Raw genomic sequence first — 117,625 nt, forward strand, 5'->3', positions numbered from 1 at the left:
CGTGCATTTTGTAGGCAAGAACGGCTCTTTCGCGACTTTTTCTTTTTTTTTAACCAAATGTTCATGTAATATCTTACAAATGCTCGTTATACTATTGCCATGAGATGCCTCTATCTTGCGATATATACTATAACCATCTTGCATTATGAGCTCGTTCACAGCATCTATATTTTGTGGGATAACAGCCGATTTTGAACGTTTTTTTTTTATTCGTCCTACCGTAAATACCGTAATGTACTACGACCACAATTTATTCACTAAAACATTGACCTTCGATGGAACTTACTCCCCAAAAGTCGAAAAAAGTAGATACATGCACTATTTTTGAGTTTATCTACTCCGAACATCGTAAAAAAAACATCTGCACGAAAATTTTCACAAGTAAATCCGTGCGAAGGTGCAACAAAGAATTTTTTTTAATAATGCTACAATGTAAAACCAATTGATAGACATGTGAAACAAACTATATTTTGCTTCCAAAGAGTTCCATTTTTATATGTTATATATATATTTTTAATATAGTCCCAGTAAGTTGCCCATTCCGGATACATAAGTAGCAGCCCTTGTACTGTACGTTACGTAGGAATTTACAAGTGCAACACGGCGAACGTGGTTCGGGGTAAGATGGTGAGAAATAGTTACGTACTACGGTGGAGCACAAAAAGCGTAGACTTCCGGCGATACATGCTTTAACGTATTCGCTGCTAGCGCAAGTAGAGCGCTACGTTCGTAGGTCGTAGCCGATTACACGCATTTCCCACATTCCCACTTAGCAACGAAAAGCGACTATGAACAGAAAATTCGCTCAGTGGGTCGACGGCAGTAAATGTGTAGGTGCAATAAAAATGTTGACGATCGCTTTAGCTCTTCAATCTTACCAAATTATATAAAAATCTAAAGAAAGAAACGACAACAATATAAAAATCGGCCCTAACTCCGGGTTATTATCGCAGAATCAGAAATTTTACCGAACTCAACATTTTTGAAATTTGCCGCTTTTTTCTACTGACGGGAATGGCTTAACAAACTGTATTATAGTATGTTCGCCGTGTGGGACACCCTTAACAAACCATAAAGCTTTGAGGCAATCGGCAAAATTCCCTAGAATCCACTTTTCAAATCGACCATAGAGTAAATAAAAGAAAAAGTTTGACATCTAAATTGACAAGTAAACGAAAACATCTGTACAATAAATTCAGCGATTTACTCCTATTAACATATAAATATTCACTCCCATAACTACACCATCGATGAGAAAACTCCGGTTAAAGTTTAGGGGTTGTACTTTGTTACATTATTTACTTTTTGTTAAGTTAGGTTATGTTTTGTTATAAGTCAATATAGCTCCGAGATGATATGAGTTTTCGAGTTAGTGCCTTGAAAAAGTTGCCCTTATTTGGGAGTTACTATATCGCAGTTTCCTTAAGTTTTCCGTGATGAGTGAACGCGAGGGTTCAAGTAGTTCAGGGTCCGAGGAATCCAAGAAAGATGAATCGAAAAGTTCATCTCAGGCTGTGCCTACTGGACCAAGGTACGAAAATTGCATCATTTACCTTTGTTATTGGTGTTATATGATCCTTTGTTATATAATTTCTACTTTTTCTGACCTAATAAAGTTACTTCAACCCGCCTTTGTGTTTCTCAAACAAGTAGCTTATAATGGAGAATATTTATTGTGTTCTGTCTTATATGAAATGTACCAATACGGTTTTATCTCAAGTCCTTGTTTTAATACATTGAGTTAATACTCATATAATTATAATTAATACCAATACAGGTTTTTAAATTTTTATTAGGAAAAAAAAGGACTGACTTGCAGTGATGATGTCACTACTGATGAGATCATACACTGTTATTAATAATACTTATTCTATTATTATGAGTACTACCTAAATTATTTTTATATACCTATAGTTTGCACATGCACATCATCCTGGAATCAGATAGTGGCAATGCTATTAATATGTTTTAGTACTCTTCATAATAAAAATTAAAAAAAATTAAGTTGGGGATCGGTGACGAAGCTTACGGTATTTTAGAATTTATATTTTTGACTTTAAACTATTCACATTGCTCTATTTACTGTGAACTCAATGGACATCTATTTGGTAAAATTAATATTTTAAAATTTTACTTGGGCGAGGTTGGGCACCAAGTTTCAAATTAGAGTTACGGCAGATAGTTTTAGAAATACTTATTTCCAATGATATGCGACATTGATAACAGGGTTTTTATACAATAAATATGCTGTCCGAAAATAGACTCTTGAGTGGTTTTTTCATTAATTTAATATCAGAAATCATTACAACATTCCAGCGCCCACAGCTACTATGCCAACGAGCCCATTCAGTTCCGCGTGCGAGGGTCCACCATCACCGGAGCGTCTCCGCCAAGCTTTGTTACACTAGATGACATTATGAAGGCCGCACACGGCATGCAGAATATGGCACTGGCCCATGAGATCGCTGTTGATAATGACTTTAAGCTGGAGCCTTTTGAACCACCAGATAATAGGTAAGATTTCTTGAGATTTGTTCTTATAAGATTAAATGGACTAGAGTTAGGCCAAGAAAACGATGCAGAGGTTTTGACAGCACACACAGTGCAAGTGTTATTCTTATACATCATAATTTCATAGAAGTTTGACATTTAAAATATCAGTAACCTATAACTGTGTGCTTTTATTATACCTAGTATTCATAATTTGATTACAGCTATCAAAAACTGGTGAAGGAGACAATGCACAGAGCATACTTCGACATACTGAAAGAACAGCTTAACTCTGACCCTCCTTGCTACAAGCAGGCTCTAGTGCTACTTGAAGATGTCAAACAGGTAAGATATAATAATAATAATTCAGCCCATATATACGTGCCACTGCTGGGCACAGGCCTCCTCTCACGCGTGAGAGGGCTTGGCCTATAGTCCCAACACTAGCCCAATGCGGATTAATTAGTTTTCCATTTTCCACAGGGCCTATTCTCCATTCTGCTTCCGCGGCACACTCGCATCCGCGAAATGATCGAAGAGGTCATAGACTCAGACTTCATCAAACAACAAGTAGAGAACAACAGCTTAGACTTCGACAAGTACGCCAAGTTCGTCATAGATCTCATGGCCAAGCTAGCCGCCCCGGCCAGAGATGAGATGATACAGAACATCACCACGCTTACTGACACCGTAAGAGATCTTTATTCTTATTCATACAGTTAATATCCCAGATGGGAATTTTATAAAGCAGTATGCAGAGAATATCAGGTTAGACTTCGATAAGTACGCCAAGTTCGTCATAGATCTCATGGCCAAGTTAGCCGCCCCGGCCAGGGATGAGATGATACAGAACATCACCACGCTCACTGACACTTGTGTTATTCATACATTTAATATCCTAAACTGAAACATCAGAAAGTAACAAGTAGGGAACAACAGCTTAGACTTCGACAAGTACGCCAAGTTCGTCATAGATCTCATGGCCAAGTTAGCCGCCGGCCAAGGATGATATGATACAGAATAGAACAACTGACACTGTAATTTATTTTTAACCTTTTTGCTCGTGTCGCCACCGACAGTAATTGTACCACACAGAGTAAGGTTGGCATAGTTACGGGAGTTATAAATGTGCTGTAAAAACCAAATCAGATCTTTGTCTTATTTATCAGACTGTGGCGAAATGAGCTGGATATGTAATGTCTTATATATCAGACTCTGGCGGTTAAAGGGTTAATACTCGTACAGTTATAAATCAACGATGATCAACTCTGGTTAACCTGGGACTCGAACCCACATCTTTGAATTGCCGGTCCAACGCGTTACCAATTCAGCTAGCTGAAAAAAAAACAGTGACAAAGTAAAAGTGCCCTGTGGCCTATTAGCTGAATAAATGTTGAAGTTTGAACAAAAGTGAACCATCCACAGGTGGAGATATTCAGAGCGATCCTGGAGACCTTAGAAGTTCTGAAACTGGACTTAGCCAACACATTGATCGCCATGATACGACCGCACGTGCAGAAGGAGAGCGTGCTTTATGAGAAACTCAAGTTTGAAGAGATGCTTAAGGTCACTGAAGGTAATAAAAATCTGACAAGTGCGAGTCGGACTCGCCCACCGAGGCTTCCGTACTTTTTAGTGGGTGTTGTTATAGCGGCTACAGAAATACATCTGTGAAAATTTCAATTGTGATAGCTAGTCACGGTTCATGAGAGACAGCCTGGCGACAGACACACACTAATAGTTTTGTTTCTGCCGGTTTTTTTTTGAAGTTCCAGTAGAAATGAACCTATATAAATATATTCTGTTACATAAATATTTTTTATGAGAAAGCGAATTGCCTTGCCCACCGCAAGGGCGGTATTCTACCTATCCAATTTCTTTGTCCAATATATGTGTATTAAGTCTCACATTTTGCTTTAATGAGAGAGTGAGACGCACTGACATTGGACAGGTGGAATAACACCCTTGGCTATGTTCGATAGAAATCTATCCAGCAGTATAAAGAGTATCAGCTCCATTCCGAAATAATGTATGGCATTTATGGCATAATATGAATATTTTTGGGTTATATGTAGAGTAGGGGGTTATTTAAATTATACTGTAATATAATTTGCCGTAACGCGTTTCAACGTAAAAGATCCTCAATGGCCTATATACTAAAGTTCACAATTAATAATTCCCTTTCAGACGGTCTTCAGCACACTCGGGCATGGCTAATACGTCACATAGACAAGACCGACCTAAGCTTGCCTGTCACGGACGCTAACATTATTAGGAATGTGACGGCCCAAACTTTGGCTAAGGCGTATCTAGAGCTGTTAGAGTGGGACAAGGGCTCTGACACATATCCAGAGGTGAGTGAAAGTACATAAGTACATCACAGACACCGCGTCTGTCTGAATGTATGTTCGTAATAAATTCAAAAACTACTACCGACCTAGCTAGCCAAGGTGATGATCACTTGGGCTTCGCCATCGAATCGCTTTGTCTCTCTATCACTTCCATATTATTGTGACAGTGACAGTTGCGTTTCGTTCGCTACGTAGCGTTACCGATTGGCATGTTTTCTATGGGGCCTGAACGGATTTTCATGTCGTTTTCTAGTGATTCTTGAGGAAGGTTTAGGTCAGCGGTCGGCAACCATTTAGCAGCCAAGGGCCACATAGTAGTTAACGGAGGTGACGCGGGCAGTTCTTTGTTAATATTTATGACTTTATGAGACATTGTCATTTGTCACTATTACATACAAAATAGCCAAGGCGGCTCTCGGGCCGCAAGTGACAGGTTCACGAGCCGCATGCGGGCCGCAGGTTGCCGACCGCTGGTTTAGGTGTATAATTTGTTAAAGTTTTGTGTAACCCACGCGAAGCCGTGGCGGCTCGCTAGTTGTAAATAAATTAAAACGGGTCACTCACGATATTTTTAAATCATGATTGTTCTATATATCTCATGACATGTGTGTTGGATGCGCATGCTAGCCAACGCGCGCTCCTGTCGTCGCTACTCGTTATGGAGCGACGTTAGTGACCCGCCCCGGCTTCGCACGGGTTAACAAATTATACACTAACCCTTCCTTGTGAATTATTCTATTGATAGGTAACAGTGGCGGCGCGTCAAACATATCCATAGGCAAGCCGGGGCTAATTTGGCTTACATAATTTCCTTTACAATTCTACTCAAACGACCAAAAACAGGCAAGTTGGTGGGAATCAGCTTTTATGGACGCGCCGCCACTGATAGGTAAAAACCGCATTAAAATCTGTTCAGTTTAAGTTTATACAGGGTGTCCCAGAAATCGACGTCAAGCCGTAAACGGATGATAGACCAAGTCATAACAGTTATCATAAAAATACAAAAAAAAAATCCAACTCATGTTTTTTAAAAATTATGGTCACTTTAAACATTCACTAAAATATCCACACCGTGTAATGGTTCTTTAACTCTTGTTACTACAAATTCCATAATTTATTCAAATTTTTTTATTATTGTGTAATCTTGAATAATTACAGGCTGTGGATTTTTTAGTGAATTTTTAAAGTGACCATAATTTTTAAAGAACATGAGTTGGTTTTTTTTTTGTATTTTTATGATAACTGTTATGACTTGGTCTATCATCCGTTTACGGCTTGACGTCGAATTCTGGGACACCCTGTATACAAACACACAAACAGACAGAGGCGGCGGGGGACTTTGTTTTATAAGGTGTAGTGATGAGTGACCCATTTAATCTAATACCTTTTAAACGAGCAATTCTTGTTTATATATACATATATTTCGGGGATCTCGGAAACGGCTCTATTTCGATGAAATTTGCTATATAGGGGTTTAAAATCGATCTAGCTAGGTCTTATATATTATATTATATGTAAATGCACAGGCAGCTTAAAGCTGATACGTGCACATCAATGTCCACTTGTGTTTTGTAGTCTACGAAAACTTGTGAAAACTTGTGTTGAACTTGTGTTTTGTTATCTCTGGGAAAACGCGCAATTTTTGAGTTTTTATATGTTTGGCGAGCTCGAATTCAAATTGAATATTTGGTGTAATATGTCTGTCTCGCAGAAGTTTTTGTTATTAAAATTCTTGCATTATATTTCAGACGGTAACCCTAGACGCTCCCCGGTTCGCAGAGCTCGGTACACAAGTGTACAGATTAATTTGCGTGGCGTCGCTCATACTGTCCAGCCCTACGTGTGGAGATGCGAGCGCAGCTGCGCGGCACAAGCTGAACCTTAAGGAGAAGATCGTGATTATCTTAGGAGATACTGCGACTGATACGTAAGTAACAATTTGATATGAAAAAAACCTCAATAAATATTCTCCAACAAATCGTTTTGTCATTCTAGTACTTAAGTTGTCTGTCTTGATTTACTTCAAAATTGGGCATAAGGTGTTAAGGTGTACGAATCTGTTTTCAGGGTTCCATACCTAAAGGGTTAAAAGCGGGACCCTATTACTAAGACTCCACTGTCCGTCAGGCTGTCTATCACCAGGCTTTATCTCATGAACCGCGATAACTAGACAGTTGTAATTTTCACAGATGATGTATTTCTGTTACCGCTATAACAACTAATACTAAAAACTACGGAACCCTCGGTGGGCGAGTCCGACCCGCTCTTGTCCATTTTTTTTATTGTTGTTCTTGTTACTGAAACTGAAATTGCCTTCATTGCACTCTAGACCCTTGCCCCTAAACAATGTATCTAAATGTTTTTTTTTCGCTTTGTGTGAATGATATTTTTTCACAGTTCTGTTTCTTTTCGACCTTATTGGGCTCATTACATCAAACAGTGTGTTCCACAAATTTTATTTTAACAGCTTTATTATGTATATGTACCATGGTTCGCAATAATTGATTCTTTTCTATTCATTCAGTATGAGATGTTATTAATTGTACTCTTATTTTTTTAGGCAACTGAAAGCAGTGCTGCCATCTATAGCCGAAGAAGTGATAGTAGTCACCGATCAACTGCTAGACTCCCTTGACCAGCAACCTCTGACAGCAGACACTAAGGAACTTATCCGGACCCAGATAATCTCCCTGAGGGACCCCGAGCATAGAGTCAGGCAGATTGTTCGTGAGTACTCAATTTATTATATTTTAGGTTATACATAGGCAGTGTTGCCACAGTCTATAAAACAGTACAGTCAACGAAGCCGCCATCGCAGGGCAATCGTGCGGGGTGCGAGGGGCGAGGGGTGGGTCTCGCGCACCCGAGCTGTAAACATCGCCATTGTCCCGTGTCGCCGTGTCCTATTTGAAATGTTCGTAATTTTTGGGCAGTTGTGTGAAATAGGGTATTTGACAGTATTTAAAATAAATTATTTTACACCGTGCACAAAATAAAGCACCAAAAGATTAATAGAGAAACGTAGACAGCAGTTAGTTTTAGACCCAATTTCTATTTTAAAACCCGTATAAAACTATAAAGAGTAGGTAAATTGATTGTGACGTCACATGCTAGTGTTTCATATAAATTCCATAGTAGCAAAATCGTTTTGACAGTTCGAAAAAAGAAACTGAAGGCCTACCGCGAACCACGTTCGACGTGCTACCTCCCCGTTACACTTACGTGCGAATTTACAAGTGCGACTGAGATGCAACACGTCGAACGTGGTTCGCGGTAGGCCTTCTGATTTGACTAGTAGTCAAATACACTATTTTGTGACAATCCTACTGTGTTCTTGTGCGGTGTTTACGCAAACATCAAAGGTGTCGGTTCACTGTTACTTTTTACACTGTGGTGTTGCCATCTATAAATGAATGAAGCAGTGAATGTCTTAATGTGTTACTTAGTTATTTTCTCTATTTTCAGGTCAAAGGGTCCTAGAATTCCTGAAAATGATCCTGGTCTGCGCGGGAGGCTCTCGCCAGATCCCCGTCGGTCTGTCCGCTCTAGCTCCCGAACTCACCAACGTTTCGGGCACTCTCCTACGCTACGTGATGCACAATAAGGCTGTATTCACTAGTTACTATATCGACATTGTTACTGAAGAGCTCAGTAAGGGATAGATTGGAGAAATCTACTACTGTTAGACTAATTATAACACACACTGACATCAAAACGGTATTATAGTCTGTCAAGCAAAATATGTCAGTAGCAATGTACAGCAAAGTAAAGTAGGGCAACACTCAAAGAGCGGTATTTCGCTAAGAAAAGCAGCAATGTACATCGAAACAAAACATGTAATTATCATAACCTCCATTTTACAAATATTTACGATCAACGAGCATGACTGTACATTGACTTTGCTTAAGTTCATGCACAAACTTATTTAATATATTGGTATTTAATGGTGACAGCAGAAATTTCTCTTGAAATAACAATGATTCAGAATGTAAACAAACAAAGATGGCTGTCATTCACGAATTTCACGATCCACATTCCACAGATAAAACACAGATGACGCGCGCTTTTGGAATTATTCGAAAACAGTGTTGCTACCCGCAATTTTTCAAATTTGCCGATTTGCTTGAACAAGTATAGAATGATATTGGAATCATATTAGTTAGCTGTCATTCACGCATCAACAAAAAAAAGGTTACTTTTGACACAGACAAATCGATATCGTACCTACCGATGTGACTTCTTAAAAGCATTGTCCGAATCGGTACGAAATACTTGTGCGGACAAGTCTGAGCCAAATGAACGCGCGAATGTCATCTAGCTGAATATGAATCCAATATCATTCTGATATCGGTTTGATTCGAATTAACATATGTGTTGCGTTAAATCTGCTTTATATCATGGATTCAACGTAACGTTATAATTATATTCCACCCTTTTTATGTCGACGTTATGGAGGAGTAAAAGAGACGACACTGAATCACAGATAGAGACGACACTGAAGTACAGTCGCCATCAGATATATCGGACCGGCCAAGGTGTTCACAATATCTGAACACGCACTCTAATGCCCTGACAATAGAGGCGTGTTCAGATATTTGTGAACACCTTGGCTGCTCCAATGTATCTGATGGCGACTGTACAGATTAAGATGAAAGTGGACGTCACGTGACCCCTTCTTCATACAAACGTACTCGTCAGAAAATATTTTACACAATTTGATATAATAATATATTAATCATAGATATCCCCTCGTTTAATTTTTTTATTATTTTAAGCGTTAGAAATAATATAAATAGTTTAAATAATCAAAAGATCGAATAGTCAAACGTGGGATAGCTATGGTTAATATGCGATAAACTGTGTAAAAAAAATATAATTTTTTATAATGGCAATATCCAGGGAGGAAATTTGGAACTACGTTTGTATGTAGAAGCGGTCGTCGTCTCTTAAGTACTAGGAACGTACAAGGATGGCTGGAGGCTACTCTCTATAAAGCCTAATTTTAAGGCTTTTAAAGCCTAATTCCTACACGCTTTTTGTGGTAGTTATAAACCCTTTCCATGAAGGGTCGTAGTACGTGGTATACAATTTCCAACTTTACAATTTTCTTCTAACAAACTGTGCTACTATTAATTATAATAAGTACTTTAGAAGTTATGAGGGAACAGATGAACATACATACATACATACCGGTCAAAATCATAACCCTCCTTCTGCGTTCCCGTAGTCGGGTAAAAAATAGTTGATCCACCCTCGGAATAGCCACTGTCTAACAAAACCGATTATTGACAGCGAAAGGTCACGAATTATGTTGTTCCTTTCTTACGCAGAGCGCGTTCTCTTTCTCTCTACACTGTGCCTCAGTTACTGCTGTAAAAGCACATTGTGGAACGACGCCATACTTTGACGTGAGAATTTCCTATTTTTCGATGATGACTTTTTATGGTGTTGACAAAAAAAGTTAAAAATTAATTTCTCATGTCCATCCAAAAGTATGACGCTGTTGGACAGTGCAGCACCCTGCTTATGGCGTGAAATGACAAAATCGTTTTAGTTTCCGATTTAGGTCACGAGGTGGCAGACCTAACGCTGTATGTATAACGTTCTTATGACCTCCTATTTTTAGCATGCATTATACCGACATTCCTCTGTGATATAGGTTGATTCGAGAAAGCTGGCGCGGATTTTACGAATAAATGAGAATTTTGACAGTTCATGTACAAATTTTGCGCCAGCTGTTATGAATTGATCTATACGTTTTTCATGGATTATGTATTAATCGATTGAATATTGATGACACGACAAAATATGAATGAAATGAAATAATATATATGAACTTTGTGTTTTTTACCGCTAATATAAGATAATGTTTTTTTTACTTAACTCATAGGTTGCTTTTTGATTTCACTAAACAAACATTGTATTATTGCAATATTGTATAATTACGCGAGTCATACAGTAATTATATCAATTGTTTTTATTTACAACCACTGCTTTGTCATGTATTTTTTTTTACTTTAAAATGGTGCTTTATAATTTAACTTTGTACTTTAAACCTTAAAGTTACCTTTTAACAAAAAAATCTTATGTTGTTTAAGAAATGTATGCTTACACTAAAAAAACCAGACTCAAAATGTTTACTCTTTAATTTATTTAAGAGTGAAAATGTAGTCATTTATTTGTGTAAAAGTTACAAAATATTAGCTACGCTCTAAAACTTTTATGTAACATGAAAGTGGCTGTGCCCTAGTTACTTATAAAAATGTCAAACATAGGTACCTACTCTACTCTCTTAAAAAATGAAATAATCTAAATATCCTATGGGTACTTAGTACTTTTTTTAAGTAATATTATATTATTATAATCACAATGTTATAGAATAACTAAAATACGTTTTTAAAGTGAAACACCTATAATACATATTAATTACTACTAAAAATAAATCAACATAATTTGTATAACAATTATTACTGAGATATTCTCCCAGACATCATTATTTTTTTGGAGTCAACACAATTTTATAAATTAGTTGTATGATCAAAGAAAACATTTCGTTGTCAACGTATATGTATTATAACATCGTCGGGCGACAAGCAAAAGTCACTATGTACTATCAAAAAATTAAAGTAACAATGCACTTTATTACACCTGTAACACGGTTTATTGTCCAATGATTTCAATGGTGTTAGTTAGTGACTTTTGCTTGTCACCCGACGATATACGTATTTAGCAATCCTGTAAAATCAATATTACGTTTTTTACGTCACAAAATATGGGAACAATTTTTCACGTTTATCAAAATCTGATGTTTTTTTTATTCTTATGAAATCAAGTGAATTAGCCTCTAATAAAGTATCGCTTTTGATCTATACTACTGTTTTTTTACAAGAACCTACTAAACTGCAAAACGTAATTCAAGACCAAAAAAGTAAGACAATGTTGCCACTGTCAGGCGTGTCTCACTCCGCGATTTCGTCGCTTTGCTACAGGTAGCTAAAAGTGCATCCGTTCGGCCCCAATTTTGGGGTTTGCCATAAGCCGCGCGTGGCGGTGTCGCCACCTAGCGGCCATATCTGTGCTGATCGTAACAGACGCGTTTTGTTAGAGAGTGAGTCTTCTGTACTTACGAGTAGTACTATTATTTATTCTGTGCCACTGCAATAATTTGTTTATAAAATAGTAAATTCCTTTTGATAAATAATCACGCTAAGATAAGTTATTTATTAGTAATTTTACTCCTACGATTTAAAAAAAGTACTTTTATTTACTTATTTTTACATAAATGCAAGACGCGCTAGTAAAGTGGCAACATTGTCTTACTTTTTTGGTCTTGAATTACGTTTTTGCAGTTTAGTACATCTGTACTACCTGCTATCTAGCAGCTGTGGCGTATTCTTATTCTACGTATGAACGTTTGACGGTTGCTTTGAATATCTCACCTGGGGCAGGGGTGCGAAACTCCAGACTTCGGCCAAACCCGGCTCCGCTCGGCTCAGCATTGCTCCGAGCAATTTTTAGGGTTGGCACCTCTTGACTTCCTTTTGCGTGCACGACCACAGATAAGATAATCACTTGAATTTTGACAACCCTAAATAGCCGAAAGGGATAGTGCTATATGTTAGAAAGGGATAGCATGATTCGACCCTGAACCGCTGTCAAACTTCGGTTTTGTAGGAAGTTTCCTTTCTGTACGGTAGTACTATTATTTATTCTGTGCCGCACAACTATTCGACTGGCCTGTCGCATACAGTCAGCAGCAGAAGTTGCTAACCGACCGAAGTCTTCAAAATTACTTTCATACAATCTTATTCTCTTAACAATAAAGTGGCGTCAAGATCAATTTGAACACCTGGCCCCTATTTCACCAACGTGACAAGTGCGACAATTCGACAAGTCTCATTGTTGCTGACGTCACAGGCATCCATGGACTACGGTTATCGCTTACTATCGGGCGGGCCGTATTCTTGTTTGTCACCATCATTGTATTATTTAAAAAAAAACTTTATTATATCGGCAAAAAACAGGTATTTCTCTTGCGATGTTTGTGATGATAATGATGACAATTGTCACAAGATTTCAAAGAACTTTCGGTAATTCTTGACAGCAAATGTCGAGTTAAGTTCTGTCGGAATTTCGTGACAATTGTCGTATTTCTTGTGACAATTGTCATTAGCTTCGCAAAATAAGTACTTATTAACTGGCGATATAGTGGAGTTTTTTTTAATTAACATGTCGGTGGCAAACAAACAGACCGCCCGACTGATGGTAAGCGGTTACCGTAGCCTATGGAGGCCTGTGACGTCAGTGACAGTGATGTCGTCAATTGTCGGACCTGTCACGTTGGTGAAATAGGGGCCTGGCCCGCTTAGCAACTTCTGCTGCTGATTGTACGGTGCGTCATCCTGAACCTTGTCGCAATGCACGAAGGTTGATATTGGGCTGTCGCTGCGCACGTCAGTTGACGACGTTGACGTGCATTCCAAGTTCCGACAAGGTTCACGATGACGCGCCGCACTTGATAGGCATGGCGTTCAAAGGGTTAAAGAAAAACAAAGCTAATCAATCAGTCAATGACTTTAATTCGAACAGATATCTTATAAATTACAACACACATAAGTCTAAATTCACTAGTCGGAGCCGCTATGTTTAGATGAGGCGCTAGATGCTGATCCACTTCGAGAGCCCTGCAACAAACATTTAATAAATATTAATATAATTTATATAAGTATGCATTATCCGTTCCTAATTTAGCTTATTATGTTAATCCTTTGACCGTTAAAGACCCTTTGCCTTGAGCCTTTGGAAGGAGCTCTCGAGCCTTTAGACGAGGCTCTTGAGCCTTTAGAAGAGACCCGTGAGTATAAATACGCTACTGGTGCGAGGAAAAGCCTTCGGGAGAGGCTTCTGTACCTTAAGATGACAAATTAATCGACCGAATAACACGTGAATAACTTACCCGTCTCGACCCGCTACCAGAGCGGCTACGACTCCTTTCAGATCCACTCCCAGAGCCCGACTTCCTCGAGCTCGCTTTTGAGCCTTTGGAAGAGGCTCTCGAGCCTTTCGAAGAGGCCCTTGAGCCTTTAGAAGAGGCGCGTGAAGCCCGAGAAGACGCGCGGCTGGAGCGCTTGCTGGCGCGGGACGATGCGCGGGAACTCGCTTTGGAACTGGCTTTGGAGCCCTGAAAGTAAAACATAGTATAGATAACGAATTTAATATTTACTTTTTCCCTCTATTATTGGCCTCGTGGCCTAGTCTGTAAAATGACCTTGCCTAAGTATATACAGTCAGCAGCAGATATACCTGAGCGGGCAAGGTGTCCAAGAAAACATATACACTTCAATCGTCACAAAAATAAGGACATCTAAGTTGTCATTTTAGCGTAGGCTTTCAGTTCGTCACATATATCTTAACTTCTGAGTTTTTCTTTAACACATACACCCTTATTTAATCACAATGACAATAACGGTTAAAAAGTCAGTGGTATCTAAGCACTCAAATTCAAGCTGCTGTCATTAATACCTACACGCACTGCCAATCACGTACGTCAGCAGCCAGGGTGCCACCAGTTGCTAAGCAGTTGTTATTTCAATGGTAACTAAGCATCAACGTTTTATCAGTTTAAGTTTAAAAAAAATACTGTAGCAGCTACGAATTGACACCTCCTTTCTTAAAGAAGTATTTTATCATCAAGTGTCAAACTTAGACAATAGATAAGTAGGTTCTGAGTATTATATTCTTTGGTAGGTTCTACGAGAATGATCGGTTTTTTTATTTTAACTGTCATAGGCGGCCGTTCTTCCAAACCGTAGAGCATATTATATGTTAATATATTTATTTAGCCCGCTTATTGTACTAAAATATACTATATAGTACTAAAATACGATGCTCCGAATCGATCAAAGAACGAAGGAGAAAACAATAGAATTGAAACGTAACACGTTCACTGTCCCAATCTGACATGTAAACCTTATGGCTTTGTAATAGAGGCTAGCCGTGACCCCACGTGAGAAGCACGCGGGCAGTAAAGGTGTTAAGCATATCCAACTATGACTCCTCTCTTTATTTTGTTGGAGGAATGACGAATTTTGTTTTTACAACTTAGCAGAGAGGATAGAGTATACGGAGTTATATACAGTATGTATCAGAACGAAAGGCCAAGAAAGAGACCCATTCATGTTTAGGTCATACTGAGCAACTTTTACTATGGGACCAATCCCGAAACCCCGGAAAAAAATTTACTCTCCCATAGAAAATTTCAACATCAGACCAGCAAAATGTATAAAACTTCCAATTATTTTTCCGCTTTATCGGGGTTGGTCCCATAGTAAAAGTTGTCCAGTATGATCTAAACATTAATGGGTCTCTTTCTTGGCCTTTCGTCCTGATACATACTGCATATCTTTGAACTTATTGTTAGTATAACCTAGCAGTAAACATAAAATGGCATTCGGCACAGGAGTAATCTAAGGAACGCCCACTGCGGGTTCAAACCTACAACGTCCTGTTAGAAAGTCGTACATACGCTACATGTGACATAATATCTTCAAAAAACATATAAACTTATGCGAAATTAATATAAAACCACAAATTAATAATAGAAATGAAACCCAAAAAAAAAAGCTGTAACTTCTAGGTGCGTCCGACTGAGATTTGAACCTGCGGTCTCTGCTTTGAAAAGCAAACGCCTTAGTAACAAGACCACAACGTGCCTTGACAATTGGCTCTAAATTCGGCTTCAGTTAGCTTTCGCTATGTGTCACTCATTCGTTTTGATGATTCTATTCAATAAAAGAAATAGTTTGCAGTAAGTTGACTGACAGACCACTGTCAATGGTTGAAGGGCAAAACGTGAGATAGATGTATGTGATGACAAGACTGTACTGCTTTCGATGATTGTCAAAACGCTTTACCTGAAATTAGCATAGCTATTATTCATTCAATATACGACTATACATGTATGCTTTAAACGTCTATTTTTCCATATTGTTCAGATATATTTGACACGTTGACTGCTTAGATACCAGTGGTTTTTTGACAGCTAAGGTATCAAAGATTTGTTGTAAGTGTAGAAATTAATGAATAGCGACTGTTAAGATATTTGTGACATGTTGAGCGCTCACAAGTAAATGCTACCATGACAGTCAACAACTTTTAGACAGGTTAAACGTTTACCTCTCTTTGAGCACCTGGAGTGTATAGCGACTTCTGCTGCTGACTGTACATCGAATATAGTTTCTGGTTGATGATCAAGAGTTTGTGTGTATTTAAGATTTTTTTTAACCACTAAGTACTATTTCGTTCCTTTCCGGCCGCTACTTCGTCCGCGTAGAAGTCGTTAAAAAGTTACAATCAAATTTTAACCATCTTGAATACATCAATGGCATCTTAGAGGATATAACCAAACGCAGCTGCCATGCCTGTAATTTTTGGTACAGTCAGCCAAGAAAGTCGTCTACCACTTTTCGACTCTATCTTCTGATTGATAGAGTCGAAAAGTGATAGACCACTTTCTTGGCTGACCGTACAAAAATGTCTGCCGATTTTTGCGGGGGAGAGGCACGTCATCACGTCAAATGTATACGTAACGTAAAAATAGCCAAGTCAGATAAACTTCAGTTCATACAATGTGTATGACCATTGGCCGCCTACCTGTCAATGGCTAATACTCCGTTTGGTTATATCCTCTAAGAATGGCATACACGTCCGTATACAATATTCTATGGCCTCACCTTCCCACTGCCTTTGGAGCTGGCCCGCGACCCCCTCGAGCTGGCGCGAGACGAGGCCCGCGATCCTGAGCGGGATCGGGAACGCCCAGACCCGGACCTGGAACCAAACAATACACATTATCTATACCAAAACTTATTTAGAGCAGAAGAGGCACAAAATATAAAAAAAAAATCTTGCCTCAAAATGGACAACTGAAGTAGATCTTCATATTCTTAACCTTTTGGACGCCAATAACAGATACATCCGCACCGCAGGTCCAACGCCAAGACGGATTAATCGGTCACAGACCACAGAGCAACATAGACCTACGTGCATATGCATAAAGTTCAATTTCAGTTAAACACTGCGGTGACGTGGCGTCCAAGCGACAGCTTTTGAGTTTGACATGGCGTCGAAAAGGTTAATGTGCGGTCTAGTACACACTTTATGCGGTAGTTCATTGGACAATTCAGTTACCACACAAAATATGGCGCCGTATAGCGCCATCTAGCTCGGCTTCTGCCCACGACTTCGTCTGTTTAGAACGGTGATTTTTGTCCGAATAATACTAGCCGGGGAATGACATATCATTCGCCGGGTTTCCAGGGAGTCAAAATATTTCCATACAAATTTAATATAAATCTGTTTTGCTTTTTTTTTCTCTTATATAATATCTGCAATCAGTCGCAAGACTATAATCAAATTGGATCAGGGAAATATAATATATGACGTTTCCAGAATGATAGAGCCATTGCCCTACCCTCCATTAAATAAATATCCAGCACATCAGCTCTTTTAAGTCGTCTGACATAGTCCGGTTTAAGTAATGGGATGGTCTGTGGATTTGGATGCATGATCAGGCGATCCTTGTAGATATCATTATAGCGTTTTGCCTCTTCAAGGACAGTCGGCATTTCTAGGTATTCGTGGATTTCACTGTTACGAGTGAACCAAGGTGCAGCGCACAAAACCCTTAAAATATTATTTTGGGCTCTTTGAAATTTAACTATAAAAAAGTAACAGACAGATACTTTCGTATTTATAATACTAATAACGATTCTACCTCGCTGAGCCAGACCGCGCAGAGCCCGACCTCGATCTCGACTTCGACTTCCGCGACGCCGCCGAGCCCGAGCGTGACCTTGACCGCGACTTGGATCTCGACTTGGACCTGGACTTGGACCTGGACTTGGATCGCGACTTGGACCTGGACTTGGATCGCGATTTGGAGCGAGATTTGGATCGCGAGCCGGAGCGGGACCGCTCTGAGCCCGCTGGGGATTTTGACCCTGATTTGGAGCGGGAACGAGATCTGGAAATAAATTAAATTCATAAGAAAACTAGACAATTTGAATAACTCAAAAACAAGTTAGATCCGTCTGGAATAAGCTAAACACACAATATGCGACAAAAAGGCGAAAAATTCAAATTTTCTAAAGAAGAGACTGGGAAGACAACCCTTTACGCCTGCATTTTTTAAATTTGCCGCCCTTTTTTACTGACGGTAATGGCTTGCCAAACGTCTATCATTGCCTAAGGGTGGAATTCCACCTGTCCAAATTCTTTGTCCAACATCAGTGCGTCTCACTCTCTCATTAAAGCAAAATGTGAGACGCAATACACATTGGACAAAGAAATTGGACAGGTGGAATACTACCCTAACTTACAACACAAGTCGTACTGAACTGACAGTGGGCTTAGTCAATATGGTAAGAATCCCGTATTTTTTTTTATGTAATAGCAAACGAGCAGACGAGCCGCCTGATGGGAAGCGGTCATCATCGCCCATGGACATAAGCAACATCACAGGAGCCACTTAAGCGTTGCCGCCCCTTGAGAACCCTAAATACCCGCTTCTTGAAGAATCCCATGTCGTAGCGCAAAGGAAATACCCCGTATTATTTAATTTGAATGTGTGTATTCTACCTCTCTTTTTCTCCGTTCTGTTCTTGTTTTTCCTCTTCCTCCTCGTCCTCTTCCTCTTCTTCTTCGTCATCCTCTTCCTGTTTGAAACATAACATTTATTACATTGTAGTTTAGGGTGATATTCCATCTGTCCAATATCTTGGTCCAATGTCATTGCGTCTCACTCTCTCATAAAGCAAAATGTGAAACAAAATACACATTGAACAAAATAATTGGACAGATGAAATATCACCCTTAGCTCCACTTGCACCATTCCACTGACCCGGGGTTAACCGGTTAAACCTGGAGCTACCATGGCTACCAGTACAATTTGACACTTGGTTAACGGTTTAACCGCTTAACCACGGGTAGGTGCAATGGTGCAAGTGGCCCTTAGCATGATAAGTTAATTTTTAATTTTCAACCCTTTTAACGCTAAGAACACCCAAAGGCGTCGTAACTAGTGCCCTCGGCGCCATGAACACAAATAGGTGTTATGGCCTACGCCAGCGGTCGGCAACCTGAGGCCCGCGGGCCGCATGCGGCTCGTGAACCAGTCACTTGCGGCCCGAGTGCCGCCTTGGCTATTTTGTATGTAATAATGACAAACGACAATGTCTCATAAAGTCATAAATATTAACCAAGTAAGGCCCGCGTCACCTCCGTTAACTACTATGTGGCCCTTGGCTGCTAAAAGGTTGCCGACCGCTGGCCTACGCTGTCAAAGTAACCTTCGCACTTTTACACAAGTAAGGTTTACATTAGCTGTCATGCGCCCGTGATTTTGGCGTGTGAGTAACGTTTTTGTTTATGATGTAAAGATTGTAAAGCGTTCAAAGGCTAGGGTTCAGAAGAAATAATTAGAACTCATTCTATATCACGCACGTTCTACGATAAAACAAGCGGGATAGCCGCTCGTTTTATTCTAGAACGTTTTGATTCGTATACCAAGATCTCTTCCTGAACTGGATTTTACAGCCCAAGTGTCTTGGCCGTAGCTGTAAATATATTTATTTATTTCTCTCTTCTTAGTCGTGCACTCTTGACAGAGTGGTCGTGGTCATGTCACGGTCGATTTCTGCGCCACCGCAGCTCTTGCGATCCGTCGCCATGTCGCTCTGTTTTTAGTGGAGTGGGAGCAATCGTTGACTGAATTCCCTGTGATGGACTTAATGAGGTCTGTCCATCGTGTTGGGGAGCGGCCACGAGATCTTTTGCCTTCGACTCTCCCTTGCACCACCAAGCGTTCCATGGAGTCCTCGTTACGAGTGATGTGTCCAAAAAATTTGAGGATTCGCAATTGCACAGTCGACGACAATCTCTCTTTGATATTAAGCTCTTTCAGAATCCCATAATTTATTTATTTATTTAAACTTTATTGCACAAAAGAAAACTTATCGTACAAAAGGCGGACTTAATGCCAAAAGCATTCTCTACCAGTCAACCTTAAGGCAAAGCAGAGAGATTTATACTTTGTGTTTGCCTGAAAAAATAATAAAGTGGGCGGTGTTGGCCGGTGCGTTACTATGAGCCTGGCGAGTGCTCGCGCGAGTTCAAGAACTATGCTTATAAAAGTATAACCCGCTTATCTTCCTCTGTTTTACATATAGAAACCTAGACACTAACAGAGCGATTGTGATTTCCATACCTGAACAGGTTCCAATTGTTTTTCTCTGAGCCTCAATATACGGTGTTCGTTGGCGCTGAGCGGCCGGTGCGTCACCACGAGTCTGGTCAGCGCTTGCGCGGCCGCTCCGGCGCGGGCGCGGCGCTTGGAGAGGCGCACACGGGTTTCTAGTTCGTTGTAGTACACTGCGTGATTTCTCACAACCTGGAGGAGAAATAGAATACATCACTAAAGTACCTATACTAAAGTCCTTAATTTTATTAATTAACATATTTATTGCCACCCAGCCACACAAGACATCCGCGCCAGGCCACAAAAATTTAATCATATACTTATAGCTGTAGTACCACGATCCCGACCACGAGTATCGAATCGTCCGGCCTGAGAACGAAATCATAAAATACCCGATAGTCGGGTTTTCGGTACTGAATGTGTTAATAGCTGTTTTGTACGTGGAAATCTATGTAAGTTTTCCCTGCCAACACCACTGGGCGTAGCCTAAATAAATTTGCCTATGGAGAATCCAGGGCTAACGCTTACTATCAATTAAAATTGGGTTCAGTAGGTAATTTGACTATGAAAAGGTAACGAGCAGATAAGAAAGCAAAAATTTCAAGTACAAATTGATAGATATTAAATTACCATTTTTACCTAACTTTCATGTGTATCATTTCATTTTATGGCTATAATTCGTACTAATAAAAATTATTTAACTTATAACTTGTAAAACAAAGTATGCAATGTAAATATATACTGCAATCAGATAAGCATTGGTAGCAACGATGTAAGAGAAGTGAGCTAGGCAAGGATCACAAGATTGAATCTCGCCAAAGACAGTGAATTATTCAAAAATTGCCTTAATACATTCACTTGCAAGAATATGCTAGTATGTCCATTTTTTATTCGAAATGGGGCGCTTGGTGAAAGTGTTAAAAGACTTACCAAGAAATAATTCTCCTCGTAACCCTTAGAAGCCTTGCTTTTAACATTCCAGTTGTATTCCCGAGCCATCTTGTACTCATAAGTATCACCGTCCAGGTACGGAACGCCTTCGGTGATGTCTCTGCGGCGCTTCATGATCGTGTCTTCGGTGGGTAGGCAGTAGGCTACGAATTGTTCTCCGCTTTCGTCCATCACACCTCTGTGAACACATTAGAAGTGACTTAAATTTATGTAAAATTTTAAGGTAATATTGAGTTTTCTTTTTCCCATCACGGGACAATAGTGTTGCGGACCTTTGGGAAGCGTGCGCGGAGCCGAAGCTAAGACGTACAGGCCCTTTTGACACTTTAATGATATGTAAGGGGTACACCGAGCCGATGCTGCCCTAGCCCCTGTCATGGGACTTGATAGGTTTATTATTAATTATTTATTATGTAGTGGCTATATTTTTTAGTTTCTTTTTAACAAAAATAATATAAATCCACTTTTGACACACAATGAGCACTGGCTCATTAACAAATGAATATGAGGATGAGAAATGTATTGTTGAATCTCATCAATTAATTAGGATATAATTACTTAAACTATAAAACACAGTATCATTTTCTAATCATTCAATTCCCTGGCTGCACCGACTTATTTTAACATATTCAAAAAACAAAAACGACTTATTTTAACATATTCAAAAAACATAAATATGGGATGCCAATCTTTAAAAAACTAAAGATACTTAGAGTTTTTAGAGCCATAATTTTTCTGCTTTTTAAGCCTTGGAGCTATTAAACTCCTGTAAACAATGACCAATGGCTATTCTATGGCCACCCCTATATAAAAAGAAAAAGGTACAATTAAATACTGACCGAATCATAGCCTGTGACATAGCTTCAATTTGTCCAGCGACATTTTTATCCGAAGGTGCAGGATCCGTGTCAAATATGACCTGTGCACACGGATACTTCCACATCTCAAAGTCTGGGAACACCGGCATAATCTCCACGGGCACAACTCCTGGCTTGCTGTAGTGCTTCTCGATCGGCAACTTATTGTCTTCAAATGTCTTTTCGATGGCCTTGATCTGGCTCTCACGGTCCATATAAAGAGTCTCTTCGCTGAATATCTTCTTGACATTGTAACCCACTTTAGCTTCAACCTGTAAATTTTGTTAAATGAATTTGTATATTATATCATCTTCATCTAGGATTCTTATTTATCTATGGGTGGTGTTCCACCTGTCCAATGTCAATGCGTCTCACTCTCTCATCAAAGCAAAATGTGAGACACAAATTTAATACACATTGGACAAAAAAATTGGATAGGTGGAATACCACCCTATTTTAAATATGTAAATGAATTAAATTAATGTGGTGACCGATAATAAAAAAAATGACTAAAACTATGTACTAAGGCTAAAATGCCCTAAGGCCAGTGCCGTTACTGACCTTTTCCATAGACTGAGGCTGGAACCTGGTCTGCTCAGTGGAGATGTACTCCGAGCGACGAAGCCACGACACATTCTTTGCATGATGGCGAGACCTCTTAGAGTCCTGAGGCGTTAAAACGTCGTCTTCTAACAATTTCTCATCTGCTGGGTCCAGAACGGCGTTGCCATCGCCTTGGTAAATGTCCCGATTTATCAAATCTATGTGGACACCCAAATCATGCTCTGTAAGGACTTCATACCGGTAATTCTTTTCCAATGAGGTGGGATTGTACTGAATGAAACGAGTCGACGGGAAAGGATAAGTAATAAACTTTAAGTCAAATGGTATGTCGGGCAGCGTATTGCAGTATTTAACGCGGGTCACAAGCTCCGATCTGTAATGAAAATAATTATGTTATGTATAGAAATGTCTACGTAGCGACAGGGTTGTTGTTTTGAGAAACTAACCTCCTTTCGCCAGTTCTTTGCGGGCGTTTGTCCCGTTCCGGCTCGTTGGTCTGAACCGTTGGCGGCATTATGGGATTCACTTTGAATAAGTATTACTTAACACATGTTAAACTTTAACGCCGTTAAAAACATTTACAATCGCTGTAACTTTATAGCTCGTTTGACAACTGATGCTTGACTGACAGGAGCACAGGAGGACAGATAAAAAATGTATAGAATGATGAATGATACACAGAAAAGGTCCAAATTAAAGCCGTAACACACTACCGCACCGCACGTAACCTTGGTTCGCCGCACTCATAATTGAGAGCGAGAAACAAATATCTCTTTCTTGCTCTTACTTATAGCTCGATTCCGGACCAAAGACTGAATCAAGTGAAGTATGGAAGGTAGAAGTAGAAGGGTACACGGAAAGAACATGTCTAGTCAGTAGTAAAAGGCGCGAAATTCAAATTTTATATATGACGATAACCCTTTGCGAGTACATTTTTTTAATATGCCGCTCTTTTCTACTGACGTAAATGGCTTGATAGCTCGGAGTAATTAACAACGGAGACGCCATGTCTAAAATTTTCGGCACAAAATAGTCTGCCGTTTTTTGCGGGGGAGGGGCACATCAAATGTATAGGTACGTCATGTCAGATAAACGTCAGTCCATACATATGGTTGACCATTGGCCGCATATTTTCGACAGAGGGGAATGCCTGTTAATGGCGGCTCCATTGTTAAATACTCCGAGCTTGATAGAGTATATTTGTAAAGACTATAAAAGTTTTCAGTTTTTCATGTATGGCAATTATTTAATTACTTCCGGGCAATTCCATTCGTTCCATTCCAAAATCCAATCAACCGTTCATTTCATTCATTCACTTTGTGCCAATCACATTGTCTCTCCTTGTGCTGCCGTTTGATTTCTCAGTTCACACCGCCATCTTTCTTTTCCAACAAATTTTGTCCGCAGCAAGGTACGTTGATATTTCAAATAAATTGTATTAAATAGTTTTAGTGATCTTTAATTGAACATAAAGTTTCTATTGTAATTCGTGAACTCTTGTAAGTATATATTGGTGTTTCCTTTTGGCTAATATCAGCGTGGAACATCTTCAGCCATGTGGTCGGTCAGCGAACCGAAATTGGCTTTTATATGTACTGCGCACTATGTTTTCAGATATGAAATCTTATGAATAGCCTGCATGTTTCATTGTATAAATAGTTATTTTGCTTTCTGGTTGTCAGTTAATTAATGACATTGACATGTGTATAGAAATATAATAATGTTTTTTCTAGCCGGCACATCGTTTCAACGTGGCGGCAAACTTAACTTTTGGTGTTGTTTTAGGAGAAACCATGGGTACTGTTGAGCGTGCTGGTGATGCGACTTCGGAGGTGGAATCCGGTGACGAGGAGGAGATTGTTGGTGGTGGTGAACTGGCGCAGCATCTCATGAAAAGGTCAGTAAAGTTCATGTTTATAGGTTATGTTCTTTGTGAAACTTTGTGTTTTGTAGTTAATTAGTAGTTCTCGTAGTTTGAGATGTGGGATAACCTGTGTAGAGTATCCTTTTATGGGAATCCCCATGAATTTATACGGCCGCGGCATGATCATGTCCCACTAGTAAGTTAGGATTTCTCATGTATGTGGTGTTTATAAAAAAAAATGACTGGGTTATTTTGTTGGTAGGAACGTCAAGTAGTGGTGCAAATTAAATTACTATCTTCATTAATTACTTTCATATGAAACAATATTGTAGTACAATTAGGGTTACAATTTTAATATTGAAATAGATTACCTACCCATAACACATTTAATGGTTCTACTTCTACATAGCAAATATCACAGATTTATAAAGTCCCCTTTGATAATTTTAAGGCTCATGAAAAGTATGAATATGCCAATAAGTTGAACTACAAACCTCATGAGATACCTATATCTTATGCCCTGTGTGGCATCAATAAGCAAAAAAACTTTTACTTCTAAACCTGACATCCATGGTAGACTACGGAGAGTACGACCATGGGTCCTCGTCGCATGTTCAAACTTTAATTGAATGTGTCATGTGACCCAAATACTCATCGGATGAGTAATGATCTTAATTTAGGCAGGAATGATTCAAGAAGCTTTAACTGTTGAACCAAGTTTACTTTGCAGTAGAATTCCTTACAAATGACACAAGATTTATATTGTACTGAACAACTAAGATTATTACTTTGATGATAGTTTTAAAACACTTCCAAGTTTAGGTTTCTCATAATTTCAGCTTGCTGATGTAAAATCTTTGTAAAAGATTTTTAAGCAGACATTTCATGTTTCTATATAGCGCTTGCGTATTGAACTGGTGAAACTAACTCTTGTCTGGTTTTCTAAGGATCTTATAAAGCTGTTAATTTCTTACAAATTGAGCTCTGTAATCTTACAAGTGCTCACTGACTTAGCAAGGTCTCCTAAAAACAATATCTCTTACCTGATGATAAGCGGACATATGTGTCACAAGCATGTTGCCTAATCTATAGGTAGACGAGGACTCATTTTGTTTTGAGAGAGAAATGTAGGTCTGACAAGTACTTCACATGCTACGTTAATTACTATGACAATGTATGGCTTCATAAAGTTCTCATTGAAAAAAGTTTCATCAGAATTATATTTAAAAATCCACATGTTCAAAAACACGTGCTTACTACGCATAAAAGCGTGCTACTATGCAGCATTCCTAAAATAGCACGCCTCAGCTGACCTTGAAATATTTTATAGGTCAATCATCTTTTCAACACGCCTATTCTACAGATAAATTAGCATTGCAACTGAAAAACAATTAATAAGAACTAATCTCTTCTGGTTCAGTCTTAAACGTAAGGTCAATGACCCAATGATGATTCATTTCATGCTCTAGTTCAAACTCAATCTAGCATGGAAATGAAATCACTATCTTGTCTTCATCTTACTGATTTATAAGCGCACGATGTAATTATCCCAGATAAGATATCAATAGAAGATTAAAATAAACACTTCATTATATAAATTAGTAAACTACCTAGCTACCTAGTAGACTTTTATGGTTGGCTGGTCTTCGGAAACAGTTTGTAATGTTTTATTGTTATAAAAGTGGCGTGATTAAATAAAATATGTAGATACATATTACATAGTTACATAAAAGAATAAGCACAAATGCATTCTTTAAAGAAAGGGGAAGCCTTTCTTTACCCTTCAGTACACAAAATGGCAAATAAAAATATCTTGCAAGTCTTTTTAATCAATACTGTTGAAACGGGTGATATTTTTTTGTTACACATTACCATGGTTACGTGCCATGGGAGTCCAGAGTCGCCCTTCAAAATCATGTCATTTTTGTTGTAGTAAAAATACTTCTCTAAAATATGTACTTCTCTTAATCTTAGACCCAAGTCATTATGGAATAAGGGCTACAATATCAGAACATGATAACAACAAATTGACAATCCCTACATAAATGAAAAAATTGATTTACTAAAAGAATTTCTAAAAAATTAATCTACTAAAGAAACACGTCAAAGTGCAATATAAATTGAAAAAGCTGTAAAGGTATATCGATAGATTCCCACACCATAGTATTTCCTGACCTCGAAAAAAAGATTAGCTATCATGACTTAGCACTTCAAAAAAGTCAGCCTTGCTAGTTTTTCTCCCATCATTGTTCTCTTCACCTTGAACTGAAAGTGCGTATGATAAATGAGTGGGTTAATGACTGATTGAAGAATTAATCTTTCTTACGTACTACCTATATGGAGTTGTAGGATTATATCTTGAGTTTGTTCTGTAAGTGTAAGGTAATGCGTACCTATTAATGCAAAAGCGCTAAATTGCGTCTAGGGATAAGATTGCGCTGCCCGAGTTTCCAAAATTGCGAAATTTCCACAAGGAATAATTTCGTAAACATTTCATATTTTTGTATAGAGAACGAAACTTGCTGCAATTTTCACATCTGTAGATGAGATATAGTCTGCAATTCAGTCTTAATCATGCAGCAATCGCAGTTTTTCGTATGGTGGATATTTACGTCCCGTCAAAGATGTTAAACAGCCCTACCCCGATTGTTTACATCGTAAAAGACGATTGATCCTATTTTTGAGAGGAGTTACATTCTTGACCTTATTTGCTCAAAGCATAAAGATTTCTATAAAAAAATAAAAACGTGGTAGCTCCTTGAAAAGTTTTATTTCTGAGATTCCGTACGTAATAGCTGTATGGAATTATTTTAGGAAAGGTTTCTTTCTGGAAACAAATTATTTCAAGTTGAGTCTTCACAACTTTGTTGTAGCTGTAGAGACTACATATATATAGCTGAATTTTATTATGCTGTCTAATTTTTTTCGTAAAATTTTCGTTAAAATTTGCGAATAGAGTTCCCTATTCTGTACTATTAATAAGCCAGTTTCACCGTATATCCTCAAAACCTCTTGAGTTACGAAAACGTACGATATTTTCAGAACTCAACGAAAAATTATATAGGCACATTTATTTGCGTCAATTTTTGATTTTGGATTTATGGGGATGAGGTGATTTTCAAACCAGCCAAATTTTATCCACATTGAACTAATAAAAAAATTGATAACAAAATAAAGTAGGCTATCCCAGAAGCCAACAATGTATTTATTTACCCTTGTTACAGCGGAATGACCCGCGGCGAGATGCTCGCGGCCATCACGAACCGTATCCACGCGGAGGCCATAGCGTCCCTCCCTCCCAACGTGAGACGGCGAGTCCGCGCGCTCAGGGCGCTCCAGAAGGAATTCGTCGACGTCGAGTCCAAGTTCTACAGTGAGGTGCACCAGTTGGAGTGCAAATATGAGAAGCTGTACAAGCCATTGTTTGAGAAGGTAGGTTACGCAAACAACGTAAATTAGTCTAGTTGCCCTCCCAACGTCAGGTGAGAGCACACTTCGAGTTCTGAAAGACTTTGGTATAAGTCTTCAGCCGGGCTAGCACATGATTTGCGCGACAGTATCTCGCCCGCGAGATAGACCCGCCCCTCTATAATTAATACAGTTAGAAAAAGACGGGTAGTCCATTTCGCGGGCGAGATACTGTCGCGCCAATCATGTGCTAAACCTACAGTGTGTGTGTGAAAATTCCTTAAAGACACATTTTACGGATTACATCTACATAGTTACCTAAAACTTTGACCATTATTATTATGTCACTCATCACTCAACTAAACAAATTAAGTCTCGTAGCACAGAAGTCAAAATGTATTGACAAGTACCCTACTATGAGCTAACCATTACTTTTTGAACAGCGCGCTCAAATCGTGAACGGCACATACGAGCCCACGGACAACGAGTGTCTGAACCCGTGGCGCGACGAGACCGAGGAGGAGGAGCTGGCCCGCGCCGTCCAGCAGGCCGCGCTCACCGACGGCGAGGAGAAGAAGGAGGGAGAGGAGGCCAAACCGCCCGCTGAGTAAGTGTCATAACAACCCCACGGACAACGAGTGCCTGAACCCGTGGCGCGACGAGACCGAGGAGGAGGTGGCCCGCGCCGTCCAGCAGGCCGCGCTCACCGACGGCGAGGAGAAGAAGGAGGGAGAGGAGGCCAAACCGCCCGCTGAGTAAGTGTCATAACAACCCCACGGACAACGAGTGCCTGAGCCCGTGGCGCGACGAGACCGAGGAGGAGGAGCTGGCCCGCGCCGTCCAGCAGGCCGCGCTCACCGACGGCGAGGAGAAGAAGGAGGGAGAGGAGGCCAAACCGCCCGCTGAGTAAGTGTCATAACAACCCCACGGACAACGAGTGCCTGAGCCCGTGGCGCGACGAGACCGAGGAGGAGGAGCTGGCCCGCGCCGTCCAGCAGGCCGCGCTCACCGACGGCGAGGAGAAGAAGGAGGGAGAGGAGGCCAAACCGCCCGCTGAGTAAGTGTCATAACAACCTCACGGACAACGAGTGCCTGAACCCGTGGCGCGACGAGACCGAGGAGGAGCTGGCCCGCGCCGTCCAGCAGGCCGCGCTCACCGACGGCGAGGAGAAGAAGGAGGGAGAGGAGGCCAAACCGCCCGCTGAGTAAGTGTCATAACAACCCCACGGACAACGAGTGCCTGAACCCGTGGCGCGACGAGACCGAGGAGGAGGTGGCCCGCGCCGTCCAGCAGGCCGCGCTCACCGACGGCGAGGAGAAGAAGGAGGGAGAGGAGGCCAAACCGCCCGCTGAGTAAGTAACATAAATAATTATTGTAAGACGAAGAGTTTAAAACCTTCGCTTGATTCGGCGAAATCCGGTGTCATCCCTTTTTAAATTAATAAAAATGTAGGGACGCCCCTAAATGGCTAGGCTCTATCTGATTACTTTTTAAACCCTTAGCCAAAAGGCTTTATGAAACGGCCCAAATCTAAGGATTGGAGAGATTAGGCCGTGGACTGGACAGACTGACACGAGCGGCACGATCAAAATGTATAGACTTGAATGAACTTGTTTTGGACGTACCCGCCGCGCGACGCGTGCGTCCAGTTCGCGGCTTTAACATGATTTTTTCGGCTACCTAAGTCATACTTAGCAAAAACTTGTACATGATGACCTACTTATCACCAAGATCTGAATGCCATGAGGATCCAAACATGCATCACCAACTGAGGCTCCACACCATTCCACTCCCCTCAAACTTGTTTTACCTCGTCGCATAACCAGCCATACTTTTTCAGACCCCCAATGGACCCCAACGTTAAAGGAGTGCCCGACTTCTGGTACACGATATTCAGAAACGTGTCCATGCTGTGCGAGATGATGCAGGAACACGATGAGCCTATCCTTAAGACCCTGCAGGATATTAAAGGTGAGGTTTAACTTTATAATCGAATCTGCTCACAAAATATCACGAGAATCGATTGAGACGGCGACGGCGAACTGTGGCGGGGAACAGTCCAAGCATTATTGCCCAAGCTTAAGTGATTTCTGATTTATGCTGAGCTGAACATTTATTTATTTTATGTAAACTTTATAGCACATTAAAAAAAAAGTAAAAATGGCGGACTTAATGCCTTTACGCATTCTCTACCAGTCAACCATGGGGCAAAACAGAAATTCTTGAATGTGGGTGCAGTGAGAAAAATAATTCGGAAAACAACAACTAACTTTCTCACATCATCATCATAACTTAAGAGCTTTGCTCTTGTCTTTCTCACATACTATAATCTAATTACTATTGGGTAGTTTAACATTGTCAAATTATCATATTAGATTTTGTTTTTGATAATACCTCTCAGCCATTTAGGCGAGACAGCATTCTATGCAGAATTAGGAAAAATCTCAAATGATGACTTCTTTATCACCAAGACCTGAATGCCATGATTATTCAACATGCACTACCAACTGAGGCCTAACCTCCTTACCCACCACAAAACACTACTAAACCCAAAACTAAAATCAACCTATATTTCCAGTCTTAATGCACGAAGACCCCATCGGCTTTACGCTGGAGTTCCACTTCGCGCCCAATGACTACTTCACAAACACGGTGCTCACCAAGGAATACTCCATGAAGTGTAAGCCCGATGAGGAGAACCCACTAGAATTTGAAGGCCCTGAAATCTATTCATGCAAGGTTTGTATATCATACTTGTAAGCTATAAAACGAAGTAGAAGTAGAAATTTATCTTCTTATATTTAGCATTTTTAGTTTTTACGTAGTGTCCCAAATTGAGGTAATTAGCACAAAATTTTAGTTTATACAATTTAGTACTCTCCTACAATTCCTACTAATCAAATCAGCTTCTTTTTAGGGTTCCGTACCCAAAGGGCAAAATGGGACCCTATTACTAAGACTCCGCTGTCCGTCCGTCCGTCTGTCACCAGGCTGTATCTCACGAACCGTGATAGCTAGACAGTTGAAATTTTCACTGATGATGTATTTCTGTTGCTGCTATAACAACAAATAGTAAAGATTACGGAACCCTCGGTGTTCCCTGAACTTGTACTATGTTAGCTCTAGCCACTAGCAAAACTATCTCCAATGTTTATTTTGATTTAAACTTTATATTGACTGATTATTTTTGCATAAATAACAATATCAAAACATTGGACAAAATAGAGATAAAACGCAAATACCCTTCTGTTTAAATGATGACAAACCTTACACCGATATCTGAATACATTGATGTTCAAAAACATGCACTACCAACTGAGGCTACATTCCACCTTCACCCCAACTCTCACGCTCTGCATCCACTACAACATCCAATAATTCCAGGGCTGCGAAATCAACTGGAAGAAAGGCAAGAACGTGACAGTGAAGACGATAAAGAAGAAGCAGAAGCACAAGTCGCGCGGGTCCGTGCGCACGGTCACCAAGTCCGTGCAGGCGGACTCCTTCTTCAACTTCTTCTCGCCGCCCGCCATGCCTGAGGACCCTAACTCCACTCTAGCGTCCGATATCCAGGTACTTTACTATTTTGACTGGTTTACCCTTGTCCACCCCACAGCGTCGGCGTCTAGTCAGATGGAAAATGGCGTCGCTGCGCAGTTGCGTCGAGCAGCAGCCATAGAGTTGGCTAGACGCCGACGCTCAGGAGACACTCGTGTCGGGTGGCCCTTATTCGACTAGAATAAGGGCGAGAACGTGATAATAATGGCGATAAAGAAGCAAAACGCACAATAGTGAATACCCACGGGGGTATTCAGATAAAAAAAACGGAATCCACTGCTCAAGATATGGACAACCTGAACCACCTCTAAGTCAGGTTTTTAACTTCATTCGTTTTTTATGGTCTCATGTGCGATATCACGGCCGTGGGACTTAATCTGACTTAAACAAACAAAAGTGTTCTGTACGTCCTATGGGTAGGACAAATGTAGGCATAAGGAGGTATGTTTACTACAACAAGTACTGAGGCTCTATGGTCTGTCCTAACTATGCAAAATTTTGTAAATATCCAGTAACAGGAAAACCATTATCGTGTCAAGGACGATTTCATATACGGCTAAACTGTTGAGTAGCATTACCAATTTGAAAATCTTAATCTTACAAAAGACTCATATCACATTACTAATCACCATAGATGGTAGGATCCTATAGATGTGCTATTCGCGTGCCACCGTGAGGGACAAAACATACGCAATGCGACACTATGATTGGTCGAATTTATTTGTTGCCCACCATAATCCATTCTAAATTTTACGGTGGGAATTATAAAAAATGTGAGTCTGACAAGGACAAACAATAATAGCGCTTTCGCTGCTACTCCTACTGAAAGATACATAAAGACTATCCCATTCGGACTATCTGATCCAGTTATATGTATACTAGATTCATGCTAACCACTATGTTGTGCAGGCGCTACTGACGGCGGACTTCGAGATCGGGCACTACATCCGCGAGCGCGTGGTGTCGCGCGCCGTGCTGCTCTACACGGGCGAGGGGCTCGACGACGACGATGATGATGATTACGAGGAGGAGGTACGCACTAATATCACTACTACACATCCAGGGTTCGAAGGAGGCATTCCATGAGCTGTCCCTTCATTGTTTACATCTATTGTGACAAAATAAAACTCCAATACCTGCAAAAAATAATAATAAGTACAAGTTTGTATGGGACAACGGTAGACATGTTCGTGGAATGTCAAACCTTGAACACGTCATAACTGTCATATTCATGTTGGAAGTTGACTACCAAAACTCACAAACGAATCTGTATTAAAAACGCGTGGTGTTGATACTGTTGATATACGATGCCTAAAGATCGGTCCCGTCGGTGCGGTCGTATAGCGGCCGTCTCCATACTAAATAATACGCCTAAATATGGAAGCCGTAGTATTTGTATGGAGACGGCCGCTATATGACGGCACCGCTATCCTAGGAAATCAGAGCATAAGTATTATTTAATTTTAACCCAACCTTTGAAGGCAAAATTTGCCAAAATTCATTAAATTTTGATTAACACAAAATTGTGAAACCTATACTGAAAGTGAGTTTTGATGGTCAAATGACGACAAAGCGACATTTTAGCAGCTATCACGTTCACTCATCATTCTCACCAAGTAAACGAAATTGAACGATTGGGTATTATTTCTAACAGAGATCCTATCTCGTCGCATAAGAATTGATTGTCATAATGTAAATGTTACGCATAAAACTCTTTTCGCATATTTTTATCCAGCTGAAACAGAAAGTATTTTCGATTTTTTTTTGCGTAGGTTGTGTAGAATAGGGTAGGTTAGGTTAGGTTTGTGTTATAATTTCTCAGAAATGTTAATATTTCCAGCACAGTAACAATTATGCGAAATGAGTTTTATGCGTAACATTACATTAGGACAATCAATTATTATGCGACCCAATATGGACCCTTTCTAACAGCATTACAATTACGGTGATTTAGATGGTGGCATTAGAAGATGTAGCCATCTAAGTCACAGTGAAAATGGAAAAATGTAGTCATGTATGATGCTTGTATATATACGTTACTACATTTCTATTGAGATTTGTAAAAATCATGCTCGACCTAAACCATAGTTCGCTGTCAATGCTTCCTTTCAACAAAAAAGATTCATGTGTCACGCGATTCAGCAGTATTTTTGAATATCATGCTAGCTCGTGGCGGTCTGGTCACGACAGACAAATAGCATTCACGCTTTCAATCGCTTCGGGTAATGGTACTCGGTTCTTCATTCTAGCTTTTAAAATTAGATAATCTGTTGGGACCCATCGTAACACCAATTAATTGATTGTCGACGACGGTTACCCCGACTTATGTGACGGCCATAATATTGTGGGTTAGGCTTAATAAAGTCTTGACTCATGTTTCAAAGGTTGAACTCATAGTAGAAAGGACGATGAGTCCTTTAAGACTTCTGAGGCCTAATTCACAACATTAGTCGATCATTGATCTATTGGTGTAAAAAAATGTGTAGAATGCCGTTCGCCACATTTTTATCGACCGATACAGATAAACAGTTTACAACTATACCTAAGCTGTGATCATTTATTATAAGTATGTAGTTAAAGAATATTACAAACCTATCTGTATTCTATTAAGACTATTTATATTTACATTACAGTATGTGAATTCTACAGCCATCTAGCTCCCATACGTTTTAGTTGCATGGTAGATATTTAAAACGCTTACGTAGTTAGTTTTGAGTGAATTTTATTTTGTCCCCATCCCTCCCCTGTTCAGACGAAGGTCCCTTGTTTGTTTTGTTTTGCTTGTAATTGTTATTCGCGGTAGCAACATGATAGATGGTATGCAGATCCTTTTTAAAACCACTGATATCTATAGTTTAGTCTGCGAGTGTTGAATGCTAGACAATATAAGAGATGTTGGAACACTAGGGAAATCGAACTTCATATACTTGCATGCTTTTTGCGATTTTGTAGTAATCTACATACCATTTATTATGAGTTGAAAACGCGTTCAAAGTGTCATGCGGTATCTACGTCTGGAGGCGGGGCAGGAACCGGGACCAACGTCGGTGTTTGATTTCAGGAGGATTCATATTCCGACGAGGACTCTGGTACCGAGGAGGTCTCTGACGCGGACGACTGATGCGACCATAGCCTTATGTAGCACCGAGAGGCCTTAATGCGCACATATCTATCACATATTTTTAGATATTAAACACTATATCGCCTAGCGACAAGTGATAGGCTGTTAATACTCTGCAATGAACCCGGTAGAATTATAAATTTATAGTTAACGCCGCTAGATGTTATTAGAATATTATACTCGCGACCCTGATCTATGCATGGTTTATCCTCTGACCAGATAAATATGTAGTAGACCGAACGGTTGGCAGCTCGCGAAAGGTGCCTTCGATGCACGACTGCATGTCTGTTAAGATTATTTTATTGCATTTCTAGTTCAGTTTATACAATAATTTCGTTTTTATTTATTATTATAATAGTGTAGAGTGTATTTTTCTTTATTGGTTTTACATATTTGATTGTACTTTAAATTTTAATGTGATATTATGATTCACGAAGGCTATTAATGTTTTTTCTACTATGTATGAAATTGTAAGTGTCATTCCATCGTGAAGCTTGTCGCCATGCGACTGAATCTCTAGTGCCAAACTGCATTTCTACTCGAGCATCGCAATACCTGTGATCTTTCTCTCAGAGATATATTTTAATAATAATAGTGACTTGACAATAGCTAGATCGATAGTCGTATATTTTATTTATGTAACTTTTTATTGAAGTTAGCATAATATCGTCAAGTGTATAGCAGCTCGTCAGGTAGTTTACATAATGGTTATGGCTTGTGTTTTGGCATGATGTCGCTAAGATGACAATAAAAATTATATGCTTTTTATTATTCATGTGTTTTATTTTCGCTTGATTCATATTTTGCATGCGTCCCCTTGTCCGTTCGTGTGTTGAATGCTGATGGCTGCAGAATTCACTTGCATAGTTACGAAAATAATTACAAAAGGTAATATTTATTCTTTAACTATTGATGTTATTTTTATTTATTTTTATAGACAAACTACTTTCACTGTATCATTGTCGGTTTTCTCACGCTGTTAACCTTTTGACCGCCATGTCACTTTAATATTTCACGCACACGCCAACATTAGTTATTAGAAACTACAAAAACAAACTTTATGAAAGCATGTTGCGTTTGCCATCTCATTCACTATAAATTTTTGGCGTTAGCATAAATCCCAAAGAAGTATTGGCGTTCGAATGGTAAAAACAGCAGTTTTATTAGGTCGCATTAGGTCCTCACAACGACCCGACAGTCAAATCAACATAAAATATATATGTGAAAGTGCAATCTAGTAAAACTTTTCGGCACACGAGATTTTTCTGACCAGAGAGAACCTAACTTTCCTGTCCAGTGTCAATGGTATCCACTTAATATCTTTACAATTGACTGTCAAAACAAACTAATTTAGTTTAACAGTAACATGCCACTCGCTTACCTTTCACTAATAACGCAGGAGGAAGAGGAATGCTCAACCGAAGAAAGCGAAGACGACGAGCCAGCTCCCCGGAGGCCCCGGCCCAAGAAACCCAACAAGGCACCCCAAGAGAACCCCGCCGAGTGCAAGCAACAGTAGCTTGCACATGACCCTAGCTTGATAACCCATGGGGTAAATGGTACATGGTGCTGTCAATTCTTCGGTGCAAGTTGAAAGGTATCGGTTCGAAGCCGCATCATTGCATATGTGAGGATTTTTTTGTTAAAATTGAAGCCAAATCTGATGCATTTTTACATTGAAAGTGCCTTTTGTTTTTGTACCATCTGAAATTTTGTGGAATGCCGGCGCGACAATGAATGTAACGTTATTAAAAACAGTTTCATAAACAAGGCCACTCGGACATATTTTACACGTGATCACATTTTTTGAAGTGATTGCGAGTGTGCTTTGATATAAGGTTTCTCTTTTATATCTCGATTTACTTGTGATAGTCAGCTGGTACTGACGAGATTCTTGTCGCCCTTAAAGAAGTTTTGACAGTTGTAATCGTATGTAACCTCGCAATAGTTTTCATTTCCCATACATTCCTTCATATTGAATGTTACAATTATTTTTATTGCAGTCTTCATATTAAAATTAATTTTGTAAGAATTATCCGCCTTAGCGTGGCCATTGAAATTGCTTTTCTTATAGTTTTGGTGCTTTGCGCCTTCCTGCCGTCCTAAAAGCGCAGTTGATATTCGTATTTTCTGCGTTTTTCGCGTCAGTTATTTAACGGTTAGGATAAACACATGTGATGCTGATGTAGCAACAGCCGATAGGTTTTATAAAAACGCGTTATAAGACTAATACATAGTTGTTTATAATACATTTTACTGATGCATCGTTTAGAACGCAGCGCAAGTAAGGCCGTTACATAGGCGTAATTGTTATGTTAAGGAACGCAGGAGTTGTCGATGTCTTATGGTGTAATAAGACATTGGATTTAGTATTACAATATCAGCCGCATACACCAGCTATAAGGTATTTGTACACGTTTTTAAAATAAACTTATTAATTTACGCAACATATTTTATTTCATATCCTTTTCCCTAGTGTTGGCAGAGATGGGATAACAATTTGATAAATAAACATAACATTACTCGTGAATTCGCGATGGCTCAGTAGTGAGACCGAATTTTCGCCCAGTTTTGATAATTCTAAAGATGGCCGCCAGAGGATGCTGCATGAGGTGGATCGGTCTACGATGTTCAGAACAAACTGCAGTCGAGTTCACAACGTACGATCTAGTTATTTCCTTCAGGATTAAAACAAATGTGCAAGCTGCAAACTTTTACAATAAAAATTCAAATTTCACAGGAAGAAGGGAAACTTTCATATTGGAAATGAAAAATCTTGATTCCCATGGGTACCAAAATTTAAGATGAGTTTTTTTTATGTGGATAATAAGCAATTTTTAACACATTGATCAAGGTTACTCAAAACCAGGTAAGAAAAAGAAAATGCCGTTTTCGTTGGATCAATTTATTGACAATTATTTAACAATGTATCACGATTTGTCTTTTATTACATACAACCACGTTCAGATCTACATCGTGATAACTAAATTAATATTGCATTTGCTAACATTATTCTAAGGGCCAGTTGCACCAACCACATTTGACAGACTGATCAACGTCAGCCGGCGCTTTACTATGAAACTTTCCATACATAAAAAACTTGCGAAACTCTTAACGAACAGTTTGGTGCAACCGACCCTAAGTGGTCTGCCGAGCTACGCTCGGAAGGCACCCTTAACCCTTTCGACGCTACTTCGCATATCTAAAAACGTCTACGTACAACTAGGCATCCTAAGCGTTGAAAGGGTTAAAAAGTTTACTTATTTTCGTCAAATTGCATTTAAGTAGGTATGTCCTGAATTCTTGTAAATTTATAAAAAAATCCTATTTTTTTTCAAACCTCGATAACAAATATTGCTAAATTACTACTAAATAGTTAAGGGCACGCGAACCCTTCATCTCACAATAACTTCAGTAGTTTTCTAAATCACAAACATTGGGTAAGTTATTAATCCTAACAATTTTATTAGCAGATAATACACATGGGGTTTCTAGGGCATAGTCAAACGTTACACTGCTGATGTCACACTCACGATAATTATACCTATAGGTTGTCTGTATCTTTAGGTATTTAAATAAAAGTAAACAATTTGTAAATTTTGTTAGGGTAGTTAAAACATTGGTTAACCGACCAAATACAAAACCGCCTGGATCAGCCACTGAACGACCTGACTTTAACCTACATTATTTGATCATGTAGTGTTTTCATCTGCCCTCACCTGGCTAAGGAGCCATTTGAGGGTAGATTTAGTTTACTTTTATTTAAATAACTAAAGACACAGACTATAGAGTGAGACCAAGATAACTCTGCATGACATTGCAATGTGATCATTACTTAATGTCGAATTTCTATCAAGATATGACGTGTATAATAATGTTCTATTCAAATCGGTGCAAAGTTAGCTTGGACGAACTAATTATTTTACACATAGCTTGGATACGGTGAAAACTGACATATTAATACAATTTATTTATTTATTTATTTATTTATAACCTTAAAACGAAAATATGTATTGTGATGACGGCTGTCACCGCATCCAACCTATGAGAAAAATTCTAGTCACCGATAAGATACAATAATGTCAAGTTAAGGGTTCCGGCTTAGAGCATGCCGAAGTGTAAGTTTAGCCTAGCAAACCATCCGTATAGGTTTTTTACACGATTAAAATGGCAGAATTGACTCTATAGTTCGTTTTTTTAGCATTAGAAATAAGGTAAACAATCTTGATGTGTCTTTTAATAGGAAAACACATTTTAAAAATAAGTTACGGCAAATATGTAACAATTATGAATCTAATACGATCATTTTTATCCTTCTGCTTTCATAAGTAATAATTATTGATTTTTAAAAAGCGTTTTTCAATTAAAAGACATGTCAAGATCGCTTACCTTCTTCCAAGTTCTTTCTAATGCTAAAAAAACGAACTATAGAATTAAATACCTTATAGTAAAAAAAAAGTGATCACAATTGCCATTTAGTCGAGAAAAAAACAATACATAGCATAGAGCCGGCGGCAAAATGTTCAGTTGATGCTGAAAAGACGCACGGTAGTGCATTAGCCAAGTTAGAACCGAACCGACCTAACCACGCTAGCGATTGCTTAAGTACACAATTAATAAACTGACAACACTTATATAATGTAAATGTTCAAAATTCTACGTTTCACTAAGCCGGCTAAAAACACTAATAAATTAAAAAAATCGGATCTGTGTGGCATTTTGAACATTTTATATGGGCGCCATCAATACAATAGGACATAACAACCACATGTAGGTGCATTTGTGACGATTTTAAGCAAAAGATTGGTTTTTTTATGATATTGAAGGCAAACGAGCAGATCTGCCTTGTGGTAAGCAGTTACAGCAATACCAGAAGGGTTGCAAGTGCGTTGCCGGCATTTAAACCTACACATTTGTCGGTTATCGGAGTATTACTAACTACAACTTTATAATACTTATTAGGCTCCGACAAAGTTCACTTTTGCAAAAAAAACGTCACATTAAAAAAACGGCGAATAAAAATTTGAGCCACGCGGTTTTTCAGTCTGACAACGTTATTTTAGCACCGAATTACCTTAAAATACGCTACACTACACAGATAGGGCCGACATCGCTATCATACTACGCCAACGAGGGAATGATGCGACAAGACTTTAGTTTTACAAAATTTTACTTACAGAAAATTGACACGTACGTTTTAATGAGGGTTATCAGGATTGGTAGTATATTTAGAGACGGGCAAAAAATATTCCAATATAACTGGGTAATGATAAAAACTGCAGTTGACTGAAAGCCGATTTGACGAGTTCGATCTAATATGATTAGTTCATTACAGTCGAAGACATGTTGTGTTGTAATCACGAAAAAGTGTCATCTTAAATTGGTTAATTTATTCGAAAAAACTTCATTATTCATTCTAAATGGAAATTCTTGGAATTTCCGAGGAAACAACAGTTTTACATAGACATTCGCATATGATATACACAATTATAGTATATGAACCGTCTGTAGCAAAAAAAAAAGTATCTGAAAACCCTCATTAATAGGCTGTAACAGTTATGTACAAAAGTATATCTAGTTAACCCTTTGACCGCCGTTGTCCGGTATAGAAGACAACGATAGAACGATACGCTGGCGCCGTCGTCTTGTATACAAGACACAAATTCAACCACTGAGTTAATGTGAAAATAATAAAAATTACAATTTCATTTACACTCGTGTTCATATTTAAGGTCTTTGTTTTTTCATTTATTTGCTTTTTAAGCCGCTATATAAATCCCTTCTTTTATAATAAGGCATTTAAAAAAATTGCTCCAATTTTCAACATTTTTCATGTTCCTCGTCGCCGTTGTCTTGTATAAAAGACAGCTAGGGATGGGAATGTTAACTCGATATGGGAATTTTTAAAGTCAGAAATATGTTTTTATCTAAGTATTTGAACACTTGTTAATCGCCAATTTTTTTCAACGAATAGTAGGTAACTACTTACTAGAATACGTAGAACGAGAGTCAGATAGGCATAACTATATTTAAAGTTCAGGTAGCTTCTTTAGCTCTATAAAGTAGAGTCAGACAAGTAAATTTGCCATTGTAGATTGTGGACTATTTAATTGCAGAAGAGATAAAAAAAAAATTATGTTATTTTATAGCTTAGTGGGAAGGGATACACCGCAGCGACCGCTTCGCACAAGTGTGGTACAGGGACATACCTGTTTATCAGACTTTACTTTTATTGTTATAACATTGAAGTTAATGTGTAATTTTTTTGTAACAAGTCGTTGAACGTTTTTTTGATAAGAGTTTACCTATAGATTAATGTAAACCAAACTGAAATTATAATGATAGATTCTAATTCCGGAATAATATCTTCACTCAATAAAAATTCAACCCACGTGTAATTTTCACTAAAACAGTTCCGGTATATTGACTTTATCGACACATGATGCGCAGCTTTAACGTTACGCCAATAAAGTTTACGTACCGACAAGCGCTTACGCCGTTGACCTAGAGACTATTATTACTTGATCCGCGCGGAAACAGTCCTTGTCGGTCTGCATTGCGGGCAGTCCATGGGCGCCGTTGTCTTGTATAAAAGACTTCTCGTACAGCCTAGTGCGGCGATATCACGTCTTGAATCGACATTGTTTAGTGGTTGTTTTTTATGTTAAATCCCTATATTTTAAACATTTTCGGGTGTAAAACATATGTTTAATTTTGGCAATTTGGAATGAAATTAAAACAGGATAAGAACAAAGCTAAATTAAAAAGATTTTTACCATAATATTGTAAATATCGATATCACTATTTGCAATCCCTAAACTTTTTATTAGTTGTTTACTTAAAATTTGCTCTGGCGTGTGAGTGAGCGTCTTTGCGGACTAGGTCCGGCGGCCAAAAGGTTTTAAAATAAGCGCGAATCCTATGTCAACACGAATAATATAAAATAGAGCCAAATACCTATTGATTTGCTGAAATAAGTAAAAATAAGTCGAAGTCTAGTCAAAAGGCACCACTTTGTTACTTACAATAAGGACGAGATTTGCTTGAGTGACCTGTCAAAGCGTCCTTTGCCATAAGCAAGCAACAAAGTGGAACCTTTTGCTTGGAAACGACACAAATACTCTAGTTGAAAATAAATGTTATTTTTACAATGATATGCTCATGTATCACTACTAAGCGAAAGTAGACAGTTAGATCGAAAAAAGTGATTAAAACTGTCAGCACAAAATAGCCAAATCAAAATCTAGTTAAAATATAAAATAAGTAAGCCCCAAAAATAGACAAACTGGGAGAGAGAGAACAATTTAGAAACATAAATACTAGATAGTCGAAAAGAAAACATTCCAAACAAGCATTTGAAAGTGTATAAAAATCATCACATATATTTTGGGACATTCCACGAGAATGTCGTTTACGTAACGCCTTTGCCGTGTATGGCGGCTACCTCAAACAAAATCGTAAAGTTCAAGAAAATATTGCCACTTTAGAGCCATTAGTCATGAAATATTACCAGACCCAATATCGCTTTCTCAGCATTTTCAGAAGTATTAGAAGAATGGCGTTACGTAAGCCACATTTTCGTGGAATGCCCCTTTTGTGGTCGATCAGATCACTCTTAAAACGATATTTATAAATATTAAACTGACTTTTATATTGCCTAGTTATGTAGTGGATCTAATGTGATGTCACATGATTTGTTATTAACGAAAAACTTGGCGATTTTTTGTCGGCGTGTTTTTTCGTCTATATGTGACACAACATCTCACATGGTATTACATAAAATACATATACAATGTCCACAATACTCTGTCATTCGCAATACTTGACAACTTTAAGTACGTCGGAACAAATAATAAAACTATTTAATTAATATAATAAATTGTACCTAAATTCAAAACAAGTGTAGACAACAATAACATATGTGCAAAAGTGCTAAACACACTCTGAGCTAAATACATTGAACTATTTCTCGCTCACACATAAATATATGTTTTCACCTCAGCAGCTCGGACAAAGGTACTTTGCTTCTTAAAAACAGTAAGCAAAATGCTACTTTGCTCACTGAGTCATTTTGTCTCACTCAGTGAGCAAAATCGCATTTTGACTACACTGAGTGAGAAAAAATGACATTCAAGTGACCTTTATAGTCAAATTTCATTTCAACATGCGGGGTCTAATACAAGTTCGATATACTTGGGTTCTATTATCTCTGTCCCTCTAGGTATGTTCTCACTGCTTAGGGTGAATAATTTTGTGTACTACACGAGATCAAAGTTATTTACATCTCGTGCGCTTTTGAATCCCTTACTACGCTCAAGATTCTAAATTAGATTCACGAGCGTAGCGAGTATTAAAGAATCTTTCGCTTGCACGGGACTCAAAATAAGCACTCGAAGAAATATCAAACTTTGATCTCTTGTTGTACAAATAACTATTTATTTATTTACAGTCCATTTAGGTTTTAGTATAAAAATCAATGCGGTAATGCCGACGGCAGTGGCGTGCCTAGGGTTTAGGAGTAAGGCAAGCCGAAAGATATGTTTTCGTAATAAATGTCCAATCTAACTCTTTGGACTCAAATGAATTTGCTAGCGTATCGCGACGAGCTATCATAGCGCACAGGGCATACTAGGTACTACCATAACTACTAGATAGAATTTTACAAACATATCAGAGGACCTATCGCGTATACTGAAATTTGCAAATTGCATGCATCTTTCTCTGTCACTCTAATTACGCTTTAATTGGAGTATACCAACAATCCTTGTGTTTTGTAAACGGCCGTACAAAATGTTCTCTTAATGCGACTGACTTATCTGAGAATACACAAGTCGGGTGTTGGTTTAGGCGAGGAAATGATATATATCCCGTTTTTCTACAAAGTTTAACGATTTTACCTTGATTTCGTTGACTAATACGTGGACGCATCTCATACCGTCACAAGGAACAACTTCATCCATTGTCAACACTTATAAACGTCACAACAAACGAACAAATCCACATTCACTACTTAATTCAAATTCACTTAAATAAATTGACCTTTCGTTACTTTCGACTCGACTAAATAATAATACACTTGAAGTAAACGCGTGCCCGTGTGAACTTATGCAGCTAACTTCACACCAAAAGCTCGGCTTAAATCGCCTTATAAAATTGCTATACATACCAACAACTAGTTACATCGTTCTATGGCGTTTGTAGGCTTAGACCGCCTAGAGCGGGACGAAAAAGCAAGCTCGCACTCGTCGGCTTGCAACCGCAAGCCAACGAGTGCGAGCAGGATAGCTGAATTCTCAGCAGACATTCATCCTACGCCTGATTTCTTTCGCGCGGAGGAGGCGCCACGGCAAAATTTTGCAACACGCTGGCGCCGCGGTCCGCGCGCTGTAGCTTGAATTTAATAATACGGGCTCATTTGGCGCGCGGTTTAAAAACAATCTATATTGATTATTGATCTTATCAAGTTACGTAATTTCGGTAAGGCAACTAAGGCAAGCCCGGCTTTTGGGCTTGTATGGAAGTACCGCCACTGGCCGACGGTTTGGTAAAAATATATTGAACAGATAATAAGGTGTATTCGTCAAATGTAGTGGCTTTTAGTTTTTGCAGTATTGTCACAAATTCCTTCAAATCACTAACTAAAAGGTAGGGGTTGGTCTCGGACTGTCTAGAACACAAAATGACTACAATTATTTAGACCTTTATTTACCTACATTTCGTCGGTTTATCTTTACGTTAGCGATGTCGACCTATTTCTGTGCTGTTTGGCCTTCGGCCATTTGAAGAAACCTAGCGAACCTAACCTACCTATATGTGTTAACTCACATTATAGACGGGTCTAACGCGAATTATATTCAATTACCTTTATTTACCGACGTTTCGACACAGGTTTCACAGGGTTTGATTGTCACAGGTTGCTGGGACAATCAGTCAGCCGCGACCACGACCAGTGAAACCTGTGTCGAAACGTCGGTAAATAAAGGTAATTGAATATAATTCGCGTTAGACCCGTCTATAATGTGAGTTAATATGTATTCAAAACGCGAAAGTTTAAAATTCTACCTATATGTGGTCATTTTGTGTTCTAGACCGTTTGCGATGTAGACTAAAAGGGATATAGGCAAAATATTACACTAGTCATTTTGTGTTCTAGACAGTCCGAGATCAAAGCAAAGGTAGGCCCCTAAATATTTGCAATTTTCATATGTCGGAAGCACTCTATTGGACCTATGGTCTGTTCTAAGGTATTGAAATAACATTGTACATAAAATGGACATATGAAATGAGTGTGAAACAGTCAATTCTTATAACGTAAAATTGTCGTATACAAAAGTATTTTTTTACATAATGGCGCCACTAACGTTAGAGATTTGAACTACATTTTTGAACGTGGCAGTTAAATTCGACGCGAGTGAGATAAAATAATATTGGCGGTATAATATTGGGTTGGTATAAAGGTGTCACATTTGTCTTCCTGAGCGGAATCACGGCCCCTACGAGGTCTTCGTGAAAAAGTTGTCACGAGTATTAAATGTATTGAAAGTACTATGTGCTATTGAATTTATGAAATTTTGTAAAAATAAAGTTTTATGCGTTCCGTTTTTATGCAAAATGAAAATATGCTTTTTGTTTCTATACAAAACATTACCGCATACAGGCCTTACCGGCCTTACCGCACCGTGGCCCGCCGTAAGAACGGTCACGCTGGGGTCTTGGCCTTCTTGCCGAAGGGCAGATGGAGGCGCCGCCGCCGCGGCTTGGGGACCCCGTCCTCCTCCACCAGAGAGGAGTCCGTGGATTCCTCCTCAGGAGGCGTGATGCTCGACGGGCTTGGGGCGTCCACGCTCATTGAATCTGAAATAAATTCAAGCTCATTGAAACAGACGACCGGTCTGGCCTAGTGGATAGTGACCCTGCCTGCTAAGCCGATGGTCCTGGGTTCGAATCCCAGTAAGGGCATTTATTTGTGTGATGAACTCTAATACCTATTTGTTCCTCAGTCTTAGGTGTTTTCTATGTATTTATATATAGTATGTATTTATCTATATAAGTATGTACATTGTCGCCAAGCACCCATAGTACAAGCTTTGCTTAGTTTGGGGCTAGGTTGATCTGTGTAAGATGTCCCCTAATATTTATTTATTTACAAATGTTAACGAAAGTTTGATTTTAAAAAGTTATTTAATAGATTGAAATACCGTGTAATGTGTAATTTTTGGCGTTTTATATTCGCGACAGTTGTGACGATCAAGTCAGTGGTAGTCGTCAAGTGGTCACGATCCTCAGTAATGAGGGTCTGAAGTCAGTTCAGATTTTTCCACACTGACGATCTAAATGGGCCACCCTGATGTATGATGTACTCACTCTCAGTCAGAGGCTTCTGTTTGGCCAGCGTTGGTCTCACTCTGTCCTGATCCAGTGCTACGATGTCAGTAGAGCGAGACCGCATGATCTGAGCGGGGGTGCGGGGCGGCGGGGGAAGCGGGGCGCCGTGGAGGGAAGCGTGCAGGGCTGGTTAGGAGTGAGACAGCATAATGTGCAAGGAGACGCGATATACTTACTCTCAGTCAGAGGCTTCTGTTTAGCCAGCGTCGGTGTCACTCGGTCCTGATCTAGTGCGACAATGTCAGTAGAGCGAGACCGCATGATCTGAGCGGGAGTGCGGCGCGGCGGCGGGAGGGGCGCGCCGCGGAGGGAGGCGCGCAGGGCTGGTTATAGGAGTGAGACGGCATAATGTGCGAGGAGACGTGATATACTTACTCTCAGTCAGAGGCTTCTGTTTGGCCAGCGTCGGTCTCACTCGGTCCTGATCTAGTGCGACAATGTCAGTAGAGCGAGACCGCATGATTTGAGCGGGGGAGCGGCACGGCGGCGGGAGAGGCGCGCCGCGGAGGGAAGCGTGCAGGGCTGGTTATAGGAGTGAGACGGCATAATGTGCGAGGAGACGTGATATACTTACTCTCAGTCAGAGGCTTCTGTTTGGCCAGCGTCGGTCTCACTCTATCCGGATCCAGTGCGACGATGTCAGTAGAGCGAGACCGCATGATCTGAGCGGGGGAGCGGCACGGCGGCGGGAGGGGCGCGCCGCGGAGGGAAGCGTGCAGGGCTGGTTATAGGAGTGAGACGGCATAATGTGCGAGGAGACGTGATATACTTACTCTCAGTCAGAGGCTTCTGTTTGGCCAGCGTCGGTCTCACTCTGTCCAGATCCAGTGCGACGATGTCAGTAGAGTGAGACCGCATGATCTGTACGGGGCGGCGGGGGCAGCGGGGCGCCGCGAAGGGAAGCGTGCAGGGCTGGTTATAGGAGTGAGACAGCATAATGTGCGAGGAGACGCGATATACTCACTCTCAGTCAGAGGCTTCTGTTTGGCCAGCGTCGGTCTCACTCTGTCCGGATCCAGTGCGACGATGTCAGTAGAGCGAGACCGCATGATCTGAGCGGGGGTGTTGCGCGGCGGCGGGAGGGGCGCGCCGCGGAGGGAAGCGTGCAGGGCTGGTTAGGAGTGAGACAGCATAATGTGCAAGGAGACGCGATATACTTAATCTCAGTCAGAGGCTTCTGCTTGGCCAGCGTCGGTCTCACTCTGTCCGGATCCAGTGCGACGATGTCACTAGAGCGAGACCGCATGATCTGTGCGGGGCGCCGTGGAGGGAGGCGCGCAGGGCTGGTTAGGAGTGAGAACGCATAATGTGCGAGGAGACGAGATATACTCACTCTCAGTCAGAGGCTTCTGTTTGGCCAGCGTCGGTCTCACTCTGTCCTGATCCAGTGCTACGATGTCAGTAGAGCGAGACCGCATGATCTGAGCGGGGGTGCGGCGCGGCGGCGGGAGGGGCGCGCCGCGGAGGGAGGCGCGCAGTGCCGGTTGGGACTGCGAGTGTGGTGCTCGTGTTAGCTCTTCCCCTGTCCAGTTTACGCTGAAAACGGGATGATAAACATTAATTCCACCAAAACTTATATCGTAAACGCACCGCAACTATAGTCCCGAACTACACCTATGGTCATTAAATATGTGTACAAAACGAGAGAGTTTAAAGTGTTATACACCTATGGTCCACAAGTTCGATACGTAATTAAAGTCAATGTGGTTTTTGGTTGTTTTTGTGTTTTTTTCCTCCATTTATAATAAAATAATCACTGCGGCTTTTAAATGAAAGGTCCATATTTAACTTTTCCAGTCAGGCCAGTTGAACTTATTTAAGCCCTTGTCTACGGTAGTCGACCAGAAGATCGTCGATCAAACAACCATGCACCTGTGCTGACTTGTCTCTACACTACCCGGCATCACTCACTTGTCCCCGTATGAAGTCCCAGTATGAAGTGCACGGGGTCCGCCCGCCGGCGCTCGTCCGCGGGACTCCGCCGCAGGTCGCCGAGGGAGCTCTTTCCTCGCAGCTCTTCTCTACGGTCGTCGATCAAACAACCACCTGTGCTGACTTGGGTGTACCCTTATTTTACCGCCAAATTTTTTGCAGAATTTTGTTATACAGAAAATTATTCATAGAATAATCGAATCGCAGATTTTTATTACAATTAATTCTGTTTCTTCGATTATTCATTTCAAAGATTTTTAAATAAAATAAAAGACTGACTGTAGAATTATTATTCATTGAATATTATTTGTGCGACACTGCAGTTCACAGAATATTAATTTCAACGATTATTATTTTACAAAATTACCTTTCATATACTCTTAGTATTCATATATATTATAGGGATATTACCTGGGCACCAGTACCCTACCAGAGAGAATAACTGTTTAGATCACATCATGTTAAAAATTAATACCCATAAGATACTCGCATATACAGCTGTTATTAACACGTCTATTACTGACCATCTTACTACACTCTTGGCTCTAATCAATCATACAAAAAACAATATATCTAATAAATATGCAAAAATAAACTACGATGACGCGTTAAAAACATTTTTAAATGAAAACATCGATATCCTTTTAGAAAGTAATGATCCTTACTACGTATCACACCAACTGATTTTAAAAATTAATCAATCCCTTGAAAAAAGTAAATCTATGAAACACACTCCTAAAAACATGCGTATTATAAAACCATGGATAACTTCTGGTATTCTGCGCTGTATAAGAAACCGAGAAAAACTACAATTAAAATCACGTTCCGAGCCGCATAATGAGATCCTCAGGATTACATTCAAGAGATACCGCAATTTCTGCAACAATCTGTTAAAAAAACTTAAAAGACGTTATGAAAGGCAACAGTTAACCAAATCTGCTAAAGACTCAAAGGCGTTATGGAAAACAATTAAAAAAATTACTCATTATAAAAAAGATAAATCTTCAAACACCGAACTGCTAAATGTTAAATCATCACCACCAGAGTCTGTCAACCACGTAAATGATTATTTTGGCAATATCGGTAAGACTCTGACAGAAAATATACAGTGTGATCTTAACACAAATTTCGCAGAAGACCCACCAAACAGAGTGAGCTCATCTTTTGTGCTCTTAGATACTGACCCCATGGAAGTGAGAGATATTGTAATGGGCTTGAGAACAGATAGTGCTCCCGGTTGGGATAGTATACCAACTAAATTCCTAAAGCTAGCCGTAAAAGGAGTTGCCCCTGTAATTAGTCATTTGGCTAACCTCTGCTTCCATACTGGAATTTTCCCAGCCCCACTTAAACAGTCCATTGTTACGCCAGTGTACAAGAATGGGGAAAAAGATGATCCCAATAATTATAGACCTATTTCTGTACTTCCCGCCATTTCCAAAGTTATTGAAAAACTAATTAATAAACGACTTTTATCATATCTGAGTAAATTCAACATTATTTCTGACTATCAATATGGCTTTCGACAAAACAGATCCACAGAAGATGCAATCCTTGCTTTGACTAACTTAATTACAAATAAATTAGATAGTGGTAACAAATGTATAGCAGTGTTTCTTGATTTAAAGAAGGCGTTTGATACTGTGTCTCTTCCCAGTCTTGTACAAAAATTGGAATGCATAGGAATAAGAGGACTTCCGCTAAAATTGCTGAGTGACTACTTGCATGGACGAACTCAGAAAGTGAAAATAGGGGACTTCGTAAGCCACGAAACTGATATAACCTTTGGCGTCCCGCAGGGAAGCGTACTTGGTCCCACACTATTCTTAATTTATATCAATGACTTGACTAACCTTAAAATTAAACATGGACACATTGTCTCTTACGCTGATGATACTGCCCTAGTTTTCGAAGGTCGATCTTGGAAATCAGTTTTTGAAACTGCAGAGGCTGAGCTGAATAGGGTGGCCACCTGGCTAAGAAGTAACCTCCTAACGCTTAATGTCAATAAAACTAATTACATATGCTTTAGTAAATATAACAGTAATCAACCGAAAGTTAATCTCAAACTGACAATACACACATGTCTCCAACACGATAGTCAATGTGAATGCAAAGCAATAGAGAAGGTTAGTTCTACTAAATACCTAGGTATAATGTTAGATCAGCGTCTGTCGTGGAATATACACATTGAGTATGTCAATACTAGAATAAGAAAATTAATTTGGTTATTTAAAATACTCAGACACATCGCTCACAAAAAACTCCTCAATCAACTGTATATCACAATAGCACAATCTGTTATGGTTTATTGTATTAATGTCTGGGGAGGGGCAATAAAAAGTAAGTTTATAGAAGTTGAAAGAGCGCAGCGCTGCCTGTTGAAAATTATGTATTTTAAGCCGTTCAGATTTTCAACTAGCGAACTTTATGAAATTAGTGACCAATTGTCAATGAGAAAATTGTATGTGCTAAGCGCTACTTTGAAATTACACAGAAATATTGAATTTAAACCTATGCTCACTTCGCGGAGACGTAAACCTAGAGTAATTTCACAATCTAAATTTAAATCTATGTTTGCAAAAAGACAGTACGCTGCACAATCTGCATATAATTACAACACAATCAATAATAAGTTAGGTATTTATGAATTACAATACCGTAGGTGTAAAATAGTGCTTACTGAGTGGCTAAAACAAATGGGCTATGAAGGAACCGAATTATTATTATACAAGGCTTCATCATAAAACTTAGTTACCCCAAGCTCACAAACACACAGACTAACTTACTTAATATGCATATTGGTTTTTTAATTTTAAAAATAGTCTATTTTAATTTTGGCTGATTTCATTTAATGTAATTTGAATATAATGTTATTTGATTTAATTTAATTTAGTTAGCTAATACTTAGTAACAATCTAATGTAATTGATTTTAGCCTAAATTTAATTTAATTTCTTTTATCTATTAATTTAATTAGAATTAAAAATTTTTTGTGCTACATTAATTTGGATGCTTTTATATGAATTTTAATGTAATATTATTTAATTTAATTTAATTTGCATGTTTCCTGTATTATAGTAATATAGTGACAATGCTAATTTTAGAGGAGCGGGATTTCCTGCCACAAGTATTTCATATGCTTACTAGGAAATTCCAACCTTGATTCTTATTTTGTAAATGGTAAGAACGAAATAAATCATTTTTCATTTTTCATTTTCATTTCATTGAGATTGCTAAAAAAGGAGTTTAGGTTACTTTAGAGCTGCAACCTCTAAGAAAACGAACCCTTGCTGGAAAAGTGGGTTAAGTTAGGTTAGAACTGCGACCCCCAAGAAAACGAACTGTTGCCAGAAAAGTGGGTTAGGTTAGGTTAGAACTGCGACCCCCAAGAAAACGAACTGTTGCCAGAAAAGTGGGTTAGGTTAGGTTGGAACTGCGACCCCCAAGAAAATGAACTGTTGCCAGAAAAGTGGGTTAGGTTAGGTTAGAACTGCGACCCTTAAGAAAACGAACTGTTGCCCGAAAAGTGGGTTAGGTTAGGTTAGAACTGCGACCCCCAAGAAAAGGAACTGTTGCCAGAAAAGTGGGTTAGGTTACGAGTAGAACGGCAACCCCTAAAAACGAATTCCTTCCAGAGAAGCAGATTGCGTTAAATTAACGACTAAATAATATTCGACTAAATGACTATTCTGTATATTAAATTTTGGTGAACTGTATTTATAAGAAGTGACTTTTCTACAGATCGATGATTCTGTGAAATGAGATTACATGAACAAATTGTTCTTGAAACAAAACTAATGTTTTAAATTTTTGGTGAAACGTAACTAATCCGAACTAAAATTATTTAAAGTAAATATTCTATGTAAAGATTATTTTGCGATTTGAAATTACTTGAAACATTTTCTGTGAAACGAAAATCTGCAGAAAAATTGACGGCAAAATAAAGGTAAACCGCTGACTTGTCTCTACACTACCCGGCATCACTCACTTGTCCCCTCCCAGTATGAAGTGCACGGGGTCCGCCCGCCGGCGCTCGTCCGCGGGACTCCGCCGCAGGTCGCCGAGGGAGCTCTTTACTCGCAGCTCTTCTCTACGGTCGTCGATCAAATAACCACCTGTGCTGGCTTGTCTCTACACTACCCGGCATCACTCACTTGTCCCCTCCCAGTATGAAGTGCACGGGGTCCGCCCGCCGGCGCTCGTCCGCGGGACTACGCCGCAGGTCGCCGAGGGAGCTCTTCACTCGCAGCTCTTCTCTACGGTCGTCGATCAAACGACCACCTGTGCTGACTTGTCTCTACACTACCCGGCATCACTCACTTGTCCCCTCCCAGTATGAAGTGCACGGGGTCCGCCCGCCGGCGCTCGTCCGCGGGACTCCGCCGCAGGTCGCCGAGGGAGCTCTTTACTCGCATCTCTTCTCTACGGTCGTCGATTCTCCGCTCGCGGGCTTCTTGAGCTAAGCGTTCTTCTAATTGTAACCTAGCGAATAAAATAATGAATGATTTGGATGGATAGGATGGATAAACTGAGATTCGGATGACCTTAACCTGTCCTGTTATAAAATGTTATGTATTAACATTGTGTGACAGGGACAACATAATAAAATAGTATCAATACTATCATGTTGTCCCTACCACACGATGTTATACAACATTTTATAACAGCCAATGTGGGAGCACCATAATTATGAGTAAGTTACATTTTCTGTAATCTATGTTGTTGGTCAGATAATTATTTTTATGAAAAAGATCTGACATGAATTAAGCTGATTAGTTATTAGACAGTTTTTAAGCGAGTGATGAATCAATAGTGTACATTTAGTTAAAGATATCCTAAATAAATAGCAATCGTGTAATAATCTGTACAAGGATCAAAGTGTTTGCAGGGTACAAAAACGAAATCATTCAAAGCGTCACAACTAAAGTCACAAAACTTGCGCGGTGACAAGTATCCTGACCGTTCACTGCAAATGGAATAAAATATTAATTTTAGAAGGATGCTCATGTGAACAAAATGTTTAAAGTAATGTCGTAAGAAGTAATAAATATTTACTGTCTAAATTATTTAAAAGTTTTTAGGGCCAAAAAAAGCGAATAGATCGATGAATGCTTTTGACTACATCGTCGCGGTCCGCGGAGTTTTCAATATAGGTATTGTTACCTCTATTGTCTTTGTTTATGTTACTGTATATTTATTGTTAAGAGTATGTGAGGTGTGCAATAAAGAGTATTGTATTGTACATTACCTAGCTTCAGCCAACCGCAAGTCCAGAGGATAGTGGGGCGCGTCCGCCTCGCTCCCTGATGAATCCTCCCGCCACCCGAAGTTATCGGCCACTGCACACCAACCAACCATTACAACAATTATACAATTTAGGCCCACTTGCCCATCATTCTACTAACCCGAGGTTAACAGGTTACACCTGGAGTTACCATGGTTGCCTGTACAATTTGACACTAAGTTAACGGTTTAACCGCTTAACCCCGGGTTATTGGGATGGTGGACCTTAATGTACCTTTTAACCGAAGATTAAATTGATTATATTGTAACTATTTTATGCTTATATCATAAATTCATTAATCCATATTATATGCCCGACCTACACTCACTAGAAACTCTCAAAAGTCCTTCCTACTTATTAAAATTAGTGGGAAGAGAAGTTGAGACTGAAAACGGGTTCTGGGCGTGTATGGGTTAAAAGAGATTGAGCTATAGTCTTATATGTATTAACAAAGAATAGTATATAATAAATACCTAACTTTGTGGAATATCAGACAAGACAACATCGCAAGGTAAGGTTATTAAACTTTGAACACATCTAAAAATCTTAATCTTATAAGTACTTAAACAAAATTACCTACATCATTTTTGAATGTTACATTGTTATCTACTCGTGATTAATAGTGACAAAATGTTAATGTGTAAATAAATCACCTACTTTTTAACATTAAAACATTTTATAAAAAAAACTCTTAATTCTTAAAAGCATGTATGAAATATACTACTCGTATAATATATTAGATTAGACCATTTCATGCACATAAGTATTGACTTGTAGGTCCGTGGATACCATAAGGTAGTCAATAGAGTCTGTTCGGAAAGAGAAGAGTCGTGGAATGTATAGGGCCCCATACATTCCACGACTCTTCTCTTTCCGCACAGACTCTAGTAAATAGTAAGTTATCAAAAATTATTTGAAGAAACAGTAGTGTCATTTTTTATGGAACTTTCTAACTATGTAAACAAAAGTCACTAGTAAATTCGTCATTCTTTGACAATTTCAATATGGCGGTTTGTTTACATAGTTAGCAAGTTCCATAGAATGACACTTTAAGGACTAAATACAGTTCAACGGACCGTCAAGTGTAGAAAAGCAACAGAAAGCTCAACAGAGGCAAAAGCTGGCAAATAAAAAATATCTTACCTTAAACAGAAAAACGACCAAACTCAAGATATCTTATAGTTTGCGTAGTGTCACTATAGCGTACTGTCAAAGAATTTGTTGTAATATTTCATACCATGAACGATATTAGTCTAATATTATCAGGGCTAGTTGCACCAACCACATTTGACAGACTGATCAACGTCAGCCGGCGCGCCACTATGAAACTTTCCATACATTAAAATTTAGCGAACTCTTTAACGATACGAACAGTTTGGTGCAACCGACCCTTAGTGTGTTGCCATGGTAACCCATACGATTTGACAGTTTGTGGACTTATAATATTAGTCTAATATCGTTTGAGAAATGGGCCCCCAAGTCATGATCTCATTTGATTGTCACTGTGACAAGGTATGAAACGGTACAGAAATAAAATTCCTTAACTGTCCAAATTGGCACTAGAGTAACCAAAGAACGCTTGAGCAAAGTCTGGCGTCAATGTAGCTCGGAGTCTAGGTAAAACTTGCAAAAGGTGGTTCAAATAAAACACAATCACAATCGTCAAAAGCTTTCAAACGTGCATTGTATAACTACTGTACATCTCTAACCAAAATAGCTACATTTAAAAATTTAAACGTGCAAGTTATGGGGAATACATCTTGGTCTTATAACTGTAAACGATAAACAGTTTATTTATATCAGCTTTTACGAAACTTTAAATAACTGGAATGAGTTTATGATTATAACTACATTCTAGGAAGTTTAATCTACGACAGCTAAACAGGCTTTTTAGTTTTTATACAACAGATGCTGCCGCTTTTTAGAATGGAGTTAGCGGGTTCCATATTACGTTTTCATTTGTACGATATTTTTATTAATGTGTATGCTGTGTAACTTACTTCCTCTTAGTAGTTTGTATCACATTGATATATTTTAACCCCCCCTGGGTTTCCTGGGTTGCCGATTAGTTTCTTCAGGGGTCCGATTTTTAAAATAAAACGTCCATCGAAATCCGTGTCTTCTTGAGTGTATTAAAGCAAATGTAATTAATATACAGCACAAAATAGGTTGGAGCCGGATCCGAACCGCGGTCCGCCATTTGAACCCCTATTTTAACCACTTGACAGTCCGAGCCAACAGCATAAACATTTCATCAAAACAATCTAGATTCAACACGAATCTTACCAGTATACCACATAAGCATTCTATTCGTACATTTTCGATAAATGCCCTTTAAAAGTCTAGTACTTGGGTATAAGGAGTGGTTCAGTAAAAAATGGCAGTAAATTATTTGACAAATGCACTTTGGGGGGTACTATACTTGGGTATAAGTAGTTCTTCGGACTGTTAAGTGATTAAGGTATGTAATTTGCAAGAAGCTTCTAAGCGATTCTGGAATCTTCGTTAATCAGACAAGGAATTTACTAAATCATGCACAAGGAAAGAAACCCACACCAAAATTATGTAAAATCAGATTTATAAATTATAAACATTATAATGCAATGTGCAAGAAAAATAAATTACATGTGTGAAATGAGTGACAAGTTGTACCTAAACATCATGAAATATATATATATTGTGACGACCGGTCTGGCCTAGTGGGTAGTGACCCTGCCTGTGAAGCCGATGGTCCTGGGTTCGAATCCCAGTAAGGGCATTTATTTGTATGATGATACAGATATTTGTTCCTGAGTCATGGGTGTTTTCTATGTATTTAAGTATTTGTATATTATATATATCGTTGTTTGAGTACCCACAACACAAGCCTTCTTGAGCTTACTGTGGGACTTAGTCAATCTGTGTAAGAATGTCCTATAATATTTATTTATTTATTTATTATTTATTTATCATGAAAATGTGGCAACAAACATTTACTTAATTTAAAAAAAAGAAACGACTAAGTTTCAATCTTATCTTTTGGATCATCCCAAATTCTAACAGGAACATCATTAGCCAATACACACTTGGACGTTTTTGCACAAAAACACCAATATTTGGGAATACACGGCGAAGTGTGTAGACGCCATAAGAACTATGTGTGATAAGAAAAACTTGTTTAGCTTTTATTTTAAACACTAAGCGAAAAGCACACGACAAAAGCGTTATAATTGTCACATGATAAATTAAAACCAACTTTTTTAGATAAAAAGAGCATAAGTGTTTAGCTTATTTCACACGAGTTATTTATTCTATAGTGAGAGCTGACTTAGATATATTATTAAGAACGCAAGACTGCTTTTCTTGTGCCCTTTGAGGTGCCTTAAATTTTGTGTTTGGTTTGCGCACAATATAAGATCGCTAAATAGGCGTTATTTATCACACCTTAATTCGTAATTTGATACTGTATCGTATGAGCGAACTACTTACAATACTTACTTATATATCAATTGAATAAGCATTTTTAGTAACGAAACATATGTGCCAACACCAATATTCAGCCAGCCAATAAGTGTTTAAAGTATTATTTCATACATGCTTTTACATAACTTGTAAAAGTAATAATCAACAGCCTGAAAGCTTCCTATCGATTGTGATATAGAATACGGTTTTTAAATACTTTTATTCATAATATAATAAAAAAGTTAAACACCAAAAAATATATTTTAACATTCATACTTAATGAAATAGCTTCAAATGTCAGATCTATAAGGAACTCATATCTTAGCCGTTATTACTGGTAAACAATAGAAAAATATATAATTACATTAATTCTTAATTAGATAACAGGGCATCTCTGTATGTGACTATAATAAAACTAGTATTATTGAAATTCATAAATAAATAAAAGATAAAACGCGTTATCTTTGGTGGTGTAACTATTCGTCCCTCAAAAATCAATTGACCTATTTCGAAAGTCTCACTTCATTTATTTTACTGAAAACAGTTGATTTTTTAGAAAAAAATCTAAGAATCATCAATAAATTTAGGTTTGTATTACGACACTCCTTAAGACTGTATTGTTTTTTGAAAAAAAAAATGCATGTTTCCCTTAATTATAGAAAGAAATCATCACATTGCACCAAAACCTTTGTATATTAACCCTACAAATGATTTAAATAATAATCTAGGAATGTTGAATAAACTTCAACTGCTATTAAAGTTAAGTACGAGATGTAAGAATGCTTTAAATATATCGCTTTGAGCACTAACTTAAAAATAATTGTAGCTTACTTAGGTTAAATGTTATTTAACATAAATAGTTATCACATATATAGCCTTAGTATGGTTATATGTTGATATCATCGCAATTTACTTCTCTTTATAACATTTTATTCTATATTAATTAACGTATACCTTCCAAAAAACATTTATCTGATATGAAAAATTGCTGTAAAATTAGCTGCAATTGCTTATAATCGTATTGCTTTAGAGAATTAAGGGCCACCACACACTAATGTCTTAGCGTCGGCGTCTTTTATACGAAAATGATTTCGCGCGGGTTCTCCAGTTTATTCTTGATAACTGAGCTATGATGGTACTATAGAACAATTATTATCTCTTTAGAGAGTCAACTTATAGTGACTTATGGCTTACGACATAGTTAAGTATGATTTTGCGAGGTCCAACAATCCGAACATCTTAAAAACCCATCGTTCATTCAAGTGACAATATTTAGGTATCGCAAAACAAGTTAGACTCTTTTAGCTTGGTCCGAATTTACTCTATGTCTTTATTAATCTATTTTTCGCATTGTGTCTCCAGCTGTATTCAATTATCCAGACTGTTAACTGAAAATAAATCTTATTCCAAATATATACGGTTCACTAATGGTCAGTTAAGAGTGTTTCTTAGTTCCTTGAGTGAACGACAGATCTATACAAGTTCTATCAAACAAGCACATGCCAAAAACTGATTTATGCGCTTATTTACAAGGTAGGTAATCCAATGTAGATAATGATAAAATAATATAGCTTTAGCTCTTACATGGGACTACAGAATAGTATCCTAACCCAAATTGTAATGAGAAGAACACTAATTTATAACTTTACTAAGAACTTAGTTTAAGGAAATGTGAGTTAAGATGCTATTCAGCTTAGGGCCACCCCACACTAGCGTTGGTCGAGCGTCAGCGTGTAGTTAACTCTATGGCTGCTGCTCGACGCAACGTTAGTGCAACTGCGCAGCGATGCCATTTTGCATGACTCCGACACTCATAAGTAGACATAGAGATTTTTCTAGCACAAACGAGGCAACGCTAGTGTCTTAAATTCCTTCCGATATTTAGTTTATCGACACCTACCTATTTTATAAGTTTCATATACATACACGGTGTATCATGAGGAAACCGAATAATTTTAACCACGCATTTCTGAGGTCAAAAGAAGTAAAAAAATTAATATGAGTTTAGGTCAATTTCGCAAAAAAAATTTTTTTTTTATGTTTTGTTTTTTCAATTTTTTTGAATGTATTTGTACATAAAAAATAAATGTTATTGGTAAACTTGTCACTTAAAATTGATTTTTACATTTTTTTTCGTAGAACCTACTTTTTGCAAAGTGTTACTTGTTACTTTTTGACATCTATCAATAAGGATATTTAGACTACGTCCCATAGCAGCAACATCACCATCAAAAAGGCCTTTTACACTATGTAACAATAAAAACTTGTTTTTTTTTAAATTAATAATATCTCTGAAACTAGGCGAATTTCAAAAAAAGTTTATAGGACATTTTTGTCTCTAAATATGATCAGGAATACGCTTTTAAAATTATTCGGTTTACTCATGTTACACCGTGTATAAAGGAGACATTCAGAAATAAACGAACAAGAATAAACTAAATATCGGAAGGAAGTCGCTAGCATTGCCTCGTTCGTGCTAGAAAAATCTTTATGTCTACTCGTAAGACGCTAGTGTGGGGTCTCTCTCTAAGGGCTACCACACACTAGCGTCTTTTGAGCGTTGGCTTCTATATAGTTCGTTTTTTTTAGCATTAGAAAGAACTTGCAAGAAGGTAAGCGATCTTGACATGTATTTTAATTGAAAAACGCTTTTTAAAAATCAGTAACTATTACTTATGAAAGCAAAAGAATATAAATGACCGTATTAGATTCATAATTGTTACACATTTGCCGTAACTTATTTTTAAAATGTGTTTTTCAATTAAAAGACACATCAAGATTGTATACCTTATTTCTAATGCTAAAAAAAACGAACTATAGTCAAGTAGTCACCGCTGCGTAGTTGCGCCAAAGTTGCGTCGAGCAACAACCACAAAGTTGATTAGACGTCGACGCCAGTGCGGGGTCTCTAAGGGCCGCCAAACACGGACTGCTTTGAGCAGTCAGTGCCAACAGCTTCAAGCGGTCGCCGTTGGGTGATCTGCAGTTTCAATACAAAACCGTCATTTGCAATACACGAACCGCTCAAGCAGTTGCAACTGCTTCGGGCGGTTGGCTGCGCGGTGAAATTTCATCATGCGGTCAAGCTGCAAAAGCAGTCCGTGTATGTTGATCACTGGGTTACTGCTCGAGCAGTCCGTGTATGGCGGCTCTAAAACAGGTTCTATTCTACATGTAGGTGTTCGTAGAGCAGCGACTTGGCGTCGTGGTCGTCGATCTTACCTGAGCCGCAGATGGACGCGTCGTCGCCGACGCTCAGGTCGTCCTGAGAGCTGCTCATGCGCACTGCAACGATAACGGTTTCTCAGAACGAGTAATTTACTCGTTTTGCACAGGCCTTTATAAGGCCTGTGCACACCGGCTGCATGTGCGTGACGTGCACGAGTGCGTGCGACGTCGTAGTACTTATACAGATCTTTATGAGAGACGGCACACCGCTTGCGTGACGTGTGCGTGTGCGGCTCCAACATTTTAGCGCGCGCGCACGTGCACGTCACGCACACGCAAGCCGGTATGAACAGGCCTTAAATGGGACATTTTTAGAAAAAGTTGTGAAAACTGTATTGTATTGTATGCGTAGTTGCATACTGCATGTAGGTTGCGATAATTCTGTTGACATGTGTCTAAATTAACGATGTTGATGCCTTAAATACATATAGTTTTGGTAGCACGTATTTTCAATGTTATTCCCGTAAGTTTCCCATATTCTACAATAACCACTTTAAAAAATTACTTATTTTATTTTATCTCAAGCCAAACTCATATTAAGGTCTTTCGATAAAGGGACAAAAAGTGTACCAAAATTTCCATATATTTTTCGTACCATGCATTCAGTTATATGGGTAATTTTTAGAAAAAATTTTGGACACCACTTTAAAAAATTACCTACATATTTTATTTTATCACAAACTCATATAAGCTCTTTCGATAAAGGGACAAAAAGCGTCCCAAAATTTCCATCCATTTTTCATATTCAGTTACCATTATATAAATTCTCTAAATCATCTAAATCTTTAAAAACTCATCATCTAAGTCTTTGAAAAATACAGTAACGGAACGGTAAAAGCTGGTATTTCACCTGTCCAATTTCTTGGTTCAATGTGTATTTGCGTCTCACATTTTGTTCAATGAAAGAGTGAGACACAATGACATTGGACTAAGAAATTGGACAGGTAGAATACCACCCTTGGACAAAATTTTAAAATAATTTATATACCCGTTTAGCAGTTACCACGAGTGCTGCCAAAGGACTCAAAACGTATGGTTGTATTTGTATAAGGTGGTGGTACTAGTGCTCGACATACTAATGCCCAGTAGATGACACCCTGCTGTCACCTCTATTGACAATGACTTAAGTTTCAAGATGACATGTACTGGGACCGCGTCGAGAACCAGTGCCACCACCTTCGCTTCGTCTGCCTAAATCGCAAACCTCGTAACTCCATTTCAAGGAAATTAGTAATTACTACCTTGGACAGCAATACTTATAGTCGCAAACCCCGTAACTCCCCCGGAGGAGTTACGAGGTTCGCGATTTAGGCCGACGTTATTTATAGTAACAGCTCGTTTTCAATTATATTGTGATATATCTGACTGACCTCTAGCGCCAGGACGACCGTTGGTGTTCCTATACAGCATGCCCTCTAGGAACTGTATGCCGTTGTTATTGATTATGTTGAACCCGCACAGCCGCTCGATCTGCTTCCATCTGTGCATCCTCTCCTGCAAATAAATGTTTACAATTAGAACTAACTAGTATCAAGATATTTCTTAGCACGTTGATTGCCAAGCCAAAAATGGCGAACATACCGAGATGGCCAACGAATGTCTAATAGGTAAATCCCTTCTCTAGTGGCCAAAACTAATGCCATAAGCCAATACGCTATGGCCACCATCTTGCGGCGCGAACAAAATTAAATAAATAAATAAATATTGGGGACATCTTACACAGATCAACCTAGCCCCAAACTAAGCAAAGCTTGTACTATGGGTGCTAGGCGACGATATACATACTTATATAGATAAATACATACTTATATACATAGAAAACACCCATGACTCAGGAACAAGTATTAGTGTTCATCTTCTTCTTCCTCGCGTTATCCCGGCATTCTGCCACGGCTCATGGGAGAGCCTGGGGTCCGCTTGACAACTAATCCCATGATTTGACGTAGGCACTAGTTTTACGAAAGCGACTGCCATCTGACCTTCCAACCCAGAGGGTAAACTAGGCCTTATTGGGATTAGTCCGGTTTCCTCACGATGTTTTCCTTCACCGAAAAGCGACTGGCAAATATCAAATGATATTTCGTACATAAGTTCCGAAAAACTCATTGGTACGAGCCGGGGTTTGAACCCGCGACCTCCAGATTGCAAGTCGCACGCTCTTACCGCTAGGCCACCAGCGCTTCCAAGAACAAGTATTAGTGTTCATCACACAAATAAATGCCCTTACTGGGATTCGAACCCAGGACCATCGTCTTCGCAGACAGGGTCACTACCCACTAGGCCAGACCGGTCGTCAAATTGTATGGCTTTATCAACGTGTTAAGGGAGTGAATATATATCTAAAAAATTTACAACAAATATGAATTAGACTAGACATAAAAATTCAAAATCGCTCTCCTTCTTGATTCGACTGGCAAATCATATTACTTTTTGGCAACCGAGTTTTTTATCCTAATTAGACCCCGCTGAATCCGAATTTGCCAGTTGCTCGATCGAAATCTTGACCGGAAGTGAGATATTTGACATTAAAGGTACCTTTTTTTAGTATTTCGTAAATAACTCTTAAACGGAGGCGCATAGCAAAAAATGTTCTATTACATAAGTAATCTGCATAGAATTGCCTACAAGAAAGATTCAGTACAATATTTCGTTAGGATCAATATTCAAAGAGATATTAACGCGGGAAATTTAATTATAATCACTTCGAAGGTAGGAAGGAAGGAAGGTGGGTAGGAAGGTAGGTAGGTAGGTTTTTTAGTTTTTCGTAAATAACTCATAAACGGCGGCCAATATCAAAAAATGTTGTTAAACGATAATAATCTACACAAAATTTTTAACAAAACAGATTCAGTACACTTTTCGTAGGGATCAAGTTTTAAAAAGATAATAAAGAGGGAAAGTTCTAGTATAATGAATTCTAAGTTTCCTTGTTTTTATTTATTCGTTAATAATTTGAAAAGTATGACTCATAGCAAAAAAAATCTTATACTTAAATAATAAACATAAAATTTCCTACAAGAGACATGTAGAACACTTTTCGCTAGGATCAATATTTAAAAAGACAAAGCAGCGGGTAAGTTAATTATAAATAATTTTAAAGTCCCTTTTTAGTTATTTGTAAATAACTCGTGAACGGTGTCCCATAACAAAATAGATTTTTAAGAATAAATTATCTACATAAAATTTCCTCCAAAAAACATTTGAACACTTTTCTCTAGGATCAATATTTAAAGCGATATTAATGGAAGAAAGTTAATTACAATCAGTTCACAGGTCACTTGTTATTAGTTTTTCGTAAATAACTCGTAAACGGTGGTCCTTTGCAAAATAATATTCTACATAAATATTAAACATAAAATTGTCCACAGAAAAGGTTCTGTACACTTTTTCGCTACGTTCAATATTTAAAGAGGTATTAAAGGGTGTAAGTTAATTATAATCAATTTTCAGGTCCACATTTTTAGGTTTTCGTAAATGACTCGTAAAATAAGGCTCATAGCAAAGTCCTTAATGTTGTTGTAAATAAAAAATCGGCATATAATTTTCTATGAAAACATAATGAACACTTTTCTCTGGGATAAATATTTGAAACGATATTAAAGAAAGAAAGTTCATTATGATCAATTCACATGTCACTTCTTTTTAGTTCTTAGGGTTCCGTACAAGGCCTATTGACTTCCTTGGAATGACGTGACCCTTCATAATTGTACATGTGTGCTCCGTTTCTAGAGCTGTATTGCCAGTAATTACCATAAAAATATTTTACTGCAGCAACATTGCTAGAACTGGCTTTGTCTATACGATTTCTAGGAACAAATCCAATTATTTTATCAAATATATTTTGATTTGTATTTTATGAAGTAGTCAAAGTCATATGTAAATTATTATTTATTTTTTGAAATATGTAAATTATTATCTATTTCAGTTTGTCTTTGTCTATGTTCATAAAATCTATGAAGGGTAGACGTGCCTCTACCCTCCTTGATAAAATTTAAAAAAAAATCTTTGTCAATAGGCCTCTTTGATAGGCCTTGATTTGAGTCTGGCCGGTAAGAACATAGACAAGACAAAAGTCTGTAATGTCAATGCTGTCATTTAAGTCATTTAACGCCAAAAATATAAATTTTCATATAAAACGATTTATTCACTTGAAATATATTTATTTACCTATTAATTTAAAAATAAAAACTATTCATATGTACGAGCAACATATCTAAATGCGTCTTCGCACAGACTTAGTTAAATTTAAACCGTTGTCGCTCTTCCTTCCTTGCTGTATTATGTATCCGGCAATGGCGACTTCATCAACAATTCTTATCCGAATTATGAAAAGCCCTAATGTGTGTGTGGAAACCGTTGTACTAAACCAGAAACAGCGATAATTTCAAGGTAAGAAATATATCAATCTTTAAATAAAAATGAGCGTACTAATTACCAAATTCAAATATAATAATTTAATCTTACTATCCCCGTAAGTCCCGCGGACGCTATATCGCGTCCGAAATTATAATCTAAATTCATCATAGATGTAAAACCTCTCATTGTTTACGAGTAAGCTGGTAAATTTAGACCTTAGGAATTAGCGACGTTAGTAATTAGGAAGTTAGATTATATTGTTTAATTTGTGACTATTTTGTTTTAGAAAGTGAACCATGGCTTGAGCGCGAAATAATAATATAATCCTGGCCCGTCATATGATTTCTTGGAAAAAGCTCAAAGGGCACGTATCTGCTGCATATACAGACTAGTTTTCCGGTGACCAAGAACGCTGCGTGGAACTGTGGAGCAGAAATGTCCGATAACCGGATAGATGTAGTAACAACTTGTAACCATTTGCCATATCAATGTATGTATTCATATGTATTGCTCCTAACATATATACACTAATCCTAATAGGAATGAAAATATTTATATCTTAATAATACGAAACTTTTTGTAACCTTTTATATTTGACGAATTTTTAAATATAGTACCTAATCATTATCTTATAACGTATTTCTTTATTTATTTGTGATATGCTAATTTAAGAGCCCAACAACGTGCACACTAGCACCACTGCTAAAATAAATAATCGTGATTATTTAAGTTAAATTTAAATTTTACAGGTATTTAAAAAAGTGGCCGCTACTGATTGTATTGTGTATTTAAGTACCTTTTGAATACATCAAACTAGTTTTTATGTTGCTGGATTCGTCAGTCTATGAGCTCAAAACAAAAACGGCCGCTTTAGTTTTGAACGGGTAGGTTGACGAATCCAGTAACATAAAAATTAGTTTAATGTATTCAGCAGTGGCGCTAGCGTGCACGTTGATGGGCTCTTAAAAACCTGACCCCAACAAAAAATAAAATAATACAAAAAGAAATTCCCTCTCCGGGATTCGAACCCAGGACCATTAGCTTCCTGAACTGGATTACTGCCAATACCCGCTAGGGGCGCTAGGCTAAACGGGTTGTCAATTCTAATTACAATGGTATCCTACCGAGCGCTAGTAGTATAAACGAACTTTTGAAGGGGACATTTTTTTGTATGGAGTTATCGTTCTTCTCCTAGTGAGTATTATATTCTTTGGTTCCGTACCTCAGAAGGAAAAAAACCGGCCAAGCGCGAGTCGGACTCGCGTTGCAAGGGTTCCGTACATTACCCAAATTTCAACAACGTATTTTTTATATGTGAAACGCGAGTGAATTGCCATTAAAAAACCCGTAGGGGTCGGTTCAAAAACTAAGTAATGTGCGACTCGCGCTTGACTGCATATTTCTAATAGGTTTTCCTGTCATCTATAGGTAAACTCAGTAGTTTCGGAGATAAAGCCCCCCCCCATAGCCAAACAATGACCATCCCCCCCTCCCCCATTTATCCGTTTACGAGTCATTTACGAAAACCTGAAAATAGGGATTTGGAAATTAATTATTATTGATTATTGAACTTACCCCCTTTAATACCTCTTTAAATATTGATCGTAGTGAAAAAGTGTACAGAACCTTTTTTGTGGACAATTTTATGTTTAATATTTATGTAGAATATTATTTTGCAAAGGACCACCGTTTACGAGTTATTTACGAAAAACTAATAACAAGTGACCTGTGAACTGATTGTAATTAACTTTCTTCCATTAAAATCGCTTTAAATATTGATCCTAGAGAAAAGTGTTCAAATGTTTTTTGGAGGAAATTTTATGTAGATAATTTATTTTTAAAAACCTATTTTGCTATGGGACACCGTTTACGAGTTATTTACAAATAACTAAAAAGGGCCTTAAAATTATGTATAATTAACTTACCCGCTGCTTTGTCTTTTTAAATATTGATCCTAGCGAAAAGTGTTCTACATGTTCCTTGTAGGAAATTTTATGTTTATTATTTAAGTATAAGATTTTTTTTGCTATGAGTCATACTTTTCAAATTATTAACGAATAAATAAAAACAAGGAAACTTAGAATTCATTATACTAGAACTTTCCCTTTTTATTATCTTTTTAAATATTGATCCCTGCGAAAAGTGTACTGAATCTGTTTTGTTAAAAAAATTGTGTAGATTATTATCGTTTAACAAAATTTTTTGATATTGGCCGCCGTTTATGAGTTATTTACGAAAAACTAAAAAAAGGGACCTTCGAAGTGATTATAATTAAATTTCCCGCGTTAATATCTCTTTGAATATTGAACCTAGCGAAAAATTGTACTGAATCTTTCTTGTAGGCAATTTTATGCAGATTACTTATGTAATAGAAAATTTTTTGCTATGCGCCTCCGTTTAAGAGTTATTTACGAAAAACTAAAAAAAGGGACCTTTAATGTCAAATATCTCACTTCCGGTCAAGATTTCGATCGAGCAACCGGCAAATTCGGATTCAGCGGGGTCTAATTAGGTTAAAAAACCCGGTTGCCAAAAAGTAATATGCTTTGCCAGTCGAAATCGTTTTGATGAAAAATATGACCAGTCTAAATAGCGGTAGATAGGTAGCGGTAGTAAATTAACGATCCTTTGCTAGCTGAAATATAATTTATACCAGTCGCTTTTCAGTAAATGAAAACCTGGTGAGAAAACTGGACAATTAGCTTGGTACGCACCAGGCCTTATTTCGATTTGTATTTCCAGTAGCCCTACTCTGAACTACATTGCCAAGAGCTTATATGAGGTACAACTAGGATAGCGCTGAAGGGGAGTCTATGACAGGTTATATATATATATATATATATATATATAGTTCCTGAGTGACTTTTGTTTTCAATTTGTACCGCAGCCCTTAAATAAGGTCTCGCCAAGATAGAACACTCTTTGTAGTTTCTAATAACACGTTTGTTGAACATACCGATAGTTCCTGAGTAACTTCGTTGAGCGCGGTGCGCGCCTCCACGATGGAACGGTCTACATCATCTATGGATTTGCCGTGAGTCGACACGAATGCTCCGACCAGACTCGAGCGCTTCTTGCGGAGTTTCTCGCACTGAAAACACAAGCAAATATATAAACAGTTCAATGTCTTCTCGTTGATCCTAACAATAAGATACGTTGATCCTAAGATACAGTGTACTGCGAATTCCATTAAGTGTGCGTCTCTAGAGAGCCGTATCCACATCCAGCTCAGAATCAATACATCACATTGAAGTACCACAGTTCACAGCTACTTTCTCAAATAAGTCGAAATGATTCATTATCAAAATAAACGGCCTGCGTTGGACCACCTACTACGTGTGATTTCGAGTGATCGGTGCATCTACAATTAAGCACGCTTGCCTAGAAAAGACCAAGAGAGAATTCAATTACCCACTACACCAGGGGCCCGATTATAATTTGTCGATTAATCTCAAAAGCTTATAATTTGTAATACAAGTGGAAGTCCCTTTCTAACAAAAGCTGTCAAAAAGTGACACCCGCTTGTATTACAAGTTACAAGCTTTTGAGAAACGGGACCCAGGAGGCCTAGACAAGACGAAAAATGAATCGGGATGACAGATGCTACGAAGAGTCAAGTGACTACTTCCGTGCATTATTTAAATTTCAATTGGAGTTTACTATAAAGGATTGCCATCTTGGGCAGGCCTCTGTGCATACTCAACCCAATAATTTGTGAACACCTTGGACACTCACCGCTTCTCTGGCCTGCTGTAGTTGTAGGTCGGCCTGTTGTTTCTTACGCAGGTACGACCTGTTTTCCACTTCGTGTGTGAGTTGGAGCCACTGCTGTAATCCCGAGGGCGGCGCCCAGCACCGGTCCTCGAGTTCGCCTTCCGCTCGCCTCAATTCTGCTCTTAACATCTGTGAAATATAAAGGATCGTAGTAAGATTCCAACTGAGTATCATATTAAAAGTTGATCGACCGTTCGTCTTCATCATTCTCTTGCCCTTGTCCCATTTACTTAGGTTCGTCGCAGCATGTCTTTCTCTTCCACACCTCTCTGTCGCCCGTCATTTCATTATTTACTTGCGTTCGTTTCATATCATCTCTCACACAGTCCACCCACCTTTTCCTCGTACTTCCCTCCACATTAATTCGTCACATAACTATCATCCCTCCGCATCACATGCCCGTACCACCGATTGACCGTTATAGAAAGAAAACGGAGTGTCGGAAGCATATGCCCGGGCCCAGGCCGTTCTAACGTGAGTCATCCTTAACTTTGTCGAAGTAACTCTTGTAATAGAGTTGTGTCGAAGGCTCACCTCAATCTCGGCTTTCAGCTGCGTGACCTCAAGATCTGAGGAGGCGGAGTTGAGTAGCGGCGTGTCGCCGGCCTCCCTTAGTTTCTTTTCTAGGTTTCTCTTCTCTGTGGTGGCGCTTTCCTGAAAACAAATTACTTGATATCAATTGTATAACTCTTGGCTAAATAGATAGCTTAGTATAAAGAAGTGCCACATAAAGAAACATGAGGAGACAACCATAGGTGGGAACGAAAGGTCTGATCGCTGTGTCTCGCTCCAACCTATAGTTATCGCTGCCACCATCGCATGTCGATCAATGCCGTGGCCGAGCCGTTAGGGCATCCGCTAGCTGGCGCGGCACATAACACAAACACATTGGCATTGACACATAAAGAAACATGAGGAGAATCACAAAAGCTGCGGGAGTTTCGCAACTTTTATATTCTGAGAATACTTACAGCCAATGTCAGCATTGTCAACTATGTCATTTCAAGGATCGATATGAATTAGCAATCAGACAGTACGTGACCAACTCTATCAAGGAATGTAGTAAACATTTCATGTCAGGGTCGCCATGTGAGATTCTCATAAATTTCGTACGTAGCCTAGCCGTACGTATCGTAACTAGTTCTAACCGCGCCTTCTCAAGGTCCTTCTGCATGTCATCCAGCGTCAACTCGGCCTTCCTCAGTTGCTTTATATCCCTCAGCATCCTCTGGACCTGGCGCCGACTAGCTCGTCTAACTCACCACCACTCCGCACTATTTAACAAGTTGTCCTAACCTGTTCTAACCGCGCCTTCTCAAGTTCCTTCTGCGTATCATCCAGCGCGAGCTCAGCCCTCCTCAGCTGCTCCATGTCTCTCAGCATCCTCTGGACCTCGTGCCGACTGGCTCGTCTAACTCACCACCACTCCGCACTATTTAACAACTTGTCCTGACCTGTTCTAACCGCGCCTTCTCAAGTTCTTTCTGCATATCATCCAGCGCCAACTCGGCCCTCCTCAGCTGCTCCATGTCTCTCAGCATCCTCTGGACCTGGTGCCGACTGGCTCGTCTAACTCACCACCACTCCGCACTATTTAACAACTTGTGCTAACCTGTTCTAACCGCGCCTTCTCAAGTTCCTTCTGCATATCATCCAGCGCGAGCTCAGCCCTCCTCAGCTGCTCCATGTCTCTCAGCATCCTCTGGACCTGGTGCCGACTGGCTCCTCTAACTCACCACCACTCCGCACTATTTAACAACTTGTCCCAACCTGTTCTAACCGCGCCTTCTCAAGTTCCTTCTGCATATCATCCAGCGCGAGCTCAGCCCTCCTCAGCTGCTCCATGTCTCTCAGCATCCTCTGGACCTGGTGCCGACTGGCGCGACCAGCCCGCAGCGCCGCCCAGCCGCCGGCGACAGCTCCGAGCATTAGCGAGGCCAGCAGCCAGTCCTTCCAGCGACTGCCTTCTGGAAGAGAGCCCGGTCTAGGTAACTAGTATGGGTTGTTTTGATGGTGGCATTGGTGATTACAACTTACTAGTCTGGTCAATCGTTTCCGTCACTAAAGGTATGAAATTCAAGCGGTCTACAGAGCGATCTCTTTTAGACCTTCGTGCAGTGGAGATTAGAATCTACTAAAATAGAATTATACAGAAGGAAGTGCAAAAGACGATGAAGACGATGAAGACGTTGAACAATTCTTACGCGTAGTATATTTTCCATGTATGTCGACTTTTTTGTGACGGTAATTACTGACAATAACTTAAACTGTAACTTATATTACAACTAGGGCACTAATATCCTAAAGTAGTGCCTATCATTAGGTAACATATATTTGAGGGTTGCAAAATGAAGCAAGCATTCACAAAATATTTTTAACCGATTGTGTACAGTCAGCAGCAATAGTTGCTAAGCGGGCGAGGTATTCAAAATTATCTTGACGCGACTTTATTGTTAAGAGCTAAAGAGCGCGTTAAGGTAATTATGACCACCTCGCCCGCTTAGCAACTTCTGCTGCTGATTGTCGGTAATAATAATATTATAAACAAATCTAGTTTCTGTTGTGTCGAAACCAGACCTTAAAAGATACGATCATAATTTATCATATCCTTACAGGTAGACTACACATATTCCTGGCATAAACAAGTGCTTGACCAAATGATCATTATGAACATGTTTATTAATTACTTAAAATTAAATTATGCTCTATCGCTAATTATTTGACATTTTAATAAAACTTTGACCGTAGAACCGACTTTGACCGGAGTTATAATATTGGCAGGCGTGGCTCACTCCGCGATTTCGTCGCTTTGCTACAGGTAGCTAAAAGTACATCCGTTCCACACCAATTTTGGTGGCTAGCCATAAGCTGCGCGTGGCGCTGTCGCCACCTAGCGGCCATATCTGTCCTGATCGTAACAGACGCGTTTTGTTAGAGAGTGAGTCTTCTGTACCTAGTACTATTATTTATTCTGTGATATTGGTCATCTTACTAAATGACAAAGTCTCGAACGACCTTGTTTAAGTCACAATTTTAGATGATAGTCACATGTTAATTGAAGAGTGGGTTGTTACGAATCAAATTGAGTTAGTTTTTATTTCCTTTATTAGTGGCTATGGTTATAACTATAAGTTTTATAATACCTATCTCTTGTCTATCATGTCATTCTAGCCTCTATCGTTGACTGGAAGTAATCTCATAAAGGTGACATTTTTAAACGACACATGATACGTAAGTGTTGGCATAGAATAGCGCACAATTACGCAAGGTAAATCTTAATCTGCGACCAAAGTGCAAAGTTTTAGTTTCAGTTCTATTATAGGTACTTTTAGAGAAGAGTCTTCTGTTAAAAATGTATGAAGAAGAATTCATACCTACATACATTTGTTATAACAATTTTCTCTATAAGATCACGTGGGGTAAGAGAAACATTGGTTATTTTGCTCGGGGCAAGTGTTAGATAGAATGAAAATATAGACGATTCAAAATGACGAACGAGAGACTAGGTATTTCAAAATATATGATATGAATAATGTTAATCATTAACTTAAGAGTTACTCTCTTGTTGGTGGAGTATCTTCCAGCTTTCCCTATCTTGCGCCAGCTCTTTGACTTTTTGATACGACACGACCCCTACTTTTTCTAAAAAGATGCGTCTGGGTTTTCCTCTACCCCGCTTGCGTCCTATCCGGGATAGTTTTTAAAGAAGTGGTCGTGTCATATTAAGCGTCCAATCATATTTTTGCGTCTATTTATTTACAATTGTGTTCAGGATAGCTCTCCTTTCATTCACTCGTAAAGAATAATGATAACCATTCATAATTATTGAAGCTTACACTGATCGTGAAAACGTCATTGATTATATATCACGATATCTGTTTAAAGGACAATCGCCTTCACGATATTCACGATAACAGTACTATAAAAAGGTATACATAAAATCTCACCGATCAACACACCTATAAGAGCCGACCACACTGGCGTCTTTTGAGCGTCAGCGTCTAACTAACTAGTCAGCGTTATGAAAAATGGCGTCACTGCGCAGTTGCGCGAACGTTGCGTCAAGCAGCAGCCATAGAGTTGACTAGGCGCTGGCGCTCGGGTGACGCTAGTGAGGGGCTGGCCTTAAGCATAAGGGCACCCCACACTAGCGTCTTTTGAGCGTCGGCGTCTAGTCAACGCTAAGGAAAATGGCGTCGCTGTGCTGTTGCACCAACTTATTACGCCATCTGAACTTAATTATTAGAAAGAGACGGGAAGTCTACACTACACTATGCAAGCGCGATGCAGGCGAAGTCAAAACCTTGCAAATCTTGAAATATATTAGTATCAAAACTGCAATGGCAACTTCTCACGCAACCAGCGAGGTTGATCTTCCTTGTGCTAATTGCAATAATTACAGAAGATTCACAGTAACCTTAACTTAAGGTACTTTGGTAAAACATGAACATGCCTTTACGGGTAATGTGTAAAGTAAGTATACACATACCGATTCGACTATGAGTACTGCGAGGGCCGTTCGAATACGATGAGTCGATGACACGAGTGCGACGTAACGTCGCTGTTGAAACATAGAGGTATAGTGTGTAGATTTCAAATAGAGCCCGGCGGCTAATCCTATTATCTATTGTTAAGTAAAACCGCATGTGCTACTTACCTGCAAAAAAGGGTCTTCTTTATTCTATTTGGCACCTGGGCGCGGGCTAGTCCAACGCTCAAAAAACCAGTGTAGGTGCGCTCTCCGATAACGCGCCTTTGTTACGTATATCGATAACACATTTTAGACTGGTTCTGTTGCATTCGACTCGCCGGCACTCAGTAACCGCAGTACGTATTTTTTATGCAGGTGGTTGTGGCACGTGGCACGAGCGGTTTTACTTAACAATAGACAATAGGATTAGCCGTCGAGCTCTATTTGGAAGCTACACACTATACAATAATATAGAGATGACACGGGGGAGGGGCCAAACGACCGAACGAGATGCACTTATGGAAATTTCAGTAGGAGTAGCAGAGACAGCGGTATTATTGCTTGTCCTTGTCACAGTCTCACTTTTTGTTTGTTCCCCGCCAAAAATTTAGTATGCTTTATTGATTATGATTGACCGAATTACGTAGATTGTTTTTGGTATGTTATCAGGAATGTTAAAACGTGTTTTTAATATTGTCGCTTTGCGTATGTTTTGTCCCTCACGGAGGCACGCGTATAGCTCATCTATGTACTTAATACTAGGTCTATGTGTTGAAATCGTTTCATGGGGGATGAGCGGACACTCGATCTATGGGTTATAATTGTTATAAATCTATGTTTTGCCTATTAATATCCAGAGAGGAAAATGAGGACTAGGTTTGTATGGAGAGGCGGTGGTCCACTTTACTCTTAACGGGGTTTTATGGGATAATGACAACAATTGTCCTTAAACCTTGTAACAAATGAACATAAGGTAAACTGCAGCACGGTTACCGTGAGTTGACATTTGACGTATACTAGCAAGTGCATGAACTCGATCACATTCCATCTCGCTCGCATTGATGTATTCATCATCATCATCTCATCCTATATAGGTCCCACTGCTGGGCACAGGCCTCCTCTCGAGCGCGAGAGGGCTTGGGCTATAGTCCCCACGCTAGCCCAATGCGGATTGGGGACTTCACATACACCTTTGAATTTCTTCGCAGATGTATGCAGGTTTCCTCACGATGTTTTCCTTCACCGAAAAGCGACTGGTAAATATCAAATTATATTTCGTACCTACATAAGTTCCGAAAAACTCATTGGTACGAGCCGGGGTTTGAACCCGCGACCTCCGGATTGCAAGTCGCACGCTCTTACCGCTAGGCCACCAGCGCTCTCTGATGTATTGGTGCGAACCAATTAACGCAGTCGCTAACGTATATGTGACGTTATCTATGAAAAGGGACCTTATTGTCGATGGCGCTTACGCCATTACTAACGATGCTCCGATATAAATACAATGCCGAGGGACGCTGTGCGGCGTAAGCGCCATCGACAATAAGGTCCCTTTTCTAGATAATGCCACATATGTCAAATGCCACTTCAGCCTTGCTTGTAAACAAAAGGAAGATAAGGTAAACCGCAGGTTACGAGAACAATAATAACATCAATGTCACCGAAAAAAAAAATTAGAATACACATTAAAATTATAACTTGTACACAGCCCAGGCTAACTGTCATGACATTCGCAATGACAAAGTGTGGCAATGTCATCATTAATGTCATAAATTTCTGTCAAACCGAAGTTTGACAGCGATTCAGGAACGAATCATGCTGTCCCTTTTTTTTTTATTATGAATGGGCTTACTCATGGCCACAGACCTCCCTTCCTCCCTCCCTTTCTAATGTATGGCACTATCCCTTCCGGCTATTTAGGGTTATCAAAATTCAAGTCATTATCTTATCCGTGGTCGTGCACGCAAAGCCTAATAATTGCTCGGAGTAATGCTGAGCCGAACGGAGCCGAGAATACCCGAAACGAGGAGTGTCGCCCCACTGGTAAAATATAGGTAAAGGTTTACAAAAGGTGAAAGGGAAAGAGCTAAGTGTAGAAGAGCCCCAATGGATAAATAATAACCAGTTATAAACACAATAGTTCAATGTCAGCTGTCATTACGCTGTTCGTACCTACTTATATACATAATATACGGGGTTATTATATATAGTCAGACCGTAAAAAATCTGCAGCGATTTTGATAGCCCACGCAGTACAAGTGTCATTTTAAACGTCAAACTTCTATGAAATTATGACGTATACATAACACTTACATGACTTACACTGCGTGGGCTATCAAATCTGCTGCAGACTTTGTTTGGTGCAACTATATCATCATTTTTGACAAACATACGAGTATTTCATGTTCTATTTCTATGACTTTTTGATAGTATATGGTTTTTGAATAATAAGGAAAACTTGATATCACAATTATCACAAATAACCATTACTATTATATAGGTACCTATTATTATTCAGAAATAAACAATTAATTCTGAACAAAATATGTATGAGTTTTAGTTTATTAAAACATTCGCTAAATTTTATTAAAAGTTTATAATTCTCTACTGAGTGACGGTGATCAGTCCGTCGTTTTACGATTTGTGCAACTGGCCCTAAGTTTGTGATAGTAGCCTAGAGGTTTTAGAGATACCCCACACTAGCGTCTTTTGAGCGTCGGCGTCTAGACAGCGCTATGGAAAACAGCGTCGCTGCGCAGTTGCACCAACTTTGCGTCAAGCAGCAGCCATAGAGTTGACTAGACGGCGACGTTTTAGAAACGCTAGTGTGGGGTGGCCCTTACGCGAGGAAATAGAAAATCCAAGTATGCGCCATTTTTATAGAAGTATATATGGAGCATTCCACGGGCTGTCCCGTACAAACGCATTTTATTTGCTATGTTGCGACTTTTTTCTCGGCATTTAAAGCATGCGATTATTTTTCTGTGCATATTTTTGACCATTTGTCATAGAAAAGGAAACTCTTATACCTTTAAATCTTCAGAAACTTCGCGTTTGTACGGGACAACGGTAGACAATTTCATGGAATGCTCCATATTGACATAAGCTCTTCATGCCACGCTATAAGATTAGGACTGGTTTGCTCTTAGCAACTGGCTATTTTTTAATACACATAACATAACACAACATATTACCATCATCATCTGTCAAATCCACATATCGGCCACTGAACACTAAATACACAAAGTAGGTCGTCCCTAGAGCGACCCAAGTTTCGAACATCACATCATAACACTACATTTATAATATGTCACTGCGTTACGAACATCGCGAAAAACGGCGGCGCGGACAATGCGGCACGATCGAATGATATCATTCGTGGTAACCGTGATGAGACGGTGACCACGATTGAGGACAATATTTGAAACTTTGTATAATTGTTTCGCGTGGCCACGTGTAATGAGTGTTTGCAGGGACAGTTTTTGTAAAAAACTGTAGATGTAAACCTATTAGCAAAACTGGTGGCTTGGACAATACGGCGCGATCGAATCGCAATGGCACTGTTACCACGCCTAAGGACCGATGGACCGGACAGTTTCTTAGAAAAAAATGCAAAAATATACTTTAAATACACACTAGGCGGTTGCGGTGACCACACATAGGAAGCGACAGTATTTTTAAAGACTGTAGACGGCTTTGTAAAAGCCTGCGGAGCGGGCAATATTTAATTATGTTGTATGTGGTCTTTTAAAGACCACATAGTGTAGATTCATTCACAAACACCTCCCACCACCAATTCCATGTGGATAATAAGTCAAGAAAACTGACATTGTACAATGTGGGCGTGATTAGCAAATGTGACTACACGTAGGGACTATCGAGAACGTCAGTTTTTGGGACTTTTTAGAATATTAAAAAAACTGCAGCACAGACAATATGTTACATTGGAGTATTGGAGTGATATTATACGAGTGTAGCTAATTGTGAGAATGTGACGGAGACAACAGAACAGTTAAAGACTTTTTAATACACCACTGAACTTTACAATTCGTTAGAATGATTACTTGCAAATATCTACAGCAACTTTTGTAAGATATTAGAACTGAGAACGCAGAAAGATTTATTTGACCTTGACGATACAGCAAGTAATGACCTGTATGCTGCCAGGCTAGAAGGCCGCGACCCGCAAAGTAAATATGCGAGCAAAAAGCGATTAATGAATATGCTAATTTTCTATTAAAGAATCCTAGAAACCTGCAAAAAACAGTTATATTGAACTCTGTTTTTGTCAAACTAGTGTGAGTGGCAGTGGTAGTTAAGTTTGATTTAATTATATTAGGAAATTCAATTGAACACTTCGTGACATACAACAATGACTTTTAAAACATTGATAATTGATAAAATGTTGATATTTATTTATAGCAAGAGTTTTGTGTAAATATAGGTAATATATGATAAATCGAAAAAGCTGGCAAAGAAACCACGTCACATTTTTTCAGGTCTGTCCTGAAACTGTAAAGAATATGGTGTCACCAGTAAATATGACTTAATAACACGTTGGAAGTAAGTAACTCGCGGTCGGACATTACGGGCTCAGTCACAATTCGATGCCTCGACTGAATGAAAATTGTACTTCAGTAATGCTCTCGTGTAAGGCTTTAGAGCGAGACACAGGATAAACTATCCTGTGTCAAAAATATTTTGACAAAATATTAATAATACTTAGGTACTTACTTAATTCGATATGGCGATTTCGTAGAAAAAATGTGACGTCACACTAGGGGGGGAGGGGTTTGCCAAATGTGACCAAGTGTGACAAGGGGGCGGGAGGGGTCAAAAAACCTAGAAATTCGTGTGACGTAATTAATGGATGACCCCAAAGAAACCACGTCACATTTTTTCAGGTCTGTCCTGAAACTGTAAAGAATATGGTGTCACCAGTAAATATGACTTAATAACACGTTGGAAGTAACTCGCGGTCGGACATTACGGGCTCAGTCACAATTCGATGCCTCGACTGAATGAAAATTGTACTTCAGTAATGCTCTCGTGTAATGCTTTAGAGCGAGACAGAGGATAAACTATCCTGTGAATTATGATTTGATGGGCACTGCCACTATTAATCGGTATGTATTGTGTGGGAAACGTAAGGGCTGCGTTGCCAACATGCCTTTAACGCTCCGTAGCGAACGAAACGCAACTGTCTTTGTCGCACTAATATGGAAGTAGGGAAGGAGGGATAGAGAGAGATGACTACGCTAAGTAACGGAGCGTTAATTAATATTGGCACGTTGGCTAAGCACCCTGGTTTGCATTCGCTCGCTCGCGTCAGCTCGGAAACAGTAACTAAACAGCACCTTCAAAATAAACTTAGAGCGATAACTAGTATACAGGGTTATTTTTGGACCGGAGCCATATTGTGCGAGGTGATTAGGTAGGTCATACTGAACAACTTTTTCTATGGAACCAACCCCTAAATCCAAAAAAAAATTTGACCTTCTCATAGACAACGTCGACATCCACTCGACCAAAATGTATGAAACGGCCAAAAAAGATTTTGTGATTTCGGAGCCCAAAATGACCCTGGCGGCGTAGCACGGTGGCGTTTTTATCCCTTGTCACCATAACTGTCACGTTCTAACAATTATGTAAGTGCGAAAGGGACGCGCATAGTGATAGTCGATAAAAATAGAACCGTGCTGCGCCCGCTGAATAGGAAAAGTATCGATATCGTATATGCATAGTTTATCGATATAGGAACACCCTAGTCATTTAATTTTGCCCCTTGAAATCCGATGTCAGATGATGACACAATCCTACGGCGAATCGCGAGTACAGTCAACGGTAAAAATATGGGTTTAGACAACTTACTCAAAAATATGTCCCATAGTTCTTAATTCACTGACTTAGGGGTCATCCATTAATTACGTCACACGAATTTCTAGGTTTGTTGACCCCTCCCCCCCTCCTTGTCACACTTGGTCACATTTGGCAAACCCCTCCCCCCTAGTGTGACGTCACATTTTTTCTACGAAATCGCCAAATCGAATTAAGTAAGTACCTACGTATTATTAATATTTTATCAAAATATTTTTGACGATATAAATATTAGTAATTTTATAACCCAAAACTGCTTAGGAAAGAAAATTAATCGAATAAAAACGATTATCGTTTTAAAAACTTGTTATTTAAATGTACAGCGAATAAAATAATTTAAATAAATTTTCGGTTACTGATGAAGTTAATGTGACGTCACAAAGTTTGTGTCTCCCCCCTCCCCCATGTCACAATATGTTACATTTTCTTGACCCCCTCCCTCCCCCTAAACGTGTGATGTAATTAATGGATGACCCCTTATGAGTTATGGGACATATTTTTGAAATTATTTGTACACCCATATTTTTACCGTTGACTGTACAATCGGTAGAGCTATTTAATTTATGGCTGCAAATAGCACGAGGAAGGAAATATTGTGGTTTCAGGTTAACATTACTAAGTAAATGGTTCCCGTGTGACGTCAGCTGACATTCAATAAAATAAACGGTGTCTCTAAGAAAACCGGGCAAGTGCGAGTCGGACTCGCGCACAAAGGGTTCCGTACCTTAAAGCAAAAAAAAAACAAAAAAAATGCAAAAAGAAAACGGTCACCCATCCAAGTATTGACCACGCCCGACGTTGCTTAACTTTGGTCAAAAATCACGTTTGCTGTATGGGAGCCCCACTTAAATCTTTATTTTATTCTGTTTTTAGTATTTGTTGTTATAGCGGCAACAGAAATACATCATCTGTGAAAATTTCAACTGTCTAGCTATCACGGTTCGTGAGATACAGCCTGGTGACAGACAGACGGACGGACGGACAGCGAAGTCTTAGTAATAGGGTCCCGTTTTACCCTTTGGGTACGGAACCCTAAAAATCGTGTTTCGAATTTGAGAGTTAAAGTCCAAGAATTAGAATAACTATAGGCACACGATAATGCCCTGTCTAAGCCCTGTGTTAGTCTTGCCATAGGTATAGGTAGGAAGCGCTGGTGGCCTAGCGGTAAGAGCGTGCGACTTTCAATCCGGAGGTCACGGGTTCAAATCCCGGCTCGTACCAATGAGATGAGTTTTTCGGAACTTATGTACGAAATATCATTTGATATTTGCCAGTCGTTTTTCCGTGAAGGAAAACATCGTGGGGAAACCGGACTAATCCCAGTAAGGCCTAGTTTCTCCTCTGGGCTATAACCGCGAAAATCGAAGTTCGCAAATAGCGGGCAATTTTCTCTGTCACTCTAATTACGCCTTCATTGGAGTAAAAGAGAAAGATCCCCGCAATTTGCGAATTTCGGTTTTGGCGGTAGCCCCTCTGGGTTGGAAGGTCAGATGGCAGTCGCTTTCGTAAGGTAAGTACAATTTAACTCGGCCGTTGGTAAAGAAGTTGCGCGTGGATGTTCTAGTAGGTACTACAGATGCAACGGATAGTTGTTTGGCCGGATACCGGATACCATCGGCCGAATATCCGGCATCCGGCCGCCGAATATTCGGCCAGCGGAATTATACCTAAATTTCGGTTTTTCATGTGCGCATTCTGCAGGTTTGACCTGTTTCCTAGTAAACGTTCGCGCGGACTCATTTCTAGGTTCGAAATGGGTGCGCGTGGAAGTCAGAGGAATGATTAAATTGTTTTAAAATAATAAACAAGTACGATTATGACCGTGTCTGTTTCTTAAATCCAATATGTTTACTCCGAAATCAAGCAATGTTACTATCCGGCCGGTATCCGGCCTGATAGTAGGTCACTATACGGTGTCCGGCCTGATAGGTCACTATCCGGTATCCGGCCGTATAGTAAAAAAATGGCCGGGTAGGCCGGATACCGGATAGTAACCGGATATCCGGTGCATCTCTAGTAGGTACAGTCAATATGGGGCATATAACTTACTCATAAATACCTATGTCCCATAGTTCTTACTTCGCTGACATAAGAGCTATGGGACATATTTTTGATATGATGTGTGCACCCATATTTTTACACTTGACTGTATAATCAATAACTCTTTGCAGTCAATCATAAAATAACATAAACTTACAGAAAACAAACACAACAATGGCCAATAATTGTAGAAATGCTCATTTATTTTAGATGTTTATATTGAGATAAGCGTGGGAGAGTCCATATAAGGTGCGACGATTTACCATTATTGCTGTGTCATCGATGTTTTAGTAGTAGCATAGAGAAAAATATACATAGAGTGATCACTCCACTCCATACATCAGTTTTAGTACCAAAAAGACTATTACTTTCATAGTCGACATCTAGCATCGAGTAGTGGGGGGCAACGATTACTCGCGTCCGCAGGAAGATTACCTTAGATACCCTAGAGATTTAGGACCCTCCGTCCGAATTTGCCAAATAAATGTCGAAGGGATCAGCAGACCAAAGTGCGACTACATGTCCAGACTTCTGGCCGATTACAAAATTGACGTCCTGACCATACAGGAAACGCATGCAAAGGACGATCAGGATATGGAGAACAGAGGCCAAATACCCGGCTATCAACTACTCAAGGCGCTGAACCACCGCAGCTACGGTATCGCCACTTACATCCGCACCGGCCTGAATCACGCAAGAGTGGTCTATTTTGATGAGTCTGCTGAAAACTACATTATAGTCGTACAAATTGAAGACATCAAGATAGCCAACATATACAAACCACCATTGGCATCCTGGGCAAATAATGGGCCTCCTCCTTTCCCTCATCCGTGCGTCTACATCGGCGATTTTAACAGTCACCACACGTCATGGCGCTACTCTAGTGATGATGCAAATGGGCTCACTTTGGCACAGTGGGCCGAAACTTCCAACTTATTCCTCGTTTTTGACGCTAAAGAGAGAGGCACTTTCCACTCGGCCCGCTGGAAAAAAGATTATAATCCGGACCTTGTTTTTGTTACTAAGGATGCCGCTGGCAGAGCCCTCCCAACGAACCGGGTCGTACTCAAAGACTTCCCCAATAGTCAGCACAGGCCAGTAATAGTGGATGTAGGCATGAAAATCCCTCTCGTCAACTCTATGCCCCTTCCTCGCTGGAATTTCAGGCGCGCGGATTGGAACGCGTTTGCGAGGCAAATCGAGGCTGGTGTCCGTTTCATCCCACCCGTGGCAGGAAACTACAACCGTTTTATAGGCCTCATACTATCATCAGCTAAACGCCACGTGTGCAGAGGTTTCAGGAAGGAGTACATACCAGGCTGGAACAGCGACAGTGAAAAACTGTATAAAACCTACCGGGAAACAGGCGACTGCGCAATTGGCAATGAACTCCTGCAGACTCTGGTTGCCAACCGTACTAGCAAGTGGAAAAACACGGTTAACTGTATGGATTTCAAGCGGTCAAGTCGAAAGGCGTGGAATGTTCGTAACAAACTTACGGGGAAAATAACAGCACCACGACAGACCTCTGCTATTCATCCGAACGAAATCGCAAACAGGATGGTGTCCATTTCTAGAGCGAAAGGCGTGAAACTGGAGACCAAGAAAGTCAAGAAAAGAATGAAGGAACTTAAGTCGACCCTCGTGGAAGATCCAAAATTAGCAGAACCTTTTACAGCCGAAGAAGTCCAAAGAGCAATTAAAGGGCTACAGATGGGGAAAGCTGCTGGAGTGGATGGCATTTATAACGAGTTTCTGCTTGGACTGGGCCCCATGGCGATAAAGTGGCTGTCTCTTTTCTTTTCCGATGTTCTCCACTCCAACAAACTCCCCAGAGCCTTTAAAGAGTCAAGGGTGATAGCACTGCTAAAACCAGCCAAAAGAGACGACGACCCTTCCAGCTACCGCCCGATTGCTTTACTCAGCAACTGCTATAAACTGCTAGAAAGACTGATATACCGCAGAATAGCTCCTCTTATAGATCGGTTGGTACCGGTTGAACAAGCGGGCTTTAGAGCTGGACGGAGCTGTACGGATCAGGTACTAGCCCTAACAACTCACTTGGAAAACGGTTTCCAGAAAGGGCTAAAGTCCGGGGCTGTATTTGTCGACCTCACCGCTGCTTACGACACCGTCTGGAGGGAGGGGTTACTCTGCAAGCTACTGTTAGCCGTCCCTAATCTGACCATCTTCAAGCTAATTTCCAACATGCTCTCTCAGAGGCGGTTCAACGTGCACTTAGGTTCGGCAGTTAGCGACACCAGAGTGTTAAGCAACGGCCTCCCCCAGGGATCAGTACTGGCACCCATTTTGTTCAACCTGTACATCCACGACCTCCCTAATACCACTGCCAGGAAGTTTATATACGCTGACGATATTTGCCTCGTGAATCAGCACAAAAACTTTAAAAACTTAGAGGTTTCACTATCCGGCGATATGGAGGTGCTAGCTAAATACTTCAGGATATGGCGACTATCACCCAGCACTAGCAAAACAGAGGTATCCTGTTTCCATTTGACCAATCAACGTGCCACGCAGGAGCTTAAGGTGCAATTTGAAGGATCCACACTAAAACATAATTCTTCCCCAAAATACCTGGGAGTCACTCTTGACCGATCCCTTACATATAAACAACACCTTACCGGCACAGGTCGTAAACTCCAGACCCGAAACAACATTCTTCAGAAATTAAGCGGGACTTCTTGGGGAGCAAGTGCCGATGTCCTGAGAACTTCTGCTCTGTCATTGGTGTACACCACGGCTGAATATTGCGCACCGGCATGGTTGGGGAGTGCCCACGCCGCCATAGTAGACGTTGAGCTGAATAGGGCCATGCGACTCATCTCCGGTACGCTACTCTCAACCCCTTCCCACTGGCTGCCAGTGCTTTCTCGGATCGCTCCGCCAGACTTGAGAAGGAAAGAGGTCCTGATGCGAGAAGCGGCAAAGATCCAAAAGAACCCAGCCCTACCAATTTATGCGGAGTTTCTGAACCCAGCCAACTGTCGCTTGAAATCTAGGAATGCCCCTTACAGTATCTTCAAGGGCCTTGTCGGTAGCTGCTTCAACCTGAAGCGTGAGTGGTCACAGTCGTGGAACTCATTGATGGCGGGAAAGGTGGGCTCCGGAATCACCCCAGGTGCCATAATCAAAGGATCTGACCTCCCAAGACGGCACTGGTGCAACCTCAACAGACTTCGCACTGGCCATGGTCGTTGTGCTTACTACAAACACCGCTGTGGATGGGTGGAATCCCCGGCTTGCATTTGTGGCGCGACTGTACAGACAATCCAGCATATTATAGAGGATTGCCCCATAACGCGCTATGCCAACGGACCTCCTGAAGACCTGATCGTCCTTAGCGACGAGGCCACCAAGTGGCTGATTGGACTTAATCTGTATTTATAACTGTCGTTTTTCTGTTTTATCATACCATGCCATACGATTAAATAAATAAATCGAGTAGCGGAACTATCAGTACCTACTGCTACTTGACAATAGATGTTGCAACAACCGAAAAGTCTAATGCTCAACAATTTTCAGCTAATATTATAACCAGAACTCTATTTTCAAGGCCTTTTGCTTTTAATATTAGTTGTAAATTGTTGTTCAATACACTTTTCGCGACACTCGAGAATTCTAGTATCAAAGTAGCGGTACTGTTAATTCCGCTACTCGATGCTAAATGTCGACTGCGAAAATAATAGTCGTAATACCAAATCTGATGTATTGAGTGAGCACTCTATTCTTACTATGTTTCTCTATGGTACAAATATGAAAAAAAAAACTCGTCAGACTTTGGTAAGTACCACAAAAACTTGTAGTTTTTATAGTACTTTGGCGGTGCCATGACATAATAGATACATTTTTGGTATGTTCGAGTTCAAGCTAACAACGTTCCGGGGAATTCGTTTATACATGCAGAAGCAATGAAAATGGGACTTTACCTATATAAATGTCTATAAAAGGTAACCTATTTTCATGAATGTTGAGTGTAGTTTAGTAATTTGCTATGACTTTGAGCTGTACTGTTGACAAAAATAATTGCTGTCATTTTTACCCACAGATCTACAATGACGCTTACCTATGCTTAAAGATAATTGAAGTGTGCAAAAAAGAAACTATCGATCACGTATACAGGGCGGATTTTCTTTTTGGGTCAGTGAAGGCAGCTACCAGATCCCGTGCTGCTACGCAAAAATAGTCTTATAAGACCTTCCTTCAATTTTGAATTAATGAAGATTGGTGTTTACATTTTTCTTTAAATACAGGCTGCGGAAAAAAGGTCATTTTTATTCAGCATCAATAATTATGGATTCCTAGGCATGGGAACTCTGTTATAAAACAACATAAACTAATTGTGTTAAATAAAATTAACTCGATTTAGTTGCCTGTGGAAAGAAAAGTACAAAAAAAAATTTTTGTTCAAACATTTATATGAAATGATTTTTCTTCAATAACACATTTTTCAGCACGTGTGACATTACAGTATACACACTCATACCTACAGCGCTCATCGTGAACATCGTGATGTGTTATTATAATAATGGTCAGCCATTAACTTGCATCGCCGGTTTATTATAAATGAGGGTCGTTAAGATAAAAAAAAATCGCTTTGTGATGTGAGGTTGATGTACTGGTTTTAAACAATAATATCTGGAAGACCGAGCTTTGCTCGGAAACATAAAAACCGAACCGAAGAGCTGGCGGCTTCCTCGCACAACGTATCAGCATTGCGATACAACGAGGAAATGCCGCCATCATCCTTGGTACAATGCCTCCAGGGCCTACTTTAGATTAAAGCTAGTTATTAATTTAGTTTTGTATTTCAAAAATGCGCGTTTTCCCAGAGATAAGACCTAGCTTGATCGATTTATCGCCCTCGAAAAGCCCCATATAGCAAATTTCATTGAAATCGTTAGAGCCGTTTCCTAGATCCCCAATATATATGTATAAATAAACAAAATAATGGTTAGATATTGAACATTTATGTATTGACTTGTAAAATGGTTGCCTTTTATCAATAAAACATCTGAATCTGACAAGAATTGCTAGTTTAAAGGTATTAGATTTGGGCAATCGGGCTAGAGTTAGGATATGTTAGATATGTAACAAAACAAAGTACAGTACGACTCACGGTCATACAGTCAAGTATAAAAATATGGGTGCACTCATCACACTCAAAAATATGTCCCATATCTCTTATGTCAGCGAAATGTATGCACCCATATTTTTACACTTGACTGTACTGCTATAGGTACTACGAGTATAAGGAAGGAATATCCTCAATATTTTTATGATAAAAAATAAGCTTTTTTGGTATACTTCACTTAAATAAAGCGGCATGATAGCATAATTCACAATCTTTACTAATAATTTAAAAATATTTTTTAAAAATTGTATTGGCTGCTGTCCTAATTACTCTCCTATCTCTAAGGACCGACCTGTAAAACTACATAATACCGGGTGTGGCCTGTAATATGAGCAAAAAATTAAACTGTAGGCTGAACTCCTCATACTGACCGACATTTGTTCAGCGACTTTTAAAAATAACTTGTGGTTGACTTTTAATACACTTTAAAGTTTATTCTAAGACGCAATGTACTGCGAATTTTGTTATATTTAAGGCTTGACACAGCGTCAATCACAATGATATGGCGTGGCGATGGCGTCCATTGAAAATAATATTTATTTTGTATGAAAAATAGAGAGTCAAAATACTTCATAATTTTTAAAAGTTGTAAAACAAATGTGTCACCGTTTGAGGAGTACAATCTATGTTTTAATTATTTGCTCATGTTACAGGCCACACCCGGTATACTAGAGACTACATAATTTTCTATTGGTATCGGTACCTACCCTACTATATACACAAAAATTATAAAAATACACAGCAAAACAAGGTCTTATATATTTTTGCGACTGAATGGTAGTAAATCTGCTAAAACTGATACCAAATGATGTACCACATATACATCACTTAGGGCCTGTGCACACCGGCTGCGTGTGCGTGACGTGCACGTGCGTGTGCGGCGTTGTAGTATACAGATCCGTATGAGAGACGGCACACCGCTTACGTGACGTGTGCGTGTGCGGCTCCAAAATTTTAGCGCACGCACACGCGAGCCGGTGTGGCTCGGCCTTTACTATAATAATATTACGACGTCACGCGACTCTCAATATAGCCTTAAACTTGGCAACATAGCGCGCCATCTATGTACTAACTTTAACAACGCGACGCCACATAACTGCGCTCTCTTGCGCAAACTATACTCATAACTCATCATAGCATACATGGAAGTTCCATTTTCTGCCGGCAGGTGGAACGGCCGGGCATGGAGGAACCATATATAGTTGGTCAAGCAGATCTTGTCAGTAGAAAAAGGCCGCAAATTTGAAAAATGTAGGCGCAAAGGGATATCGTCGCATAGAAAATTTGAATTTCGCGCCTTTTTTTACTGACAAGATTTGCTTAACCATCTATTTTTTTTTTTAACTGACTGACGAAAAAAGAAGTAGGTACCCAAGTAATGTTTTTCGAGTTTATGTTTGTTTGTATATTTATTTTGCGCCACCAAACGGATGGACAGATTGCGGCGAATGTAATGAACGTTAATTCCAAACAGCGAATTTTTTTTTTTAAATATCCCGCTCCGAATGCATTTTATTAAGCGAAATAAAAAAAAACTTTTTTCGATTTGGTGTGGGGTCAAGTAATCGTCTTTGCCAGGAATAGTTCTAATCTCTAATTATGACTGTAGTCACAGAATTGAAAGATAGGAAAAGGTTAGGGTCGTTAGGAGCTAGTTTACACATTGATTAGTGTTTAGTACAAGATCATACATTTGCTATTTGATGCGTTTAGTAAAAACCGGGCAAGTGCGAGTCGGACTCGCGCACGAAGGGTTCCGTACCATAATGCAAAAAAAGGCAAAAATAAAACGGTCACCCATCCAAGTACCGACCCCGCCCGACGTTGCTTAACTTCGGTCAAAAATCACGTTCTATGGGAGCCCCACTTAAATCTTTATTTTTTTCTGTTTTTAGTATCTGTTGTTCTAGCGGCAACAGAAATAAAATCTGTGAAAATTTCAACTGTCTAGCTATCACGGTTGACAAACGGACGGACGGACAGCAGAGTCTTAGTAATAGGGTCCCGTTTTACCCTTTGGGTACGGAACCCTAAAAATCACGCACTAAACACATTTTTACCCAATTTAAACAGGCCCTGACAAAACTGTGTTTTCATAATACGCCGATTTGTTAGTATCACGGAAATAATGGATCCCATCCGATATGCAAGTATGTGTGCGTGTGAAAACTGCTTGTTATTAAGTTACAGTTTTGTCTTAGAGTGGTATTCCTAGGGTTGAAAAAACCCGGAAATATTCCCGTTTTTTTCTTAAAGCCATGTTTTTTTAAGTTTTATTCGGAAAAAAACAATGTCACTTAGATTATTATATATTTTTCCGAAAAAAACAAAAGAAATCCGAAATAAACGAAAAAATACGCACTCTGCAAAGAACTTATTTCCATTTATATTTAATCCATAGAGGTAATTACACCTGCTTAGTCGTGTGTTTTGTTATCTAAATGCTGGCTGCCGATCGTTTGTGAAAATGTCTATTGACTTTGATGCTGTCGTTTATATAGTTTTAAAAAGTTTCGTTTCTTTCCCAATAAAACTGAAAAAATACGGAAAAAACAAGTATTTCAACACGTCCTGAAAAAAAAACTGTTGACTTTTTCGAGAATTTTCAACCCTAGGTATTCCACCTGTCCAATTTCTTTGTCCAATGCCAGTGGGTAACTCTCTGTAAGAATCTTCTCATTAAGAAAAATAATGTACAAATAAGAATGGATCTTACCTTTAGGGGGCCCGAATAGGACCACGTCCATGGCTTTGAGGGCCAGCTTCTGCTTGTGTATAGGGTCCTTGATGCCAAGGACGTTGCTCAAATACTGCATGTTGTTCACTGCCAACCTGCGGAGGGAAATATTGATGCGAATATGTATACTTTTAAGAGCTATGACGACCGGTCTGGCCTAGTGGGTAGTGACCCTGCCTATGAAGCCGATGGTCCCGGGTTCGAATCCTGGTAAGGGCATTTATTTGTATGATGATACAGATATTTGTTCCTGAGTCATGGGTGTTTTCTATGTATTTAAGTATTTATATATTAAATATATCGTTGTCTGAGTACCCACAACACAAGCCTTCTTGAGCTTACCGTGGTGCTTAGTCAATTTGTGTAAAAATGTCCTATAATTTATATTATATTATATATATTTATTTATATTATATTTATATTATATATATATTAAGAGCGCGGTTGTTTTATTAATAGGGAATATTACACGAAATTCTGTGTAGGGAGGGCCACTATTGTTCGTTCTTTTAGCATTAGAAAGATCTTGAAAGAAGGTAAGCGATCTTGACATGTCTTTTAATTGAAAAACGCTTTTTAATAATCAGTAAATATTACTTATGAAAGTAGAAGAATATGAATGATCGTATTAGATTCATAATTGTTATATGTCCATACAAAATCCATCAACTTTTGGGTTATTTCTACTCAGAATCACGGGGACTATCGATTTAAAAAGAAAAAAAAATAGTCCCAGAAAAATGACAGCTTTGTAACGCATTTTCTCAATCATTTTGTATGGACCGTTACAAAACTGAGACCCAAAATTTGTATGAAAAACTGGGGCCACTTTTTTTAACTAAATAACCCAAAGTTGATGGTCTTTGACTTTGTGTTGCAGAAACAGGCTCCTGTACTGAGGGAGGTCTACAGACTGTGTTAGCCATTCCACCGTACAGATGGACGCTACGTATAGGTGCAGTCACCATCAGATATATCGGGGCGGCCTACGTGCTCACAAACATCTGAACACGCCTCTATTGTCAAGGCGCTAGAGTGCGTGTTCCATAGAGTAGGAATCCTCTAGACCGAGTTTAGAGCAATTATTTCATGCAACCGATGATGCCACAAATGCGGGGGTGCGCGGGACGAGGTGAGCGAAGTCCCGTGCCGTGATTGGTCCGTTCAAATGCACGGACGTCACACAAAGACACTTTCGACTCGAACATGGAGTAATATTACCGTATGCGTGGCAGAGGGGGTAGCGCGACTATGTCTAGTCTAGTCTGGAGCACAAAACAGATAAGTACAGAAGTCAATCACATGTATGTACTTTACTTTTCATACCTACGCTCGGCGGTCGCTCTAGGGTTGCGATTGTTGCGAACTATGACTTATGCACAAAAAAAAACTATCGTGGTAGTGGCACTCGTATCCATCGTATCGTATCTCGTATCTAGTTGTTTGATTTATTGTTGAGGATGAAACGGGAAGAATGGAAATATAAATTAATAATAACATTCCTCTCTCTGCGGCCCTGACCACCGGCAGCTTGGGCCCTGCCCCGCTGCTGGCGGCACCCTAGGTTAGGTTTTTTATAATGTGTTTATACTTATTTTTTGTTGTTTTTTATGTGTTTTTGTATTTTACTTTTATATTCATGTTATAAATAACCTAGCCTAAGAAGAAAAATAAATAAATGAACATTAATAACTCAATTAGGTATTTGAATTTTAATGTCATTGTTATATTACAAATTTGCCACAGAAAATATCTTGCGATGATTTCGAGATTGGCGAAATGCACGATTATTATATTTTAAAGTGTAATAAATTCGCATTCTCATGTACGATGTAATAAATTCGCATACGCATTCTCTCTGAAACCACTGGTAGCTTAAAAAACGACAATTCACCGGTTAATGTTGAATTTAAACAACCGTCCACTGTACAGTTATAATAACTTTTTGTTTTGTTTCTCCATTATTGCACAAAAAAGTTCACAGACGCGTGTCTCAAGCGGATGGCACTCGCGCTCGCACTGGTCCCAACTGGTCCGAGATATCGTGTCCGTGAGCAGTGTCTATGTGTGCGTTGCTTGAGCGCGCTTTGTATGTAGATTGATTTCTGTACCTATCTCTTTTGTGTCTGGAGGATGTTTTGTCTGTGGCATGTTCAGATATTCTTGCGCACCTCGGCCACTCTGATATATCAAATGGCGACTCTACAAGACAGTAATGTTTGCTATCTCTACAAGACTAACGTTACCTGGGCAGCGTAGCGCCTGTGACTTTGTGTTGCAGAAACAGACTCCTGTACTGAGGGAGGTCTACAGACTGGGTTAGCCATTCCACCGTACAGATGGACGCTACGTATAGGTACAGTCACCATCAGATATATCGGGGCGGCCAACGTGTTCACAAACATCTGAACACGTCTCTATTGTCAAGGCGCTATGGCGACTGTACAAGACAGTAATGTTTGCTATCTCTACAAGACTAACGTTACCTGGGCAGCGTAGCGCCTGTGACTTTGTGTTGCAGAAACAGACTCCTGTACTGAGGGAGGTCTACAGACTGGGTTAGCCATTCCACCGTACAGATGGACGCTACGTATAGGTACAGTCACCATCAGATATATCGGGGCGGCCAACGTGTTCACAAACATCTGAACACGTCTCTATTGTCAAGGCGCTATGGCGACTGTACAAGACAGTAATGTTTGCTATCTCTACAAGACTATCGTTACCTGGGCAGCGTAGCGCCTGTAACTTTGTGTTGCAGAAAAAGACTCCTGTACTGAGGGAGGTCTACAGACTGGGTTAGCCATTCCACCGTCTGCTCCGCAGTCCAATTGTGCACCTGAAATGAAAGATTGTACAAAATATAAATTTGAGAAAGGTTCATTGAAGTAACTAGGAAATCTGAATAACCGGTTTGCTACAGTTACAGGGGATTAAAGCAAATCAAAAACTCTTTTGCCGTGGTTGGCAAAAGAGTTTTTGATTTGCTTTAGATTTGCGTGTTTTGGCTGACACTAAGGAACGCCATGCTTCTCTGTCTAGCGCCGTTTCTGTCCAATCGACGGCACCGAGCTCGTTCGTAGTTCGTAGTACAAGGAAATTAGGACAATAAAAACCTTTCAAAAGTCGTTTTCAGGAGCTATATAGTTCTCCGTTGACACCATAACACGTTCATCGATGTCCATGTTTTACGCCGTACGCTACGAACAGCGACAAGACCAGTGCAACATCAACATGCCATGTGGAATGCAGCTATCTTCCCATGACATGTGACAGCATTCAGCGTCAGCATAATCGGAAAGCCGTCTCATGGTGTCAAACTCTCATAAAAAAATATTAAGAGATGCAATGGAGATTCTTTAGCGCACTATTTCAGGTGCACCTAAGCTTGTACCATCACGCTCCGCCATTGATACGCCGTTTAGGGTCCTAGCTAAATTGGTTGTTCCATACTTATGCTATGAAATGTCCGTCCAATTACACTAGAACCCTAAATGGCGTGAGCGTGACTGTACGAGTACAACGGGCGCTAATGGGTTAAACATAGCGCGCGCTTGGTTACTTGTGCCTAGGGTTGCCAACTTTTTTTTGGTGGAATATAGTATTTTCCAGAATAAGGCATCAAAAATATAGTACATTTCAAAAAAAGTACTTTTAGATAAAATACTAAACATGAGTGTAATATACGTTTTATCGGAAATATAGTACTTTAGCGTACTATATATTTTCCAAAAGTACAGAGAGCCAAAATATAGTACAATACTATATAATATAGTACGGTTGGCAACCCTACTTGTGCTGCTATTTGAACAAAGTAATAACGTTGAGTAACTTACTTCTGATCTAAGCCAGGCCTCCCACAGCTCCTTGACGGATATGTGCATGTCATCGTTGTGGTGGAAGGCTCGCTGTCGCTTCTCGTACCCGCTGTCATACTGCAACTCCTCGCGGAGGAACTGGAATAAGATAAAACAGGTCATTATCATTATTAAGAAAGTATATAGAAGCTACTAGAACAAGTACGTCTAATCTGAAGAGAAGGGAGTCTGTAAAAGGTTTGAGACAACATAGCTTATTATTAAGAAAATAGAAGCTACTAAAACAAGTACCAAAAAAAGGAGGGGGTGTGTCTGAGATTTGTATTATGGTTGAAAGGTGGAGTTCGCATGAACTGCGCCAATAAACAAGATTATTACAATCGTGACACGTTAATTACCTACAGTTTGTGACAGTGACTTACATACATCGTCACTCTCGCTAAGGTCGACATTGCTGTTAGCATCGTCGTCTAGTTGCTTGTACTTGTAGAGCTGCGTGATGGCTTCAAGCCCTCGGTCGAGACACCCGACTTCTAACATAACCTACAGTTTGTGACATTAACTTACATCGTCACTCTCGCTAAGGTCGACATTGCCGTTAGCATCGTCGTCTAGTTGCTTGTGAAGCTGCGTGATGGCTTCAAGCCCTCGGTCCTGACACCCGACTCGTTAACATAATCTATAGTTAGTTACAGTAACTTACATCGTCACTCTCGCTAAGGTCGACGTTAGCATCGTCGTCTAGTTGCTTGTGAAGCTGCGTGATGGCTTCAAGCCCTCGGTCCTGACACCCGACTTGTTGACATAATCTATAGTTAGTTACAGTAACTTACATCGTCACTCTCGCTAAGGTCGACATTGCCGTTAGCGTCGTCTTCTAGTTGCTTGTGGAGCTGCGTGATGGCTTCAAGCCCCCGGTCCTGACACCCGACTCGTTAATTACCTACAGTTTGTGACAGTAACTTACATCGTCACTCTCGCTAAGGTCGACGTTGCCGTTAGCATCGTCGTCTAGTTGCTTGTGAAGCTGCGTGATGGCTTCAAGCCCTGCCCGGTCCTGGAGACATCCAGGCTCGTTGTGACACGCCTCCACGAGGACTGGAAATAGAAAATGATATGGTCAGATTTGTCTTCAGTTACATGGTTATATAGGTGATCTAAAAACGTATAAAAAGTGACACGAATCCGATAAACACCTACGAGATACTACTTCCAAGTCGTTTTCAAGTTTTAAAAATCTTTAAAATAGTTTCGCTGTCAGCCATTTATGGATGTTTGCATGAAAATCAGTGCAAGTTTGTTAGAAAAAAAAAATAACACACTACGAGTGGATGATTTTCTTTAACAAACTTTCATCGTTATGTTTTCAAATTGTAAGACATGACTGTCGAATTCATTTCAGGCGAATGAAATGAGTTTATTTACGTTGTAATAATAAACGAATATGTCTGTCTGTTTAGTGTTTACACCCTACGCATATTACATATTATTACATCTGCTAACTATTAAAACGCACAGTAATGAAATATCAAAATAAAAACTTTGCAAATTGAGCTTTAATTTCATGGCAAGTAAGGTGACTGTGAAACAGCAGAATATGGGGAAATAGGAGTTTGCTGGTGTTATCAATGAAAATTAAATGCTACCAAATGTCATTGTTTACGTGGAAGATAAACAAAATGGCCTGTTTTTCGCCCTACGTTACTATCGTTATGAGAACATGTATAAGGTAGAATAGTAGTAGCGGTTGACCAAAATCAGCTGCAAATGGTGTTAGAGGTATGAAAATCGGCACGATTAATCTTTAGGCCATTTGAATCAATTTGGCCCGTAGCACCAATAAAAGAAAACAAACGGAAAGGAGTTATGACGTCATCTTTTTATGTATGGAAAAAATAAAAAAAATTGTTCAGAAACCTATCGTGTGTGGTATTAAATGAAAGGGCATTTTGAGCCGATTCTAAAAATATATCACATTATTATATTTCCGTCACTTGCATTCAATTAAAATAAAAATAATATTCAAAACATACCAAGTTTGGGCGCCTCCAGATACGAAACCGTTGAATTATTTTTTGCGAAATATACCTCAAGTAATACCCAATATCCTCATATCTAACCCCAAGAAATTAATTTCGAAAATATTTAGTTTTAGTATTTTATTTTATTTTTTATTATTACAATTTGTGATCTATCAATCTATCAATGAAACGGCCTCCTAGCCTAGTCGATAGTGACCCTGTCTATGAAGCAGGAGGTCCCAAGTTCTAATCCTGGTAAGGGCATTTATTTGTGTGTTCATCATCATTATCACACAAATAAATGCCCTTACCAGGCCTTGTATATGTGTATATGGGAATTTATTTGTACATGATGATGATGGTGAACACACAAATAAATGCCCTTACCAGTATTTGAACCTGGGACCTCCTGCTTCATAGGCAGGGTCACTATCGACTAGGCTAGGCTAGGAGGCCGTTTCATTGATAGATTGATATATCACAACTTGTAATAATAACATTTTTTTTTTAAATACTTCAACTAAATATTTTCGAAATTGGTTTCTTGGGATTAGATATGAGGATATTGGGTATTACTAGAGGTATATTTCGCAAAAAATTATTCAACGGTTTCGTATCTGGAGGAACCCAAACTTGGTATGTTTTGAAAATTATTTTTATTTTAATTGAATGCAAGTGACGGAAATATAATAATGTGATATATTTTTAGAACCGGCTCAAAATGCCCTTTCATTTAATACCACACACGATAGGTTTCTGATCAATAATTTTTATTTTTCCATACAATAAAAAGATGTCGTCATAACTCCTTTCCGTTTGTTTTTTTTTTTATTGGTGCTACGGGTCAAATTGATTCAAATGGCCTAAAGATTAATCGTGCCGATTTTCATACCTTTAACACCATTTGCAGCTGATTCCCGAATTTCAGGCTGTACCGCTATCACTAGAAGTATTAGTGCTCGACGCTGCACTAGTATTCGACATGGGCACTTTATGTCAAAGTAATATAGGTTAAATTTGAACGGCGAAGATTTTTCAGTATTCAAATTTAATCCTTGTGACTTTGACATAAAGTGCCGTTTCATACGTATTTATACCTACTAATTGGCACCCAATTTGTGCATTACTGTTTTTTGTATAGCTACACGCCAATCATCACTATTATTAAGGTATTTTGCAACGCTTGTGTGTTACCTACTAGCAAGATTAAAATAATTAATTATTAGCACTCAGACGAGGATATGATGTCTTAACCACTAGCCGCCCAGAGACCTATAAAAAGGTGTCCTCTTCCATTCTAATTTGAACTTTGTGTTGACAAAATAAAATTTAAATTTGCTTGGCAAGGTTTGACGTATAGGCGACTAGAGTTAATGCGACCGAACCAACCAGTTTAGACTATCCAGTATGTATACGGATACATTTATGATGTGTGATTTTTTATCGTCAATTGTGTCGTGCGCCGTGCGTCACCCTTGCAATACCTATCACAAAGACGGCCACGATGTCAAGACGACATAAGGGGGTTTTTAAGAAAAAAGTGTTTTATTTTGAAAAACTCACATATCTTGTGTTATTTTGACTCAAAATCAGAAGAAAAAAAGTGTTCTAAGTTTATCATCTTCATACAAATTACGGGTGTCAGTTTTATTTATCACGGTCCATACAAAAAGTACGTAAAAATGCGTCACAAAACTGACCATTTCATTGGGACACTTTTTTCCCTATTCAAATCTATAGCCCTCGTGATTCTGACTAGAAAAATAACCAAAAGATGATGGATTTTCGACAAAAAGTAAATGGTATACACAGTCATTTTTCTATAAATGCCTATAAACACGATCTACGACCGCCGTACAGTCACCTGCAATAATATGTTACTCTTCGGAGGTCGCAAAAATATTTGACACGCTCTTATGGCTCTACAAATACGATCGTGTCAGATATTTTTGCGGCCTGCGTTGTGTAACATATTATTGCAGGTGACTGTACCCACAACTGAGAACTCTTTGAGAATTATGTACTTAATTTATATCTATACGACGCATTTCACTTAAAAATATCTAATGTCACCACGCATATCCATTATTTATATAATTTAAACAGTTTACTTTTAGGCTACAACAGGTGTGACTATTTAACACGTCGTAAGATAAGTATCTAAATCTATTTTAGACAAATATTTGATACTTGACACTTTAACACCGGATGGTGAAACCGTGCGTCTTTAAACTCCGGTTTGCTGATACCATCGACTCAGAAGGTTTATAAAAATAAGTAATAACGTTTTTTGGTAATTATCGATCCTTGTGATTTAAGACAGCCTGAAAATGGGTAAAATAGCAGATATAGGTAATTATAAAGTATCCTAGACTGTGATACAGATATTTAAAGTACGTTCTAATATATAATAAGGTTAATCTATAAAGTAATTAAGCCAAGCCGAATTAATTAAATTGTAGTTATCTAACGGTGACAAATAAATAACAATGTTTATCAAAGGTGAAGATAAAAGTCAAGATTTATTGCAAGTGAGTTCAGAGGCAATGAAAAATATTCTTTTGCTTTCTTCGTATGTAAAGTTTGTTAAAGTATTCAACAAACAATAAACAAAAAATAAAACTCGTGAATCGGTCATTCGGATATAAACACTATGATTGCCTTTATTATATCACAAGCCACATGACTAAGCAATTCGCTGCCCGTTCAGTTTAGAGAGATAAAAATAAATATTATAATTTTTACCTACTTTAACTATTTAGCGCCTGTGATAATATTATTTTATTTTATTCGGATGTTATGGGCCTTTGAGTGCCACGTCAATCAAGCAGTGGTCTATTGTGACGGCCTTTTAAAGTTCATTACATTACTAAGGCCGTAATGTTTTGTACCTCAAAGAGTTCAAAACGTAAATATCTTGGACAGCGCAACAAATTATGCAAAACTAATATGATACGCTCATAAGTCTAACAAAGAAGATTGTATCAGATTTTCTACGCGTATCATTGTGCAAAATATATGCATCTTCATGTAGCCGACTGTATCCAATCGTCAACACAAGTTTGACTCACACTTGCCAGTTTTCAAGCTTCGCAAGATATTTGAGTATTTTATAAACACTGTGTTGATGCGAGAGTTAAAAATAATTCAATTTAATAGATTAGTCAAATGTATTTTTGATGTAATGGCAGCTTTTATGCACGACTGGGAAGCCAACAATAACCAAAAGCAACGGATTTATTGTCGGATTCTTGGAGGCCAATGGTATTTATCTGGAGAAATAATTGCATGGCATCTGAGATAAGCATTAAATCAGACACCTCCTCACCAATTAAAAACTAGTGTGGAAACTGAAACTGACTCGAAATTTTTTTTACGGCGGTAGTTGTTCTTTATGAGATTTTATAGTCATTCTTTCTGATATCACTTTATTCTCTTGCGAGATTCGCTGCGAGTATTAACATTGTAGCAATGTTTAGCCACATTATATATGCTCGCATCGCCTTTATGTCGAGGATTAATAGTTTTGCAATACTTTAGTTTAGTACATGCATCATTGAGTCAAACCGCTAAAATCGACGCCAGACGAGCGGTAGACGAAGTTATTTTTGGCTAGCCTAAATTGTTATCATTGGAAAATGATCGCTTTACGATTCATTACTATTATCACTACACCTTAGGAAACAAAGTCCCGCGTCTGTCTGTTTGTGTATAGGTATGTGTGTTCGCGATAAACTCAAAAACTACTGAACGGATTTCACGCGGTTTTCACCTATCCCGCTGAGTTTGTTGCCGGTCCCATAATCCATATTGGAATAAGTACCAAGGCCTGTTCACTTCCTAAGAAAGTTATGTCCCCAAATAATTGCGCATGTGTGCGCCTGAAGCTTCTATGTGTGCGTTGGCCTCCGAGAAAAAGTTGCGAGTAATAAAAATAAAATCATTTTTCTACAGCAACATTGCTCCCAACTCTGATTTAAATTATCACGAATTTTATATATTATTAATCATAAAACGGGGCTTATAACGCTTAAAACTTAATTATACGCGATTAAGTTTTAAAATTGAATATTTGCTTCCAACTGTCTTTATCAATGTCCATAAAATATATTGAGGGTAGGTACGTCTACCTACCATAATACAAAAATATATTTGTCAATGACTTTGTCCAACTGTTGTGGTTAATGTTCATAACGAAAATTTTATTTATTAAATCTTTAAATAATAAATACAACGTAGCGGTACTACCACTTAAGACTGTAAGTCTGTACCTACATGGATTACAGCAATGCACGTAGAAAATGTGCTAAATGCGGAGCAACGGCTGTTGAAGCAGCCAGAGTGAAATTTACAGCTTTAGTGGGTTTAGAAGGAACCGAGTCATAACGCATCTGGAAAGCGTATTAATTAACCGTGAAGAAATGTAGGAATACAAGTTGGAAATCTGTGTAAAATGCCGTGTGAAAAGTGTAGTGTATTATCTGTGTGTAAAGTGTAATAGGTTATTACCTATTGCCATGCCTATTGGCATGCCTAATGTTATTTGTATTATACTGAAAACATTGTGAATGCGCTTTATTAATGTCTATTTTTTTATTAAGTTGCCAGTTTTCAGTGTATATTTCTATATGTAAAACATTTTTTAATAATTAATACAATGTTATAAACATAAACATGCCTTTTATTTAAATCAATTGATAATACCACAAACAAGGGTTTATTTGCACCTTTCATATATTTCGTGATATGAAGATAACAAATATGTTAATCAACAGAATTACTATACCTACCAATACCCGCCAGGCTAAACCGGTTGTCAACTTTAGTGTTTGGTACACAACGAAGGCGCTACTAGTATAAACGTATAAACGTTTGGGGACATTTTTTTGTATGGAGTTATCGTTCTTCTCCTAGTGAGTATTATATTCTTTGATAAGTACCCTCCTCCAATTGAGGGGGGACTTAAATCTTCTCGTAGCCGATCCCAGCGTTTTCCCGCTTTGAAGAGCAAAGCGACTACGAACAAAGAACCCACCTAGCGGGTACTCAATGTGTTAATGCTCAATGCTTTTACCAGAAATTTTTAGTCATCCTCAACTTAAGCCGTATAAAATAATCATGCAAATTACCTAAAGGGAACTGAGTTTTATACTCGTAGAGGTATCCTGGAAAAGAAGACTCAATTTTAGGTGTGCATTTTATAAATACGTTTTTGGCAAAAATTTCATTTTTGGTACAAGCTTTTATCGCTGACTGTACTTTTCTTCCCACAGGAAACTAATACTCATAGAGACAATTCTAAAAACCCCAAACACAATAAGGTTTCGTTATTTTATCACAGAGTTCCTATGGCCACCTCCGGTCTCCATCATCAGATCAGCTCAATGACACCATAATATTGCATTGTCACCCGACTTACGTATGTATGCAAAAATTCAGCTCAATCGGAAACCGGGAAGTGGATCAAATTTAACTTGCAAGATTTGATTACAGACAGACAGACAGACAGACAACGGTCAGGTGAAAGTAAATAAAAGCTTGTAAATAATAGTGAAGTGTGGTGCGCCTACAAAATGTATAGTCGACTTCAAAAATATTTTAACATATTTCGCCTAATTAAAAAGGAATAAGGTACAAAAGTGTTAACATATTTTTGACGTCGACTGTACGATATATCACTGTCATGACTGACAGCTCTTATATTTTGTATTATACATATACAATAGACTATTCATCGTGAATTGCTTGCAATTTTACATGAAATATTGTGTAATATTTTATAATTTATGTGGAAGGCACATGCATCAATGTCGCAAACAAAAGTCTATAAGCATCGTTTTATAATTTTGACCCTTGGATTTTTAAAATTAATTATTATGGTACGGTTACATAAATTACTATTATCTAGATTCTAGTTACTAGAGAACAAATGAAATTAAATATTCGGTTTCGGCTTCGGTCTACCAGGTCTCGCAGGTTAGCCGGGGCCGGGGCAGAGGCAGACTAAAAAAACCGGACAAGTGCGAGTCGGACTCGCCCACCGAGGGCTCTGTCTGGGTCTTTTTAGTATTTGTTGTAACAACAGAGTTTGTGGCAACAGAAATACGTCATCTGTGAAAATTTCGACTGTCTATTAGCTATCACGGTTCATGAGATACAGCCTGGTGACAGACAAGCGGGCAGTGGAATCTTAGTAATAGGGTCCCGTTTTGTACCCTTTGGGTACGGAACCCTAACAAAAAAGAGATGACGGGACGACCTCGACGCATTTTGCACCGACTGGCGGGAGCATGCACCTTTGCCCAGGAGTGGGACACGAAAAAAAGCGGTTTATATAATAACCTACATAAAAAAAAAACCGGGCAAGTGCGAGTCGGACTCGCGCACCAAGGGTTCCGTACCATAATGCAAAAAAAAAACGGTCACCCATCCAAGTACTGACCACGCCCGACATTGCTTATTAACTTTGGTCAAAAATCACGTTTGTTGTATGGGAGCCTCATTTAAATCTTTATTTTATTCTGTTTTTAGTATTTGTTGTTATAGCGGCAACAGAAATACATCATCTGTGAAAATTTCAACTGTCTAGCTAGCACGGTTCGTGAGATACAGCCTGGTGATAGACGGACGGACGGACGGACGGACGGACAGCAGAGTCTTAGTAATAGGGTCCCGTTTTACCCTTTGGGTACGGAACCCTAAAAAGATTGCTAGTTTACACTCTTTTTAACAGCAATCAACTTACATTTATCTTATCCTGATCTTATCTCTTACGATATCAATGCAACCAATCCTAAACGTGTGGCGACAACGCTCGTGTGTCATGCAGTTACATGCGTGCATATATACCTGCTGCGGTAAGATCTTACCTTCAGCATAAAGCTATAAAGAATGAAAATAATAGTTATTTATGATACACGTGCGGAAAAGAGGAAATCCGAAACTAATAGTGGCGATAAATTAAAACACGACCGGAGGGAGTGTTTTAAATCGACACGAGTTGCGAATTACCTATTCGCACGTGTATCGGACAGCGTTTTACAGTACATAGGGCCCTTTAAACTTTTGACATCGCACGAAAAGTGCAATTTTACGCACTAGTGCGAGAAAATAGGACCATATGTACTGTAACTAAATATATCTACAGTCAACAGCGGATCTAACTAAACGGACAACATTTAACATCTACAATTTCTATTGTAACATATCTACAACACCTTTTGTCGTGTAACTGGTACGGTTGTGTATTAGGCAATCGTACAGTCGCGTGTAGATCTTTATGAGCTCTTCGTCCGTGTAGATATCACTGCTGCCGACCGATTGTCCTGTGAAGATGGTAATGATGAATGAAAAATATTGATTTACTTAACCCATTCAGTTTAAATACGTCTAAAGGATAAAAATACTGTATAATTTGTTATCAGTAGGTAAATACGTTTTGGTTATCTCATTATATTTTGTATATTGGTTTTATCTCGGCGAACGATAAGCTAATAATGTTCGAGTATAATGTGCAATAAATGTGCTATTATAGTACGATTAAAGTACGCATATAATGGGGATGATCTGCTATTGGGGATCGAAAAATGAAATTTCGTTACCTATCTATCGCTCTTGCAAATTCGACAGATTCGAGGCAAATAGACGAAGACGAACGAACGAAGTGGTTAATAATTGTGTTAATAATTCCATAGGCTTAACCAGATTTTAGTCAATTAACATGATTAGTTTTACACGCATAAACTATGTATATTATAAAAGATTCAACTACATTTCCTGTTTTAAAATAGTAAATTAATAGCCAATTTGTCCCCAAATTAAATGATACAAATTGCGATTAACCCGGAAGACCGCAAAATAAATTACGTAAAACACGAATTAAGACTATAATGAATTGTAGGAATCTTGTAGACAATTGAAAAATTAATCATCGTTCAGGACTTGTGCCAAATGGCTCATTCAAAGTTGGCTAACGACATTCAGCATGAGTACGACTTCATAATAATTACCTCTGATTATAGTAGACTAATTTTTTTTAGGGTTCCGTACCCAAAGGGTAAAACGGGACCCTATTACTAAGGCTTCGCTGTCCGTCCGGCTGTCCGTTCGCGCGCGCGATGAGAGCGTGAGGCCGGCGCGATCCGCGCGCGCCCTGTTTGAACAGGCATCGCGTCGGCATTACGCGGCGCTGCGTCGCGCCGGCTGTTTGACCAAGCCTTAAATTAAATTAGCAGGGGCAGGGGCAGAGGCAGACCAAAACGGAGATGGCGGGACGACATCGACGCATTTTGGAGAGACTGGTGGGAGCTTGTATACCAAACCTCCATGAGTGCATGGGGGAAGAAAGGGGAGGCCTTTGACCAGCAGTGGGAAATGAAAAAAGCCGGTTTATACAATATTATTCCTCCATAAAAATATTGCTAGTTCGGCCACTTTTAACAGCAAGTAACTTCCATTTATCTTATCTCTTACGATATCAATGCAACCAAACCTAATTAAACTTGTGGCGACAACGATCGTGTGTCATGCAGTTTCATGCGTGCATATATACCTGCTACGGTATCTTACCTTCAGCATAAAGCTATAAAAAAAAAACAAAATATATAAATATACCTACAGCCAACAGCCGATCTAACTAAACGGACAACATTTAACATCTATTGTAACATATCTACAACACCTTTTGTCGTGTAACTTGTACGGTTGTGTATTAGGCAATCGTACAGTCGCGTGTAGCGAGTGTTTATGAGCTCTTCGTCCGTGTAGATATCACTGCTGCCGACCGATTGTCCTGTGAAGATGGTAATGATGAATGAAAAATATTGATTTACTTAACCCATTCAGTTCAAATACGTCGAAAGGTAATAATGTATACTTTGTTATCAGTAGGTAAATACGTTTTGGTTATCTCATTATATTTTGTTTAGGTATATTGGTTTTATCTCGGCGAACGATAAGCTAATAATGTTTGAGTATAATGTGCAATAAATGTGCTATTATAGTACGATTAAAGTACGCATATAATGGGGATGATTTGCTATTGAGGATCGAAAAATGAAATTTCGTTACCCATCTATCGCTCTTGCAAATTCGAACGATTCGAGGCAAATAAACGAAGACGAACGAACGAAGTGGTTAATAATTTTATTGTGTTAATTATTCCACAGGCTTAACCAGATTTTAGTCATTAACATGATCAGTTTTTGTTACACGCATTAACTATATTAGAAAAGATTCCACTACATTTCCTGTTTTAAAATAGTAAATTAATAGCCAATTCGTCCCCAAATTAAATGATACAAATTGCGATTAACCCGGAAGACCGCAAAATAAATTACGTAAAACACGAATTAAGACTATAATGAATTGTAGGAATCTTGTAGACAATTGAAAAATTAATCATCGTTCAGGACTTGTGCCAAATGGCTCATTCAAAGTTGGCTAACGACATTCAGCATGAGTACGACTTCATAATAATTACCTCTGATTATAGTAGACTAATTTTTTTTAGGGTTCCGTACCCAAAGGGTAAAACGGGACCCTATTACTAAGGCTTCGCTGTCCGTCCGTCCGTCCGTCCGTCCGTCTGTCACCAGGCTGTATCTCACGAACCGTGATAGCTAGACAGTTGAAATTTTCACAGATGATGTATTTCTGTTGCCGCTATAACAACAAATACTAAAAACAGAATAAAATAAAGATTTAAATGGGGCTCCCATACAACAAACGTGATTTTTGACCAAAGTTAAGCAACGTCGGGAGTGGTCAGTACTTGGATGGGTGACCGTTGTTTTTTTTGCTTTTTTTTGTTTTTTGTTTTAATTATGGTACGGAACCCTTCGTGCGCGAGTCGGACTCGCGCTTGCCCGGTTTTTTTTAATAACAGTTGTATTTTATTATAAACTGAATGTACTAATTACTGACAAAATTAACTGAATAGACTCCTGTTAAAAGAACCGGCCGCTGTAGGTACACCGTGGAAACGAAGTTTCAGAAATGTCAAAGATTTATCAATTCTGGATTATGTACTGCTATCAGATATATAGGAGCGGTCCAGATGTTCACAATATCTGAGCACGCACTCTAACGCCCTGACAATAGAGCCGTGTTGAGATATTTGTGAGCGCCTTAGACGCTCCGATATATCTGATGGCAACTGTACACTGTTGGCTCACATCGTAACACACTACTACTATTTTCACCTTTTATACAACTGTGGCATAAAATACTATTACCCGAGTAGGTACTTCCTTACAATGTCAACCGCTGCATGTGATACTGATAACAGTTGCTAGCGAGACAGGCGGGCCTTTTATCTGAACGACCTCACGGCTGAGGTCACATAGCAAATAGGGCCAAGCGGAACATTGTTGTGTATGTGTGTAGACAGTGTATGTCTAATGTGTACATTGTGTGTCCACGGCACAGTTTCTGAATGGATTATGCATAGGATAAGATAGTTCGATAGTAGAATAAAGTAAAAATAACAGAACTGGTGCAGCAAAGTGTAAAAATATGGCCTGAGGGCCTACCGCGAATCACGTTCGACGTGTTGCCTCTCTGTCGCACTTGCAAATTCGTACTTAAGTGTGGCAGCAAGGCATCTGATCGTTTGTATCGTCCCGCCATCTGGATCTGCAACTATAATCGCATCTGTTACCATGCAATCCATATGGCGGCCGGCGATAGGATGTGCGAGATCCTTGAACTTATCATATTCAATTTAACGTCCTGCTATGACGTCAATTTTGCGTCCTGCTACTGTATAGTTCGTTTTTTTAGCATTAGAAAGAATTCCATAGAAGCAAGCGTGCAGTTTTTATCAGGCTCTTTAATTGTTAATTAATTTAATAATTATTGAATTATCTAATGTAGCATGGTCAATACATATAATTTACTTCAAATTATTACCGCTTAAAGTGCCGGATTTGGAACCACAAGCTTACTTCTGCGAAGTTCTTTCTAATGCTAAAAAAACGGACTGTAGAGTACGTCCGAGTTCAAATATACAGTCAGCAGCAGAAGTTGCAAGTTCAAAATGACCTTGACACGCTCTTAATATCCTCTTAACAATAAAGTCGCGTCAAGATCATTTAGAACACATGGCCCGCTTAGCAACTTCTGCAGCTGATTGTTACAAGGCTCAATTCAAAACTGTCAAAAGACAATTCTCACGTTACTAGCAGACTGCAGTGAAATGAAAATCGCATATTACAAGTTCGTGCACAGTCAGATATTATCAATGTAACCGATCTATCAAATTGCATTGTAAGGAAAACCGTGAGACACAGTCTAAATGGGGCTTAATAGAAAACCTTCATAAGCTTGTTTTGACATGGCATTCCCAAGCCCGATAGTGATCAACAACAACATATAACTAGCGTCGCGTGCGCATGTAACCATTTAAACCGAGCTTATTGACATCAATTAATGTTTGGCCGCAAACTACTGTACTCATTGAAACCAATATCTTAGTAGCGAAGATTTGTGTGACATTTGATCACGAGCGTAAAAACATAGTGATATGACTTTGTGACGATGGCAAAGAATAGGTAACTTAAAACAAATAGTATGGCGATAAATAATATATACGGTAATACGTATACTTACATAAATATATTATAATTCAATACACTTAGAGTTACATATACATATAATTCCTTGTCCGTGTGTATGTAGTGTATGCAGTATAGTATAGATACATATTAGTCATGTCATGGCACATAGAAAAGACAAACATGTCGATACAAAAACATAGATAGTTCATAAATGTTGCCAACCTTATTTGCCAGTTGTCAAGTACAGTTAGGTCTCAAAAAGGATGTAGTTATAATAATAAGTGAGTCAGCCTACGCAATTTAGGCTTTATTAAGGTTGCTTAATGTTTAATGGCTATCGTTAGTCTGAAAGACCTATTGTCTTAGACAGACGCGATTATACATGTGGAAAGATAAGTCGGGCCCTGGAGGGAAACTACCTGAAATCCGTAAACTGGCGCATTTTACTTAAAGGAGACATTCCTTTATGTTTAAAAAGGAACAAAACTGCATTCAAAGATTTTCTAAAATTCGCTTGCCTCGCCCGGGACTCGAACCAACTAAAAATTCCAAAAAAAAAACTAGTCGATACAGTTAATGTTAATGATAACATTTCTCCAAGAAACTAGGTCTTACACTCGTCTGTCGTATAAAATCTAATATTTAGTAACCAAAATGTTTTCTAAACATGCCAAATTGAAGGAAAAAAGGAAAATCTTTTAATGCAGTTTTGTTTCTTTTTAAAAATAAAGGAATGTCTCCTTTAAGTAAAATGAGCCAGCTTAAGGATTTAAGGTAGTTTCCCTTCAGGGCCCGACTTATCTTTCCACACTGTATAGGTAGGTTGATTTGACTTAAGTTGCGAGTATTTAGTAGTGGCGTCTTTTATTTTATATAACGCAACAAACACCTACATACATACATACTTTAATGTGATATTTGTTAGTCGTTAGTAGGGTTTCTGCTCGAGAATTCTCGAGAAATTTGTCCTTTGTCGAGACGGGAAATATATAAGAAGATGCAACGTCGATTTGCCTAACAAGTCGTACGGTATGGTTGACTTGGTTGAGTATATATGAAAAGCATGAAGTCTGCCAGTTGTATTTTGTAGTATTTACTGCAATTCACTTTAAATTACGAGGAAAATGATTGTTCACGTCACTCTGCAGTCTAATTTGACTTTCTATAGACGACATGACAAAGCAACGACCGTGGCGATATCTTGTGTAACGATGTTGTATTGTAAACATAAATATAGCTACATAACAAAGTCAATAACCAACATACAACATACTAGTGACACATTGCCAACACTTCTGCCGTAACTGCAAGTTTATGTACTACAAGTCTTGACTCTTGTCTTGTGAGTGTGTACCTAATCTAATTTACTGTGTGTGTTGTTTCCCAAAGTATTAACTAACTAAATAAATATAACATGCACAACTATGACTATGTTTATTGCCACGTCGTGGAAAATTCAGAATATCGTAAAATTATGATTTACAGGAAAAGAAGTTTCTTTTTTCTGTCACAAATGGTCAAAAATATGCCCATAAAAAGAATCATCGGTTTTAAACGCCGAAAAAAAGTTTAAATATACAAAATGTACTCTTTTTTTTCGCTAAATAGATTCCTTAAGTGTAACCTAGTGCCGGGAATGAATATGGCCAGTGATTTAAATTTCACCCTGTATATGAAGGGATGTTTACAAAAACAACATAACTGACTACACTGGTTGACACCTGAAACGATTAACAATGTTCTTAAAAAAGTGTTAACCGCTCTAAGCAGTTATGTTGTTTTTGTAAACATCCCTTCATATGTAGGTATCTATTTTATGAAGTCAGTTCATCGTTACTTCATGTTTGTTCGGTAGATAAAATCATCAATTTTCCTCGGACCGTTAGGCACATAAGTTTGACCAGTTAGCCATTCACCAAACATCGAGGAATGGATTCAGAGTCCACGGCCCTGGCAATGAACCCATGATTATAGATTAGTCATGCTATTTATCATGCGTTTCGCTAAATCTTCCATCCATCTCGTATTATGTTAAAACACGATGTTTTTAAATGGTTTCTAAAATGAATACTGTCAAATAGAGGTTAAAACGCCGATTGAGTTGTAAACAAACATAACGCCGGCCTTCCAAACGTGAATTTGCAACTTTTTTCAAACATCTTAAAATAATATTTTTTGTGAACACAAAATACATAATTTTTAGGGTAATTAGACGTACTTCACATTAATACTAATGTCAACAGGTAGTGCAATCAATAATTATTACGCTAAGAGCTAGAATCCGATTTGTCCGATTTGTGAAGAGTGCATTTTTTTCGACAGCGAATTTATGAGAGTTGTGAGGGGGCAGCAATTCTAAGGGCTGGTGAACGTAACCTGAAAACATCGGGTCTCTTAAGTTGAGGAACATCACTACAAGGATACGAAGTCACAATGCTAATAACTAATAACTATGCATATTATGACACAGTTCTAGAGATCCTGGTCTATTGAGAATGTTGAAAGATGTCACTTTACAGCAATGGTTCTTAAAGAAGAGCAAAGAAATAGGCCACTATTTCTTTGCTCTTGGAGTTTCTATATAAATCTGCAAGGGCTATGTAGTTCCAGTTTTACTCTTATTATTCGCACAAGAGTTCAAAGCCCTGCCTAAAAATAGAGTAATAATTATGTACATGGGTTAAATCACATGTCAGGAATAACAAGGAAAACAGAATATTCCAAAATAAGTAATATTGACGTCATGAGGCGACAATCTTATACTGGAAGTGTACAGTCAGCAGCAGAAGTTGCTAAGCGGGCCAGGTGTTCAAAATGATCTTGACGCGACTTAATTGTTAAGAGAATAAGAGCGTGTCAAGGTAATTTTGAACACCTCGCCCGTTTAGTAACTTTTGCTGCTGACTGTACCGACATGTCGACAACTAATACCTATACCTCTCGCGTCGAATGATGGTCCCTATGACAGTTCGTTTTTTTAGGGTTCCGTACCCAATTAAGGGTAAAAATGGGATCCTATTACTAAGACTCCGTTGTCCGTCTGTCTGTCACCAGCCTATATGTCATGATTTCATGAAACGTGATAGCTAATAGGCAGGTGAAATTTTCACAGATGTTGTATTTCTGTTGCGGCTATAACAACAAATACTAAAAAGTACCTACGGAACCCTCGGTGGGCGAGTCCGACTCGCACTTGTCCAGTTTTTAGATGGAATAGCTGTCACGTAAAATGTTTATAGCCATTATTTGGAAGATTAGCACATTTATTTAAAATAAAAATAAAAAAATATTTCAAAGATTATTTTTTAAATTAACTGTCACGGGCGCTAAAGGATCTGCTGCCATCTTGTGGCCTAAATCGGAAACATAAACTCAACTGATATTGTTGTTGAAAGTATGAAAGAAAAAACTGTATTTCGAGGTAGCTACAGTCGAAGGCTCGGCACGTTTAGTCATCCAATTACTCCCATAACAAAGCCTCATATATCATGTGATGCAATCTCACCAATTAGGAACATGCTTCTCTTGCGAAACTACATATGCTGTATGAAAAGGAACGCAACAGTACAAGTTTGGATGTATAATATACTCGTTATAGTTAGTGCTTCTGGGCATTTTCCGCAAATCGACAACCATTGTGCCTGTTTTGCGTAAAACCATGGTATAACAATATACTCCACCTGGTACTCTCTTCCCGTCTTTTCGTGGTCACCTGACTGACACAAGCCTACGTCATCATGCGACAGCGCTATATGATAATATGCGATAGCGCTATACAGGGTGTCCCAGAATTCGACGTCAAGCCGTAAACGGATGACAGACCAAGTCATAACAGTTATCATAAAAATACAATAAAAAATCCAACTCATGTTCTTTAAAAATTATGGTCACTTTAAAAATTCACAAAAAAATCCACACCCTGTTCCACACCATTCAAGATTACACAATAATAAAAAAAATAGAATAAATTATGGAATTTGTAGTAACAAGAGTTAAAGAACCATTACAGGATGTGGATTTTTTAGTGAATTTTTAAAGTGACCATAATTTTTAAAGAACATGAGTTGGATATTTTTTTTGTATTTTTATGATAACTGTTATGACTTGGTCTATCATCCGTTTACGGCTTGACGTCGATTTCTGGGACAACCTGTATATAGCGGCCATGTTATTGTGACGTAGGCTTGTGTCACTCTGGGAAGAGAAGACCATGTTTTATTAGACTATGCGTAAAACGAGGTAGCGCTACTCTAACTACCCCAGCTCCGTCCAAGCCTAATAATGTTTTCAGGTTGCTAACTGCCTCTTTTAGTGTGTTCGGAGTATACTCGTATACTTGTTTTTGCAAAAAAGGAAAAAGGAAAACGCTGTAATCCCAAAGAAATCTGTGAAACTTTTCATATAAGTTAACATTTCCATCTTCACCACTTAAGGCCCCAGTATTACACAATGGGCCATCACTGGCCACTCCAAGGGACGCAGCCTTGCGGTAGAATGAGATAGCAATATCACTTGCTCCCTCTAACGCAATGCGTCCCTTGGAGTGGCCGGCGATGGCCCATTGTGTACTGGGGCCTTTAGATAGTTGGCAGTACCCAACTGTGCGTTTCTCCAGAAACTTCCTGCCTAGCACAGCTAAACTGTGGAATTAACTGTCGCCCGCGGTATTTCCGGACCGATCTTCAAACTCTCAAGAAAAGAGCGTGCTCTTATCTTAAAGTACGGCAACGTATTTGCAACCTCTTTGGTGTTGCCGGTGTCCATGGGCGATAATTGCTTACCATTGTTTGGCTGGATAGTTGCCTCCTAGATCATACAAAAATAAGTTTTAACGAATTAAGACGTTAGGTACTGATGGTTTAGTGACTTAGATTAGACTTTAAAACCCCGCGAATTAGGCTTAGTTACGTACTTAATATTACCATGACTGACAATCTTCTTCTTCTTCGCGTTATCCCGGTATTTCGCCACGGCTCATGAGAGCCTGGGGTTCGCTTGACAACTAATCCTAAGAATTGACGTAGGCGCTAATTTTACGAAAGCGACTGCCATCTGACCTTCCAACCCAGAGGGGAAGTTAGGCCTTGGGATTAGTCCGGTTTCCTCGCGATGTTTTCCTCCACCGAAAAGTGACTGGCAAATATCAAATGATACTATGACTTTGACAATGCACATAAAATACCATTAGTTTGGTAACCGCTTTTGAGCATTTGAGGAAAATATACATTAAATCGTTGGCCTTGAACAGATGAGCAGATTTGAATAGCCACATTAGCTACGGGGTCGGCTCTCGTGCAAACTGATTGTGTATTCCGTAAAGTACTTTTCTGGCTGGATTTTGTATACTAAATAGGCAATTACGTATGGAAACTGAGAGGAAAGATGGATAAGGTCAATTGCAGCTATCTATACGTACAGATTGGAGAATAGTAATTGCGCGAAGAGAGAACATAGAAATCTACGTGCCTCTCAATGTTAATGGGCCCGCTGATTAACAGTCCGCCGGACGGTATCGGCCTGTCAGAAGTTCAGAACTGACAGGACCGTCCGGCGGACTGTTAATCAGTGGGCCCGTTTAGTGATTTTCCAGAACACACAATACTAAGTGTTGTGTTCCTGCCGGTGAGTAAGGACTCCGCACCCTCGTTGAACTCTGGCAGAGTTCAACGAGGGTGCGGAGTGTTAGGGTCGGCAACGCGCATGTCACATCTGGAGTTGCAGGCGTCCATAGGCTACGGAGACTGCTTACCATCAGGCTGACTGTACGCTTGTTTGCCACCGACGTAGTATATAAAAAAAGAAGGCTATAGGACAAAGAGAGCGTGATTAATGCGTGGGCTTTTCTAGAAAATCAATTTGTCTTACAGAATTTGTACGGCAGTTCGACAAGGTTTAAGGGATATAATTTTTCGCCTAGAGTAGTAGAATCTAGGCGAGAGATTGCCGTTGGTCTATGCCTAGACCAATGGCACTGAAATATAAAATGTCAAATTTTTTTGAAGAAATACCCCATCAACAGAAAATGTTACATAAAACTACAGGAACAATGATGATAAACCAACAACATACGGAAAATTGCGGGTCACTTCTGGATGAGATTAGCTCAGGACCGGGACAAGTGGCGTACTAGAAGAGAGGCCTATGCTCAGCAGTGGGCGATAAAGGGCTGATATGATGATGACGATGAATTAAGTACCAAAATTAAAAGCTAGAACAATGATAAGAAACACAATACAACACCTGACTATTAACAAAGAGAGAAGTCACATGCATGCATACATTGATAAAACACGTAGGTATGTATCACTCCGCATCAAATAAGCATAAGAGCTTCAGGCAATCGTTGTAGATACGTCGTTTGGAAATTGAGCGGGTGTATATTTACTTATACGAGACGGTACAGATTTAGCGATGGAATTAATCAAGACATCGGTGCATGGGTGCCAAGCCGTGGTCTTGACGCGGTCATTTCCTGAAGAGATTTCATAACCGAACGTGATGACCGATGAAAATGATTTGTTTTAATAAAAAACCGGGCATGTGCGAGTCGGACTCGCGCACGAAGGGTTCCGTACCATAATAAAAAAAAAAAACGAAAAAAAAATGCAAAAAAAAACGGTCACCCATCCAAGTACTGACCACGCCCGACGTTGCTTAACTTTGGGCAAAAATCACGTTTGTTGTATGGGAGCCCTATTCAAATCTTTATTTTATTCTGTTTTTAGTATTTGTTGTTAAAGCGGCAACAGAAATACATCATCTGTGAAAATTTCAACCGTCTAGCTATCACGGTTCGTGAGATACAGCCTGGTGACAGACAGACGGACGGACGGACGGATGGACGGACGGCCGGACAGCGAAGTCTTAGTAATAGGGTCCCGTTTTACCTTTTGGGTACGGAACCCTAAAAACGGCAACTGCTACGGCAAACATGAGGTGCTTAAATATTTGAGGAGTCCCTTCGATACCTCGTAGATCTTACCGGATACTACAAAATGTACAAATGTTTATGCCTTTCCACATGGTCAAAATTTTGATAAAACCGATACCCTAATGTGGATGCTACTAGCTTTTTTAGTAAAGGAAGCAAACGTGTAGACGAATCAACTGATAGTAAACAATTACCGTCGCCCATGGAGACCGAGAGGTGTTGTAAGTGCGTTGGGTTAAAAGAGAAAGATCCCCGCAATTTGCGAATATGGCTCTTCGCGGTAGTTCCTCTGAATTTAAATGGCCCTTATTTCAGAAGGCTTCGGTAAATGAGAAATGTTTTTAAATGTAACGAATCCACGTATGGTGGCAACACCACAATGCACTTGTTAAACTCGGCTGTAATAGTAAATTAAAACACGACCGAAGAGTTGCGAATTACCTATTCGCACGTGTATTGTACAACGTTTTACAGTACATATGGCCCTTTAAACTTTTGACATACGCACGGAAAGCGCTCTATTCCGCACTAGTGCGGGAAAGTAGGACCTTATGTACCTACTGTTAGTATAGAATTGATATCGTGTGCCTAAAATAAGTCGATAGCAGGTCGGGTCGTCTGCCATTCATCGCGATCACTGACTCATTGCAACGTCTACAACGGTTAAACGTAAGGGCCCCCCCACATCTGGCGTCTTTCGAGCGTCGACGTCTACAATTCTATAGCCGCTGCTCGACGCAACGTTGACGCAACTGCGCAGCGACGTCATTTTCCATAGCGCTGACCAGACGCCGACAGACGCCGACGCTCGAAAGACGCTAGATGTGGGGGGGCCCTAACGCGTAAAGGATGTATGGATTTCCCCATCTAATCTACCGCTTAGTCAAATGCGTGACAGTCGGAAGATTGCCGGTAACTTCCTGAAGCCTTTTATTTTTACCCTTCAGGAAGTTACGAGTGTTTTGTATTTTTAACCGACTTCACTTTTAAACAGGTTTCTAATTCGGTAGGATCTTCTTTATGTAGTACCTATACTTTATGATCCTATTGTAATTAGAACCACAGAATAAATAATAGTACTAGGTACAGAAGACTCACTCTCTAACAAAACGCGTCTGTCACGATCAGCACAGATATGGCCGCTAGGTGGCGACAGCGCCACGCACGGCTTATGGCAAACCCCAAAATTGGGGTCGAACGAATGTACTTTTAGCTACCTGTAGCAAAGCGACGAAATCGCGGAGTGAGAGTGAGCCCCGCTTGCTAGAACTACAATGATACAATGTATGAGTATTTTTTTTTATAGTAAATCGATCATATGGTCTCAAACCGTAATTGTAATTATTATGAGAAGACGTCTATGACCATCCATACAGTATAATTTTGTTAGCATTTCAAACTGATTTATATTTTATTTTATGGCGCTCTTGTGGAGCATTCCACAGGCTGTCCCGTACAAACGCATTTTATTTCCTGTGTTGCGACTTTTTATTCGGCATTATTTTTCTGTCCATATTTTTGACCATTTGTCATGGAAAAGGAAACTCTTATACCTGCAAATCTTCAGAAAATTCGCGTTTGTATGGGACAAATGGTAGACAATTTCATGGAATGCTCCTTGTACGATATTTTTACGTATTGCATTTTATTATTCTCAGAAAGCTAAGTTCCCAGCCATTTTCTCCTTTGTATAAGTATCCAAGGAACTGGTTAACACCTTAAGCAAACACAGCGGACTGCGTGTTAATCTAAATTGTAAAGAGATGACGCCATATAGAGATCTCTGGCATACACGAATTTAAATAAATTTAAATTTGTGTATACTACAAATCAAGAAGATAATAGTAGATTCAGACTCAGTTAAGTCTGCAACAATTTTGATAGCACATGCAGTGCAAATGATATTTTAAAAATCAAACTACTATGAAATTATGACATATAAATAACACTTGCACTGCATGCGCTATCAAAATCATTGCAAACTTATATCGGTCTAACTCTACAAACATTATCAGTCTGTCTTATAAATATTGTTTAAATTCTGGTAGCACACAAGGAACTCAAACTCACAGTAGACCCGAAATGGAGAAGAGGGGCCCACGACAGGCCCCAATGGAAAGAGCTAGAGGAGGCCTTTGCCAAGCGGCACACTAAGCTTAGAGACATACTCTAACTCAGAATAAAAGGGCTTAATAGATAGACACACCGAGAAAACAGAAAAAACCGAATACTAGATGGAGAGATGAGCTACGAAATTTCGATAGATCTTCTTCTTCTTCCATGACCTAGCCTAACGCGAATCAGACTGCTCGTTACTTTGTTTTTAAGCTTGATAAAACCAAGGCTTGGAATATTTTTTTTTGCTGAATTTGAAAAAACTGTAATTTATTAGTAGTTTTTATTAGTTAGAAGTAACCCAAATATCAGACGTCCCTCAGACATGAGGTCACAACCACGAAGAAGAATAACAATGAAAGTGTAAAAATAACAAAAACGCATGAAATAAAGGCTATTACTACTAGATAGATAGATAGCACATAAGGTTGCTATATGCCTGATAGTAAGTGTTCACCTGCGAGTGTTGGCAACTCAAGGGTGTCACTCTATCTGTTGTACCTAAATGACAGATCAGCTAAACAAGTTGGTTGAATCAAACAGATATTTTTTGTACAGTCCGTCCATGTTTTTCTAAAGGTTCCGTCACACAGGCACATTTTCATCATTTGTGTGTGACAAACCCTTAAGATCAAGTACACCATAGTAAACGTATGGTGAACTAGATCTTAGGAAACTTGACAGGACATACCAAGGATATAAAAACAAGGTGTACATCCTATACAGGCGGCATACATTAAAAGAGTTGGATTACTATGGTTTGATAAATTATTCAAAATTAAAGGTGCAGGGAAAACTCAAAAAAAAATTACAACCAATGGCTGTCATGTCAAATGAATTATTAATTACAATTATGTATTAAATTAGGTACCAGTTCAATTAAAAAACACTAAAACACTTACAGTTTAACCAACAGGCAAGTAATTATAAGTAAATTGTATTGACATATTTTTGTTTAATTTTTAATAAATACTATAAATAGTATAGTTTTTATGTCACTGATTGCAATTTACGAACGGATAACAGATAACAAGGGGCTAAAGGTTAAAAATATACATGTTAACAAACTTGTTTAACATGCACCTTAATAAGTTGATACTTCAGCAATCACTGTACTATCTAAACATCAAATAATAAATGAAAAGTGAAACAGCTGAGACTGAGTGCAAACAAAATAACGACTTTTCGAAAATTTCCTACATGTATAAAGGGTAATTTGCCTTGCAGGGTAAGCGAACGTCAAAATTTACTAGAAGTATCTGACCGTTTAAGGCAAACAGATGTTTTAAGGCCAAACAACTAAGTAACCTTCACCTAGTCCATTCAGAATGACTCAGACTGTCCTAGAAGAACATTTAAGTGATAAAATCGGTGTCAATAAGAAGGAAATACCGTGACCCGATTGAAGGACACCAACAGGTGTCACGAGCGTGCAGCCAATCAGTTTGGTGCCAACAAGACTAAACTTACTCTGTTCATTCGATGCGGCGATCGCAGACTCGCTCACGAACGACCCGCTCCGCACTGTTGTCCCCCACTGCGGCCTTCTGGCACCCTCCCTTGACTCTGTCCTCTCCACATCTTCCGCTTTGCACAGATGCAATGCTAACACGCACCAATAAAACACAATTCCGATACGCATCGTGATCCTTCAATGACACTTAGTGCACTGATCGCAAACGATAATACGAGAGCACTTCCGTTACACCGCACTCTATACGCATTCTAAAATTAATTATTAATTTAAAGATCCACACCTGTAAGGCCACATTTGACAATCGTATAAAAACCTACGGATTTATCACAGCCAGACACGGAAAAAACTGGAGGTCAAAAAATTTGACACTTGGTTTTTTTGCATAGGCTACACTGGCTAGATTATATTATGTATGGCAATACATTATTTAAGGCACACATACACTATGTGATTTTATGAATTACTCAAAAGAAGTGAATAGAATCAGGCGTTACGTTGCGGAAAACCATATTAATTAAAACCAAAATATTACTTTGCTTATCCGCGAATTTGCTTTGCTTGATGCGTTTTTCGCGAATTGGCAAAGTAATATTTTGGTTTTATAGCCTGACAACAGTTTATTTAACCCTGAGATAGTGTCGCTGCAAACAGCTCACGTATGGCAATAATGTGTGTACGTCATGTATAGTTGGGGTAGTGGGCATTGGCTTCATGTTGATACTCGTATAATGTCAGAAACATTGCTTACAGAGAATTCGGTTCTTTCAATTTACCTGTTCGTCAAAATCTAATTCTAAATATTCAATATATATATATTGTTCGTTTTCTGACTCTGACGAAGTCTGATTTTCATCAGATGTTGTGTCGATTTCAGGACCACTAACCTCGATTATAAAACGTCCAGTCTCCAATTCGATTATAGGACCTTTATTCCTATAATCATCTTCAATTTTTTTAATATGGTCACAGCAATTGCTCCAATTTTGTTGAGTCACTTCCTACACGATACGATAACCAGTTCAATACAACCGCACTATAAAACGTCAATACCGGTCATGTCAACAACCAACTTTAAAACATTGTTTATTGGAATGCTATGTAATCCTTCATCTTTTTTAAGCTGTAAGTATTTGATTGCATTCACTACAATTTTTTTCACATCTTTGGAATATTTTTTTGTCATTTTTTAATAAAACCGTTTATATTTGAATATATTCGTAGATATTTTCTATTTGTTTACATCGGTGACATTCGATGACATCCAACGTTCGTTGTCAAAGAGTACTTGTTGCCAGTAAAAGAAATTAGTACCATTGAAAATCCGCAAAATGGCGAGGGTCAAATAAACTGTTGTCAGGCTTTAATTACTCAAAAGATTTTAGTCTTTACTTATATATATGGCTGCATGTAGAAATTATAAATCTGATGGCAAACAAATAATTATTTTGTCATGATTTTTTTCCATAATTATATTAATTTCTAAAAATGAGTCTAGGCCACGTCCGGTAGTGCAAAACCTTGTTATATAGCATAGACCACACACAATTTTTTTTCATGTACAGTCTGTTTGACACTAATTTACTTCTTTTCTCTTATTTATTACTG

At 39.0% G+C, this 117,625-nt stretch overlaps 4 protein-coding genes across 6 annotated transcripts; 2 read left to right on the top strand and 2 right to left on the bottom strand.

The window, feature by feature from the left end:
- The first annotated feature begins 1,151 nt into the window (after nt 1–1,151).
- LOC134670913 (T-complex protein 11-like protein 1) lies at nt 1,152–11,710 on the top strand. Its single transcript, XM_063528743.1, has 9 exons — nt 1,152–1,531; nt 2,317–2,514; nt 2,715–2,835; nt 2,974–3,180; nt 3,916–4,066; nt 4,678–4,844; nt 6,590–6,768; nt 7,402–7,568; nt 8,307–11,710. The coding sequence occupies exons 1-9, from the start codon at nt 1,437–1,439 to the stop codon at nt 8,501–8,503; spliced, it is 1,482 nt and encodes a 493-aa protein (XP_063384813.1). The 5' UTR covers nt 1,152–1,436; the 3' UTR covers nt 8,504–11,710.
- A 1,690-nt stretch (nt 11,711–13,400) lies between these two features.
- Nucleotides 13,401–23,081, bottom strand: LOC134670813 (RNA polymerase II-associated factor 1 homolog). 2 transcript variants are annotated; one of them, XM_063528636.1, is made up of 11 exons: nt 22,916–23,081; nt 22,467–22,842; nt 21,888–22,177; nt 21,028–21,226; nt 20,107–20,289; nt 18,480–18,556; nt 17,767–17,865; nt 17,617–17,736; nt 16,574–16,670; nt 13,798–14,022; nt 13,401–13,525 (listed from the first exon to the last, which is right to left on the bottom strand). In XM_063528636.1, the coding sequence occupies exons 1-11, from the start codon at nt 22,981–22,983 to the stop codon at nt 13,469–13,471; spliced, it is 1,791 nt and encodes a 596-aa protein (XP_063384706.1). In that variant the 5' UTR covers nt 22,984–23,081; the 3' UTR covers nt 13,401–13,468. The 2 variants fall into 2 exon arrangements, with proteins under 2 accessions (XP_063384706.1, XP_063384705.1); XM_063528635.1 differs by having other exon boundaries at nt 17,617–17,865.
- A 677-nt stretch (nt 23,082–23,758) lies between these two features.
- On the top strand, nt 23,759–36,863 carry LOC134670814 (nucleosome assembly protein 1-like 1). The gene is made up of 9 exons (XM_063528637.1): nt 23,759–23,880; nt 24,255–24,366; nt 27,558–27,765; nt 28,185–28,348; nt 29,583–29,713; nt 30,321–30,481; nt 31,127–31,315; nt 32,210–32,332; nt 35,821–36,863. The coding sequence occupies exons 2-9, from the start codon at nt 24,263–24,265 to the stop codon at nt 35,938–35,940; spliced, it is 1,200 nt and encodes a 399-aa protein (XP_063384707.1). The 5' UTR covers nt 23,759–23,880; nt 24,255–24,262; the 3' UTR covers nt 35,941–36,863.
- Nucleotides 36,864–45,105: 8,242 nt separating this feature from the next.
- LOC134670906 (stromal interaction molecule homolog) lies at nt 45,106–116,392 on the bottom strand. 2 transcript variants are annotated; one of them, XM_063528727.1, is made up of 15 exons: nt 116,014–116,392; nt 92,886–93,016; nt 91,937–92,056; nt 90,827–90,939; nt 88,080–88,195; nt 69,594–69,790; nt 68,358–68,477; nt 67,785–67,952; nt 67,006–67,140; nt 61,064–61,187; nt 59,688–59,750; nt 52,989–53,079; nt 52,061–52,222; nt 47,136–47,342; nt 45,106–45,265 (listed from the first exon to the last, which is right to left on the bottom strand). In XM_063528727.1, the coding sequence occupies exons 1-15, from the start codon at nt 116,183–116,185 to the stop codon at nt 45,121–45,123; spliced, it is 2,064 nt and encodes a 687-aa protein (XP_063384797.1). In that variant the 5' UTR covers nt 116,186–116,392; the 3' UTR covers nt 45,106–45,120. The 2 variants fall into 2 exon arrangements, with proteins under 2 accessions (XP_063384797.1, XP_063384796.1); XM_063528726.1 differs by lacking the exons at nt 45,106–45,265; nt 47,136–47,342 and having other exon boundaries at nt 52,035–52,222; nt 69,594–69,787; nt 116,014–116,390.
- Nucleotides 116,393–117,625: the final 1,233 nt, after the last annotated feature.

The sequence above is a fragment of the Cydia fagiglandana genome, chromosome 14 (assembly GCF_963556715.1).
Source record: "Cydia fagiglandana chromosome 14, ilCydFagi1.1, whole genome shotgun sequence".
In the NCBI taxonomy this organism is placed as follows: Eukaryota; Metazoa; Arthropoda; class Insecta; order Lepidoptera; family Tortricidae; genus Cydia; species Cydia fagiglandana.

What these genes read in the sequence shown, in the direction of transcription:
- LOC134670913 (XM_063528743.1), top strand. Translation starts at nt 1,437, where the DNA reads ATGAGTGAACGCGAGGGTTCAAGTAGTTCAGGGTCCGAGGAATCCAAG. An exon ending in GCTGTGCCTACTGGACCAAG is followed by an intron (nt 1,532 to 2,316) that starts GTACGAAAATTG and finishes ACAACATTCCAG; the next exon opens with CGCCCACAGCTACTATGCCA. An exon ending in GGAGATACTGCGACTGATAC is followed by an intron (nt 6,769 to 7,401) that starts GTAAGTAACAAT and finishes TTATTTTTTTAG; the next exon opens with GCAACTGAAAGCAGTGCTGC.
- LOC134670813 (XM_063528635.1), bottom strand. Translation starts at nt 22,983, where the DNA reads ATGCCGCCAACGGTTCAGACCAACGAGCCGGAACGGGACAAACGCCCG. An exon ending in AACAATTGGAACCTGTTCAG is followed by an intron (nt 18,557 to 20,106) that starts GTATGGAAATCA and finishes TGTTTCAAACAG; the next exon opens with GAAGAGGATGACGAAGAAGA. An exon ending in CAGAACGGAGAAAAAGAGAG is followed by an intron (nt 17,866 to 18,479) that starts GTAGAATACACA and finishes ATTTATTTCCAG; the next exon opens with ATCTCGTTCCCGCTCCAAAT.
- LOC134670814 (XM_063528637.1), top strand. Translation starts at nt 24,263, where the DNA reads ATGGGTACTGTTGAGCGTGCTGGTGATGCGACTTCGGAGGTGGAATCC. An exon ending in GCGCAGCATCTCATGAAAAG is followed by an intron (nt 24,367 to 27,557) that starts GTCAGTAAAGTT and finishes CCCTTGTTACAG; the next exon opens with CGGAATGACCCGCGGCGAGA. An exon ending in CTCTAGCGTCCGATATCCAG is followed by an intron (nt 31,316 to 32,209) that starts GTACTTTACTAT and finishes TATGTTGTGCAG; the next exon opens with GCGCTACTGACGGCGGACTT.
- LOC134670906 (XM_063528727.1), bottom strand. Translation starts at nt 116,185, where the DNA reads ATGCGTATCGGAATTGTGTTTTATTGGTGCGTGTTAGCATTGCATCTG. An exon ending in ACAGGCGCTACGCTGCCCAG is followed by an intron (nt 88,196 to 90,826) that starts GTAACGATAGTC and finishes TTCCCTCCGCAG; the next exon opens with GTTGGCAGTGAACAACATGC. An exon ending in TTGCGGTTGGCTGAAGCTAG is followed by an intron (nt 52,223 to 52,988) that starts GTAATGTACAAT and finishes TTTATTCGCTAG; the next exon opens with GTTACAATTAGAAGAACGCT.